The 144179-nt window shown below is 43.7% G+C and overlaps 3 protein-coding genes across 5 annotated transcripts in view; all 3 read left to right on the forward strand.

The window, feature by feature from the left end:
* Nucleotides 1-21206: 21206 nt before the first annotated feature.
* LOC309568216 (uncharacterized protein C14orf93) lies at nucleotides 21207-75479 on the forward strand. Of its 2 annotated transcripts, none has more exons than XM_082273866.1 (7): nucleotides 21207-21337; nucleotides 33950-35023; nucleotides 45599-45937; nucleotides 61283-61344; nucleotides 61561-61664; nucleotides 71356-71468; nucleotides 74871-75479. In XM_082273866.1, the coding sequence occupies exons 2-7, from the start codon at nucleotides 34487-34489 to the stop codon at nucleotides 75270-75272; spliced, it is 1557 nt and encodes a 518-aa protein (XP_082129992.1). In that variant the 5' UTR covers nucleotides 21207-21337; nucleotides 33950-34486; the 3' UTR covers nucleotides 75273-75479. The 2 variants fall into 2 exon arrangements, with proteins under 2 accessions (XP_082129992.1, XP_082129993.1); XM_082273867.1 differs by having other exon boundaries at nucleotides 21286-21438.
* A 20877-nt stretch (nucleotides 75480-96356) lies between these two features.
* Nucleotides 96357-114576, forward strand: HAUS4 (HAUS augmin like complex subunit 4). 2 transcript variants are annotated; one of them, XM_082262416.1, is made up of 9 exons: nucleotides 96357-96382; nucleotides 105247-105386; nucleotides 108468-108599; nucleotides 108680-108814; nucleotides 108891-108987; nucleotides 111474-111619; nucleotides 111721-111851; nucleotides 111948-112016; nucleotides 114238-114576. In XM_082262416.1, exons 1-9 carry the CDS (start codon nucleotides 96358-96360, stop codon nucleotides 114419-114421), a joined length of 1059 nt encoding a protein of 352 aa, XP_082118542.1. In that variant the 5' UTR covers nucleotide 96357; the 3' UTR covers nucleotides 114422-114576. The 2 variants fall into 2 exon arrangements, with proteins under 2 accessions (XP_082118542.1, XP_082118543.1); XM_082262417.1 differs by having other exon boundaries at nucleotides 111480-111619.
* Nucleotides 114577-126843: 12267 nt separating this feature from the next.
* The window catches only part of PRMT5 (protein arginine methyltransferase 5), a 40953-nt gene continuing 23617 nt past the window's right edge, over nucleotides 126844-144179 (forward strand). The window contains exons 1-9 of the mRNA XM_082261969.1: nucleotides 126844-126997; nucleotides 132495-132613; nucleotides 134426-134511; nucleotides 140892-141026; nucleotides 141128-141246; nucleotides 141320-141369; nucleotides 142470-142633; nucleotides 143030-143191; nucleotides 143759-143836. Of these exons, the coding sequence (XP_082118095.1) occupies nucleotides 126897-126997; nucleotides 132495-132613; nucleotides 134426-134511; nucleotides 140892-141026; nucleotides 141128-141246; nucleotides 141320-141369; nucleotides 142470-142633; nucleotides 143030-143191; nucleotides 143759-143836 (1014 nt within the window). The 5' untranslated portion in view covers nucleotides 126844-126896. The remainder of the gene's footprint in view (nucleotides 126998-132494; nucleotides 132614-134425; nucleotides 134512-140891; nucleotides 141027-141127; nucleotides 141247-141319; nucleotides 141370-142469; nucleotides 142634-143029; nucleotides 143192-143758; nucleotides 143837-144179) is intronic.

The raw sequence follows: 144179 nt of genomic DNA on the forward strand, positions 1-144179 counted from the left end.
CGATTAGTGATAAAGTTCTTCAGCTGAGGCAGTAAAATGGCAAATATGTCTGGTGTATGTAGCTACCTTAGTTGGAGGGTGACATATAAGGTATCTGGTATAGAATGTCATGGGAAGTCAAGAAAAGACAGAATCTATGTAATACGAGGAATAATATATATGCATATTTGTTTAAAAACTGTTAGTTGGAATTAGTGTAATTTCAGTCATACTTAACCGCTTGCCGACCGCCGCAAGTAAATTTACTGCGGCGGTCAGCCCCTGCCAGGCAGAGTGACGTTAATTAACGTCACTAGCCTGGGAGGGTCTGGGGAGCGAGCGCGCGCCCGCGGAGGCGCGCTCCCGCTCCCGCGCGGTCATGGACCCCCCCTCGCGTGTGACCGGCGGACCCGATGTCCGCCGGCCACTCTGCGATCGGCGGGGGAGAGGGAGAAAGTCAGGCAGCTTGTGTCATTCTCTTCGGTGTAAAGACACTGATCACACGGATCTACTATGTAGATCCGTTGATCAGTGTCCTTAAAGCTCAAGCCACAGCCAATTACAGTAGAAATCACGCCCCTAGGGACACACACAGCCCCTCCCTCCCAAATAAAGTTAACCCCTTCACTACCAGTGTATTTTTACAGTAACAGTGCATATGTATAGCACTGATTACTGTAGAAATGTCACTGGTAACCCCAAAAGTGTCAAAAATGTCAGTCAAGGGTCCGATCTGTCCGCCCCAATGTCGCAGTACCGCAAAAAAAATCGCAGATCGCCGCCATTACGCGTTAAAAAAAAAAACAACAAAAATGACAAAAATCTTTCCCTTTGTTAGTAAACGCGATAACTTTTGCGCAAACCAATCAAAATACGCTTTTTGCGATTTTTTTTACCAAACATATGTAGCATAAAACAAATTGGCCGAAAATGTTAAAAAATTTTGATTTTTACATTTTTTTTGGGGGGAATTTCATATAAAAAAATGTGAAAAATATTGCTATTTTTGCAAAATTGACGCTCTTTTTTTGTTTATAGCGCATGATCAAAAAATCGCACAGGTGATCAAATACCACCAAAAGAAAGCTCTGTTTGTGGGAAAAAAAGGACGTCAAATTCGTTAAGGTACAGCGTCGCACGACCGCGCAATTGTCCGTTAAAGTCACACAGTGCCGAATCGCAAAATACCCCCTGGTCTTTTAGCAGGAAAATCCTCCGGGGCTTAAGTGGTTAATAGTATTTGTATGTATTTACCTAATGTTGCATAACATGGTAATATGTTTTACTTAAAGCGGAGTTCCACCCTATCATTTTATACTTTCCTCCATCTTCTCGCTCCGGGTCACCTGAAAAACAAATGGCTAATCGCATTTTTTTTTTTTTTACTTACCTCGTAGCGAAGAAAATATACTTACCTTACTTCCTTCTTCCTCCTTCCTCGGCCGCGGCCCGTCGTCACTTCCTGGCTCTGCAATGATTCCTGGGAGCTGAACGTCATCGCTCCCAGGAATCATTGTGCCTGCACCGGCCCCGACGTCAGTTCCTGGGCGCGCGCATCATCCCCTTCTAAACAGCTTCTGGGCATGCCCAGAAGCTGTGGAGAGATGACGCGCGCGACCCAGAAGTGACGTCGGGCCCGGCGCAGGGCATCGTGGGACCGAAGAAGGCGGAAGAGGACGCAGAAGAGGATGCGCTGGCTTCAAGCTGCCCACATCTGAGATGGCAGCGCTGAACAAGACTTTTGCAAGGTAAGTATTTGTCCTAACAGGTAAGTGCAACCCGGGACAGATCAGAGGCTAGCCATTGTGGAATGCACTAGCCCTGACTGTCCCGGGGGTATTTTAAAAAAAAAAAAAATTCCAGGGTGGAACTCCGCTTTAACATTACATGTTACTTACTTATGCTACCTTACTTGCTTAGTAATATAATCTTTGGTTATATGACATAACATGACATTAGCCACAAGAACAAGAATAGTATGTTACAAGTGGGCTTGTCAATCAAAGTCCATATATGACTTTATGAATTTAGTACCTCCTCTTGTATAGAAATAGCTGAAGTTAGCAGAAATTATGTATGCCATACAAGGTTTTGAGTGTTGTGAAGTTATGATGTCTACATATAAGATATATAGCCAAGAGATCCATAATAAGGAGGGCCCACAGACACACACTAGGAGAGATCACACACTCCTTCACACATACACTGAAGGAAATACAGACACATATACACACACAAAAACTTTACATATATTCTTTGACAACCTTAAACAGGTGCTTGCTCTCAGAAACCTAAAGACATCATTTCCTGCTTCTTTATTGAACATGCTACTTAGAGTAGAAGGACATGGAAGGACACACATGCCTGTACAGCCATGATTTCAGGTTTGATACATTTTTCATAAGTATTGCTTTTATTTCTTATATTTTTACCTACACTGAACTGAACTCTTATACTTTTTACATTGTATTTATGATGCCAACTGTATGGCAATAAATTCACACTTTCTTTTTAAGTCAGTCTGGTTATCAGTACTAATCATCCGGAAATGCCTAAAGATACTAAAATATTAGTTATTTTCAGTATTTTTCATTTTGGCGAAGCCAGCCACAGTGGTAATTTTTTCACCTCAATCCTTGACAACGGGGCGGAGACAAACACATTTTTGTGATTGATTAAGTCTTGGGAAAAAACAATCAAAGAACCTAGAAAGAGGTGTTTGTGTTTTGTCAGATGTAGACAAGAGGTCCAGTGACTGAGCCAGCTGAAGACGAGAAGTTTTTCTAATTACAGTGAGTAAAAAAAAAAAAAGGAAGTCATTAAGGCTTAGGTAGAGAAAGCAAACTAGAGTTTAACCACTTTACCGCTGAGTACCGTAGTACTACTACGGAAAAGTGGCTCGTTATCGTCTGACGACGTAGACCTACGTCATCAGACACTCCCCTTGTGGGCGGCGCTCGCGCGCCGTCGGAGGCTCGCTCCCGCTGTTTTCAGTCACAGCGGGAGTCGGGCCAGGGGAGGAGCAGCGGCGATCGCCTCTGCTCTTCCCCGATCGTCGGGGATCTAGTGTGGAGATCCGCCTGCTTGTGTAAACACAAGCGGGCGAATCTCCCAAGTGACAGGCAGGGTCAGATTGCAGGGTTCAGCATAGCTGAACCCTGGATCTGTCCTTGTGTCACTCAGTCACCTCCCCCCCCCACACGTCAGTAAGCACCAGGCATACATTAACCCCTCCCTCTCCAATAAAATTAACCCCTTCCCTGCCAGTGTCATTTTTACAGTAACAGTGCATATTTATAGCACTGATTACTGCAGTAATGTCACTGGTACCCCCAAAAGTGTCAAAAATGTCAGTCAAGGGTCCGATCTGTCCGCCGCAATGTCGCAGTCCCGCAAAAAAAATCGCAGATCGCCGCCATTACGCGTTAAAAAAAAAACACCAAAAATGACAGAAATCTTTCCCTTTGTTAGTAAACGCGATAACTTTTGCGCAAACCAATCAAAATACGCTTATTGTGAATTTTTTTTACCGGACATAGGTAGCAGAAAACAAATTGGCCAAAAATTTAAAAAAAATTTTGATTTTTACATTTTTTTGGGGGGAATTTCATATAAAAAAAATTTGAAAAATATTGTTGTTTTTTCAAAATAAACGCTCTTTTCTTGTTTATAGCGCAAAAAGTAAAAATCGCACAGGTGATCAAATGCCACCAAAAGAAAGCTCTGTTTGTGGGAAAAAAAGGACGTAAATTTCGTTTGGGTATGGCGTCGCACGACCGCGCAATTGTCAGTTAAAGTCGCACAGCGCCGAATCGCAAAAAGTGGCCCAGACAGCAAAATCCTCTAGTGGTAAAGTGGTTAAAGATGTGTCTTTTTATCCAAACGACAGTCACTTATGGAAATATATGTACAATGACTGTTTACAGGCCAATACACAGATTGACAAATCCAGGTTTACTGTGCAGAAATTATGAAAAAAGATAAAAAATGTGTTAAAGGGTAACTCTACTTTCGTGGGGAAAAAAATAGCAAATAAAGAAAAAACAATATAGCGTAAACAATTGTGACACAAATCATATTGTAACTGAATGTTATTAAAATTACCTTTCATTTTCAATCTGCAGCTTTTGTAATTTTCTGAAAATGCAATGCAATATGGCTTCTTGGATCTGTTCTGTACACAGAATGTGTACTGACCACACCCCAGAAACATAATTTCCTGCTTGTGTGATTGGCTCACAATTTTCCAAGAAGTCTGAAAGTCAGATTTCTGGCATCCCCTGCAACAAAAATGTCATTTTTTGGTGGGATACTCCCAATAGGAACACATCTAAAGGTATACAGACCCAGCAGCTTTCCTCATTAGAGCCCTGAGGCTGCCACAGCTGATAGATAATTATGAACCCAATCCCATTTGACCCACTGAGCACAGAGGCACAAAGACACAGAGGCACAGAGAAACAAACAGTGATTTCTTCACAATACCAAAAGGTAGGAATCTGCAACAAAAGTTGTTAAAGACTTTGTAATGGACATAGATCCCCCAGAGGGGAATGTTTTTTTCTCAACAAAAGTGGAGTTATGCTTTAAAGTTAGTAAGAATATTTATTAAGATGATTATTAATATTATTAAACCTGCCAAAAATGTTTGTACAATAAATCAGACGGAGATTAACAATGTACAGAAAACAGGAATACAGGAAAATGTGTCTCAAGATTCTCTTAACTGTCCAAACTGTGACATTTTTTGTAATTACATAGAGGATCTTGAAAAACAAGTAGAATCTAAAACAAATCTTTTATTAGAGTTATAAAATGACAGTAGACAGATTGCTGTAATAACAACAGATGACAAAAAGACTGAATTCAAGTCAAAGCCTCAACCTTCTTATATTCCTGAAAGTTTGGAAATGGAGTACGCTTTTGCTGATGACGAAACAGAGATTAAACATAAAGACTTATTACGAAGAACTGCCAAAGTAAAGTTGCAAATACATGACCAACTAATGAAAGTTTTAAAAGACTTGCCTGTTTATGACTTAAGGGAAGATGCATTTTCGAATGCATATTTATTTGAGATGTATGCGGACCATTTCAATCTGTCAAACGATCAACGCAATTACATATTTCAGCTCTGGGTTCTTATTAATTTTGCTTAACAAATTTAGTCACCTGTTATTGATGACGAGGGTCAGGAGAGACATAGTAATGCAACAAACAGACTGTGACAATTGCTGCTATGTACGACTGGTGAGGAAATACCGTCCATAGAAATGTTAGAATTTTTACAGACTACTGCAGAAGAAGACCCTATTGAGTTTAAAATTACATTTTGCAAAGCATATAAAATGATATGTGGAGTAGAGACAATGAAAGCGACCCAGGTATGATAATATCTTTTGTAAAAAAATGTAATTACCTTGACCCAACTTCATTAGCCATAGCACAGGAACGACAAAATTTGAATGATATAGTAAACTTCATAGATAAAATAAGGAAACAATTGAAACAGAGCAATCTCATGTATGAGGTAGCTATGATTCAATGTGACAAAAATAGTCAGACAACAGACATGTCAGAAACTACAGATCTCTGCAAAAATGACAACAATAGGTGCAGGCAAGTGAGACAAGGAGAGTCTATCACATGTTTTTACTGTCATAAATTTGGCCATATGAAAAAAACATTGTTGTAAATTTAAGAGTGACTCACAAATAAAAGCTAAAGATATGGAGAATGAAAAGGCAGGTTTTGTACAACCTGCTTTATTATGTCAAGATAAAAGTTTGACTGAATTACCTTTATATCACCGAAGTCAAACAGATCAGTGATTTGACTGTTAACAGCAGTTCAGACAACATGGCAAAAGAGGCTGTTACTGACTGACTGTAATTCCACTGTGAGAAAGGTGTCTAATGTAACATTTGAAGTACCTGGATTAGTAAAAATAACATTGACATTTGGTTTTGTCATGGTGCAGAGAATATACTTGGCAGTGATGTAATCAATAAACAAAAGTGGGCAATTGATTTGGCTAATAAAAGTATTTTGAAAGATCCATCTAGGCCCAAATCAGTGCTAATTGATCCCTCTGTATACAGTAATGTTGGTTCCATTACTGATATGTCCACAGAACAAAAATGGCCTAATACTGATGGTAATTGTGCTTTAAAGGAAGTGTTACAACGTTTTCCATGTTTGTGGTCAACATGCAAAAATGAACTTTGAAAAATACTGAACTGAATATTGAGGGAAAAGATCCAGAACCTCTTAATCAGTATGAGTGAGTTACCACTAGAATCAATTGGTCCCCATTCTGCCATTATTCAAGAGTTTGTACAACTAGGAATTTTAAAGAAAGCACAACCAGTGGTAAATAATTGTATTTGGCCTATCAAAAAAGCTGATAATTCATATTCTTTAACAGTAACTTAAGGACACTGAATAAACATATCACAAATGACACAGTCATTCCTGATAAATCTTACATAAAGTTAAATTTGGATACCAAAGCCAAAAAGCTCTCTGTATTAGAAATCTCTAATGTCATTTTTCCATCCCTTTAGCTAAAAGTTGTCAATACAAACTCGCGTTCACATTACAAAAAGAGACTTATACGTTCACTCGATTAATACCTGGCCTAGGTATTGGTGATGGTGTAGTTCATGAATCTAGAGCAAAAATACTGTAAAAATTTTCAAGGCCAGACTGTATTTGTCAGCATGTGGATATGATTCTGCTGAGTACTCAGAATATCAATGAACATATTGCTCTTGTCTGAGTTGTTTTACGTTGTTACAAGTTGCAGGCCCTAAATTACATACGACAAAAGTTCAGCCGATGAAAAGTCAGGTGAAATATCTACACATGCAAATTAGTCAAGGAAAGAGACAATTGTTGCAAGAAAAAATTAAAGATATTACTTCTATCCCAGCTCCAACAATCAGAAGGCATTGCATCAATTTTTGAATAAAATAAATAATTTTAGAGAATTCGTAAACCTTTTTGCAGAGAAAGTTAATCCACTACATAATGTTTTGAGGAATAAAGGTAATATAGTTGATCAATGGGGTCCAAATGAGAAAAATGCCTTTGAAGTGTTGAAAAAAGATTTGCAGAATGCTCCAGTGTTAAGTACAATAGAAGTCTGTTCTGAAGCACCTTTTGTTTTGAAAACTCAAGTATCTGAGAATGCAATCTCAGTAACGTTGTCTCAGTAACTTTGAAAGGAAAAATAATTGCCTATTTCTCCAGAGTTTTATCATTTTTTGAAAAAACGTTTGAGTTAGGTGTAAAGCAACTGCTAAGTATTTACTATGCTATTAAAGCAAAAGAGACCATAGTGAAAATCAAACAAGATCATATTAGAGACACCTAACTGTTCACTAAAAGGTATTTTTGAGAAAGATGGTTTTGGAGAAAGTCGGAAAAATATCCTCAATGGTTTAGAACATTGTCATCTAAACACACTCAGATAAATGTAACAAGACATTTTCAGGAAAGCACACCAGCACATTTTTACTAAATACCTGAGAAGTATTTACCTCATGTTTTTAGCATAAGAACTGAGAAAGGTATTAAACCAGTACTTGTTATTGCAGAACAGTCTAACACTAGAATAAGTGCTTCAAAACAGAAAACAGTTACGCATATTTCTAATTTTATAGAGATGAGGACAAAGACATAGTCCATTGTCTACTCTGGGGTAAACAAAATCTTTCTTTGTTTGTGAAAACAAGATTTTGTGTCATGACCAAAAGGAGATGTTGCGTTCTGTCATACCTAAACTTCACAGTACATTTGTATTATTGTTTAGGACATCTTAGACAGGATAAGGACAGTACATTGTCATACGGAAGTTTTCTTTGAAGAAAAACATACAGTAGTAATATTTCACATATATTTTACAAATTCAAGAAACTATTGTTTTAACATTTATTGAAAAAAAAAGTACAAGAATAATGTTAATTGTTTATGGCAAAATAATGATACTGCATTTCTTTTACAGAATTGGCATCTAAAACCAAATAAATATGGAGGATAACAAGCTCCGAAGAAGAGCAAAGATAATATCAAGAAATTCAAAGTTGAAGAAGAGATCCTCTCTGGAAGAATATTGGACAAACGATTTATACTTCATTAATATGACTGTTTTATTTTATTCAACAAGATTTTTCTAACTTATCAGAACTTAAAGAAGAACATATTTCATAAACATTGCATGAACAAAGGATTCATCAGAAGAAACTCTAAGGCTTCTTTCACACGGTCCGCCTCCGCAGGCGGATCCGTGTTGCTCAGCGGGGATCGATCCGCGATCCCCGCTGAGCCGGGCGGATGACAGCTCCGTCTCCGCTTGCAGAGCGGAGAGGGAGGTGTCTCAGCCCCCGCTGCCCTCTATGGGGGATCGGAGGAGAGCGGACCGCTTGTCCGCTATCATCAGATCCGCTCCGCTCCGATTACTGAACGGATGGAAAAATAGGGTTTCCATCCGTCCAGATTTCAGCACAGGATCGGATGCGGATGGCAGCGGGTGTCAGCGGAGGTGACCTCCGCTGACACCCGCTGTCCCATAGAGCTGCATGGAGGATCCGATCAGATCCGCCTAAAAAACTGACAGGCGGATCTGATCGGACCGCCCGTGTGAAAGAGCCCTTATTCTACTATACTCTACTGTATACTCTACTACCGGCTCAGCTTCTGAAACTCTGATAATACAAGGACATTAAATGCAAGTATTCTTATTTCTAATTCTTTATCTTATTTTTCTAAATTGCTGGATTGTGTCTCTATTTCTTTGAAACCCATTTTTCTGTAAATATTTTTATTTGCACCAATTTTAACCTTTTTATTATTAAACCTTATTTTGAAAAGTGTTAATCTTGTCTCTAAGCTCTTAATGCAAACTAACCAAAGAACCACTTGAAGAGCGCTACTGTCTAGAATAAATCCTTTGGACATCCCTGTCTGCGGTGACAGTGCGTGATACAGACGATTATTCTAAAGTCATAATTGGTATTTCTAAAATTACGAGCGTCTGCTGGGCTCATAAAATAACGTAGCGGTGGTGGCAGAGAAAGGGTTAATTGCTTAATTAGCCCGGTGACAATCGCTCTCAGCCTGCTGGCATCTAGATTGTGGTCCCGCAAGCTGGAAAATCTATGTGCCGGGTGCAGCTGAGAGGGGCATTGTTATGCAAGTGACGGCAGGGTGTGAGATTGCTTGGTCCTTGGTCAAGAGTTGGTGAGAAGGGCAGAGATCTGATACCTGCCACCATCACAATGGCGTCTACATATAAGATATATAACCAAGAGATACAAATTCAGGAGGGCCCACAGACACACACTTGGAGAGATCACACACTTCTTCACACATACACTGAAGGAAATAGAGACACATATACACACACAAAGACTTTACATATATTCTTTGACAACCTTAAACAGGTGCTTGATCTCAGAAACCTAAAGACGTCATTTCCTGCTTCTTTCTTGAACATGCTGCTTAGAGTAGAAGGACATGGAAGGATACACATGCCTGTACAGCCATGATTTTTAGGTTTGACACATTTTTCATAAGCAATGCTTTTATTTCTAATATTTTTACCTACACTAAAATTGTTATACTTTTTACATTGTATTTATAATGCCAACTGTGTGACATAAAATTCACACTTTGTTTTGAATTCAGTCTGGCTATCCATACTATGCATCTGGAAACGCCTAAATATACTAAAATATTAGATATCCTGAATATTTTTTAGTCTTCATTCCATGAGTGTGCGCATGTTAGGTATCTATTTACTTGCCGTGACATCATCTTTCTACAAAAAAATTGGGCTAACTTTACTGTTTTGGTTTTTTTTTTAAATTCAGTGAAGTGTATTTTTTCAAAAAAAATGCATTTGAAAGACTGCTGCGCAAATACCGTGTGACATAAAATATAACAACCACCACCATTTTATGCTCCAGAGTCTTTGCTAAAAACATATATATAATGTTTGGGGGTTCTAGGTAATTTTCTAGCAAAAAATACTGACTTTAACTTGTAAACAACATGGGTCAGAAATAGGCTTAGTCCTTAAGTGGTTAATAAGAATTAAACTACAGGGGAGTCAAATTATTCATTAAACGGGTGTCCAGCAGACAGTTGCTTATAAAAGGGTGTTACTTAACCACTTGAGCTCCGGAAGTTTTTACCTCCCTAATGACCAGACCATTTTTTGCGATACGGCACTGTGTTGTTTCAACTGACAATTGCGCCATCGTGTGACATTGTACCCAAATAAAAATTATGTCCTTTTTTCCCACAACTAGAACTTTCTTTTGGTGGTATTTGATCACCTCTGTGGTTTTTATTTTTTGCGCCATAAACAAAAAAAGACTGACAATTTTGAAAAAAAAAAAACCAATATTTTTTTTTACTTTCTGCTATAAAACACATCCAATAAAAACATTTAAAAAATCAAATTTCTTTATCAGTTTAGGCCAATATGTATTCTGCTACATATTTGTAGTAAAAAAAAATCCCTAAAAGCATATGTTGATTGTTTTGCGCAAACATTTTAGTGTTTAAAAACTATGGGATAGATTTATGGACTTTTTATTTTTTTTTATTGTTTTGTAATGGCGGTGATCAGCAATTGTTAGCGGGACTGCAGCATTGCGGCGGATAAATCTGACACTAAGTGACACTTTTTGGGGACCAGTGACACCAATACGGTTATCAGTGCTAAAAATATGCACTGTTACCGTATAAATGACACTGGCAGAGAAAGGGTTAACATCAGGGGTGAACAAGGGGTTAAGTGTGCTCCTAGGGAGTGTTTTCTAACTGTAGGGGGAATGGACTGACTGCAGGAAGAGGGAGATCCCTGTTCCTTGTTATTATGAACACAAGATCTCTCTCTTCCTGTCTGACAGAACGGTGGTCTGCCTTGTTTACATAGGCAGACTGCCATTCTGTCATTCTTCTGAATGATCACGGGTGGCTGGCTAAATGGCTTCCGCTGTGTCCAATCACAGCGGGAGTGCAGCTGCGGCGGTGCGCGCATGCCCCCTAGAGCCCTTTTACAAAATCACGTACAGGTACATGATTTTGCGCTTAAGGGCCGCCCTGCCGCAGTAAATGTACGTGGGGCAGTCCTTAAGTGGTTACAGTGATTGTAAAGTCTTGTTTTTTGTTTTTTTAAATAACAAACATGTTATACTTACCTGCTCTGTGTAGTTGGTTTTGCACAGGACAGCCTGGATTCTCTTCTTCTCGGGTCCCTTTTTGCTGCTTCTAGCCCCTCCCTCCTGTTGAGTCCTCCCACAGCAAGCAGCTTGCTATAGGAGCACCCGAGCCAAGCTGCAGCTCCATGTGTCCAGTCAGACACAGAGCTATATTTCAGCTCGTCCCCTCTCTCCTGATTGGGTAACTGACTTTGATTGCTGGAAGTTAACGCCTTGACAGGAGCGTCTTTTGATGAGAAGGACTGAAGAAAATCGCCAAGCAAGTTCACTGCAGTTAGATAAAGAATTAGAAAGACAAACTGGGGTGATTGTTTCTGGGTTTAATGACACAATACTGCATACACTGAAGATGAATGACATTAATGGGTGTTGTCCACCAAGGAAACCTCTCCTAAAGTCCATGCACAAAAAAAGTCACCTGAAATTTGCCAGGGCCCATGCTGAAAAAGAAGAAGACTACTGGGACTCTGGAGTGATGAGACCAAGATAAATGTTTTTGGAACTGATGGCTTCAAAACTGTATGGTGTCGCAAAGGTGAGTACAAAGAAAAATGCATGGTACCTACAGTGAAACATGGTGGTGGCGGTGTCCTTCTGTGTGGCTGCATGAGTGCTGCTGGTGTTGGGGAGTTGCATTTTATTGATGGTATCAGGAATTCACAGATGTACTGCTCTATATTGAAAGAGAATATGCTATCACCACTCCATGCCCTTGGCCGTCAGGCACTTTTCCAACATAACAATGATCCAAAACACACATCTAAGGCCACTGTTGCATTTCTGAAGAACAGAGTGAAAGTGATTCGGTAGCCAAGAATCTGAACCCAATCGAACACCTATGGGGAATTCCGAAGTGACAAGTTAAGCATCGCTCTCCATCCAGCATCCAGGCACTAAAAGAGGTCGTTTTTGAAGAATGGAAAAAGATAGATGTTGCAAAATAAAAATAGGGGGGGGGGGGGAATTTCCGCGCTAGGATCTAAGTGACAGGTTACAGCCTTCCTCACGTATTCCAATATGGGGTATGAAAAATTAGAGATCAAAAGGGAGGAATGGGTGGTGCTGCCTTAGAAAGAACTCTGGGTGTATCTAGGCAAAATCCTAGTGCATTAAAGCCTTAAGTATGTGATAAGTATGAGATAGACAAATGTAAAGTGCTGGTATACCAAAATATCAAAAATTCCTGTATGTGTCTATATAGTATAAATCAATAAATACAGGTGTTCCAATTGCAAGTGATCGATATACAATAATACTGTAATATAAAGTGCTCTGTGTGCAAAAAATGTGCAAAAAATAGGACGCATACAATGAACCAGATAGCCATATAAAGTGACTAGTGCAAAAAGTTGGTGCAAATATAAGCTATGGCATTAAAACCGTGGACAATTGTATGGACTTGTCCCAGTTATTAGAGAAGCCTGAGAAGGAGCCAAATTGTGCAATAAGAACCATAAGCGTATTAAGGGAACCCTCTGTGTCTCCCAGATACAGAAGGGTATCGTCCGCATATAGGGACACCTTTTCCTCCAGTTCACCCCTCCGAAAACCCACCACAGCCGGGGAATTTCTAATGAGGGCTGCCAGCGGCTCTATCGCCAGGGCAAACAGCAGGGGGGACAAAGTGCACCAAAAGGGTGAATGATGGAGGTAATGACCTTCGAAAGTCGGTTGGCAAGAATACGGGCAAAAAGCTTTATGTCAGTGGTCAACAGGGAGATCGGTCTGTATGAGTCAGGATATCTAGGGTCCTTCCCTGGCTTGGGCAAAACAATAATAATGGCTTCACTCATGGAATCCGGCAGGACCCCTGTCCGCATAATATCCTGCATAGTAGAGAGGAGAGCTGGCAGAAGCACCCGCCCGTACCTAGAATAGACCTCAACCGGAAGGCCATCCGCTCCCGGTGCCTTGTTGTTAGGCGCCTGTCCCAAGGCATCCGTAAGCTCAGCCATAGTAACAGGAGCACTAAGGGATAACCTATCTTGCGGCCAAAGCTGAGGTAGGGAACACCCGTCCAGAAATGAGGACAGGGCTGCTCCCGCCCCCCCGCACCGGGACTGATACAAATCAGCATAAAACTGCCTAAAGCCGTCAAGCACCTGTGGTGTTGAGGAGACCACCCCCCCCGAGGGAGAGACGATCTCCGCCACCGAGCCAGGGTCCTGTTGAGACCTAGCTACCATAGCCAGCATATGCCCTGTATTTTCGCCATCCTCAAAGTATGTTTGTTGCAAGAAATACCGCTTCTTCTCTGCTGCTGAGAGTACCACCGAGTTATACAGGGCCTGAGCCTCCAACCAGGCTTTTTGCGTGGAGGGAGAAGGTGAGGCTATCACAGCTTCCTCCCTATGTTTCATTTCACCACGTACCGTGTCCTCCCACTGTGCAGAGTTACGTTTAACCATAGTAATCCCTTTAATAATTTGACCACGCAAAAGGCCTTCAGGGTGTCCCATACCACCGCAGGGGATGCGGAACCCTGATTAACAGCAAGGAAGTCTTCCAAAGTCGGGACAATCGGGTCCGGTTCAGATAACAGCGTCAGCCAGAATGGATTCACCCGCCACAGCCGACGAGCCCCCGATCCCGGAACCGAAAATTTAACCCAGAGCGGGGAATGGTCAGACACTAGGAGGGGTTCGTACACCGAATCAGACACCCGGGGCCTTATAGAGTCATTCCCCAGGGCCAGATCGATACCTGACAGCCCGCCATGAGTGGCCGAATAACAGGAATAACACCTAGTGGTGGCATGTCTGTCCCTCCAAACATCTCTGAGGCCCAACTCCAATAAAAACTTAGCAAACGCCGTTGGGCGCGATATAGGGGTGGGGCCTTGATGAGAGGGGTGAAACTTGTCAAGTGCCAGGTCAAGACAATTGTTATAGTCACCCAATGCCAGCACAGGAGTATCAGGGTGGGGCGCCATAAATTGCGCCAGCAGGCGGAGAACCTCGTGGGAGAAGGGTGGAGAGACATAAACAGCAGCTAAAATGCAGAGAAAACCATTAAGTTTGCACAATAAAAAGACATATCTCCCCAAATCATCCACCTTGCTGCGAAAGCACGCAAAAGTCACCTCCTTGGACAACAACAGGCTCACTCCCCGAGAATAAGAGGAGTGGACAGAGTGGTATTGAACAGGATATGCTTGAGAACGTAACAGGTGCGTGGTAGCGCGTACAAGGTGGGTCTCCTGCAGACAAACAATGGTAGGTTTAGGCTTCCTAAGATATGCAAAAACCGCTTTACGTTTACCCCATCAGCCAAGCCCCGGACATTCCATGACATAATTAAAGCATTAAGCCGTGAGAGCTCCATGAGGTAGCAAGATCATAATATAAGCTCAACATCAAAAACCTCCCAAACCACCGGACATACCACTCCCCACAGCCAGTCAGAGTCCACAAGAACAGAGTCCCCAGGAGTACGTGCACGGAACACGTATGTAGATGGGAAGGGTAATGCAGTCCATACCAGTCATCTGCAGCCACAAGAGTAATAGGCAGGAAAGGTCTCACCTGAAAAAGAACATGAAATAGAGGGGGGGAAAGCATCAAAGTGAAGAACAAAGGCAAGGGGGCCAACAGGGCCCAGTAGCAAAACACTCTCCAGTCCACAGAGCACACGCGTCCAGGCAGGACAACAGGATAAGGGCACAGTATGCAAAGGAATCGCATACAAGTAACCGTGGGGGGAAACACGACAGTCTCGCTCAGCCGAGCGGTGAACCCAAATGCAGCACCCCTATGGGGGGTAAAACACAGACTGTAGAACAGAGACTTGGAAACGGACTGTCTGCGCTCCTCACAGTAGACTGAAACTCAAAGCCAATAAAGGAGAACAGCGCCCCCAAACTCAATGGGGCACCTGCCGGGCTAGATTACGTTCCTCCCTATCCAGCCAGTTCACAGCGGCCTGGGGGTTGTCAAAGAATTGGGTAGATCCATTCGCCACCACCTTCAATTTAGCAGGATAAAGCATAAAATAGGGCACATTCAACTTGCGCAGCCTCTTCTTGATATCCAAAAATGTAGCCCTCCTGCGTTGCACTTAAGCAGAAAAGTCAGGGTACAGAGAGATTCTGGCGTTGTCCACAGAAAGATCAGTAGTGGTTCTAGCTTTATTCAGGATGACATTGCAGTCTTTATAGTTAAGCAGCTTGAAGAGAAAGGGTCTGGGGGGGCACCCGGTGGAGGAGGTCTGGCAGGAACCCTGTGGGCCCGCTCCACGGCCAACATAGGGGAAAAGGAATCCTTTCCAAAGGTGTTAAGAAGCCATGCTTCAATAAAATCCACAGGGTGCTTCCCCTCTGCTTTTTCAGGGACCCCCACCGCCCTCACATTATTCCTGCGCAGGCGATTTTCCATGTCCTACAGTCTAGCCGATCCCGGCCCTCCAATGCAGCCGTGCGATCCCGCAGCTTCTGCATGTCCTGGCGTACCAGGAACAGTTCTAACTTCATGCCTTGTACTTCCCCGTCCAATCTAGCAATGTTGGCGTTGCCAGTAGTGACCGCCGAAAGGATATCCCGCAAGGTGGGCTCAGAGTCGAGGGCCAGGGTAGGGGAAGTAGGCCGCAGCTGCCGCACTGCGCCCGCCTCATGGTAGGCCGAAGGCCCAGTGTCCAGCAACAAGGGAGGACCACCATCCACAGAGTCTCCCGATGCCATATCTACATCCCCCACATCAGCCAGACAGAAAGGAGGAGCAGAGTCTTTACCTGGTGGCTTCGCGAACAGGCGCTGTGCGGCTTCCCTCTGCTTCTCCTTCGCCGAGCCGGTCGCCGCACCGCCATCTTGGCCGCCAGGATCCACCACCGACCGGGACTTCGTGCCGCGCGAGGACATCCGTCCGAATGGAAATGGCTGCACAGGAGGTAGGCAAAAGTTGTGGAGAAGGTAGCCCTAAAGTTACAGGCAGATCAAGCACAGGATGGCTGAGATAGACAGGAGAATGTTCAGGATTCCAGCGGAGCTACTGCAGGACATGTCCGCTCACATCACTCGCTGGCCACGCCCCCCCCCCCCTGGACAATTGTAGATCCATAATATGTTTATCTACAAATCAATACAATAATTCATAAGTCCATAAAAAGTGACAAAGTGCAGAAACCAGTGCAAGTAAATTGCAATCAATGGTGATTAACCATGCAGGTGGGTTCAATCATGCTCTCCCTCACTCTAAGATCCGCACTCACCAGAATATGGAACAGCAGTGTATATCTTCTTTCAACTCTATATACCAAGTCACGGAGGGGGCAGCAGATAGAAACCTTTCACAGGGACTACAGACACCACCTACACAACAATAAAAAAATGGATTGAAATTGCTGGTGTAACAAGTAATCCGCTACGAGGGCTGGTTTTAGAAAGCATAGCGTTCCACGGACTGGAAGTGCAAAGGCAGAAGTGACGCAATGACGCACTACGCGTTTCATCACAATGACGTCATCAGGAGCCTCATTCTAACAAAAGACTTAGAGCTTCATTGTGTCACTCTGCCTTTGCACATCCAGTCCGTGGAACGCACGGGTACCCCTGATGACGTCACATATGACGAAACTAGTTGGATCTAGCTACACACACTCGCTACTACGCATGCGCGGTCTATGTCGGCCATCTTAATTACTGGATAGATGGATGTATCTATTACATGCTTCTCCCAAGACTTTTATATGTGAGTGTTACTCTTTTTTTGCACTATACTACATTTTAAACGAGATTACGCTATGTGGGTCGTTTTATTTGCATGAAATACTGGTCATCTGAATGCTCCTTGGCGTATCCTTTCATGAGCAAGGGAAGCGGATGCTGCCATATTGTGTCTGGTGCCGTTCATCTTATTGAGGGAACTTCACCCCAGAGATTTGGATTCTGCTTCCAATTGTTAAACAATTGTTAAACAAAGTGAATGCAACCTACCTTATTAGGGGGTCACTACATTAGGGTAAGCGTGGTATGAAATAACAGGCTGAAGGCATCTTTGCAAATCTTTCATCACTATTAACGGATTGAGGGATCTCAATCTGTGAATGGGACTGTTTACATGGACTTATTCATTAATTTATTTATTACTAATAGTGCTGCACTTTTTTAATTTGTATTTATTGAATCCGGTGTCTGGATAATTTGCACAGCTGCTGACAATTTTATATGTTTTCATCATTTACGCAGATTTATTTTTTATATATGTATAGATACCTTTACCCTGGTTGTGAGTTAGCACCAGGAGATAGACACAAGACCGTTTAGTGGTAAATTACCTCAATGTATTGGTAAGGGTTGGAATAAACAGTGGTTTGAGCATTAATGAACACACAGAAGGTAGGCTCAGACACATTCCGCAAGGTAGTTTAATCACTACGCCAAGGTAACTTAGAGTATAATTCTGTACCACTAGACTGGGATTAACTCAGCAAATCGGCAATAAACAGTGCATATACTGTAGGCATTAACTGAAATGTTAATAAAAATACTATAACTAGTCTAGAGTGCACTCTAGAAACCTATTGGTTTGATAAAGGGGTGGAGCCCTGAAACGCATAACCACAACCCCTCTACGTACCCACATCATCCTCGTGGAGTCCCGAATCTAGCCGGCCATCCCTGAGCAGCTGACAGGTCAGGAAGGCCGATACACTGCAGGGTAGTCTGCGGCCCTGCCTGATCTGGCATGTTGCACCATCTGGCTACATGACACGTTCCCAGCTACAGCGCCAGAATACAGTACCAATCTATCCCAGCCTCCATCCTCCGAGCAGCCTGGCATTCACCACCATAGCCACGGTTACCCTCTGCTCTGCCTGACACATAGCCGCTGTCAAGAAAAATTAAATTCCATTACATATACCATAGTTTGTAGATGCTATAACTTTTGTGCAAACCAATCATTATACGCTTATTAGGATATTTTTACCAAAAATATGTAGCAGAATACATATTGGCTTAAATTTATGAAGAAATTTGTTTTTTTAAATGTTTTTATTGGATTTGGATATGTTTTATAGCAGAAAGTAAAATATATATATATTTTTTTCAAAATGTAAAAAAAGCTTTTTTTTGTTTATAGCTCAAAAAATAAATAAACGCAGTGGTGATCAAGTACCATCAAAAGAAAAGGAAATAAATTATATACATACACAGTAATTGTTCAACCTCTTCCCGCTGGCCACACGCATATACTGTATGCGGCCTCTCGGGGTGTAGGCTTTAACGCCGAAAGGCCCTATGTAAACACAAAATTGTGATTGAGAGCACGCACGCCCTACTTGCTATATGCGGATATAGGCGTCAAACCTGCTATTTTTGACCCTCCTGTCCTGGCCAACCTGGTCTCTGCATCTGGGACTGTTTCCGTCGTTGCCACACACTAGTGGAGTATTAGTATAGGGTACAGCATGGCACAGTCTAGGGCACACTTTCACATAGGGTCTCGGAAGATGTTAGATGGCTGTCACATTTTGAGAGACCCTAGCCTGGAACAAGTTTTTTTACAGTTACAAAAAAAGTGTAAAAAAAATTTAACAAAAAATTGAATAAAAAAATAAAAAAGCTAAAGATAGTTTTATTGAGTTAATTTTCTGTTCTTACTGTACTTTAAATTTATACTGCTATACTAAAATGTTTTATTGTTACTGTTTTCATTGTTAACCATAGTTTGCTTTGCAGATGCCGCCATTCCATCTTTTATTGTACTGTATAGTATTATAATTTAATGCTTTATTGTTACTGTGTTTTTCATTGTTAACCATAGTTTGCTTTGCAGATACCGCCATTCTACTGTTTTACTGTACTGTATACTATTATATTGCAATGTTTTATTGTTACTGCATTTTATTGTTTACCATTGTTTGCTTTGCAGGTGCACCCATCAGTTCCAGCACTGATTTGTTTATCCTGACAGCAACGGCATTTGCTCTCAACATATAGGTAAATCAATTATTGCAGCGCTGTAGGAGGTGATTTCACAACCGCAGTTAAAAAAAAGCATATATGGCGAAGCATAGGGGATGGTGTAGACACAGAGGGCGGATCTCCCCTATGCTTCGCCATATATTTTTTAACACTTTTCTTGGCTGAGATTTCTTTATCCACATCGTTTGATGTGAATGGAGGAATCTGTTAGGTTCTCTTTTTTCATTCAGCCCACAGGCTTCATGAAAAAAAAAAGAACCTTACAATTCATGCCCAACAAGGACCAGCAACATACTGGTACGTCACTGGACTTTGAGTGGTTATACCAGGATGATACCTGCAGGTTTAGGCATCATCTTGGTAACGTTTTTTACAGACGGCGGTCGGCTTTCATGTAAAAACAATCCTAGCAGCTAATTAGATGCTAGATCGCTTTTAAAAGCAGTGGGAGGGGACTCGCCCCCCTCCCCCCCTCTTCGCCCCCCCCCTCCCATCGCCTTCCACGGTTTTCTCAGGCTCTCCTGTCCCACCAGGTAACCCGAGAGTGCAGCCGGTGAGTTTTTTTTATCAAAGATGTGTAGCTAAATACACTTTGACCTAAATGTATGACAAATATTGAGTTTATTTGATATTTTTATAAGAAAAAGTAAAACATTTAATTTTTTCTCAAAATTTTTATTTTTTTTTTTATATCGCAAAAAATAAAAATCCCAGTGATGATCAAATACCACCAAAAGAAAGCTCTATTTCTGGGGGAAAAAGGACATCAATTTTGTTTGTGTACAGCATTGTATTACTGAGCAATTACCAGGTAAAATCATGCAGTGCCAAGTTGCAAAATATGGTCTGGTCATTAGGGGGGGTAAAATCTTCCTGTTCTTAAGTGGTTAAAAAAACAAAAACATGCTGGAACTTTGTTTTAACCACTTGGCGACCAGCCGCCGCACATATACTGCGGCAGGTTGGCTCTATTACATGAAACAATGTACCTTTATATAGTTTCCTGTAATAGTCAGTGGGGGCGTGAGCACTGATTTGCCAGAGGAGGAGCCAATCAGCGGGTCACCCGCGATCGCTCCCCATAGAGACAGAACGGCGGTCTGCCTATGTAAACAAGGCAGACCTCCAATCTGTCACAGATGAACACAGGAATCCTGTGTTCCTGCTAATCAGGAACACAGATCTCTATGTTCATCCAGCAAGTCCATCCCCCCACGCAGTTAGAAAGCACACCCTAGGGAAACACTTAACCCTTTGATTGCGCCTGGTGTTTACCCCTTCCCTGCCAGTGTCAGTATCAGTGCATATTTATAGCACTGATCACTGTAGTAATGTCACTGGTCCCCTCAAAAATCTGTTAGGTGTCCGATCTGTCCGCTGCCATGTCGCAGTCCTGCTAGAAATCGCTGATTGCCGCCATTACTAGTAAAAGTAAATAAAATACATTTAAAAATGCCATAAATCTATTCCCTTTTTTGTGGACGCAATACATTTTGCGCAAACCAATCAGTATACTCTTATTGGGATGTTTTTTTTACCAAAAATATGTAGCAGAATACAAATTGGCTTAAAATGATGAAAACATCATTTGATTTTAAATTTTTTTTTATTGGTTGTGTTTTATAGAAGTAAAAATGTTTTTTTTTTTTTTTTTTCAGAATTGTCTCTCTTTTTTTGTTTATAATGCAAAGAATAAAAACCGCAGAGGTGATCAAATACCACCAAAAGAAAGCTCTGTATGTGGGGGGGGGGGGGTAGACTTTGATTTTATTTGGGTACAGTGTTGCATGACTGTGTAATTGTCAGTTAAAGTAACGCAGTGCCAAATCGCAAAAAATGTCCTGGTCATTAAGGGGGAAATCCTTCCGGTCCAGAACTGGTTAAAGGCAGCAAAAACGCGGCTCAACTGTGCATTTTTGCTGTCTCTCCAACCGCACATCTAAAAAAAGCCTTCATGGGGTTTTTATGTACATGTATTTAATACCATTTTTACCCTTGCCTAAAAGAAAAGAAAAAGTAAAAATCAGTGTAAGTATATGCAGTGTTTGCTGGGTGTGCAGAGTGTGTGGCCATGTCCCCTGAAGGGCCCCCCTGTACACAGTGCAGTGTGCCCCCACCTCCTCAGCCAGAAGAGGCGTGTACAAGCTGTGCACTCGTCTGTGCACACTCAGCTCCAAGAATACAAAGGGGACACGCTGACCTTCATGTATCCTTTCCTAGAAGCCAGCTATTGCAGCTGATTGGGGCGGGGGACGTGGGAAGCTGCTGGGATTTCTTCTAATGTCACCTCTCCCCGTGTGTTCTGAGGTATTTTCCACATTTCTTGTGTGCTATCTTCCTGTACCAGGGCGGCACAGCCTCCCCCTGCTGGTACAGTGTGTGCGTGTGTGGATGGGAGTGGGCTGGTTCAGGTGCTGCTGTTGCCTCACGCTCGCAGGGCTCATAGGGGGAAGCTGTGAGCAGCACGGTGTACTGTACAGGTGCCGCCGTTTAACTTTCTAAAGGCTGAGGGGGGAGTAGGGTTAATGCGGCGGGTACACGAGCCGTGTTTTCCTCCCCTCACAATCATTAAGGCGTAAGGCAGCCTGAGGCGCTTCCCGCCACTGTTCATCTTCATGCGCTTAGCTGCTGCTCGTCCCATGAGCTCGTTTCAGCAGGTTTTCCAGCATTACTGGCAACTGAGGGGTTAACACGTAGCTGGGACCAGAAGTAACATCGCGTTCGACGTAACTACAACGGGGGAGTCTGATTGGACGTAGCTGTTATTGACGGCAGGGTGTAGCGAATCACAGGGCGCTTACGTGCGGCCAATTGGAAGCGCCGGTGTATTCAGCTCTGTGTGAGCGCTATGTACACGGCTTTCAGTAAGTCGCGTACACCCTGGAGGTCACGTGTTGTGGTGCTTAGCGTGTACCGGCCACACCTCCTGCTATTATGTTTAGATGCGCGAGAGAGTTGGGTAGCTAAGCTTGTCTGTAGCGTGAGGGATTGTGGGAGGGAATAGTGCGCTGTGTAACACGCTAATAGAATACCAAAGAGAAACGTGTGTCATAGAGAGGACTGTGTGTCATATATAATACTATTTATACGGGTCTATGGCTGCCTGCACTGAAGTACCTCAGATATTATTAACCACTTAAGGACCAGGCCTGTTTCTGACATTTGTTTACAAGTTAAAATCAGTATTTTTTGCTAGAAAATGACTTGCCAACCCTTAAACATTTTGTGTGTATATATATATATATATATACACACTTTTTTTTTTTTTTTAGTAAATACTCTGGAGAATACAATGGTGGCTGTTGCAATATTTTTTTGTCACGCGGTATTTGCGTAGCGATCTTTAAAACACAATTTTTTGGGAAAAAGTACATTTCACTGCATTTTAAAAAAACTAAACAGTAAAGTTAGCCCAATTTTCTTCTATAATGTGAAAGATAATGTTACACTGAGTAAATAGATACCCAACATGTGATGCTTCAAAATTGCGCACTCTCGTGGAATGGCGACAAACATTGGTACTTAAAAATCTTCATGGGCGACGCTTTAAACATTTCTACAGGTTACCAGTTTAGAGTTACAGAGTAGATCTATGATGAGAATTATTGCTCTCGCTCTAACAATTGTGGTGATACCTTACATGTGTGGTTTGAACATCGTTGACATATGTGGGCGCGACTTGTGTATGCGTTCACTTCTGCGCATGAGCTCGGAGAGACGTGTACTTTTTTTTTTTGCTTATTTTACTCTCTCTTTAAAAAAATATATATACTTCCTCTCTCTCTAGTTTTTTTCTCTCTAGACAGGAGTAAAGGACCTAGTTTTGGCAATTTTTTCTTTTTCAATAGAAATTTTTAGCTCCTGGATTTTTCCTATGAGATGAACAATCAACTGCCAGACTAGGCGATGGGCTGTATAATCTAGATCCAGTGGTCACCCCAGTCTGGCCATGGAGCGTGCAGACCTCAGCTCTGTGCTAGGTCAGCCGCGACATAGCCCCACTGGATAGGGGCTAGCCTGCGAGTTAAACGCCTCACGAGGTCGCATACAACCGAGTCTCGGCTCGAGTTGCAGCATTCCTCCTGGCCTATAGCCCCCCTATTTAGATGGAGCGGTGCCTGCCTGGTTCCTGGTATGGTGAGTAGGGGTTTTGGGGTGGACGTGGGCCCCTCCTTGGGACAGTCGGACCCCTGGGTTCCCCTCTTTCCTGTCAGGACCCCTCCTTGTCATCTGTCCCCCATCCTATCCCCTTCCCCCTCCACATATGTTGGGGCTGTTTGGGTAGTCTGATCCACCTCCTGGGGTGGGGGCAGGGCGCTAAGCTGGCGATTGGGGCCAGAGGGTGCGCCGCCAGTGACCGGATGATCGACTGTGCAGGGGGCGTTGTACCTGGTGGGGGCTCCTGCCAGGGTGCCCAGTCCTGCCTGGGTCTGTCCTTGAGGCCTGGGTTCCCTCCTGGGTCCCTGTAAGTCTTGTGGGGCTGCCATTTTGTTGTAGTCTGTGTGTTTCTATACACGGCAGCCATGTTTGTGTAGTCCGGCAGCCATTTTGCGGTGGTTTGCCATTGAAAATAGCTGGGGCCATGACAGTGGAATCCTGTGAATGGCGATTTCGGCGGTGCTAACTCCCGGATCCTTTCACTTCCTGATCGCCGTGGAGTGCAAATTTTTTCTGGTGGCTGCAGGTACCTGTTTCTGCTGGGTGGTGAGTCTGGTGGGGCCCTCTCCCTCTCTGCTGAGGATCGATTGGTGCTTGCATCTGGCGACTGGGTGGTGCTGCCAGCGCGGTGGGTGTTGTCCCTTACAGTGTTTTACACTTTTTATGGGATCGCCCTGGTGACTCATGGAGTCTTTGGAGCACATCTCCCTACCTGATCCCCTCTCTGAGGATGCAGGGCCCTCCGGGTCCCATCTATCGATGCACTGACAGCGGTCCTGGAGTCCTTTGTGTCCTGGGTGGAGGTGGTCTTCGGGCAACGGGCTAGCAAAAAGCGACCCCTGCCTCATTAGATCCTGAATCTGATTTGACCGCCACAAATGTAGGTCACCCTGCTGGGTCTGCAACCATGCACCTCTGATATCCTGATATCAGAATCCTCTGATAGTGAGGATGATTCGTCCACGTCTGCCACCGGATACGAAAAGGCGCTGGTGGAAGCACTGAATGTATCCATGTGTGAGACCTTGAAGATGGAGGATGCAGCTGCGGTGGAGGCGCATGTTCCATTTGGCACTCACAAGCCATCCTTTCCCTGCCTATTTTGACAGAATTGTCGCTAAAAAGTGTGGACGACCAAAGCATCCCCATAGGGTCCCTAAGCGCTTTACTAGGCGTTACCCCTATGGGGAGTCACTTCTTTTTCAAATTCCATATTTATTAAGGATAAAAAAGGCATACACAAGCAAAAAGAACAGTGAATCGAAATACATCCGAACATCAAGGAAACATCTGAGCAGAAAACAGGAATTATGCGGATATAACAGTATGCAATACAGGACGATACACAGTTATTATAAGTATCTGCAGGATAACAGGCCCCAAGGGAAGAACCCCACCCCCACCGGCATCTGTCATATGGCCGGTATACAGGAGTGAGGAGGGCATCCCACGGGATCAGCCACCCCAGCAGACCCCAAAAAGAGGCAATGACACGTATGCCGTAAGGGAATGGGAAAGATTTTCGGAGAAGACGTATAGGAGTCACTTCTTAAGAAGTGGACTGTGCCACCGGTGGTGGACGCTCCGGTTTTCAGATTGAACAAGGCAACCATGATTCTGATCAAAGAGTCCCTGGCCTTTAAAGATCCGGCTGACAGGGAGGCGGAGGCCGTTGTCTGCAATATGTACACTCTGGCTGGTTCGGCACGAGGCCGGTATTCACCATTGCCATGGTGTTCCAAACTCTGAAAACTTTTACGCCGTGATCTGGAGGAAGAACCGCTCCCCCTGCCTTTGCTGAACTGCTGCTGGTCCAGGGGCTGCAATTTATCTGGGATGCCTCATTGGATGCGGCACCCCTAGTGGCTCGGCTCTCTGTTTTGGCAGTGGTCCTTCGGGGTGTCTTTTGGCTCCATAGATGTCTGCGGACCAGACTTCTAAAAAGTCCTTGACTGATCTTCCCTTTCAAGGAGATCACCTGTTTGGAGCTACCCTGGAGGACATCATAAAAGGTCTCAGGGGGGGAGAACCTTTCTTCTGCAGGCTACTAAGAACATCCTCTGGAGGATCCAAACGAACCTGGTCTGGCAAGCTGGGAGCAGGCTTCTCCAGACCGGCGAACAAGGCTCCTTCAGCATGAAGGTGCGCCCTCGCCCGTATTGGGGGTGGGGGGACATCTTCGCTGGTTTCCAGACCCGTGGACTTCCCTGGTGCAAGACAAGTGGGTCTACTAAGTCATTCGGTCAGGCTACAAAATTGAGTTTCGCTCTTGTCCCCCGGCAAGGTTCTTCCCTTCTAACTTGTGCCTGTCCCTGGACTGCTTACAGGGTCTGTTTGGGGCGGTACAAGACCTTTTATATCAGGGGGTTGACAAATTTGCTTTGAATCTAGGAGCCAGCTTATTTGTCGAGCCCTGTCATAGGGGGCTATCCCCACGCTTACCACACTCGCCTCTGCTACACTCTACGTATACATGGGACAAGTCACTGTACCGGCAGATTCTGGCTTCGCTCTTCCTCCGCCGTCTTCCCGGTACCCCCCTTTCTGTCTCCGCTTGCCGGCTGGAAATCAGGCAAATAATAACCACACTTACCTTTTAATCAAAGGGCTCCAGATGAAGCCTGCAAAAACTTCCGTCTCTCCTCCTCTTGGGAAGGAGAAGGGCGGGCATTGAGAACAGGCAGTGGAAATTCCTTGCAGCAGTGTTAGTGACTGCTTGTCATACTCCCGGCCACCACAAGAGGGCGCCAGTTCCCAGTTGGAAGCATCTCAGTGAAGAAGGCCGAAAAGCCGGGGCCTCAATTTTCTGATGGTGCGGTAGTTCGAGCGCTCGGGGAGGCGCAAAGTGACAGGACATCTCCTGCAGTGCACCCCAGGCGCCATGTTGCTAATTCTAGTCGTTTGTCGAACCCTGTGTTACATCAAGGGGTGATTGTCCCGGTTCTGACTTCGGAATGCTTTCAGGGTTTTTACCCAAACCTTTTTACAGTTCCCTTGAAGGAAGGCAACGTGTGTCCAATCCTGGACCTCAAGGTGCTAAACTGCTTTGTACGGGTGCCGAAGTTCAGAAGGGAGTCTATTCGCACAGTGTTGGCATCCCTGCGTCAGGGGGAATTCCTCGCTGCTTACCTTCACATTCCAATATGTGCAAGTCACCAGTGCTTCCTCCGCTTTGCCGTGGGAGAGGAACATTATCAGTTTGTGGCATTACCCTTTTGTCTCGCCTCTGCTCCTCGGGTCTTCACAAAAGTGTAAGCCCCGGTGCTAGCTATGTTACGCCAACGGGGGATTCCGGTACTGGACTACTTGGACGATCTCCTTCTGCGAGTGGAGTCTCCTTCTGCTCTGGTGGAAATTCTGGAGATCACAATACAAACTCTGTGGGAGTTCGGCTGGATTCTGAATTTTCAGAAGTCTGCACTGGTTCCTTCCACAAAGCTGGGCCTGACTCTGAACTCTTAGCCAGAATGCTCCTTCCTCTGGACAAACTCCAGAAATTGCAGGCTGCAATTCATCTCCTGCTCTCAAACAGATGGTCATCCTTCCGGACTTGCATGCGGGTGTTGGGCCTGATGGCGTCTACCTTTTTGAGGCGGTTCTGTTTGCACAGTTCTATATGAGGTCCCTGCAAAGGGAGATTCTAAACAAATGGGACAAGACTCCACAGTCTCTGGACAATCAGATCCAGCTGAGTCGGGGAACCGACTGATATGGTGGCTTGGTTCTCCGGCGCCTCGGCTGGGCAAATCCTTCCTCCCCTTGTATTGGACAGTGGTCACCACGGATGTCAGCCTGTCCGGCTTGGGAGGCATCCTCGGCAAGCATTCTGCTCAGGGGATCTGGACGCTGGAAGAGAACAGACTACCGATCAATGTCTTGGAACTCCGATTGATCAGACTGTATCTGGACCATTGGACGGATCGTCTTCATGGTTGTCCAGTGCGCATTCAATTAGACAATGCCACCTTGAGAGAATAGGCCTGAATCACCATCTGTCTGATCCACCTGGAAATGGTAGCAGAAGAAGCAGACAGCCCTTTCCTTGGACGTCTGTGATCACAAAAAGAGAGTCTGACCTCCGAAAAGATTCCGTGGTTGCCAGATACACCTGAACGGTCCGAACCACATCCAGGGCATGCAATGCAAATTCCCTAGGATGAGCAGACCTGGGACACAAGGAAAGCAACACAATGTCTTCATTCAAATAGAAGTCAGAGACAACCTTAGGTAAGAGCCATGGGCATGGACGAAGAATCACCTTATCTTTATGGACTACCAAGTAGGGAGTACGACAAGATAACACCGCCAGTTCCGACACCCTACGAGCAGAAGTGATAGCCACCTTCTGTTACAGCGTCAGCAGGGGTATCCCCCGAATATTCTCAAAAGGAGGTTTCTGGAGAATGGAGAGCACCAAGTTCAAATCCCACAGCGGTAAAGGAGACCGCACTGGCGGAGTCCGGTGTCGAACCTCTTGAATGAAAGTACGCACACAGGAAAGTGTGGCCAAGGGTCGCTGAAAGAAGACCACCAAGGCAGACACCTGGCCCTTGATGGTACTCGAGACCAACTTCTGCTCCACACTTCGTTGAAGGAAAGCCAAAATCTAAGCCACCGAAGAGGGTGAACATCGATCGACTCACACCACGAAATTTACGTATGATGGCGAACTCTACTTGGGCGCTTTTAGTTCTCCTTTGGCCTTCTGTCATCAGGCATCAGTGTTGCAGGTTTGCGAGGCGGCCACCTAGTCGTCAGTGAGCACTTTCACAAAATTGTACAAAGTGGATGCTTCTTTTGGCTGCAAGGTTTTGCAGGCTGCCGTTTAGAGAGCCTGTTCCCTCTTTGGTGGTGTATTGTACAGGTTGGGCACCTGTTGTTTTTTTGTTACCTGGTTGGCTTCTTTTGTTTAGCCTGGAGTCTTTTACCCCACCCCTCATGTTTTTGGCACTGCTTGAGGACGTCCCTATGGTTCTGAATATGGAGCGCTGTGTCTGTTAGAGAATGAAAGAGAAAATAGGATTTTTTGTTACTTACAGATTCATTGACTCATTACAGTTCATTGACTGACACCGCACCCATCCCTCTGTGGAGTTTTAATACTTCTGATACTGCTTGTTACTAAACTGAAGGTCTATAGCAGAGAGGGGGATGTATACCAGCTAGGACTGCCCATGGGCGTAGCCAAGTGTTTTTTTTCTGCCTAGTGACCTACTCCTTTTTGGAGGTGATATAACCCTATGGTTCTGAATACGGAGCGCTGTGTCCGTCAATGAACTCAGAAAAATGGATTTTACAGGAAGTAACAAAAATCATATTCTTTACCATTCTATGCATTAAGATAAAAAAATAATCTGTGTGCAGCATCCCCCGCTAATACTTACCTAAGCCCGTCTTTATCCAGCGATATTGCAGGAGTGTCTAAGCTGCCTGGGACTCCCCTCCTCATTGGCTGAGATAGCACCGTGGTGCGATTGGCTCCTGCTGCTGTCAATCAAAATCATTCAGCTAATCAGGAGAGAGCGGGGGCAGGGCCGGGTCACGGCTCCGTATCTGAATGGACACAGGGAGCTGTGACTCGGCTTGAGTGCCCCTATAGCAAGCTGCTTGCTGTGGGGGCACTCAACAGGAGGGAGGGGCCAAGAGAGCTGAAGGAACACAAGAAGAAGAGAGAATCAGGGCTGCTCTGTGCAAAACTAACTGCATAGAGCAGGTAAGTATAACATGTTTATTTTTTTTCATTTATTTGTTTTTTTAAACGAGACTGTACAATCACATTAAATGGACTGTGGTGCGTTTATGTAAAACTGAAAACGCACTGAAAAATGCATAAGTGTGAACCTAGCTTTATTGTAAACACTGTTTTTTTCCTTGCACATGATTAAGTATTCTTTGTAAAGTAAAGCAGTGAACGACCTAATTTACTAAGTTCTGGAGCAACTGCACTTGCAGAGTGCGCAGTCTGTTTACCTTTAGTAAGTGCCGGTTCACACATATGCAATGTCAGAAATTGCATGTGATTTGCAGCACACTGCTCTGCAAATCACATGCAATGTCTGTGCGTTGCGAACTCAGCCATACAGATTGTATGGCTGAATTTGCATCGCATTTGGACCAAAGTCTCACAGGACCCTTTTTTTGGTCCGCACCATAATCAGATCGCATGGGTGTTCAAACCGATGCGATCTGATTCATGTCCGAACTGACAGTTCACACTGCGATATGCGAACTGATCTGGGAGTGTCATTAAATTTTTGTATTGGCTCCCTCAGCAATTCACATATGGCAGTGTGAACTGCCTGCGAGTCGAGTGCGATGCGGGAACCCGCAGTGGATTTGCAGGGTTCCCGCATTGCATATGTGTGAACTGGCACTTATTCAATCCCAATGTCTCCATAAATAGTACCTGTCACCTTCCCATGTTATCACATAGGAGGGTTTGTTAGCTCCCTTGTGATAACAATAAAGTAAAAAAAAAATGTAAAAGAAATAAGACCCAATAAATATTAAAAAAAAACATGCCCATCATCCCTGCACACACCCCATTTAAAAATTACAGCATGGGGCGAGCATGGGTATGTAAGTTTTAAATGTGCCAAACATGTAAGGTATTGTCGTGAACACTGGGGAGAGAGCAATAATTTTATGGCCATTGTTCACGGTTAACATTAAACTCAGGACCTGTGAAGGTCGCCTATGGAGAATTTGTAAAGTCAGAAGGTTTTTTATCTTAATGCATTTTTTGCATTAAGATAAAAAAAACTTCTCTGTGTAGCAGCCTCCTCAGCACCCCCTAATACTTACCTGAGATCCATCTCTGTCCAGCGATGTCCACAAGTCCCGCGTCCATCCAGGACTCTCTCTCCTGATTGTCTGGGACACGGCTGTGGCACCATTGGCGCCCACAGCCGTCAATCAAAGTCAGTTAGCCAGTTAGGAGAAAGAAGGCGGTGCCATACAGCAGCTCCGTGTCTGAATGGACACGGAGCTGCAGCTCGCCTCCCTAGCCCCCATAGCAACCTGCTTGCTGTGGGGGCACTTGATATGAGGGAAGGGCAAGGAGCAGCAACAAGGGACCCAAGAAGAGGAGGATCCAGGCTGCACAGAGGAGGTAGGTATAACCTGTTATTTAAAAAAAAAAAAAAAATCGCTTTATAGTGTCACCTATGGAGAGTTTCGGGAACTGTCGTTTTTTGCAACTCCATGGACGTGAGCAATTTTAAGACTTGACATGTTTGGTATTGGTTTACATGATTTTGATGATTAAATGCACAAATACTGAGTGATACAAAAAAATTGCAACTACCACCACTTTTTCTTTCTGGGTCTCTGTTTTCAGAAATTATATACTATTTGGGGGGTCTATAGTAATTTCTAGCAAACAATGCAGATTTAAATGTGTGCAAAAATGAAAAAAACTGCTCCGGTTGGCAAGTGGTTAAAGTGAAGGTGCAGTCACAATAAAGGCCCGTACACACGTGCAGATTGTCGGCCGAAAAGCTTCGGCTGACGACCGATCGTAGGCTTGTTAGTATGATGCTTCCGACAGCGCACTTTCGGCCGAAAAGAATCTGTCGTGCAAGCATTAAAATTTTTGTATGCCGACACCAGAGCGGCCGATTGTTCGCCAGTCAATACAGAATTCGGCCGACAGATAGCAGATTTGCAAGACTGGGCATGCTCAGAAAAGAAAAAAACACAGGGAAAGTTAACCATTACATGACATCACTTCTGCAGTCGGCTGTAGTCGGCGGACAAAATTCTTGTGCAGTCTTTTGCACTTTTCAACAGACACGACAGCCCGGGGACAAAAGACGGCCGATCGTTCGGCCAACGATCTGCACGTGTGTACGGGGCATTATATACCCCCCACCCACCTTTCAGTCGTTCACACTGGGAAACTGCTCCGTACACCTGTACAAAGGGCCGTGTTTACCCACATGAGAGACACGGGTGTTGCGTGAAGCCACGTGCAGGCAGCCTGTTAAAAGCAGCGATTAGTGGACAGTTGTACAGATCTCAAAGCATATCCCTAAATGTACATCTATGCAGGATCGATGCACGCCTCAGAATGCAGTCTGATTGCATTCTGATCCATGCATCAGCCCTACACAGAACACCTGTGCCTTTCATGCAGATAAACACGGCTTGTTGCACGTATGTACAGAACCCTATGCCTGTGTGAATGAGGCCCTATACTCACTTGTCTCCAGTCCACCAAAATATTAGGCTCCATTCACATTTGGTGTTTTGGAATCTCAGGCAGAATCGCCACGATTCTGCCCGCGATCTCAAATTGCACTGCAATTGCAAAATGCAGTTTCCAGGTGCCATTAATTTTCAATGGCATTTAAAACATGGTGCAGTTTTGCTACCATTATTGCAAAGCTTGTTGCCCAAAAGGAGCAGGAGCGTCTTTTGGGCTACAAGCTTCACATGTTGCGGTTAGCCGCAGTTTATCATGGTAAAACCTCACCATGTTTTAGGTGCCATTGAAAATGAATGGCACCCAAATCTGCGTTTTGTGATTGCAGTGCGATTTGGGATTGGGGCTACAATTCTGCCTGAGATGCAAAAAAATGTGCATTTATTTTTTTCCTTATCCTTTAAACTTATTCTTTAACTCTATTACTATTTGCCTGCCTTATAAATTTTTTTAGGGCATGAATTTTTTAAAATTATTTATTTTACTATACTTGGATCTGACAATTACCATAATAAAAAGAGGCACACTGCTATCTGCAGTCTACAGTGGCACCTGCATGCTTAAAGCGATATAAAACCCAAAACGAAAAATGTAATATATTGCAATTTACCAATCTTCAGATGTGGTGACTGCATTAGTATTATTTTTTCCTCTTTTTTCACCTGGTGATCTGGCCAGTAACACACCTCCTGTATTATGAGTGCCTTCCTTCTGGATGAAGGAGCACCGCAGACAGCAGCATTGTCAGTCTCGGGGGAGGGGAGTGTTAACCACTTAAGCCCCGGAGGATTTTTGCGATACGGCACTGTGTGACTTTAACAGACAATTAGTATTTGATCACCTGTGCGATTTTTACTTTTTGCGCTATAAACAAAAAAAGAGCGAAAATTTTGAAAAAATAACAATATTTTTCAAATTTTTTTATATGAAATCCCCCCCCCCAAAAAAAAATTGTAGAAATCAAAATGTTTTCTGCTACATATTTTTGGTAAAAAAAATCGCAATAAGCGTATTTTGATTGGTTTGCGCAAAAGTTATTGCATTTACTAACTAAGGGAAAGATTTATATAATTTTCATTGTTTGTTTTTTTTTTTTTTTTAGCGAGTAATGGCGGCGATCTGCGATTTTTTTTTTTTTTTTTTTGCGGGACTGCGACATTGCGGCGGACAGATCGGACCCTTGACTGACATTTTTGACACTTTTGGGGGTACCAGTGACATTACTACAGTAATCAGTGTTATACATATGCACTGTTACTGTAAAAATGACACTGGCAGGGAAGGGGTTAACTTTATTAGAGAGCGAGGACTGAAAGCATTATATCCTCACTGAGCTCACTGAGAGGAGGCGGGGCGGAGGCGGGGCAGAGAACGGCCTGAATACAATGCATACAGTACAACTCACTGAGAGGAGGCGGGGCGGAGGCGGGGCAGGTCACGGCCTGAATACACACAGTACAGCTCAGCTCCTGGGTAATACTGCGAGATTTCTGGAATGGAATATATCCCAGCACACACTGCGAATCGCCGAATGACGTCATCGCTGTTTGGACCCGGAAGTGAGGAGAGGAGGAATAAAGCAGAATTTAAGGTAGTTACTAGCAAAAAAAAAAAAAAAAGTTTCCATTGGTAAAAGTCATTTTAAAGGGGAATTACATAGATCTAAAGTTACGAAAATGGGTGGAACTCCACTTTAATATGTACTCCAATAAAGCAGCCCAGCCCATTTATTTATCTAAAAACCAGACCTGCACCATTTTTTCCATTATAACACATGGTAGTGCAGTACTGGGCATTATGGTGCACTGTGACATCGATGCATTCATGCAGTGTGGAACACGGGGACGTGGCACACATTCCTGTGCGATCTGATGTGAACCAGTCCTTGGGCCCTGTTCACATCTTAGTGACTCAGAATCTTGGGCAGAATCGCACAATTCTTCCTGTAATTCTGGATCATCCTAAAATTGCAGCAAAACACACAGCATTCTTAATGGCACCCCAAATGTGCTAAAAAAAAAAAACAGGTAAAAAATGTGCCAAATCGAGCAGTCCAAAAACATCAATTGAATGGTGTCTCTCCAAAAACCGCCCAAAAATAGGCACCATTCTTGCATCACTGGATGTGAATGGGGCCTTATACTTTAAATATGCAAGACTGAAAGCCTTGTATTCATAGGACCATTGACCTCTTTGATGAAATCTAAATCTTCTTATCATTTATAGCAGGAGTACATATATAAATGAAGATTTTCAAACCTGTTGCCTGCATTTTTCTCTTGACAAAAGCAACGTTTATTGTTTTTGGAATGATATGCTGATCTACACTGAGTTGCTTTTTTAGATTGTGGTATTCAAATAATATTCAAAGAGGAAAAACAACTTCATTTCGTGCGCCTAAACTGTTGTTTTCCTAAGTTGATTTACTGATGTTTTCTTAACCTGCCATCACAGATTTCTCCCAGAAACTTCAGCCATCTGAACATTTCAATAATTCATCATGGCACCAATTCTTCCACAAGAAGGCAACAAGTGTAAATGAAAACAGCAGCATAATTCCTTCAAGACTTCCAATACTTCTAAATAAAGGAGCTGGGATTTAGAAAAGAAATTTCTGTTTGGGGAAAACATAAATCTTGTGGGATGTTTTTCTAGCTTGAGAGTATGAGTAGCAAATATTCCCAGAAGAAACTGTGACAATCATAAAAAACATATTAAGAACATATTAAATAATACATCACAGAGACAGATGATAAACCATAGAAGCGCCTTACTTGGACTTGAATTATTTAGTTGTAATATTCCATTTCATATGCAGTCACCGAAAACCTAATAATGGAGGGTTTCTAGGTTGTGTGTTACTCAAATATTTGTTTTGCTCCAGGTTTCCATGCTATAGCCAAAGTAACCAATACTAAGTTTGGTTAGTTTGGGTTATAACTTAAGCAGAGCAGTTTTACAGTGAAGTGAACGTTTAGGCTGTTTGAGAATATGTCCTTTAGTGCCACCATCCTTTTCACTCCTCCGTCAGGGCAAAATGATGACAAATGTGGATGCAAAACTGAAAGCACTCAAGGTGGCTCTGTGATTGTTGATGGACCAACTCCAGTTACGGTTACTGGACAAGGAGTTTCGGTACAAGGATGTGATCAGCTTCTGCATCTTATCTATCAGCGTGTGGAGAAAGCAGTGGGACTTGCCGAAGCTGCTCTTAATGTGGCCAAAGCGAACAGTAGTTTACTGACCCAACTACAGGATGAAGTGAGCAGTTTAAGGAATATGCATGAAAGGTCAGAGAGACCAAAGTCACCTGATAACATTGCAAGATGTAAGTTGTCAGAAGAGGAAGAAGTTGAAGAGATCAGAGGAGTGCAGGTTGTCATAGAGGAGCTCAGACAGCTGGGTGCAGCATCTGCATCATTAGTTCCTGGACTCCATCCACCAACGCTGGAAAGGACAAAAGAAAGTTGCTTGCCTACGTGTCCTCCAAATGAGACGCAATCCCTTCTAAGTCCCATTCATATGCCGGTAAGTGAAGATATTCATCCATTAAGAGATACATTGCAATACATATGTTTAGGTCCACCTGACTTGGATTTGTGCCATTAGTCTTCAAACCAGTCCATAGAAAATGTACTGACCGGACTTGAATAAAACAGTTTGAATCCAGTTAATCTCGATTCATCACAAGGGGAAGAGTAGATCAACCAAATTAGTAAGAGAACAGATTTAAGGGGCATACAGGGGTTGGAGATTTTTTTTTTTATATAACTATGGTATCAAAGGAGATACAAGGAAACAAAACTTAGTGTACATAATCCTGAATCCTTCATTACGGCAGCGTGAGTTTTTATATAGTACGGTATACTGTGTGGTGATATAGTACAATCTGAACATTGACATTGAGCATATATAACTGTTTATTAATTTGGGGTGTCCTATATGTGGAACTCAAATAAATATAGCCAAAAGATGGCTACAGCACAATACTATAGTTCTGGGAGGGCTTCCATAATCATCTTCCCAGAACCCACACTTTTGCACGCCTCCAGTGGCGCACATCGGGCACTCTATGTGACACAGCTGATCAGGGTAAAGGGCCAATCACAGCGGCTCTTTACCATGTGATCAGCTGTGTCCAATCACAGCTGATTACATGTAAACAGACTTGCTGGTTATCGGTAGTCCTTTCCTCAAGTGCTGTGTCTGTGCGAGGAAAAGAGTGCCAATAACTGGCAAGCCTGTCAGTATTGTTGATACAATTTATTTTCCTGGGAGGGAGGGCGGGGGGGTTTAGCCTTGGTCACAATAATTAAGCAGCATGCCTGCCATGTTGTGACAAGTTGTGGATGTGTCAAAATTGGAAGGGGCTTAAAACTTCAAGCTACTCCCTGCGTATCCAAAAATATGACACTCCACCATTACATATGCCTTTCTGCACACAGCCTACCTAGAAAAAGAATTTCACTGACAGTCCTCACTGAGAAAACAGCATCTATTGAACAATATGGTATAAATAGTGCAGGGGTCAGGTGTATGTCCTATACAGTCTAGCATCTGCAGTCCCCATTAGGCAGAATTCTACTGGCAGAAAATCCCTGTGACAGCAAACAAGTATAAAAAGGCCAAAGGCCTCTCGCCACGATGATACTGAAGATGACCTCCTGATGGCGATCAATCTCACATACCCTAACTAGGTGAGAGGTAGCCAGCAATGCTCTGGGCCTCCCTCTCAAACCTGGTATCCACGTGGTCCTCTGGCTCAACAGCCCATTCTTTGAAGGCCAATCCTGTAGGCTGGATGGAGGTGGAAGGGCAGGGCAGGCCACACTATCCCTATAGCACAATGGAGGGGTTAGAGCTTCCTCTATGTTCCTTTGCCAATAGATGTGTTCACTGTCAGCGCTAAATAAACTGTATGTAGCATGAGCTACATACAGTATACAGCACTGTGCTCCAGCAGCGGGACAGGAATTTCCCACCTGCTGCTATAACAAAATCGAGTTGGGCTGCCCGTTGTGCAGCCATTCACAGGAAGTCTTGTATTTTATCAGCAATTACAAGGCTTTCTCTGACTGGTTGAGGTGGGGATTGTGACCTCAACGGTGTGGTGTTTCCATTCAAAAAGCCCCTTCAGCTCTCAAAAAGCTGTGGCCAGTGGACATCACGTCCCCACTAACTGCTACACGAAACGACGTACACTCACGTCGTTTCGCGTAACAGAGCCGTCCTGCAACAGTATAACTACGGCGGCAGGTCGGCAAGTGGTTAAAAAAAATTTAGTTTTTCTTGTTTATTTAAATATCCCTTGTGACAGTAATAGACAGTGACAGGTACTCTTTATGGAGGTATCTGGGGTCCAAAATCTGCGTTTTTTAATACGTTAAAATCTTCAGTTTTGGCTCCCAAATAAACTGTTAGTGACGTTGTTACGCCACTTCGAGGTTACTACATCGGAGACCCGATCAAAGCCGATTCCAGCTTTGTTCCGGGTCTCTCGGTGGGACGGGAGACCTAGGTGGAGCAGCGGGAGGAAGGGGGGGGGCCTCCCCTCTCGCTGCTGTGCTCACGGCAGAACAGCTGCTTAGCCACATCGGTTGCTAGTACAACCACTTCCTCAAAATTATGTACAGGTATGTAATTTTGCGGGAAGTGGTTTAGAGCCCATTCACACTAGCGCGGCACGTCTCTGTACTACTTCGGGGGCGACTTGTGAAGTCCCGTGCACCGCGACTTCGGCGCGACTTGCATGGACTTCATATTAAGAATGTCTATGCAAGTCGCTCCAAGGTCGCTCCGAAGTAGTACAGGACCCTTTTTCTAAGTCGGAGCGACTTGTGTCGCTCCTATTAGAACGGGTCCTGTAGCAGTCAATGGACCGCGACTTGTCAGGCTGTCAAGTCGCCTGACAAGTCACGGTAGTGTGAATGGGGGCTAAAGGTTTTTTTTTTTTTTTTTTTAAAAACATGTTATACTTACCTGCTGTGTGCAATAGTTTTACACAGCGGAGCCCCGATCCTCCTCTTCTTGCACCCACAGCAAGCCTCTTTGGGGCAAAGCATTCTCTTATCAGACGAGGTTAGGAGGCATGATATCAATGCATCAGGGCAGCCACTCAGCACAGGACCTGGAAGAAAGTAGAGATCACTGGAGTAGTGGTTTCTGTTTCAGTTACTTCCAACGGCTTTGGTCGGGTATAATATATACTTACAGTCAGGTCCATAAATATTGGGACATCGACACAATTCTAATCTTTTTGGCTCTATACACCAATGCAATGGATTTGAAATGAAACAAACAAGACGTGCTTTAACTGCAGACTTTCAGTTTTAATTTGAGTGTATTTACATCCAAATCAGGTGAACGGTGTAGGAATTATAACAGTTTGTATATGTGCCTCCCACTTTTTAAGGGACCAAAAGTAATGGGACAGATTAACAATCATAAATCAAACTTCAACTTTCTAATACTTGGTTGCAAATCCTTTGCAGTCAATTACAGCCTGAAGTCTGGAACACATAGACATCACCAGGCCCTGGGTTTCATGCCTGGAGATGCTCTGCCAGGCCTCTACTGCAACTGTCTTCAGTTCCTGCTTGTTCTTGGGACATTTTCCCCTCAGTTTTGTCTTCAGAAAGTGAAATGCATGCTCAATTGGATTCAGGTCAGATGATTGACTTGGCCATTGCATAACATTCCACTTCTTTCCCTTAAAAATCTCTCTGGTTGCTTTTGCAGTATGCTTCAGGTCATTGTCCATCTGCACTGTGAAGCACCGTCCAATGAGTTCTGAAGCATTTGGCTGAATATGAGCAGATAATATTGCCTGAAACACTTCAGAATTCATCCTGCTGCTTTTGTCAGCAGTCACATCATCAATAAATACAAGAGAACCAGTTCTATTGGCAACCATACATGCCCACGCCATGACACTACCACCACCATGCTTCACTGATGAGGTGGTATGCTTTGGATCATGAGCAGTTCCTTTCCTTCTCCATACTCTTCTCTTCCCATCACTCTGGTACAAGTTGATCTTGGTCTCATCTGTCCATAGGATGTTGTTCCAGAACTGTGAAGGCTTTTTTAGATGTTGTTTGGCAAACTCTAATCTGGCCTTCCTGTTTTTGAGGCTCACCAATGGTTTACATCTTGTGGTGAACCCTCTGTATTGACTCTGGTGAAGTTTTCTCTTGATTGTTGACTTTGACACACATACACCTACCTCCTGGAGAGTGTTCTTGATCTGGCAAACTGTTGTGAAGGGTGTTTTCTTCACCAGTGAAAGAATTCTTCGGTCATCCACCACAGTTGTTTTCCATGGTCTTCCGGGTCTTTTGGTGTTGCTGAGCTCACCGGTGCCTTCTTTCTTTTTAAGGATGTTCCAAACAGTTGATTTGACCACACGTAATGTTTTTGCTATCTCTCTGATGGGTTTGTTTTGTTTTTTCAGTCTAATGATGGCTTGCTTCACTGATAGTGACAGCTCTTTGAATCTCGTATTGAGATTTGACAGCAACAGATTCCAAATGCAAATAGCACTCTTGAAATTAACTCTGGACCTTTTATCTGCTCTTTATAAATGGGATAATGAGGGAATAACACACACCTGGCCATGGAACAGGTGAGCAACCAATTGTCCCATTACTTTTGGTCACTTTAAAAAGTGAGAGACACATATACAAACTGTTGTAATTCCTACACCGTTCACCTGATTTGGATGTAAATACCCTCAAATTAAAGCTGACAGTCTGCAGTTAAAGCACATCTTGTTTGTTTCATTTCAAATCCATTGTGGTGGTGTATAGAGCCAAAAAGATTAGAATTGTGTCGATGTCCCAATATTTATGGACCTGACTGTAGTTACAACATGCATTGGTCCAAGCTGGAACAATATAACTTTGTATAAAATACCTGGAATTTAAATTGCCCCCCGAATTACAGCACTGGTGTCACTGAATCCAATAATAACCCACAGCATTGGTATCAGTTAATGCAATAATAACCAGCAGCATTGGTGTCAGTGGATGCAAAATAATCCTCAGTACTAGTGTCAGTGGACGCATTAATAACCCCCAGTATTGGTGTCAGCGGATGCAATAATAACTCCCAGCATTGGTGTCAGTGGATGCAGTAATAACACCCAGCATTGGTGTCAGTGGATGCAATAATAACTCCCAACATTGGTGTCATTGAATGCAATAATAACCTCCAGTGCTAGTGTCAGTGGAAACCTTAATAACCCCCCAGCATTGGTGTCTGTGGATGCAATAATAACCCCCAGCATTGGTATCAGTAGACACATTAATAATCCCCAGTATTGGTGTCGGTGGACAAATTAATAAACCCCCTCCATTGGAGTTGGTGGACACATTAATAACCCCCAGCATTAGTGTCAGTGAATGCAATATTAACTCCCAGCTTTGGTGTCAGTGAACGCGTTAATAACCCCCAGCGCTAGTGTCAGTGGACGCATTAATAAAACCTGTGCTAGTTTCAGTGGACGCATTATTAACGGCCAGCATTGGTGACCGTGAATGCAATAATAACCCCCATCGCTAGTGTCAGTGGATGCAACAATAACCCCTAGCATTGCTGTCAGTGGACGCAATAATAACCCCCAGCATTGGAGTCTGTGGATACAATAACAAACCACAGTACGAGGCAGTGGGTGCAATAATAACCCCCAGCATTGGTGTCAATGGGCGCAATACTAAACCCCAACACTGGTACCACTGGATGGAATAATAATCTCTTGCATTGGTGTCAGTGGACGCAATAAAAAACCCCAGAATTGGTGTCAGTGGATGCAAAAATAACCCCTAACATCGGTGTCAATACTTCTAGCCCCCAAACTACCACGTTGGTGGTCAGTGGAATTGAAATGCAATGCAGGGGAGGTTGGTTAACTTTTGCTGGATGACCACAAATGCAGAAGGGGGGGTGGTGGGTTTAAATTTCACTGATATGACCACCAATGCTTAGTGGGTGGGTGATGGGGGGGATTAACATTCACACCCATTGACCACCAATGGTGGGGGGGGGGGCAGTGACAGTGAAAGTAAACCCCCATCCTGCATTAGTGGTCATGGAAACGACATTTGAACCCACTTCCCCCTTTTGCATTTGTGGTCATACAGCGAGTTAACCCACCTCCCTGCACTGGTGGTCATGAGGGGGTTACATTTGAATGCCGCTCATTCCCAGCCTCCTCCACTGCCCAATTGATTATCTCTTTCCTGATCAGAGCCTCCTACGCTGCTCTCTCTCTCTCTCTCTCTCCAGACTGGGACTTTGCCTGTACTGTAGGCGGAGATAACTCCACCCACAGTACAGTGTTCCTTTCATTGCTGGGTGCTGGAGAGCGCTCCAGTACCCGACATCTTACTGCATATTCTGGGAGTCTGTAAGTTCTGGGTACAGCACAAGGGACATTACTGCTGTCCCATGGTTCGGATGGGACATAAGTTGGGATGCAGCCACCGTGGGATAGCTGCCAAGTATGCGGTCTCTCTGCACTGTATATCAGTGCGTTGAGGAGACAGGGTGCTGTGCGGCTCCCGCGGCTGAAAGGCTACACTAGCCTAGCTGCGGCACTGTAGATGGTCGCTCTGGGGGGGGGAGGGTGAACCCCCCCTGACCCCTCCTCCTTATCTACGCCCATCAGTGCAGCTCATTAGTGCCCATCAGTGCAGCCTCACCAGTGCGGCCTCATCAATGCCCATCAGTGCAGCCTCAACAATGACTTCAGTGCAGCCTCATCAGCACACATCAGTGAAGAAAAAAAATATTTATTCACAAAATGTTATAATAGAAACTAAAAAAAACTTTATTCATTTTCTTCAAAATTTGGGGTCTTTTTCATTTATTTAGCAAAAATAAAAACCTCAGTACTAAATAAATACCACCAAAAGAAAGTTCATTGTCTCAAAACAATGACAACAATTTCATTTGTGTACAGTGTCCCACTGCAATTGTCATTCAAAGTGTGACAGCGCTGAAAATTGGCCTGGGCAGGAAGGGGGTGAAAGTGCCCGGTATTGAACTGGTAAATTCACCAGCTACAGTATTTGTAGCTGCTAACTTTTCATTTTTAAAATAATGGGTGAAGTTCCTGGTGCCAGTGAAGTCCATGCTTTCAAAACATTTGATGTACTAAGTCTGTTCACTTGCAATCAAATGTTCCCTTACTTTAGTGAAGGAGGTGAAGCTCTGCTGATTTCCATCATCCAGTTATGCAAGCAGAAATACTGTGTTATTTACCTTGCTCCTAATTTTCTTTTTCTTCGGGACAATTCCTTTGCAAAGTAAACAGACTATTTGCCTTTAGAAAATCGACCCCAAACTATCAAAGAACTAGAAACGACTTTATTAACAGGCAGTTTTTAAGACACTGCAGCATGTGTGCGTTGTAAAGCAAAGCTTCACTCGGATTGCTTTGGGGAAAAGTATAGTCATTTTGTCATGAACAGTTAACTTATCAGATTATTGCAATTTGCCGTCTTAATTCTTTAATGCTGCCTTTACCCAACACATTTAGTTCCTTATAGGTTATAGACTTTACTGGAGGTTTCTGACAACGCTTGTCAAAAGCTTGTGCCAACATACTTGATTACACAAGTAGCTTCTAGTCTTATGACCTAAACTAGGAATGGCTGGAAGCAAATGTCTGAAATTCTTGTATGCACAAAATGAATTGCCATCAAGATTTGGAATCAGGATTTTTTAGTTAAAGCATGTCAAGGGCATTAGCAAAATGGCAAATCTTCATTTGACAGAAGGCATAATGTGAATTTGAAGGGGGATGCATGAATATTGTTATTACTAAATACTGACTTCTTTTTATTGGGGTGATGACTATAATTAACAGGTGAAACATAAGCGATCTACCGTTATTTTCTGCATATCTGTCATTTGATAGGAAATAATTAGTCCATTGATGTATACTGATTTCAAGATGCACATATACACTTGACCTTTTATATCTTACAAGGAATAATGAGCAATGGACTTAAAGTGACTGTAAAGTCTCGTTTTTCTTCCTATAAAAATAACAAACATGTTATACCTACATCCTCTGTGCAGTTGATTTTGCACAGGGAAGCCGGAATCTTCCTCTTCTGGGGTCCCTCTTCTGTGCTCCTGTCCCCTCCCTCCTGTTCAGTGCCCCCACAGCAAGCAGCTTGCTATGGGGGCCCCCTAGCTGAGTCACAGCTCCCTGTGTCCATTCAGACACGAAGCCCCGACCCGCCCCGCCCCCTCTGCTGGGGAAAGAAGAACATGTATTTTTTAACATTTTTAGACTTCAGTTGTGCTTAAAAAGCCAAACTCTTAGCCTAGGTTCTAGGGATCGACCGATTATTGGCAAAGCCGATATATCGAGGGCCGATCTGCACTTTCCCTGCTATATCGTAATCGGCCCCTGAGGTTACCAATATTGTCGATATTTCGGGAAAGTGCTGCACTGGAGCGATGAGTGCAGCTAGATGCATCACCCCGGTACCGGCGTCCATAGCCGACAGTCGGCTGTCTTGTAATGACAACCACTCGGCTGTCATTACAAGGAGCGGGAGGGGAGGGGAATGACCGCATTCAAAACAGCCAAACTTGGGATTTTGAATGCTTTTAAGTGCAGAGGAGTGGTTTGGGGGTCTTTTAGACCCCCAGATCCCTCCACAAAAGTACCTGTAAAAAAATAAAAAATACATTTTTTTTAAATGTCCGAAAATATCGGCAGATATGGGCCGATACCTATATGCATTGGCCAAAATATCGGTATCGGCAATGAAACAAACGATATCGGTTGATCACTACTAGGTTCACACCTTAGCGGGTTTTCATGGGCACGGCCGCCCATTCATTTGAATGAGCCTCTCTGCCTGCATTTTCCACCGAAAAAAGGTGCATGCACCTTTTTCACAACACGGCCGCTGAAAAATGCACCATGCAATTTCCCTGCAGTTCCCATACCCACAAACCCGCTGTGGGTTGAGTTGCGTGAGGGTGCCATTAAGAATGAATCTCGACAGAACAGCGTGATTTGGCTGCAGGTGGTTGTGAATGCTGAAACAGCTGTGATTACTTGCAACCACCGCTCATGTGCAGTCAGATGTGAACCTAGCCTTAGAGCTGAAAACACCATTGCAACAGGGTGCATTAACATGAGTGTTATTGTGTTACTTATGTGCTCGTGTGCTGCAGTGTTTTTTACTTTGAATGGCATCCCAATGCTTAAAGGAGAAGTTTTCAGGGTTTTTTTTTTAGAAATCATACTTTTTCTAGGTGGATACAGCATTGGTCCAACGCTGCATCTGTTCTCTGCATGCTCTAAGACTGAGAACGAAGCGATATAACACTGCTGATCGCTCAGTTCTTGGTGCTCCGTGAGCAGAGAGCTATGGCTGTCAGTCACTGGCTCTCTGATCTGTCCCCCGCCTCCCCCGTGCTCACAGGAGGGCTAGGCTGTGGAGGGAGCATGAGCGGCTAGCTCGGGCTCTCAGTGTCTCGCTGGGAGGGTGAGCTGAGTGTTGGTCCCTGTATCTGCGTGGATACCAACCATATGGTTGGGATCTTTTTAGAGCCTGGATCAGCTCTGTGATGTCAGCTGACTGCTAAAAAATGGGTCACAGGAGTGCAGAACATACTGCTTTCCCGTGATTCACAGGAGAAGTACAGCCAAAAGAGCTTTGGCTGTACTTCTCCTTTTAGGTAACCCAGTTCCAACAGACATGCGTTGCAGCACAACATACAGTAACACACTTTTGTGCTTCATGGTGTACTGCATCAGAAAAATGTCCCATATCCATTTTTGATCCATTTTTGTGCTTTGGCAGCCTATTAAAAATAAATGGGCTTTAATGCAATGCGTGTTAAAGTGCAACACAACACACAGGAACAGAGATGTGTGAATTCAGCCCTATAATGTATCTAAATCAGAGAACAAAAATTGATAATATTGCAGCTTTCAGCTCCTTAGATGTGGTGGTCGCATTCATTTTCTTTTTTCACCCTTTTTTCCTTTATTAAAATCTCAAAATCCTGCTATTCACTCACTTTCTGCCCTAAGGTGACAACTGTACTGGACAGCGGACTGTTCAGATCCGTCTGTCCTGTTCAGGCAGATCTGAACGGATGCCCCATGCATCTCTATGGGGCATCGGATGTCAGCAGAGACATGTCCGCTGACCTCCGATCCGTCAAATCCAGGCGGATGGAAACCCTATTTTCCATTCGTCTGGCGGATCGGATGAGAATGAACGGACAATCTGTTCTCATCTGATTCCCCCATATAGAAGAATGGGGATCTGACAGCTCTGTCTCCGCACACAGCGCGGAGACACAGCTGCCATCCGCCTGCTCATCGGGGGGATCGGCGGAGCGATCCCCCGCTGAGAAAAACGGAGTCTGCCGACGGACTACCGTGTGTGAAAGGGGCCTAACAGTTCATGATGGAGCAAATATGATACATTTATTGTTCGAGTTTACATATAATTTTAATAAGGTAACCAAATTCTGAACAAACGTATGTTATAGAAGAATGTATGATCAAATGTATTTTCCGAAATGTGTGCTTATTTACCAGATTGAAATGTTACCTAAATATTATCCTGACACCATTTGATGGCTTGGCATGACAATTTGTATGTGAGTGTAAACAGGGCTGGCTGTGTTCCTTTTACACTTGCAGCAGTTAACCAAAACCCAATATAGTGACGCATAGGTTTTAGCTCCTTGCTCAGTGGCCTCGTATTCCTTTGGCTTAATGCCCCCTCTGCAGCCTGCCATGTGTATGTGTACATAATATATCAACTCACAGCCTGTGTATGCTTAGTCTCCATTCAACTTCACTCCAGTGGGAGACGCAGTCTGTCACTTTTAATAGGGACAGCTTCTGTTTGCAGTAATTCTGGCAGGTGTATTATCTTCATACCATCTGTTGTGTGCATGCTCAGTGCCTATGTTTTCCCACCACCAGTCATCTATCTGTATATTAACACAGTAGCTGCCATTAGGAGTTCTATTTTTATTTTTTAATTTTTTTTTATTCTACTCAATTGGGATATTGTGTATAACTGCATTACGACATTGGTTTTATTCTTTCAGGCTATTGATGATTTTTTAACTCCAGAATCAACAGCCCAAAGGATTTTGCCACCCAACTTTGTGAAGCCAGTGACTGATTCACGTCCTCTTAGGGAAACCGTGGAAGTTCTAAATGAAGCAACTCCTCCAATTATAAAGGCAGCACATTCCCATCTTTTAATACAGAAGGATGGCTCCCTTAGTCCTGGTGGCTTGATTATGGCAGAGACTTCTCCAGATGCTACAGAGATGAGGCCTCCCATGTCGCCACCATTTGTGGCGTATTATACTGGCACAAGCTCTCGCCAACGAAGCCATGGCCAGAAATGTTCTAGAAGAAAACGAGACCTAGTTTTGTCTGTAAGTATGTATAATGTATTTGTGAGAAATCATCATATTTGTCTTACTGAGTAAAAAAAATACATTAACTGCAAACAGTCATTTTATTATATTTAGGATCTTTAAAGTGGACCTTTCAGCAATTTTTAAAATCTACATGAGTACATTCCTGGCATGTCACAATATACAGCAACAGTATAATGTTGTGTTTTTTTTTTATTTTTTTTTTATCATAAGTCCTCTTGCATCTCAAATGCAGCTTAAAAATGCTCCGTACAGCTTTTTTTTCTGAGCTAAAATACAGCCCATTCATTGTAATGTGCCTATGCACACAGGTGCGTAAACAAGTGCCTGTATTCTTCAGTAAGAACAAAATAGAAAAATCTGCATTTTTGGACAGTAATTTACGCCTAATACGCTCAATTGCACATAAATGAACGCACAGGAACATACTGTTGATCTGAAAATGCTAATTTGCATATTTTAAAAAAGCCTGAAAATACATTTGCGCGAAAAGACGCAAATTTGCATAAACGCATATGCGACAAATTTACGGCTGAAAAAGGAGATGCTCAAACAGGAGTATTGTATGTAAATGGCCTAAGAAAGCAGCCTTTGAGTTCCAGGCAAGCCACTGTGCCTAGGCTGAGGTGATGTCAGATTGCTGCAGGACGGAAAATGTGTTTCCTCTGTCTTCTCCCCACCATTGATCAGACTTTATAAAATTGTGCTAAGTCAGGAGGTGAGAGGCTGCAGAAGGATTCTGTCTGTCATATATTTGAGAACACAACTTTAATTGGCTTTTTTTTCCTTAAGCCAGTATTTCAGTGCACGAATAAAATACCCTTGGCAATACTTAAACAAAAACGTGCCATCCCTGTAGAGAGAGAAGCAGAAAAAGGCATTGTTGGGGGGAGCACTGTGGTCTCTGTGAAAGATAGTAAATACCTGTAAGTGTTACACTTGGCATGCATGGGCTTGGCATGAAAAAAATAATTCTGATGCTAGGTACTGTATACTTTAATAAATTCAGTAATTTCAGGGCAAATATATAAATAAACATGGTCTGTCAAGGTATTCCCTCTCCAATTAATATAACCATTTTAGTTGTATTTATTCAAAATCTCATCATACTGCTATGCCACATAATAGTTAAAATTTGGAATTAGGCTTAGTGTGGGAGTGAATTGTATTTTAATAACCCATGCAAGGATTCCCGTGAATAAATAATGTGTATAAAAATTTGGGTAGCTGCTGCTGTTAATAGCCTGCATTCTTACACACCATACCCATACACAAGTTTAATAAATGGAAAGGTTCGCTTACCCTTTGTGTTCAAATCAAAAGCTATAAGCTCATAAATACAAATTCATATATCCCATACTTATACACTGTGACAAAAGGAATCCGTGCTACAAAGTCCATATACAGTATTCAACACAATATGGCACATATATACGTGTATAAAAAAGTCTGTGCTACAAAGTGCAATCAAATTACATATGTGCATCCTGATGACGTCCTGGATGTGACGAAACGTGTAGAGACAGAAACTTCTGGTAATGCATCACTTCCTCTTTGTTGGAATGCACGCTGGCTCCAGTGAGGATCAGAGCAGCGGCATTCTTGAACACAGTTTTTACACAGGATCTTATAATAAACAATGTTGAGATATAATGGTTTTTGTCTTCCTTTTAAATGTATGCTATTGATATGGAGAGCATTGGTCCCTGGATAGTGGCATGACTTTAAAGCTGATTAAAGGCACATATTTACCTTCTTTAGTATAGGCCTCTTTCACACAGGGAGTCCGTTCAAATCCGCCTGTCAGTTTTTTTGGCGGATCTGAATGGACGCCCCTAGCATCTCTATGGGGCATCGGATGTCAGCAGAGACATGTCCGCTGACATCCGATCCGTCAAAACCGGACGGATGGAAACCCTATTTTCCATCCGTCTGGTGGACCGGATCGGATGAGAATGGACAGACGATCCGTTCCCATCCGATTCCCCCATAGAGATGCATGGGGACCTGACAGCTGTGTCTCCGCACACAGCGCGGAGACACAGCTGTCATCCGCCTGCTCAGCTGGGATCGGCGGATCAATCCCCCGCTGAGAAAAACGGAGTCCACCTGACAGACTCCGTGTGTGAAAGGGGCCTTAGGTAGGCAACTGCCATCAGTGAGATTGGTCCCTGTTGGGGACTCTGATGGTGGCAGGAGCTTGAGGAATCTTTTGGAGTTACAGGCACAGAGCACCTTATTGTTAAGTTTTATAGCAACTTTCTTGTACAACTGCACTTTATAACTAGTGGAATGCACTTTTCATGAACTTGTACATATGTATGTTTGATTGCACTTTGAAGCGCAGACTTTTTAATATACATATATTGTATGTCCCATATTGTGAAGAATATATGGACTTTGTCACACATATTTCTTTTGCACAGAGTAAAAGTATGGGATATATAATTTTGTATTTGAGTTTAAAGGTTTTTGATTTGAACACATAGGGGAAGCGCAGATTTCCATGTATAACACTATGGTAGTGTTTGCAAGCAAAGCGTATTAAATTGGAGAGAAGTGGCGGGGCTTATTGATGTTTTACATTTGCTAACTTTGGGTACATGTGTATGGGCCTTGTTTTCCTACATGTGTTGTGTGTTTGAAAATCATAAAATGCAAGTCTGAAGAATCAAATTCACTTCAATGGTGCAGTGTGGATGACTGTCCAAAAGATGTATTTGACCTGCATGGAGTTGTGTTTCCTTAAACGCAGCAGATCCTATTAGGATGCATTTGCAGTGCAGAAGATACAGCTTTTGCTGAACCTTTGTATTCAATTGCATGCATTTGAGGTGTGATATGTTAAATGCAAAAGAAGCATTTTTGGCAAAAACACCTATCTACCTTACCCTAATACAGATGAGAGTTGGACTAGTGGCACCAAGTCTGCAGAACTGCAGGCTTTAAAGCATGTCATAGACCTCATAATGCCTTTGTAATGCTGGAAGAGTTGTGATGATTGGGGCGGAATTGTACCTGCATTACATTGCCAATCATTCAGCAGTTAAATGGTTCATATACTGTAGGTGTAATTCTGTTGTGTATGTGGCTGTTTTTTGCTAAATGTATGTAAAAGGTTGATTGCTTAAAAAATTCCTAAAAAAAAAATAGCTCTGTAATTGCATGGGATGTTATAACGTAGACTGATTCGTAAAGGAATCATGGTAGGACATGAAGGAACATTTTGATTTCACAACAGCAGGATAGCCACAGCTTGTCTTCCTCTGCTCCAATAAAGAAGACACAGGTTATCCGGGAAAAAGAAAAAAAAAATGTTTTTTCTTTCTTTTTTTTTTTTTTTTTTTTTTTTTTTTTAGAATTTTATATCTATATCCTCCGTGTGTTAACTACATAGAACTCGCTGTAGTATTTAACCACTTTACGACCGGCGCACGACGATCTACGTCGGCACTCAGCCCCGGCCAGGCAAACTGACGTAGGCCTACGTCAGCACAATTTGCCGGCCCTGTGCGCGCTCCCGCGCGTCCCCGCCGCCGATGATGACTCGATTGGGTTCAGAACCGATCAGTCATCAGGTCCAGGCCAATCATTTTTGGTCTGGACCTGTTGATCGGTCCTGCCCAATCAGATCATCCTCTAAGCCTGTGAAATGTAAACACAGGCTTAGAGGAGATGTGCCCTCCCCCCACAACGGTCTTTTCGGATCCAGCGTGAGAGGAGAGCACATCTTACTGTGAGTACTGCACCAAGCACACCCACACACAGTTAGATAGGCACATTTCACCCCCGATCGCCCCCCCAATTAACCCCTACAGCACCTGACACAACACACACTATATACAGCATATAGCATATACCTATATACCTGTATAAGTGTGATTTGTGAACAGGTGTAGCCCTTGCGACCCCCCCTTTTCCACTCAAATTACCCCCCACCCCCCCCTAATAAAGATTTAACCCACTGATCCCCCCTGAACCCCCCCTGATCACCGCCGTTAACCCCTACACCCTCTGTCACATCAGCACTAATACAAACGCAATATACGGTGTTATTGTATTTTTGTATTAGTGTCATTGTGATCAGAATTAGCGCAGGCGACTAAGTTTCTGTCCCAAGAAGGTTTAGGGTCCCCGCCACCCGCCCAATAAAGATTTAAGCCCCTGACCCCCCCCTGATCACCCCTACACCCCCTGCCATAACACACACCGTATACAGTATATAGCATTTTGCTATATACCCGTATAAGTGTGATTTGTGGTCAGGTCTAGCGCTTGCGACCCCCCTTTTTCCACTTGAATTACCCGCCACCCCCCCCTAATAAAGATTTAAGCCCCTGATCCCACCTGATCCCCCCCTGATCACCGCTAGTTAACCCCTACACCCTCTGTCACATCAGCACTAATACAAACGTAATATACTGTGTTTTTGTATTTTTGTATTAGTGTCATTGTGATCAGAATTAGCGCAGGCGACTAAGTTTGTGTCCCAAGCAGGTTTAGGGTCCCCCCCACCCGCCCAATAAAGATTTAATCCCCTGATCCCCTCCTGATCACCCCTACACCCCCTGCCACAACGCACACTGTATACAGTATATAGCATTTTCTATATACCCGTATAAGTGTGACTTGTGACCAGGTTTAGCGCTTGCCACCGTTCCTTTTATCCTTAGGATACCCGCCAGTCCCTTCCAATAAAGATTTAAACCCCTGATCCCCCCCTGATCACATCCCGTTAACCCCTACACCCTCTGTCACATTAGCACTAATACACACATAATATACTGTTTTTACTGTATTTTGTATTGGTGTCATTGTGACTTGAGGTTGCGCTAGCTAGCTAGTTTCTTTCCCAAAGGAGGTTTAGGGTCCCCGCCACCCCCCCCAGATCCCCAGCGCATAGTTTAGAAGTAACCCCTTGATTGCCACACACGCACGCACGCACGCACGCACGCACGCACCTACACTTCCATTTCTAGTATAGTGTTTGAACAGATCAATATCTGATCTGATCAGAACTATACTAGCGCCCCCATAGTTTAGGGTTCCCAAAACGCGGTGTTTGCACGATCAGTACTGATTCCGGCCAGCACCTGCGTTTAACCCTTTCACCCAGGCAAGTGTAGTAATCAATAGATTACTGTCACTTGCAAAAAAACACAAGACACAAAACCGCTGTGTTAGCAGAGTCAGGCCTGATCCCTGCTAGCATTAGCAGTTTTTTTTGTAGCGCTTGAAATAGTCTTCGACAACCAGGTGCTTTTATTACCTGTGAGTCGCATCACTGTACGAGTAAATTTAGTTGCCAAAATGACCAAACGTTCGTACAGGGATGAAGAGCTTCTCAGTTATATGCTGACCGAGTCATCTGATAGCGAAGGGGAAGCTACAATGACCGAATTAGTGTCAGTATATGAACCTGATGACGGCAGCGGCTCCCTGACAGATAGCTCCGACGACAGATGGGTCCCTGTTAGACCCAGGCGTACCCGACCCCATTCTGAAGTTGTTGTGATGCAGGAATCGCAGGGTGCTCGTATGGAGCAGAGTGTGGGTACTAGTGCCGCTCATCCTTCTGGCGACCTGGCAAGCGCCAGCGGCCTAGTACAACCTGGACCTAGTACAACCAGCACTGCAGTAAGACCTGGTGACGTGGCGAGTCCCCTAAGTGCAGTTGAAGCTGGTGCGGTGGCTAGCACAAGTAGTGGCCCGCAGCCACCGCGTATTCGAAGACAGGCCCGTAGAGCCCATAGTGCCCTCCCTGATGCGCTGGCATTTCCTAATTGGCAACCCACCGATACTACAGCGCCAGTACTTCCCCCATTCACCGCCCAACCTGGAATCCACGTGGAGACAGCTGGTTTTACGCCCCTGAACTTTTTTGAGCTGTTCTTCACGGAAGATCTTTACAGATCTATTGTGGATCAATCAAATTTGTATGCACAACAGTTCATCGCCGCCAACCCAAATTCACACCTTGCCAGACAATTCGGCTGGAAACCTATAACGGTTTCCGAATTTAAGATCTTTCTGGGCCTTTCCCTCCACATGGGCATAACTAAACAGAGTGAATTGCGGCTATATTGGTCCACTAGCCCAATTCACCATATGCGCATGTACTCTGCCTCTATGTCCAGGACGAGATACGAGCAAATTCTGCGATTTATGCATTTCAGCGACAATGAACTCTGTCGTCCTCGGGGAGACCCTGCATACGATCGGCTCCACAAAATTCGGCCCCTCATAGACCACTTCAATCAGCGGTTTGCAGCCTTGTTTACCCCCGAACAAGTTGTCTGCGTTGACGAGTCCCTGATTAAATTTACTGGCCGCCTTGCTATGAAACAGTACCTCCCCAGCAAGCGTGCCAAGTACGGGGTCAAACTGTATAAATTGTGTGACAGGGCCACAGGCTATACAGTTAGTTTCCGGGTCTATGAGGGAAAAGATAGCTGTGTGGAGCCCCCCAACTGCCCAGACTACATAGGGAGCAGCGGTAAGATCGTTTGGGACTTGGTGTCACCCTTATCCGGAAAGGGGTACCATTTGTACGTGGACAACTTTTATACAAGCGTGCCACTATTTAGTCACCTTCTTGATTTACAAATTGGCGCATGTGGCACCGTGCGACCTAATCGCCGGGGCTTCCCCCAACGGCTTGTAGATTCCCGTCTTAGTCGGGGGGCGAGAGCCTGCTTGAAAACGGACAAATTACTTGCGGTGAAGTGGAAGGATACACGGGATGTTTATGTTCTGTCCTCCCTTCACCCAGACACGACGATCCAAATTCCTACGGCAACTGGCGTTGTGGAGAAACCCCTCTGTGTCCACGAATATAACCTTAACATGGGAGGGGTGGACCTTAACGACCAGCTTTTGGCGCCGTATTTAGTTGCCCGTAAAGCCAGACGCTGGTACAAAAAAGTGTCTGTTTACCTATACCAATTGGCTATGCTGAACGCCTTTGTCCTATACAGGGCGTCAGGACGAACTGGATCTTTCCGGGAATTCCAGGAAGAGATCATCCTTGCCTACCTGTACCCAGGAGGCATGCCTGCCCAACTTCCCCTTCCAGATGCAGTGAGTCGGCTGCATGAGAGGCATTTTTCACATGTCCTCCCGAGTACCCCTACCCAAAGATGGCCCCAAAGAAGATGTCGTGTCTGTAGCAAGCGCGGATTTAGGCGTGACACCCGTTATTATTGTCCCAAATGTCCTGACCAACCTGGTCTCTGCATCGGGGAATGTTTCGAGCGCTACCATACACTAGTGGATTATTAGCGTAGGGTACAGCACGACACAGTGTAGGGCACATAAACACAGGGTCTCGAAGGATGTTGGATGTCCATCGACATTTTGAGAGACCCAAGCTGGAAGAGAAGATCGCAGATGATCGCAGTCCCTCCCAAATCAAGAAGTAAAGGAACAGTTAGAAAGAAAAATAAAAGGATCCAAAAACTGTTGTGGTGTCAGTAATTTTATATGTCCTTCTACTCCTTCCTACTATACTTTTTTTCAATGTCCTTTGTTTGTTTTTTCATTCTTTTGTGACCTGTTTCTCTTGCAGGTCCCTCGTCGGCTACCACGCATTGATTTTATATATTCTGACACAAACAGCGTTTGCGCTCAGCATATATGGATACCTTTGCTGATAGCAGCTGTGGTGATTTTCTGATTTCAGCACTGCAGTTAAAATCCTATTTTGGTATACGTGGATAGCGCCGTGTATACCCATCATTAAATTCAGTGGGTGGTTGTTTGGGCGGTTAATGATGAAAATCCAAAAACTGTTGTTGTCAGTCATTTTATATGTCCTTCTACTCCTTCCTACTATACTTTTTTTCAATGTCCTTTGTTTGTTTTTTCATTCTTTTGTGACCTGTTTCTCTTGCAGGTCCCTCGTCGGCTACCACGCATTGATTTTATATATTCTGACACAAACAGCGTTTGCGCTCAGCATATATGGATACCTTTGCTGATAGCAGCTGTGGTGATTTTCTGATTTCAGCACTGCAGTTAAAATCCTATTTTGGTATACGTGGATAGTGTCGTGTATACCCATCATTAAATTCAGTGGGTGGTTGTTTGGGCGGTTAATGATGAGTAATACTACGCATTATTCCTGTGCTGATTTCTGATAGGTTCTCTTTTTTTCCGTTCAGCCCACGGGCTGCATGAAAAAAAAAAAAACCTATATGCCAAACAAGGACCAGCAATGTACTGGTACGTTGCTGGACTTTGAGTGGTTATACCAGGATGATGCCTGCAGATTTAGGCATCATCTTGGTATCGTTTTTTACAGCCAGCGGTCGGCTTACATGTAAAAGCAATTCTAGCAGGTAATTGGCCGCTAGACTGCTTTTACATGCAGTGGGAGGGGCCTCCCCCCCCCCCCACCGCCGCCTTCCGCAGCCTTCCATGGTTTTTCTCTGGCTCTCCTGTCCCACCGGTTAACCCGAGAGTGCAGCCGGTGGTTCAATTATCTAACCATAGAGCTAATTGGAGATGAGAATGGCTCCAATCATCTCTATGGCCTAAGATGCCGGAGGCTACGAGCATTTTATGACTTCTGTTTCGCCAGAAATAAACAGGGCCATTGGGAAATTGGGAAAGTATTTTATCACACCAATTTTGGTGTGGTCAGATGCGTTAAGGTCAGAGGAGAGATCTAGAGTCTAAAAGACCCCAATTTTTTTTAAAAAGAGTACCTGTCACTACAGATTGCTATCATAGGGGATATTTAAATTCACTATGATAACAATAAAAATGATTTAAAAAAAAAAAAATTAAAGGAAAGGTGTCAAAATAACATAAAAAAGCAAAAGAAAAAAAAAAAAAAAAAAATTGAGCCCCCCCCCTTACCCCCGGTGCTTGCGCGCAATGGCGCATGCAAGCGGTGGTCTAGTGTCATATGTAAACCACAATTGCAGCATGCATGTGAGGTATCGCCGCGATCGCCAGATCGAGTGCAGTAATTCTTGCAGTAGACCTCCTCTGTAAGTCTAAAGTGGTAACCTGTAGAGACTTTTAAAGGTTTTCAAAAATGTACATACGTTTTTGTCGCTGCGCAGGCATGCGCAATTTTTAAAGCATGTCATGTTAGGTGTCTATGAACTCGGCATAAGATCATCTTTTAAATTTTACCAAAAAAATTGGAATTATATAGTGTATTTGTGCAATAAATTAAAAAAAAATGTATTTTTTTCGCAAAAATTGCGTTTGGAAAATCTGTGCGCAAATACCGTGTGACAAAAAAATTTGCAACATCCACCATTTTATTCTATAGGGCCTCTGCTTTAAAAAAATATATAATGTTTGGGGGTTCAAAGTAATTTTCTAGTAAAAAAAAAATATTTTTTCATGTAAACAAAAAGGCACAGAAAAGGCTTGGTTTTCAAGTGGTTAGAAGAGTGGGTGATGTGTGGATAAGATTGAGTATAAAATGCCGGAACTGTTCAAACACCCCCCTAATGACCCCTTTTTGAAAAGTAGACACCCAAAGCTTTTTTCTGAGAGGCATGGTGAGTCCATGGAGTATTTTATATTTTGCCACAAGTTTCGGGAAAATTATTATTTTTTTTTTTTTTGTTGTTTTTTTACAGAAAGTTGTCACTAAATGATATATTGCTCATGCATGCCATGGGAATATGTGAAATGACACCCCAAAATACATTCTTTTGCTTCTCCTGAGTACAGGGATACCACATGTGTGAGACTTTTTGGGAGCCTAGCTGTGTACGCGCCCCCGAAAACCAATCCACATCTTCAGGTTTTCTAATGGCGTAAATTGCTGATTTTACCCCTGACTACCTGTCACAGTTTCAGAGGCCCTGAAATTTCAAGATGGCACAAAACCCCCCCAAATGACCCCATTTTGCAAAGTAGACACTCCAAGCTACTGGCTGAGAAGTATGGTGAGTCCATGGAATAGTTTATATTTTGCCACAAGTTTCGAGGAAAAAAATTTTTTTTATTTTTTTTTACACAAAGTTGTCAGTAAATGATATATTGCTCACACAGGCCATGGGTATATGTGAAATGACACCCCAAAATACATTCTGCTGCTTCTCCTGAGTACAATGATACCCCATGTGTGAGACTTTTTGCCAGTCTAGCCGCGTACAGGACCCGGAAAACCAATGCGCACCTTTAGGCTTTCTAAGGGCGTAAATTGTTGATCTCACTCCTTACTACCTATCACAGTTTTGAAGTCCATAAAAAGCCAAGATTGCACAAACCCCCCCCAAATGACCCCATTTTGCAAAGTAGACACTCCAATCTATTTGCTGAGAGGCATGGTGAGTATTTTGCAGCTCTAATTTTTTTTGGAAAATGAAGAAAAAACAGGAAAATGCATTTTTTTTCCTCTTTTTTCAATTTCCAAAACTTTGTGACAAAAAGTGAGATCTGCAAAACACTCAACATGCCTCTCTGCAAATAGCTCAGGGTGTCTACTTTCCGAAAAGGGGTCATTTGGGGGGGGGTTGTGCTGTCTTGGCATTTCATGGCCTCCAAAACTGTGATAGGTAGTCAGGAGTGAAATCAACAATTTACGCCCTTGGAAAGCCTGAAGGCGATGATTGGTTTTCGGGGTCCTGTACTCGGCTAGACTGCAAAAAAGTCTCACACATGGGGTATCCCTATACTCAGGAGAAGCAACAGAATGTATTTTGGGGTGTCAGTTCACATATACCCATGGCATGTGTGAGCAATATATCATTTACTGACAACTTTGTGTAAAAAAAAAAAAAAAAATATATATATATATATATTTCCCGGAACTTGTGGCAAAATATAAAATATTCCATGGACTCACCATGCCTCTCAGCAAATAGCTTGGGGTGTCTACTTTCCAAAATGGGGTCATTTGGGGGGGTTTTGTGCTATCTTGGAATTTTAGGGCCTCCGAAACTGTGATAGGTAGTCAGGAGTGAAATCAACAATTTACGCCCTTGGAAAGCCTGAAAGTGGGGACTGGTTTTCGGGGACCTGTACTCGGCTAGACTGCAAAAAAGTCTCACACATGGGGTATCCCTGTACTCAGGAGAAGCAGCAGAATGTATTTTGGGGTGTCATTTCACATATACCCATGGCATGTGTGAGCAATATTTCATTTACTGACAACTTTGTGAAAAAAAAAAAAATATATATATATATATTTCCCGGAACTTGTGGCAAAATATAAAATATTCCATGGACTCACCATGCCTCTCAGCAAATAGCTTGGGGTGTCTACTTTCCAAAATGGGGTCATTTGGGGGGGTTTTGTGCTATCTTGGAATTTTAGGGCCTCCGAAACTGTGATAGGTAGTCAGGAGTGAAATCAACAATTTACGCCCTTGGAAAGCCTGAAAGCGGGGACTGGTTTTCGGGGACCTGTACTCGGCTAGACTGCAAAAAAGTCTCACACATGGGGTATCCCTGTACTCAGGAGAAGCAGCAGAATGTATTTTGGGGTGTCATTTCACATATACCCATGGCATGTGTGAGCAATATTTCATTTACTGACAACTTTGTGAAAAAAAAAAAAAAAAATATATATATATATGTATTTCCCGGAACTTGTGGCAGAATATAAAATATTCCATGGACTCACCATGCCTCTCAGCAAATAGCTTGGGGTGTCTACTTTCCAAAATGGGGTCATTTGGGGGGGGTTTGTGCTATCTTGGAATTTTAGGGCCTCCGAAACTGTGACAGGTAGTGCAGAGGTGACATGCACAATTTACGCCATTAGAAAACCTGGGAGTGTTGATTGGTTTTCGCGGTCCTGTACACAGCTAGGCTCCCAAAAAGTCTCACACATGGGGCATCCCCATACTCAGGAGAAGTGGCAGAATGTATTTTGGGGTGTAATTCCACATATACCCATGTCATGTGTGAGAATTTTATCTTTTAGTGACAACGTTGTGTAAAAAAAAAAAATAAAAAAAAAAAATAGTAATATTCCCAAAACTTGTGGTAAAATATAAAATATTCCATGGACTCACCATGCCTCTTAACAAACAGCTTGGGGTGTCTACTTTCCAAAATGGGGTCATTTGGGGGGGTTTTGTGGTATCTTGACATTTCAGGGCCTCCTAAACCGTTAGAGGTAGTGAGAAAATGCAATGAAAAATGTACGCCCTTTGAAATTCTGATGGTGGGGATTTGTTTTTGTGGTCCCGTACACAGCTAGGCTCCCAAAAAGTCCCACATATGTGGTATCCCTGTACTCAGGAGAAGCAGCAGAATATATTTTGGGGTGTAATTACACATATACCCATGGCATGTGTGAGCAATATATCATTTCAATGACAACTTTGTGTAAAAAAAAAAAAAAAAAATTTTTAGTCATTTTTCAAACACCTGTGACAAAAAAATGAAATATTCAATGAGCTCAACATGCCTCTCAGAACATTCCTTAGGATGTCTACTTTCCAAAAAGTGGTAGTTTGGGGGGGTTTTGTACTGCCCTGCCATTTTAGCACTTCATGAAATGAGATAGGCAGTCAAAAATTAAAGCTGCGTAAATTTCTGTATTTACACCATAGTTTGTAGACGCTATAACTTTTGCGCAAACCAATAAAAATACGCTCATTGAATTTTTTTTTGTCAAAGACATGTAGCTAAATATATTTTGGCCAAAAAAAAATACATAAATTGAGTATATTGGATATTTTTTAAAAGACAAAGTTGAAAATGTCATTTTTTTGCAAAATTTTCGCTCTTTTTTTATTAATATCGCAAAAAATAAAAAGCGCAGAGGTGATCAAATACCACCAAAAGAAAGCTCTGTTTGTGGGAAAAAAAGGACGTAAATTTCGTTTGGGTACCACATTGCATGACCGCACAATTGTCAGTTAAAGTCACGCAGTGCCGAGTCGTAAAATACCCCCTGGTCGGAATGGGGGTAAAATCTTCCGGGGCTTAAGTGGTTAATAAAAGTGAAAATGAAGCTATTAAGTAAACTACGCAGCTAAACAAATGCCACTATCAATAGCGTGGAGGAGCCAGACCGGTAAAAGACAATTTGGAATTCATTGTTGTACTGTGGGAGTCTGTAGTTTGCACTCTGTTCTTTGCTTTAGTAAGAAAAATATACAAGTTTAAATTTATCTGGAGCAGCATGACCCAATAGAACAAAGTCTTACTCACAGCAGTGTGGTTTTTATATACTAAGCCAATGCTTTCTGCCTGCACAGTAACTTTATCTAAAATAAAAAAATATATATAATATTATCTCACATTTCTAAGTAGCTATAATTGAATATAGAAGCATTTTAAATGGCCAGAACCTTGATTTATATGCAGTGCTAAAATTCTAAGCACTGCCAATAAATCAATATTACAAACATAAATCTTATAAACCTTTACTTACATAGTTGGTAAGGTAAATAAAGACACCAGTCCATCCAGTTTAACCTGTTTGAGTGTGTGACTATTGTTTTCCATATCCCTGTATGTTGTGTTTGCTAGGAAATACATCCAAATGTTTTTTGAACGTATCTACACTCTCCGCTGGCACCACCAACTGTGGAAGGGGGTTCCACATCCTTACCACCCTAACAGTAAAAAACCCTGTGCACAGTTTAAGTTTGAACCGCTTCTAATCCAGCTCCATTGTGTAGCCATGTACTTAAACTTTTATAAGTGCTAGTGTCCAGAAAAAAATCTAAAAACTAATAATAAACTGTAAAGCTGAACTCCAGACACAAAAAAAATATATAAATCCACTTTGTGTGCAACAAATGCATTTGAAACCATAGACACTACCTTGTAAAACTAGCAGTGACATCATCACCATGTTGTACACAGCCTGTACATAGAGCAGAGCTGTGGGAGGCGCCCAGTACGCCCAACTCACTACATGTGTCCTGCAGAAAACTACAGGAGGGGGCGGAGACATGACCAGTCACCCTGCACTAGGAGAGAGAGCAGCAGTGACTGGTCTTTACAGGAAGCTCCTGCACAGAAGTTAAGTTGCACACAGAATTGTGCACATATTAGGAAGAAATACACAAAGTACATTAAAATTCAGGGAAGAATACACATGATTCTTGTATTTAGACAATATTTTCTTATCCTGGAGCTCAACTTTAAGTAATCTGCGCAATAGTGTGCCGTGCAAAGCCTCCGTATAAAAATGAACAGATGAATCTCTGCTTAATTCTGTAACAATTGCTTCTCTCAAAAGCCAATAAACTCATCGTCCCTCTGTTTATATACTAATATATAGCCCTATGTAAGAAGATCTCCTATGTCAGTGTGTATCTATAACACTCTTCCTTTATTCTCAAGTGGTTTTATTATATCAGCCATTCAGGAGAAGAAGATGCATATAAAAAAACTTGTACAGTTTAGTAGTTTCTATTTAACAAATATCTCAGTATAAACCAGTCTCTCAATAAAAGGTGATTACTGCTTAGATGGCACTCATAATTACTGACACCACTAAGATGAGTAATGATGTCACATTCACTTCCCAACTCGTTTCATTTTTCCCAGACTTCATCAGGGTAAAGAGAATGTGACATTCCTATAGAAACATATATACACCACCCTCCAAATACTTCTAAAGGTGAGGTCATAGAAGCATATAAAGTGACCTTCCAGGTTACCCCAAAAATGGAAGCATGCAGATAACATAAGGTGAAATAGAAAATTATGGTGTTTTTTATATAGCATGACGGGGGTGCCTGGATCACAAGACTGGCTTTCAAGATTTACAAATGCTTTGGCAGATAAAGCAGTTTACATGTATATATTTAATCCTTGTATTTAACTGTTTTCCTTAAAGTGGATGTAAACCCCATTCATTAAATTTGACCTGGGCACATATATCTGTAGAGTTTACTTATCTCTCTCCAAAGCCCTAAGTTCCATGCCTTTCTGCTGCTCCGTTCCTCTGTTATCAGCATGATAACTTCTGACAAGCTCTCCGACACACAAAATAAAAGCAGCTAGAAATTTGTGTCGGGGTGGGTGCATAGAGATAGATTAGCAGAGAGCTGGTCTACTCACAGTACAGCTCTGCATGTTTCTTTCTTCCTCTGCCTATGTGGCTTTCCTCCAATCAGCTGTCACACAGTGTATTCTAAGACCTCACACCCAGCGCTGGAACAGGAAGAAAAAATTCTAACACAATGTTCACTTTCTAAACAGTGTACAAAGCTGAAGACAGATGAAACAAAAAAAACTTTTGTAAGTAGAGTTTTTTCATCTCTGTGTATCATCTGAGGCTGTTCACTTCACTGGGTATATGTGAGGGTTTACATCCACTATAAGCCCTGTTATAAGAGAATTGTTAAATGGTTGTTATTAAACTTCATATGGTAACTGTAATTTTTATTTCTTTTTTAGAAACTGGTGCATAACATTCACAATCACATCTCTAATAACAAGCGTTTCAATGGCTCAGAAAGGTGAGGATAATGTCATGTGTTAGAAGTCTAATATCATTTGCAGCAATAGATTTAGTAGTATGCATGCATACCTGTGGTGAGTGCCAACATTTAGAAAATGGCTTTTTTATTGTGTCTCTGGGAAAGTATGTGTGTGCAGGCCACAGGTATCTAAAACTGATCAATTGAAAATTTGGCTTGTACATGTTTTGATTGCTGTGTGTTATTCCATTGCAGCATCAAGTCATCATGGAATATTTCTGTTTTAAAATTCTTGGTGGAAAAACTGAAACAAGAGCTGATTTCCAGTGCCCATCGTTACACGGACAAGGAACTAAAAGGTAACACAGCTACCATTAAACACTGCATTGTAAGATGCACAGCCCAAACATTTAAAAACAGGCTTTTTAATTACAGTAAACTGCCCTAATGCTCTTAATGTCCCTGTTTGAATAAAAAAAAAAAGATTTATTTTCACTGCTTTTTAGAAAGATAGTTGACCCACCTGGAATTTAAATGTGCCTTTCTAGGTCTATGATGTAAATTTGAAGCACTGCGTACCTATCATAAAAAATTTTTTAAATGACATTTTGTAGGCAGACATCAATTATCCTGCGTATTAAAATTCACATATATAACGATTAACATTGGTTGTAGATACAGATACATAATGATACTAACATTCTTGAGAAAATAAATATGACTCAGCCGGTGCTTTTAGAAATTAGCCCAGTCTATTGGTCACTTTGACATTGAGGATGTTGGAAATAAGGTAGTTATTCACATGCAGGAGACTCCCTCTAGTGTTGAAAAAAATTGTAAAATACACAAGCATAGTCTGCATTTCCGCGAGGTTGTATAATCTCACCTTTTTAAATGCATGCAAGGACAAACATTTTTCTTTAAGTTTTGTAGGGGAGGATTCGACCCTTCAAGTTTTTATTGCTGTCTGTGTCCCCACTAGGAGGATTCACTCCTTTATTTGCCCTGGTGACCTTTGCCACCAACACATTATCACTTCAGCCCAGGAAGATTTTACCCCCTTCATGACCAGGGATTTTTTTTGCTATTTAGCAGTGCACTACTTTAACAGGTTATTGTGCGGTCATGCAACACTGTACCCAAATTAAATTTATATAATTTTTTTCACACAAATAGAGCTTTCTTTTGGTGGTATTTGATCACCACTGCATTTTTTATTTTTATGCACTATAAACGAAAAAAGCCAAAAAATTGGAAACATTATTTTGTACTTTGTTATAAAACATATCCAGTTAAAAAAAAAATCAAATTTCTTAATACATTTAGGCCAAAATGTATTCTGCTACATGTTTTTGGTAAAAAAAAAAAAAAAAAAAAAACCCCCAATAAGTATACACTAATTAGTTTGTGTGAAAATTGTAGCGTCTACAAACAATAGTGTATATATATATATATATATATATATATATATATATATATATATATATATATATATATATATAATGGAATTTTATATATATATATAAACACAGTGCATCCAGAAAGTATTCACAGCACTTCACTTTTTCCACATTTTATGTTACAGCCTTATTCCAAAACTGATTAAAATAATTATTTTCCTCAAAATTCTACAAACCATGCTCCGTAATGACAATGTGAAAGAAGTTTGTTCGAAATCGAATGACAGCACAGCTGGGGCATCAGGCGCACGCACGCCTCCTACCTAGAAACACAAAATCGCGCACATGTACGTGATTCAGTGCGGAGCCAATCCTGAAGTGGTTAAGTAAGGGGTAGTCCAAAACTTTTGACTTGTTCTCAGATCAGGAAGTGAGGCAAAAAATAACTTGATAGGGGTTTTAAAGCATATGTGAACCCTTACCTTGTAAAACAACCCATTTAGTGTAAAATACAGCATATATATATGAGCTGCACTATTCTCGATAAAATGAGAATCACAGTTTTTTTGTTTAGAATAAAGATCACGATTCTTGGTGTAACATCATCTCTCACATTATACAAAAAATGTGGCTAACTTTACTGTTTCGTTTTTTTAAAATCAATTAAAGTGTATTTTTTCCCAAAAAAATTGAGTTTGAAAGACCGCTGCGCAAATACCGCGTGACATAAAATATTGCAACGACCGCTATTTTATTCTCTAGGGTCTCAGCTAAAGAAGTATATATAATATTTGGGGGTTCTAAGTAATTTTCCAACAAAACAATACTGATTTTAACTTGTAAGCAACAAGTGTCAGAAAAAGGCTTAGTCTTCTCCAAGTGGTTAAACTGAACTCATTTACAGACCAAAGTTCATCCTTTTGATCTAAAAGAACCAAATGATACTTTGTTTACAGTTATCTCCCAGAGCTGAGCAATGTTTGCAGGAGGCTCTTTTTTTTTTTAACAGCTGTGAATGCGCAGAGAATGCCTCTGCACTGTATGAATTGTGGAAATGCTGGGTTGAAGCAGAGTTACACCCATTTTGGTGTTTATTAAAAGTAGGGATAGACCGATTATCGTCAAGGCCGATATGCACTTTCCCCGATATATCGGTATTGGCCCCAGAACTGGCCGATATTGCCGATATTTTTGTGACGTCATTCTACCTTCTTAGGCCGCTTCCCTCGCCTTGAACAGCCTCATTTGGAGTCAGGACTAGTCTCGCGAGAGTGTATCACAGCCATACACCCACCCACAGCAGCCCAGTGCTAGCCAGCCACACACATCCACAGGCCCTGTAACAGCCAGCCACAGGCACTGTACCAGCGAGCCAGCCAGCCAGCCACCCACCGGCTCTGTACCAGCCAGCCAGCCACAGGCCCTGTACCAGCCACCCACAGGCCCTGTACCAGCCAGCCACCCACAGGCCCTGTACCAGCCAGCCACTCACGGTGCCAGACAGCCAGCCACCTACCACAGGGTGCCAGACAGCCAGCCACCCACAGACAGGGTGCCAGACAGCCAGCCTCCCACCGGCCCTGTACCAGCCAGCCTCCCACCGGCCCTGTGCCAGCCAGCCTCCCACAGGCCCTGTGCCAGCCAGCCTCCCACAGGCCCTGTGCCAGCCAGCCACCCACCACAGGGTGACTTCCAGCCACCCACCACAGGGTGCCAGCCAGCCACCCACCCACAAGCCCTGTACCAGCCACCCATAGGCCCTGTACCAGCCAGACTCCCATAGGCCCTGTACCAGCCAGCCTCCCAGAGGCCCTGTGCCAGCAAGCCACCCACAAAAGGGTGTCAGCCATCCACCCACCACAGGGTGCCAGCAAGCCAGCCATTAATCATTAAACAAAAACGAACATGTTCAGTACCAGATTTGTGTCTTTATTTTTCAAAACTTTAAATGTACAAAATATCGGCCAATACCGATACGTTGTGACCAAAATATTGGTATCGGTCCTGAAAAATCCATATCGGTCTATCCCTAATTAAAAGTCCGTAGCTATAAAAAGTGTAGTTGCTGATTTTTAATAAACACATGCATCCCCTGTCCCACGATCCAGCGATGCGGCCGGCGGGAGCCTCGGTCCTCTTCCTCTTCTCCCTGCGGCGCCGACATCTCTAGTGTAAGCACCCGGCTGTGAAGCTTGCGGCTTCACAGCCGTGTTCGCAATGCGCATGTGCGAGTCCCGCTGCGCGTCCTGAGTGGACGGGCAATGTTCTGGGACCTGTGGTGTGTAGAGAACTTCCGCTCGAACCCCCTAGGCGGCTTGAGTGGGTACCTGTCAAATCTAGGTACCTGCTCCCCTCCCAAAAAATGACATGCGAAATGTGGCATGTCAGGTGGTCAGGAGGCCTTAAAGCAGAAGTTCCACTTCGTTTTGAATCGAGATTGCAATTTTTGAATGATTAATTGTGTAGCTCTAATATATATATATATATATATATATATATATATATATATATATATATATATATATATATATATATATATATATATATATATACATATGGGACTTAGAATGCTGGGGGTGGAGACATCACAGGGGCATGGCAGCAGGAGATAGTGAAACTGCAGCACACTGATCTTCCCAGTGATTATTTGTGCAGGGGGGTTTGTCAGCTCAAGTCTGATCATTGGAGGAGAGGCAGACTGTGCTACCATGCCTGGTGTGGAATGTTTGAAATAGAAAAACAAGGGAACTGGCAGGATTAGCAGGTATTTCACACGAAGGAAGCAATCAAAAGAGAATAGGATACTTCCTAACACAAGTACATGGTACAGCAAACACAGGACATGAGATGTTGGAGTAACATACACTTTAGGCCTTACTCTGAACCTACTCTATTTAAAACTTGAAAAAAAAATTTTGGTTATACATACACTTTATTACGAATATGCAAGTTTGTAGTTTGGGAAAGCTTGTAACGTTTCTTAGACTAAAAGAATTGGACAGTGTTTTTGTGATTAGCACGTCAGTAGAACAAAAGTGAGCCATGGATGTGCATGTCTAAAATGTATAGACACAGTGGGGTTGATTTACTAAAACTGGAGAGTGCAAAATCTGGTGTAGCTGTGCATGGTAGCCAATCCACTTCTAACTTCAGCTTGTTCAGTTAAGCTTTGACAAAAAAAATGGAAGCTGATTGGTTTCCATTCAGTTTTAGTAAATCAACCCCACTGTGGTTCATTTCCTGTCTATTTTCCCTATGCTTTACCCTAACCTTATACACAAAGCAATACATAAACCTAATACAAAAATTTCAACTACACTTAGAGTCATCTAAGTCATTAAGTTAAAGCCGAACTCAGAGATAAGCAAATAATTTCTAAATACAAGAGCTATGTGTATTTTTTTTTATTTTTTGAATCTTTGTGTGCTTTTTGTATTTCCTTCAGGTCTGTGTAATAATCAAGCACAAAACTTTGCCTCTGTGCAGGAGCTTCCTGAAATAAAGACCGGTCACTGCTGCCCTCTCTCCTTGTGCGGGGTGACTGGTCTTGTATCCACCCCTGCCTAAAAATTTCTGCAGGTAGCCTTTAGTGCATGGAACCTGTTGGGTCCCTCCCACAGCTTTACACAGGCTTAGTACAACACAGTGATGAGGTCACTACAACTTTTACAAGGTGATAACTGGGTTTGAAAAAGCATTCAAACACAAAGTTGATTTATAACCTTTGGGGCTGTTGAGGAATATATTTAAATTAAAACCTTTTATGCCTGTAGTTCAGCTTTAAGGATTTTAGCAGAAATATAATATAAAAACATTTGTGTTTGATTTTTCTCTTTTGTTCATTGATGGACACAGCTCCATATCTACTTTGACCCTTGGGTTATGCCACTCTCATTAGGACTCAGTAGAACACTAGGCGGAAAAGAGTTTGACTACACTCATAGGGCAGTCCCAGGAGGTATACTCCCACTCCCTGCTCTAGCTCTTCAGTTTTTTTCTGCCTAGTCAGGAGTAAGGACCTAGCTCCTTGCTGGGATCTCTGGTCCTGGCAGTTTTTCCTTTTTAAACTGAATTTTTTTAAGTTTGTTGTTTTCTTTCTACAATCAAGTCTGTTCCAGTGAGAACTACAATGAACTACCGGACTGGGTGACGCACTGGATATCCGAGATCTTTATAGTCCCCCCAGGCTGGCCAGCGAGCACGTGCAGACCGCAGCTCTGCGCTAGGTCGGTCGCAACATAGCTCCACTGGACGGGGGCTGGCCGGCAAGTGAAACACCTTGCGAGGACGCACACAACCTGTTCGCAGGCTGAGTCGCAGCGTACCTCTGGCCCGCAGCACCCCCCCATTCCAAGATGGGAAGGTAATCTGGCCGATTGGTGCTCGCTTGGTTCCAAGGTGTGGTGAGTAGTGTCCCCCCCTCTCCCTTTGTGGTTCCTTGGAGAGGATTAGTCCTCTTTGAGGGTGTAAGTTTTTGCCAGGTGAGCTCAAGTTGTTTCCTTGTTGAGCTCCTGTTTTACTTGGCTGGCTATGTTTAGCCTTTGGGAGGTATGTTTATTGCTGTGTTTTTCCAACCCCTCATATTGACACTGCTTTGGGACGTCCCAAGGGTCAAAGAAGATATGGAGCTGTGTCCGTCAATGAACGAAAGAGGAAACTGGATTTTTGTCTTACCGTAAAATCCTTTTCTCTTATGTTCATTGACGGACACAGCACCCACCCCTCTAATGAATTTGGGTTTATGGTCTTCTGATGCTGCTTGTTACAAAACTGAAGAGCTAGAGCAGGAAGTGGGAGTATATCCCCTGGGACTGACCTATGAGTGTAGTCAAACTCTTCTAACTCTTTTCTGCCTAGTGTCCTACTCCTAAATGAGAGCAGCATAACCCAAGAGTCAAAGAAGATATGAAGCTGTGTCCATCAATGACCATCAGAGAAAAGAATTTTACGATAAGACAAAAATCCAGTTTTTCTGTTTATGGGCTTGTTCACATTGAGATTTCTCTGGCGGTTTTAAGGAGTTGGGCAGGCATTTCTGACACCTGTCAAACACCGCGCAAACACTAAAAACTAAAAATGTGTACTAAGTGAAATAGTTCACACTTTGTGGTTGGGGATGCTTGGATAATGACTGTATGCAGCTGCTGGCAGAAGGCATCTCTTAAAGCACATTAGAAATGGGAACCAGAATGGTATTAGAATGACATTGGTAGGAACAGAGGACATGCTTAGAGGTGTCCATAACAGCTACTTGTTTGCTATATACAGACAGAATTTTAAAAGCCCTGGAATGTACATAATAATCATTCACAGACTGAAAATTAAGGAAGTTCTGCATCAGTGAAATATATTTAACTGAGTACAGATGTTTAATATGATGTGCTAATTCAAAGAAACATTAAATTTGCAGTAAACTGTGTAATCGATAAATGGCTGTAGGTCTTCATTTTTATTATGATGCTTTATTGAGTAGCCAGGTGGCAGTGCAGTTCTAAGAGCCTTTTAAAATAAATTATGTCAGTGTTACATAATGATAACAAAGACACACAGATCCATTAAATAAGATGTGTCACAAATACACTGGTCTGCCAGCCACATACAGTTATATTGGAAAACATTATTAATGCAAACTCCTGCTTTGTTTAGGCTACATTCACACCTGAGCGTAGCGTTTTTGCACGTTTTTTACCACAAGTTTTTAGATTGAATAGAAACCAATGGAAAACGCCTGTAATCTGCCCAAAAAGAAGCTCATGTACTTTTTTGAGCGTTGGGCGTTTTGCTTACAGCGTCAAAACACTCAGATGTGAACAGGGGCCATTGAAATGAATAGGATTTGTCTTGTTGGGGGTTTTGAGAGCTGATCCTAGAGCAGAAAAACTCCCCAAAAAACGCCCCAAAACGCCTACATGTGAACGGAGCCTTAAGGATATCAAATCACATTTATAAATATTAAAGAAGCTGTTTCATAATTTAATGGTATTAACCACTTCCCCCAAATGGACATACCCGTACATCCTTGGGTTTCAGTGGGTATACCGCGATGATGCCTGCACCTACAGGCGTCATCCCGGTATCATTCTTTGCAGCCGGAAATTCTGTACAAGGCATAAGTGATCTGAGCAGCTAATTAGCCACTCGATCGCTTCTGTTGGTGACACAATAGGGTCCCACCCCCCTCCCGCTGCCACTGCCGCCTCTCATGGGCTCTCCGGTTCCATCGCGGAGGACGGAAGCGATGCGGCTGGCGGCAATGGCTGCCCTGTACAGAGGGAGATAAACTGACGTCGTTCCCCTCTCTCTGTAACCCTGGAAACTGGGAGAGACGAGTAATCTGTCACTTCCGGTTCCGCCCCTTTGTCTACCTGGCCACCAGTGGCTAGAGAAGAAGCTGATTGGACTGATCTCGGTCTAATTGGCTGCATGGGGGCCATAGGAGAGATTTGGGGTCTAACAGACCCCAATTCTCTCCATAAAGAGGACTTGTCATGGACCATATTGTCACAAGGGATGTTGTTCATCCCTTGTGATAGCAATAAAGTTAATACAAAAAAAATTGCAGAAAAAAAAAATTAAAGCGCCCCTGTCCCTCTGTGCTTGCGCACAAATGCAAATGCATATGTTCCTCCCACATGCATATGTAAACGGTGATCGCACCACACCTGAGATGTTGTCGTGAGCGTCAGAGCAAGAGCAATAATTCTGGCACCAGATCTCCTGTGCAACTCAAAACTGGTAACCTGTAAAGGCGTTGACAGCGTCACCTGTGGAGAATTTTAAGCACCGTAGTTTGCTGCCATTCCACAGGCAGATGCAATTTTTAAGCGTGACATGTTAGGTATCTATTTACTCAGTGTAACATCATCTTTCACATTATACAAAAGAAATTTGGCTAACTTTACTGTTTTGGGGGTGACATAAAAGACTGCAGCACACACCATTTTATTCTACAGGGTTTCTGCTTAAAAAAAAAAAAGTATGTTTGGGGGTTTTAAGGAATTTTCGAGTAAAAAAAAAAAAGTAGATTTTTACATGTAGGAGCAAAGGGCATGCAACCACCAAAGCTAAGGTCTGGTAAGATTAGATAGATAGATAGATAGATAGATAGATAGATAGATAGATAGATAGATAGATAGATAGATAGATAGATAGATAGATAGATAGATAGATAGATAGATAGATAGATAGATAGATAGATAGATAGATAGATAGATAGATAGATAGATAGATAGATAGATAGATAGATAGATAGATAGATAGATAGATAGATAGATAGATAGATAGATAGATAGATAGATAGATAGATAGATAGATAGATATTTTTTTTTTTTTAGGTTTAGATAGGCTTTAAGTTGTAGGCAGTATTTCCCAAAATCCATGTCCCCCCTTCCTGTAGTCCCCCCGGTGATCTATGTACTTTACAGGGATTTTATTAAAATTAACTATTTTATTTCTAGCAATGGTTTATGTAAGAACCTCTCATATCTGACAAATACTGGCGTGGTGGGTTTCTTTTTTTTTTCTTTTACATAAAACATTTTATTGAACACAAATTCCAAAAAGTTACAAGTTTAAAGAAGCACAAATACTGGCCTGCTACAGCCATACACATTACTATGTCTGTGACCAATATGATCCCAAAAGACAAAGTTACAATACACTAAAACATAGGAAGGGATACTTGGGAATGTAAACTATGTTGCACCAGCTTATCACAATGGTGCAAGATCCTGTTTTTTTTTAGAAAAAATGCATGGCAAATAAGGCAAAACAGTGTTTCTTAGTAATACCTGGTCAGATAATGTAATTACAGTAGACACACAATGTTCAGGTTAGCATTGATTTTTGCTGGGACTGGCATAACCTAGCACAATATGTATAGATAGCATAAGCTGGGAAGGATTTTTGGAGCAGTCATCAAATGTATCATTGTACTGATAAACCGTGCAATTTTATTAGTAGATTGTGAACCAATTTGTGAGGTGTGAAGATTTTTAAAGCTAACGTTTAGTTTTTTTTTTGCATAGTTAAATTGTTCCAGCATGGTAAGTATGCATGTGCCATATGTGGCGGATCTCTTTGGAAACAGAGAATCACTGTTGTAGGCAACGCTACTACAGAGATCACTGCTAAATTTGGGGACCTGTGCTGAGCAGCTTCCCTGCTACATAGTGATCACAGGGGCTCCCTTGCTTTGCACAGCACCATTCAGAGAACATTTTACATTTATCCAATGAATGCAAAGTGTTCTCTGATTGAACAAGGTGGATAGGCGAGACAGTGAGGTCACAATCTCCACTTCATCCAATCAGAGAACCCCTGGTATTTATTTAGAAAACTGCAAGGCATTATGTGAATGACACCAGTGCTGAGTGAGTGACCCCCTGCCTTCACTATACAACAGTGCAGCCATTCAAAGCTGAACCCGAAAGCTAGTGGCAATGATTGTAGTAGCGGTGCCTACTACAGTGATTTCCAGCTTCTGCAGTGAGCGCCCAGGTATGACTCATACATACATACATACATACATCTTACATTGCTCCAAGCTAGAAAAAAAAATATCTAAACATCAGCTTTAACATTTGGTTATAGTCCTAAATCACGTGTCCATTTTTATTTCTCTGCTCATGGATCGGTACTGTTCCTGCAGGTGCCTGTGTTGCCTACTTTTTGACAAAAAGGAGAGAATATCGAAACTCCATGAATCCGTTTAAGAGTTTGCGAGAGAAAGAAGAAAAGAAGCTGAGGAGCCGGCGATACAGGGTCAGGGAGCTAAAGAAGTCTGCAATTTATTTTGTGTGTTACATAACTTTGTTTTGTGTGTTACATAACTGACCTTTATTTGGGCTCATTCGCACAGGCAATCGAGGGGTAAAAGCAGCTGTTTGAGTTTGAGTCATGGTTTTACCCCCCCCCCCCCCCCCCCCGCTTGCTCACTTAAACATAGCAAAGCTGCTGCACAGGGCTGTACCCAGAATCAAATGGCATGTTTCATTCGGCAGGCGGCACCTCCACCGAACATGACCTATTCAAGTAAATGGGGCCAAGGTTGTGTTGTGGTAGGTCAGCATTGTGAAGGTTAAGCAGGCAGTGAGGAGGTGACATATCACTGCCCCACCACCTGTCAAAAGCCTCTTAAAAGCCATCCACTGCAGATTGTTTTTCAGAGGGGCAGCAAGCAAAGCAGCACTTGTACAGGGGCCCTTTAAGAATGGAGTATCTCACTGCAACCAATGTTATTCCCCATTTTAGCAAATAAAAGAAAAACTCAGACGAATATGCTTTAAATGAAGCGGAATATGCCATAACAGTTGTTCTTCTAGCTAATGCACATTTGTCTAGAACATTGCCACATGCCGCAGTCCCTGTCTTTTGCATTATCCTTTTATTCTTTAGCATGCACTGGTAGTAGTGACCCATTGTCTCTCTTTTCTTTCCACTGTCATTACAGTCTCTTTATATATCACTCTTTGTCACCGTGCCTACTTCTATTACTGGAACTACAAGCTGAATTTGACCTTAAAGGACAATTAAAATGTGTTCTTTACCAAGAGGCTTAGAACTGCCTGGGCAGATTTTCAACCCACTTAAAGGACCATTAAACTTAAAATGAAGAAGTTACAGTATGTGAAAAAGCTTCTGAAAACATTTACAATGTGTGCAAAATTGTTCTGGTGTAAAGAGCCAGCTCAACCAAATAAATGTTGATTGCAACTCATCTCAGCAAGTCACAGTGTTAAACTGTACTGGTATCCTGGTCTGCTTCCCCCATATGTGATAAAAATATAGTGTGTAGGGGCGGGGTGTTAAAGTAATTACAACCCTTTGGAGATATCATCCTTTTCGTGGAGTATATAAAAGTTGCAAAAGAATAGGACTTTGTGTATATCTCCAAGGGTACAATACAGGCCAATTTATAATTTTTAACACTTTATTAAAAAAACTAACATTAAAAAGACCTAAAACCATGTATATACATTAGCCACCCAAAGTCGCTGTTCATGTGGCCTTGAGATCAGCTTGTAAAGGTCGATGCGTTTTCACAGGAAGCCCTACTTCATCAGGACCTGAGATCTCCACACAGAAGTCTTCTACAATATGTATAAATAAGTTATCATTGAAATAAATTTCATATCAGATGTCAAACCTGTATATCATATGAAGATAACAGAATAGGTAAAAAACAATGCATCTTTATCATACCCACTCTAGATAAAGAAGAGAATGGGTAAAGAAGAATAAGAAAATTGTATAATAAAGAAATGTATCACCTTTAAATGAGATCATAAAGGGTTGATAGTGCCGGTTCACATTATTGCGGATGCGGCGATTGCACTGCTCCTTCATTACATGCAATCTGATGTGCGGATGCAAATTCAGCCATACACTTTGTATGGCTGAATTCGCACTGTATCCGCACCAAACTCGCACATGACCCTTTTTTCAGCCGCATCAGGATCGGATCGCACAGTGATTCACACTTGTGCGATCCGATCCTGTGCGAACTGTCAGATCGCACTGCGATATGCGATCAAACTGGGGGTGTCGTTAACATTTAATTGACACCCCCTGCGTATCGCATATGGCAGTGTGAACTGCCAGATGTGCGATGCGGGAACAGGCTGCGAATTCACAGCCTTCCCGCATCGCACAAGTGTGAACCGACACTAAATGTTTCTTGGGCCCGTGGGGAGAAACCAATTCCAGAATTGTTATCTTCATATGATCATTTTTTACATCTAATATGAAAAAATGTTTCAATGATTATTTATACGTATTGTTATATGACTTCTGTGTGGAAATCTCCGTGCCTGCTGAAGAGGGGCTTCCTGCAAAATGAGTCGACCTTTACAAACTCATTTCAAGGCCATATGAACAACAGCTTCAGAAGGCTAATATACATGGTTTTAGATCGTTTTAATGTTTATATTTTTAATAAAGTGTTAAAAAGAGTTACATTTCTATTGTTGGTCTGTATTGTAACCTTGGAGATATACACAAAATCCCATTCTTTTGTATTTTTTATATCATATGTGATATGGTCAGCAGTGTTGTGCATCAACCTTCATCTACATCCCTATCCCTATCTCAATCCCCATCCCTTCCTAATTCCTCATTCCTCAGCCCTGGAAGCACACTGATGATTGCATAACCATCATTAATTCCGAAGTAAAAATGCAATATATTGCAGCATACTAGTCATTACATTTCATAGCTGCATTCGTTTTCTTTATTCGGTAGAACATTTTTAGCAAGCACAGGAATACCTGATTTTATCAGAAATACAGGGGTTGATTTACTTAAACCAGAGAGTGCAAAATCTGGTGCAACTCTGCATAGAAACCAATCGGCTTCCATTTTTTTGTTAAAGATTAATTGAACAAGCTGAAGTTAGAAACTGATTGGCTACCAGGTACAGCTGCTCCAGATTTTGCACTCTCCAGTCTTAGTAAATCAACCCCACAATGTCCTTGTCACCTTGTACAACCTGAGTTGGAAGCATTAAACTGTATTACCTTATTTATGTGAACTACTGATCTCATCACCACCCTTTAATGGAGATGAACAAAGGCAGACATGTCCAATATTGGGAGGGTGGATATGCCTCCCTCCATAGATACAGTGGAGGAATGAGCAGAGCCACCTAGTGACAAGAGGTGTAATATTTGTAGGATTGTCAGGTAAAAATACAGAAAAAAAAAAAAAAGACTTAAAGCCCCCCCCCCCCCACGGAAAAATAAAAGTCAGCAGCTACCCATACTGTACACTTAGAACACTTACCTGTCCTGTAATCCATCGATGTCGGCACCCCAGCCGATGTTTCAATCGGCTCCCTCCATAGCCTATAGCTCATGCTTGGCATTTGGCACCGGAGTGGGGGGGGGGGGGAGAGACAGATAAGCAGAGCCACTTTTGGGTTGAACTCTGCTTTAAAAAAGAAAATGTATGCAGCAACCTCATCTAAGTACTGGTTAGCTTCAATATATTACATTTGCGTTTTGGAATTTGGTTACACTTTATAGTCTGGCAAGATTTCAGAGGTCATAAGGTAAAGCGGAAAGCACAGTTTAATATCTTTTTTCAGTTCAGCTGGATCTTCTGCAAAATAAATATGTTTCTTAAAAGATAAGCTACTAACAATGGTCTTATATCTTATTTGTACAGCTTTTTGCAAACAGATCATGGGGTGTGCAACAGTTTTCTCCTGAAGACCAAGCCTTGTGGGAGGGTGTTTCGGAAGAGTTCATGTCTGATGAAGAGGACAGTCTGTCTGAGCCAGGGGTATGGGTAGCCAGACCACCTCGTTTCCGAGCACCAGAGCTCTCAAGACTCTGTTACAGCATTGACTCGCATTCTAAACATGGCAATAAAGCCAATCGTGTCTACGGTGCTCCCTCTGACCGACTGCCTTCTGCTGAGATTCAGCTATTACCCTCTCACCTATATAATCCTAACTGGGAAAGGGAGGTGAATGAAGAGGAACTGACGGGAGGTGCACGGGCAAGAAAACCCTTTTGTCCTGATCTCAATTCCTTTATACAGATAAAAGTGGAAAAAGATGAATAAGACATTATGAACCATAAATGCACAAACTTTTCTTTTCAGGAGAGGTTACACAATCCAACACTGTGAAAGAAGGCATTAACAGCGAAGGTGACCTATGTGAAAGGGCTAACGTCCATGGCAAATAATAATAAAAACTGCATTTGTGTTCATGACATGGGTCCAGCAGTGCTTTGATTTGATGAAAGCAAAATAAAATGTTATTTTTTATGCTGTGTTTCTTTATTTGGCAGAAGCTTATGTCTTTTCTGAATGTTTGCTGTAAATTATGTAACCAAGATTTGCATGCTGTATTTCTAGACATACAGTATAAATATAAGTAAATAGAAATTCCTGATGGTCATTGGTACTAAGCAATAGTCTTTTAGCAGATAAAATAATCCTATTCCCTTCTTATTTGCAGACAGTACATGGTTCAGTTGTAGAATCTGTTCTTCGATAAGATCATCATCACTCCTATATACTAGATAAAGATTGATCAGGGAAAATGAGGCATTGGCTTCTAAAAAAATCACTTTGATTTAAAGTAATTTCTTTGTCATTAAGGGCCACATGAATTCAGTTATTGTTGGGTTATACTGCTGCCTATAGGAGGATTTGACACTGACAAACAACACAATGTGTAGGCCAACCCCAAGGTAACCCATCCTCTACCCAATATGCCTCAGTTTTTTTTTTGCTAGTGTCCTAGGAGAATGGACTTCTTTAATTCAGCTCATTCTTCTCTCCTTATTGAAAAACAGTTTCTCTTACGTCCTCTGACAGTCGCCGCCCACTCATACAGTCTTCACTATTGGGTATTGGCCTTCTCCGCAGGAGCAAGCTAGGCAGTAATTTTGTTAATACAAACAAACTTTAACATATAGACACAGCTACAGGGGGCCGTCCCTCTGGCCAATATCCCCTAGCCAGTACCACTCTAATCCAGTTCTTTGCTGCCTAGCGTCAGGAGTAGGCTAGGTTTTCCCTGCTGGGACCTAGTGTCTCAGTTTTTTTCTTTCTGTTTCTTTCTGAAAAGTGATTTTTCTTTTAAAATAGCTTTTTATTTTTCTCACCTGTGCTAGTTAGTCAGAATTTGGAGGACTACAAGCGTCAGCAGAACTGGGCCTCGCACTGGTTACTATAGAACCTTATGGAGTCCCAGTCTGCCATCGAGCGTCGCAGGCTTTTGGTATGCCCAGGCCTCGCAACGACAGTGCCCCTGGAAGCGGGGACGAGCCTGCGAGGTTTCCTATCTTCGCTGGGATGTCTCAACTTCGGAACGCCCGGGTGTTGCTAGCATCCTTCCTGGCTGACGGCACCCCCACCCAGGGTAGGAGGTTTCCCGTGTCTGAGCGGTGCCTACGTTCGCTGGATGGTGAGTACTATTGCCCCTCTGTCCCTGGGAACAGGTTTTGAGGGGGTATTGAGTGGGCCCACTCTGGGGATGGCGGTACATGTACAGTTTGCTGTAATATCCCCCTCATGGCCATGGGATGGCCCCCTGTGTCTTACCTTCCCTACCCCTGCGGGGGCGCTCCTGCGGTGCAGACCGCCATGCGGGGGGGGGGGGGGTATGGGGGCTTCCTTCTCCCCGGGGATGCTCTGTGCAGATCTCGGTGGGGGCCAGTGCGGGCGTTTGCTGCAGCGTTTGGCGCTGTTTGCGCGGCTGCCATTTTGGGTGAGGGCTGGTTGTTTTGACCTCAGAGTGAGGGCAGCGGCCATTTTCTATCTTCATTGTTGGTGCCGATCGGGCGCCATCTTTAGTGTGGGCGAATGTCCTGTTCTGGGCAGCGGCCTTTTTCTACGTGCTTTTCCTCCATTGACTTCTATCAGGCACCATTTTTTTGTGGCTCAGGGCTGGCTTTTGCCCCTAGGGGTGTGAGGTCACTTCCTCCTTTTACATCAGCCTTCTCAGCAGCGTGGCAAGTATAGGGACACTGTGGGGGGATTTTACTGTTTTTCCCCTGGCTATATTCCTGCTAGCACTCTTTTTCCAGGATGACTTTAGTTAGGGGAAGGGTCTCCACCTGTAGTGCAGTTTCCGTTAGGGGTCCGCGGGAAGGGCCAGTGTCATTATTTTTGCACTTCCATAATATGGAGTCCCAGGATAGCAAATTCCCCACAGACCTAGTTGATGGTTCAGGTACCCCTGATTCCACTTCCTTAGCCTCTTTATCTGCTGCATTTGCGACTTTAGCGTCAAAAGTTGATCTGCTGATGTCTGACCGTGTTACAAAGAAACAAACTATGCCCTCTCAGTCTTCTGACTCAGAGCCTGAATTGGTTGCCACGGACGACGTCCCCCCTGAGGGGTCCCCATCCTCTCAGTCGGATGTGGAGAAGGAGGATTCATCTGGGATAGCACGTGACCGTGCTGCGGTAGACGCACTTATTAGCTCTGTTAAGGAGACTTTAAATCTTGAGGATGAGCCCTCCATGGCAGGTAAGCGTGTTTCCGTCGGGACCCGCAAGGCCCAGAAGTCGCGTCAGGTTTCTCCTTATCCCGAAGAGTTTCAGGAAACAGTAAATGACCAATGGCGTCGCATTAAGCATACGCTGGTGGTACCATTAGAGATTTCAGTACCGTTATCCCTTTGTGGATTCGGTTGATTCTCGCTGGACTGTGGTTCCTAAAGTGGACCACACTGTTTCCAGACTGAATAAATCCACGTTGATGCCCATAGAAGACTCCCCGGTGTTTAAGGACCCGGCGGATAGACGGGTGGGAACGCTTTCCCGCAACATGTATTTGGTGGCGGGTTCCCTGCTGAAACTTGTGTTCGCCTCAGTGATGGTCTCTCAGGCTATTGCTGAATGGGCCAAGGTGCATAGGCGCACTCTGGTAGCAGAGTCGGTTTCTGCTGCTGCGCTGGACATGTTGGATCAAATGGCCCAGGCTGTGATGTACCTGTGTGACGCGGCTTTGGACGAGGCTCCTTTGGTCGCACGTCTATCTGCGGTCGGGATTGCAATCTGCTGCATTATTTGGCTGAAAAGCTGGTCGGCCAACCATGCTTCTAAGAAGACAGTGTCTGACATCCCTTATGCGGGGGATCGTCTTTTTGGTGACACTCTAGATGAGCTGATCAAAGGGCTTAATGGGGGTAAAAGCACTCTCTTGCCTCAAGTCTCAAAGGGTAAATCTCCCCGCGCTAGGCGGGGTCCCTCCTTTAAGACTAACCGGGGGTCCTTTCGTGCCTTCGGGGCACAGGAAAAGGGTAAGTCCTTCAAGGCCTCCGGCGGTCACAAGAAATCTTGGGCGGGTAAGCCCAAAACTGGTCAAGCTGGGCAGGCAACCCAGTCCACCACTTCCTGAAGGGATGCCCTCACCCGTATCAGGGGTGGGGGGACGTCTGCGTTGTTTTCTTGAGCCCTGGTTGTCCAAGATTCAGGACAGGTGGGTTCGTGAGCTCATTCGTTCAGGGTACAAGATCGAGTTTGGATCTCACCACCGCAGACAGATTCTTTCCATCAAATCTCCATCTGACTCCCGATCGTTTCCGGGATCTAAAACGGGCAGTTCAGGATCTTCTCGCCCAAGGGGTCCTCGTGTCGGTCCCTCCGAGGGACAGGTTTCGGGGGTTACACTCCAATCTGTTCACGGAGCCCAGAGAAGAGGGCAAGGTGTGTCCTCTTTGGACTTAAAGTAGGTGAACCGCTTTGTTCGGGTACAGAAGTTCCAGATGGAATCCATCCGGTCGGTGGTGGCATCTCTGAGTCCAAGGGAATTCATGGCCTCCATCGACCTAAAAGATGCGTATCTGCACATCCCTTTTTTTGAGGGTCATCAGTGGTATCTCTGCTTTGCAATCGCAGAGGAGCATTACCAGTTCGTGGCGTTGCCCTTTGGTCTCGCTCCTGTGTTGGCTCTGCTGCAGGTGAAGGGGATTGCGATCCTCGGTTATCTGGATGATCTCCTGTTAAGGTCGAGCTCGAGTGCCACCCTGTTGAGCGATCTGTCGGTCACGGTTCAGACGCTCCAGGAGTTAGGGTGGACCATCAATTTTCAGAAGTCTGCTCTGTCCTCTTCGGTTTGTCTCCCCTACCTGGGGAAGATCCTGGACTCTGCTCAGGCGAAGGTCTTTCTTCTGGAGGACAAACTCCAGACTCTGCAGCACGAGATCAGGTCCCTCAGGGAAAACGATCTCTCCTCGCTTCAGACCTGCATGCGGTCCCTGGGTCTGATGGTGTCGGCTTTCGAGGCGGTCCCTTTTGCGCAGTTTCACACGAGAACTCTGCAAGCAGAGATTCTTGCCAGGTGGGACAGACATCCTCAGTCTTTGGACAGGATGATTTCGCTAAGCCACCATGTGAGATCGGATCTGCTGTGGTGGCTCCAGTCACCGACTCTGACACAAGGCAAGTCCTTCCGGCCGTTATTATGGACGGTGCTCACGGATGCCAGCCTGTCGGGCTGGGATGGAGTTCTGGGCACACTTTGTGCCCAGGGGACATGGTCAGAGGAGGAGTCCTCCCTACCGATCAATGTCCTGGAGCTCCGGGCGATCAAGCTCTGTTTGTTCCGTTAGTCGTCTCGGCTTTAGGGCTGCCCTGTGCGAGTGCAGATGGACAACGCTACGGCGGTGGCGTACATCAATCATCAGGGAGGCACCAGGAGTGCCCGGGCGGCCAAGGAAGTGGCCGAGATTCTGTCTTGGGCCGAATCGCATGTTTCGGCGATTTCGGCCGTCCACATTCCAGGTATGGACAACTGGCAGGCAGACTATCTGAGTCGCCAGACCATGGACCAGGGGGAATGGTCCTTACACCCAGAGGGAGTTTTGCCTTCTGTGTGTCCGGTGGGGGTCTCCGGACGTGGATCTGTTCGCGTCCCGTCTTAACAAAAAGGTGGAAAGGTTCGTGGCTCGATCGCGCGATCCTCTGGCGGATGCCTCGGATGCGTTGGTGGTGCCGTGGCATCGGTATCGGCTGATATATGCCTTCCCTCCAATTCAATTGTTGTCCAGGTTCCTCCGCAGGTTTGCCTCGGAACAGATGCTGGTGATTCTGGTAGCTCCAGACTGGTCGCGTCGGTTTTGGTATGCAGACATCATGCAGATGGTTGTCGAACCTCCCTGGCGGCTTCCACTGAGAGACGATCTTCTGTCTCAAGGACCGATCTTCCATCCTGCTTTACAGTCGCTGGCTTTGACTGCTTGGCTGTTGAAAGCCAAGTCTTGAAAGACAGGGGTATCCCATCGGCTGTCATTCCTACCTTGCTAAAAGCTAGGAAAGCTTCTTCTGGAAAGATTTATCATCGCACCTGGAGGGCATATTTTGCCTGGTGTGAGTCACAAGGTCTTCACCCCCGCTCCTTTTCAGTGGCGAGGGTTTTGGCTTCCCTGCAGACTGGGGTGGATCAGCGCCTGGCGCTGACCACGATTAAGGGCCGGTTATCGGCCTTGGCCATTCTTTTCCAGCGTCCTTTGGCATCTAATTCCTTGATTCACACCTGTATTCAGGGGGTGCGCCATCTGGCTCCCCCGAGGAAGGCTCCCTTACTTACCTGGGATCTGCTTCTGACTGTTTTACAACGACCTCCTTTTGAGAACATCAGAGAGATCCCTCTGTCTGTCTGTGTTGTCACAGAAGGTTGCCTTTCTAGTGGCGATCACATCTGCTCGCAGAGTGTCTGAGTTGGCGGCTCTGTCCTGCCACTCCCCCTATCTGGTTGTTCATAAGGATAAAATGGTCTTGCGACCAAATCAGTCTTTTCTTCCTAAGGTGGTTTCAGCCTTCCACCTCAATGAGGATATTGTGTTGCCTTTGCTTTGTGCGAAGCCCAAGCATCCAAAGGAGTTTGCTTTGCATTCCATGGACATGGTCCGGGCGATCAAGGTTTACCTTTCCGCCACGGACTCTTTCCGGAAGTCGGATTGTCTGTTTGTCCTTCCTGAGGGACCTCGGAAGGGTACAGCGGCGTCTGCGGCAACCATTTCCAAATGGATCAGACAGACAATTGTGCAGGCCTATTCGATTAAGGTTCGGGTTCCTCCCTTCCCTGTTAAGGCGCACTCTACTAGAGCTGTTAGTGCGTCGTGGGCTTTTCGCCACCAGGCGTCGATGGCTCAGGTGTGCAAAGCGGCAACCTGGTCGTCTGTACACACCTTTTCTAAGTTTTACAAACTTAATGTGTTGGCATCTTCGGATGCTTCTGTTGGCCGCAAGGTTTTGAGTGCGGCAGTGGTCTGAAGAGACATGCTATTTTTTTCTGTCTCTTAGGGTTTTTTTTTCATTTTTCCTGGGTTAGCTCCTGTTGAGCTTTACTTACCCCGTTGGTTCAGTTCAGTTTTTTCTCTGACCTGGGTGCTGCGTTGCCTATTTTAAGGTTGCGTCTTCCCACCCCTCACATCTGCACTGCTTTGGGACGTCCCAATAGTGAAGACTGTATGAGTGGGCGGCGACTGTCAGAGGACGTAAGAGAAAATAGAATTTTTGTAAAATCTTACCGTAAAATTATTTTCTCTGAGTCCTCTGACAGCCGCCGCACCTCTCTTTGGGGTTGACGGTTTTTCATGGACTGCTTGCTTCATAACTGGATTAGAGTGGTACTGGCCAGGGGATATTGGCCAGAGGGACGGCCCCCTGTAGGTTTGTCTATATGTTAAAGTTTGTTTGTATTAGCAAAATTACTGCCTAGCTTGCTCCTGCGGAATAGGCCAATACCCAATAGTGAAGACTGTACGAGTGGGCGGCGACTGTCAGAGGACTCAGAGAAAATAATTTTACGGTAAGAATAAAATTCTATTATTCCTGGGGCTATTTTCTGGCCTTCCCTTGCCCCACTGCAAGGGAGATTTTCAATTTTCTCAGAGTTGGCCTTTAAGTAGAATTAAAGACAAAACCTTGTTTTTGTTGTTGTTGATTTTTGGCACCTTTTGGGGGGAGGGTGGAGCCGATGCCTGTCAAAACCAAGTACCCACTTCTACTTCTGGGTAAGATCAATGCAATTGTTCTGCAGCAATCTACAAAATTTCTGGCCCCTCCTCCTTCCCCCTGTAGCCTTCTGGGAGACACACCGGTCCCAGAAGGCAGCGGGACCATTCAAAAAGCGCAGCGTGACCCACACATGTGCAGTAGGAAACAGGCTGTGAAGCTGCAAGTCTTCACTACCTGTTTCCCTTAGTGAAGATGCCAGCGCTTGCACACGGAACCGAAGGATCGATTGGCTTGGGGTGCCAACTTCGCAGGATCCTTGGACAGGTAAATGTCCTTATATTAAAAGTCAGCTTTCTCTATTGTCCATGGACAGATGCAGCATCATCTCCATGAGCTGAGTGGGTTATGCTGTCACCTGCAGGAGTAGTCTAGGCAGTACGTTAGTACAAAACTTTTAACATATACACGCCCACGGGGCTGTCCCTCCGGGCATAACCCCCACTGCCACAGCCCAGCACATCAGTTTGTTTCTGCCTAGAGAAGGAGTAGGATCTAGGTTTCCTGCTGGGACTCCGGGCTCAGTTTTTTTTATTCTTTTCAGAATATTTTTTTTTGTTTCTCTTTACTTGCTAGCTAGTGTTTAGGGAAGATTTTTCCTTGTGATCTACAAGCAACAATGGGGCTTCGCCAGTGCCGTATCTTGGCCTAGGCCAACAAGCCCCAGGCCTAGGGCAGCACTTTGCAGGGGGGCAGCAAAAAAGCTGGCTCCCGCACGAAAAGGGTCCCCGCCGGCCTGCGCTACACTTTTAGTATAGTGCCAGTCCTATGGGGCGAATTGGGCCGGAGGGCAGGGTCCAGGAGGCAAGTCAGTCTGGCACTCCATAAAGCAGTCACACTGCTACCTGCCGGTATGATAATACCAGCCGGTGAGGACATTCAGACAGACCGCCGACCACACTTAATACAACTGGCCCGCTAATAAATGTGGCACTGCAGCCTAATGCTCCGCCTACCCTCCTCCACCCCCAGGTTTGGCAGGCATCATGTCAATAATATAATTTAATTTCTTTAAACATCCTTGTCCTTGAGCGAGCATATTGAATTACATCATATACAATTAGGACTTTTAATTGTATATGATGGCAATAATATTTTTGACCTGCTCACCTCATATGTGCTATCGTAATATGTCACTGGGTTAGTAGAATTACTCCAATCTTATAAGATATTTGGACTTATGTTTGCTGCCACTGATTAATTCACTTATTTGTATGACTATGGACTTCCTATTCATTATACAAATAAGTGAAATAATCCTATGATTACAATCAGTGGCAGCAAACACAAGTCCAAATATCTTAAAAGAAAGGAGTAATCTTACTAATCCAGTGACATAAGTCTGTACTAAGGGGCACTGATAAGGCTGCACTGATAAGGCAGCACTGATGGGCACTGATATGCTCTGATATGCTGCACTGATGGGCTCTAATATACTGCTCTGATGGCCACTAATGAGGTGGCAATGGTGGGTACTGTTAAACTGCACTGATGGGCATTATTGAGGCTGATAGACTTTGGTTGTGTTCTGTGGTTTACAAATGACAGGGCGGGTCATAAACAGGAAGGGGTGTGGTGTTTACAGGAAGCTGAGGGTCATATTTAAATTAGGGGGTGCACAAGTTTAGTCAGGCCTAGGGCAGCACAAAGCCTAAATACACCACTGGGTACAGGTGAGGGGGGGGGGTGACTTTAACACCAACGGTGGGCAGTGATGAGATAAGAATGCAATTTTTCCAGGAGTACTACACCCTTACCTTACTGCTGTAAGGTTACCGCATAAAAGAGGGGAGGCCTCCTGACTCCAGCAATCAGGCCTTCATGTGTCGGTTCTTTCCCACATGGCTCGCGTGGGCGCCGTCATCTTAAGTCTGGCCAATGTGAATTTTTCCCCATAGACTTCTATAGGGCAGCCATTTTCCCTGAGGCTTCCTATTGATATGTATGGGCATCCATCTTTGTGTAGCCCCTGTGCTATGCTGAGCAGCGTGACCTTCCCCAGGCGACATCACTTCCTGTGCTTTTGTTTCTTGCTGCTAGCCGAGGTCACTTCCTGCCTTCTCTCCATGTTGCTGGAAGAATCAGGAGGACGGTATGTCTGAGGTGGTACAGTACTTGGGGGTCCCTGCGGGCATATTTCTGCATAATTTGCTGTCAGTTTAGTTTAAAGGGGTTCCCTGCAGACCACTGTGATTGGTAGTGGGTGCCACGATCGGCACTCTTAAAGCATCAGTACTCCGGTTTTTGCTACTTGCAATATGGAGTCCCAAACTGTGCAATATCACCCTCAGACCCACTCTGTGCGACTCCCGGACAGTCCGGATCGCAGTCGCTGGAAGCGATTTCAGCAGCACTGGAAAGCCTGGAGACTAAAGTTGATTTAGTCGTGAAAAGGGTTGATAGCCGAAAACGGCCGCAGCCTTCTCCATCTATGGAGGTGTCCTCTGAATCAGAGACTGATGTGGTCGCCCCGGACGCTCCCCTACTTGAGGGGCTACTGTCCTCACAGTCAGATGCTGAAGAGGACCTGTCCTCTTCTGCTGCAGCGCGGGAACGTGCTTTAGTGGAAGCCTTGATTATTTCAGTACGGGATACTTTAAAATTGGCTGATGAGCCCATGCCGGCAGGGACGCAGGTGGCTTTTGGCTCCCAGAGGTCTCCAAAGACTGACAGGGTTTTCCCTTGTCCCGACACTTTTCACGATATTATGAATGACCAATGGCGGCGCGCTAAGCACGTGTTAGTGGTGCCAAAACGCTTTAAACGATGGTACCCTTTTGCTTAAAAGGTTTCCAACCGTTGGACGGTGCCACCTAAAGTGGACCATCCAGTTTCCAGAATAAACAAATCTACCCTTGTTCCTGTGGAGGATTCACTGGTCTTTACGTATTCAGTGGACAGGCAGGTGGAATCCCTTTCCCTCCATCTTCACGTGCTGGCGGGTTCCATTTTGAAACCGTTTTTTGTGTCTGTGTTAGTCTCACAGACAGCGACGGAATGGATTAGGGGTTTGCGGGAACTGTTGGACCAGGTGATCCAGGCTCTGGTGTTTCTGTTTGATGCGTCTATGGATGTGGCTCCCCTGGTAGCCAGGGTTACGGCCGTGGGCATTGTTTTAAGGCGCATGGTTTGGCTGAAGAGCTGGTTGGCTGGCCAAGCTTCTAAGAAAGCCATAGCTGATCTCCCCTTTCTGGGTGAGCGTTTGTTTGGCGACTCATTGGATGAGTTAATCAAGGGCCTGACTGGCGGGAAGAGTACTCTTCTTCCTCAATCCTCCAAGGGTAAGACCCCCCGTACTTAGCGGGGTCCCTCTTTTTCTGCTCATAAACGTTTTTTTTTTCATGTCTCCGGGGCGCAAGAAAAAGGTAAGCCGGTCAGAGCTTCTGGAGGTGCTAAAAAGCACTGGGGCAAGCCCAAGGCTGGTCAGTCCAGTGCTGCTGACAAGTCTTCTTCAGCATGAAGGGGCACCCTCACCTGTCTTGGGGGTGGGTGGACGTCTGCGCTTCTTTCAGGAACCCTGGACTTCCTTCATTCAGGACAAGTGGGTTCACAAACTGATTTGCTCCGGGTACAAGATCGAATTCTGGTCCCGGTTCAGTCAAACCTTCACCTGTCTCCAAAGCGTTTGAAGAATCTACAGGAGACTGTGCGAGATCCTGGCTCAAGGGTTGATTGTGTCGGTTCCTTCGCAGGAATGCTCTCAAGGTTTCTATTCAAACCGGTTCACAGGGCCCAGAAAGGAGGGCAAGGTGTGTCCAATCCTGGACCTCAAGGCTCTGAACCGCTTTGTGTGGGTGCAAAAGTTTAGAATGGAGTCCATTCGGTCAGTGGTGGCATCATTGAATCAGGGACATTTTCTGGCCTCTATCGATCTCAAAAATACATATCTCCACGTCCCCATATTCGAGGGACATCAGCGTTTCTTCCACTTTGCGGTGGCAGAGGAGCACTTTCAATTTGTGGTGTTACCCTTTGGTCTCGCCTCGGCTCCCAGGGTTTTTACCAAGGTCCTAGCTCCTGTGCTGGCCTTGTTCCGTAGACGACGTATCTCCATTGTGAGATATCTGGATGATCCCCTGTTGCGAGCAGTCTCCCATTCGGATCTGCTGGACAATGTCTCTATCACCATTCAGACCCTTCAAGACTTCGGGTGGACGATCAATTTAAAAAAATCTGCCCTGACGCTGCCCGTACGAGTCACTTATCTGGGGCTGATCCTCGACTTCCCTTGGACAAGCTTCAGAAGTTGCAAAGAGCGGTCCGGTTGCTGATGGAGACCGATCAGTCCTCCTTGCGGGCCTGCATGAGGGCCCTGGGTCTAATGGTCTCGAACTTCGAAGCGGTACCGTTTGCTCAGGCTCACACGAGACAGTTGCAGAAAGAGATTCTGACACAATGGAACAGGGATCCTCGGTCATTGGACCAAAAACGAAAATAGCGATGCTTGGCACCTTGCTCCTGCGCTCAGAACCTGCTTCTATCCCGGGACTCTCACTTGACATCCACTAATGGCTAAGCCTTGCTGCCCTCTACGACCGGGGTGGTCGACAAAACACTGTGGACAAAAACAAGAAGAAGGGCGCACCAGCCTAGCGCATCCTCTGTCATTTGACCTGAAGATTTGGTTGAGCCATCTCACGAAGTTGGCTTTCTCTTGGTGGCTCCGGTCACCTGTCCTGTGCCAGGGCAAGTCCTTCCTGCCGGTGTTTTGGACAGTGGTCACCACGGATGCCAGCCTGTCAGGCTGGGGTGGAGTGCTGGGGAAGCTCTGTGCCCAGGGGACTTGGTCGAAGGAAGAGTCTTCCTTGACGATCAATATTTTAGAGCTAAGAGCGATCAAGCCCTGCATGCTTTACTGGATGAGTCGGCTACGCTGCTCTCTGGTTTTGTCTGTTCTTCAGAAGCTTCCGTTTGAGAATATTAGGGAGATTTCTCTGCTTTCTTTGTCTCAGAAGGTTGCCTTCCTAGTGGCTATCACTTCTGCTTGCAGAGTCTGTGAGTTGGCGGTGCTGTCCTGTTGTTTGCCTTATTTGGTGGTCCACAGATATAAGGTGGTCCTTCCTTATATCCTTAGCCTAAACATCCCAAAGAAGTTGCTTTGCACTCTCTGGATGTGGTTCAAGCGATAAGGGTTTATCTGACAGTTACTGAGTCCTTCAGGAAGTCGGGCTCTCTCTTTGTCCTTCCGGACAGTCCTCGCCAAGGTTTGGCTGAGTCCGCTGCTTCCGTTTCGAGATGGACCAGGCAGACGGTCATTCAGGCTTATTCGATCAAGGGTCAGGTTCCTCCTTTCCCTGTGAAAGTGCATTCTACTAGAGCGCTGAGTGCCTCTTGGACTTTTCCCCATCAGGCCTCTGTGGTGCAAGTTTGTAAGGCAGCGACTTGGTCGTCTGTGCACACCTTTACAAAATTTTACAGGGTGGATTTTTGGCATCTTCTAATCAGAGCATTGATTACCAGTGCAGACCCTTGGGGGGGGGTGCCACTAGAACCACCAGGGATGCCCACCATGGCCACCAGGGATGGCAATCAGGGCTCAGGGAGCCCGCCAGTGCCCTCCCCATAAGTGCTGCCCGCCAGTGCCCTCCCCATCAGTGCTGCCCACCAGTGCCCATCATTGCCATCTATCAGTGCCGCCCACCAGTGCCCATTATTGCCCACCAGTGCCGCCTATCAGTGCCCATTAGTGCCCACCTATCAGTGCCCATCAATGCCGCCTATCAGTGCCCACCAATGCTGCATATCAGTACTACCTATCAGCGCCACATATCAGTGCCCGTCAGCGCTGCCTATCAGTGCCCCATATTAGTGCCACCCCATCAGTGCCTCCTCATCAGTGCCTGTCAGTGCGGCCTCATCAGAGCAGGAAAAAACGTATCTATTTACAAAATTGTATAACATAAACAAAAAACATTTTTTTTTCAAACTTTTCGGTCTTTTTTATTTGTTTAGAAAAAAAGAAAAAACCTTGCGGTGATCAAATACCACCAAAAGAAAGCTCTATTTGTGGGAAAAATGACATAAATTTGGTTTAGGTACAGTGTAACAAAAGAAAAGCCGCACTAAATTGACACAATGATACTGAAATCAAACTGAAAAAATTATAATAACAGTGAACTGTGCTTCAAATTATACCATAATGTCCAATTGAATAAATCATGGCAGTGAATCAGTCTAATCATAAATAATGTCCATATAGGTAAAGCAAAATGAAAAGTCCCAAAATGGGTGCCAGGTGCAAGAAAAGAATCCTTCACCATATATTGTGACTTCCTCCACAATCAGTGCTGCATGCTAAGGGCACGCTAAACACTTACCAGAGGGAAGATGAAGACAAGCATCCAGTATGTAATAGGAGCTCAAACGGGATCCAGTAGATGGCGTGATGCCTCTCTCTAACACCAGCAGGGAGCCACAATCATAGACCAGCCACCGCACTAAAACAGTCCGGGTCCGATAAGGTTGGAGGACTCTTGTTTTATTCTGTTTTCAACTCTTTTTAACTTGCCACATTGTAAAACTTCCACTTTGTCAAGGTTCCAGACAGAAAAATATGAGCAACCTCAATATGAGCTCTACAAAAAGTTATATGGTATCTGTAGTACCTTACACAGGTGTACAGCAGAGCAGAGATCAGCTGGTATCACTGTGATATCACTGGAGAATCAGACGAGACCACGCCCCGAATGTTTGTATTACGTTGGGACACTGGCCTTGTTCTGTGCGCCCGCACCGGAAGTGACGCGACTTCCAGGTCCGCCACTTCCGGTGGAGCCTTGTACTTTAGGGAGATGGCGGTCGGCGTTTACACGCGGCTGTCTCTCCCCCTCGAATGTGCACCGGCTCCCTGTCACCCTGGACCATAAGAAAAGGGCTTTTCTTCCTTTCCTTTTACCCCTTTGAAGTAAGCTACTTGATGGAACTCCTTACTAATAACGCCCATTGTGAATCTCATGTGATATATGCTGTTATATCAATGGTCTTTTATATATATATATATATATGGGGATAGGATCTACCACTGGGGGCCCCCTTGAATGTTAGTATGAGTATATGTGGGATTTTGTATCCATATTTATTTACCTCTTCCCATCCTCTCTAGCCTAGTTTGGCATTCATATATATATCAATACCCCACTCCTTGAGACATTGTTCCCTGTGTGGGGGACAATTAATGCTTCATTTGGCTGTATGATGTTGATATATAATTGGGCTTTTTGATTTCTATTAGAAGTACAGTCAGGTCCATAAATATTGGGACATCAGCACAATTCTAATCTTTTTGGCTCTATGCACCACCACAATGGATTTGAAATGAAACAAACAAGATGTGCTTTAACTGCAGACTTTCAGCTTTAATTTGAGGGTATTTACATCCAAATTAGGTGAAAGGTGAAGGTATTACAACAGTTTGTATATGTGCCTCCCACTTTTTAAGGGACCAAAAGTAATGGGACAATTGGCTGTTCAGCTGTTCCATGACCAGGTATATGTTATTCCCTCATTATCCCATTTACAAAGAGCAGATAAAAGGTCCAGAGTTAATTTCAAGTGTGCTATTTGCCTTTGGAATCTGTTCCTGTCAACTCTCAATATGAGATCCAAAGAGCTGTCACTGTCAGTGAAGCAAGCCATCATTAGGCTGAAAAAACAAAACAAACCCATCAGAGAGATAGCAAAAACATTAGGTGTGGCCAAATCAACTGTTTGGAACATCCTTAAAAAGAAAGAACGCACCGGTGAGCTCATCAACATCAAAAGACTCGGAAGACCACAGAAAACAACTGTGGTGGATGACCAAAGAATTCTATCCCTGGTGAAGAAAACACCCTTCACAACAGTTGGCCAGATCAAGAACACTCTCCAGGAGGTAGGTGTATGTGTGTCAAAGTCAACAATCAAGAGAAGACTTCACCAGAGTGAATACAGAGGATTCACCACAAGATGTAAACCATTGGTGAGCCTCAAAAACAGGAAGGCCAGGTTAGAGTTTGCCAAGCAACATCTTAAAAAAGCCTTCACAGTTCTGGAACAACATCCAATGGACAGATGAGACCAAGATCAACTTGTACCAGAGTGATGGGAAGAGAAGAGTATGGAGAAGGAAAGGAACTGCTCATGATCCAAAGCATACCACCTCATCAGTGAAGCATGGTGGTGTTAGTGTCATGGTGTGGGCATGTATGGCTGCCAATGGAACTGGTTCTCTTGTATTTATTGATGATGTGACTGCTGACAAAAGCATCAGGATGAATTCTGAAGTTTTTCCGGTAATATTATCTGCTCATATTCAGCCAAATGCTTCAGAACTCATTGGATGGCGCTTCACATTGCAGATGGACAATGACCCAAAGCATACTGCGAAAGCAACCAAAGAGTTTTTTAAGGGAAAGAAGTGGAATGTTATGCAATGGCCAAGTCAATCACCTGACCTGAATCCGATTGAGCATGCATTTCACTTGCTGAAGACAAAACTGAAGGGAAAATGCCCCAAGAACAAGCAGGAACTGAAGACAGTTGCAGTAGAGGCCTGGCAGAGCATCACCAGGGATGAAACCCAGCGTGTGGTGATGTCTATGCGTTCCAGACTTCAGGCTGTATTTGACTGCAAAGGATTTGCAACCGACTATTAAAAAGTGAAAGTTTGATTTATGATTGTTAATCTGTCCCATTACTTTTGGTCCCTTAAAAAGTGTGAGGCACATATACAAATTGTTGTAATTCCAACACCATTCACCTGATTTGGATGTAAATACCCTCAAATTAAAGCTGAAAGTCTGCAAGTTATTAAAGCACATCTTGTTTGTTTCATTTCAAATCCATTGTGGTGGTGTATAGAGCGAAAAAGATTAGAATTGTGTCTATGTCCCAATATTTATGGACCTGACAGTATATTATTGCCTCTTCCTAGATGGGGTCTACATCACAGTCCGGGTGATTGATCTGGGACTTCCGGTTGCCTCGAAGTAGGGTTCCCTTTGCCTATTTCCGTCTGAGGGGAAGGGACTCGGCATTCATCCTTTGTGGGGCCTGGGTATTTACCCGGGTGCCTTTACGTGGTAAAACCGTTTGACCGTCTGGAGCGCTTGGTGGATGGCTCGTGCCCTGGACTCATAATCTCACTCTGGTAGCACTTGCACTTTGGTGAGCATCTAATGTATTTATAAAATGATGTTTTTGGATAATAGAAATGATTTTGTATGTAATAACTTAACTCATTGTTTTGTATTTCTCTCTTGTAATAGTCAACCTGGGATCTCAAAGGGGTCTTTGAGAAAGCTATCACAGCGAAACGTGTCAGACCCGTCCCTTTCGGTTGTTACTATATCATGTGCCTGTGCAATCATTATGAGATGTGTGATGTCAGGTTCATGAGTTGAATTTCATCTATTTAAATGAATTTTTTATGTATTTATCAATAAAATGAGTGTATACCTTTCTACTTACCATATGTGGTGATTATCTCTGATGCTCAGACACACTGGTTTTGATACCCTCTCCACCATCCCTCCTATTTTATGGTGTGGATAGGGTCCTTTCCTCTTTGGATCGTACCATACCTGTGTCTTTTATTTATCATGTTCTATTCGGGATTGTAGGGATATCTAACCATGTGATCCTGGTCTATCCAACAACCATTCATATAATTACAACTTCCGATTTTCCTTTAATTAGTACAGTTTTCGTCCGAAAAAATCGTAAGAGCAAGACTAGGCATGCTCAGAAACGAAAGAATATATACAAAACAATTCAACACATGACATCACTTCTGAAGTTGAATTCTGTCGTACGGGAATTTTGGTATAAAAATAACTTCTTCACTTTCCATATGAGACTAGCATGCAGCAAAAATCGGACACAAGATCGATAATCTGATCGTGTGTACGAGGCTTTACTCTCTCATACTGGTCACTGGAAGTTCAACATGGCACCTCATGGCAAAGAACTCTCTGAGGATCGGAAAAAAAGTATTGTTGCTCTACATAAAGATGGCCTAAGCTATAAGAAGATTGCCAAGACCCTGAAACTGAACTGCAGCACGGTGGCCAAGACCATACAGCGAAAGTATCAAAAAATAAATAAATATGTACTGCGCTCCCAGACAATATTAAATCAGCCTATTTAGGGCACATACATTGGTATGAACTTGTATCTCAAATAAAACCACGGATAATGGGTACATACACATTCATATACTTCAATAAAATCTTATCCGCTTCAATTTTAAATATTGATTGTGCTGTGATTAATTAAAGTGCTTAAGTGCAGACACATAAGCGTATAAATAATTCTTACAATAGATAAATATTGCCATATAAATATTCGTATAATCAATGAATCACACTCGCTCAAGATATTCAATCTTAATGGCTGTGACTATTTAAAGTGCCTGAGTGTAAACCGTCTCACAGTTTGTGCCACATAAACAAAATATAAAGTGCTTAAATGTGACAAATATTATATTTCTATTGTGCAAATTAGGCAAATATGTGCAAATACAAAGTGTTGATAAAGTGCTAATTTATGTGCAAATTGTGTTCAAAAATTATACTTAAAGATATAGTTTTCCAGTGTGACTATAAATTCTATATATGTGTGAAAGTCTTTTAATGGTGAATCTCCGTGGTGAGAAGAAATTCAGGTGCGATTCTTAGTAATGTGTGGAAGAATCCTCCACCTTCAGTAAATGTGATTCCCCACGATACGTGCTCTTCAGTGACTTCACCTATATGTGTACTAGCCTCTCACCTCTAGCCACATACGATTGAGCATATGGGTATATTTGGGTTAAAGTTGCCTTTAATCCTCCTTCCTGTCTGTGTTCTCCAATTTGTGTGCTATGGAAACCGCAAGTGGGCTGGTTCCTCTTTATTTGCAGGTGGGGTGGAATCTCCTATATACTCCTTTCAGTGGTGGTTTTATGTCGATCCCTTGAGCTCAGGATCATACACAAGAAAGGGCCATCATGGTGCAGTATTGTAACATACATTTATTTAAACAAATAGTAGCAACTCACAGTTAAAATAGCAATAAACTGTTTCCTCGGTTTAAACCATGTTTGGGGACACTCCATCCGTGTCCCGTCGCGTCACTCCCAGTTTCCGTATGGTCCACCCTACACGTTGCGTCATGGGTCCTGTGACTTCTTCATGTGACTACCTTGGGAATTATGGGGTTTTCCCCAAAAAACATATATGTTTTGTTTAAGTTAGAAATGCCTGTTTGAGGCCCTCCCTCCTTTGTCTATACTGTGTACAGGTGCATCTCATAATATTAGAATATCATCAAAAAGGTAATTTATTTCAGTAATTCAATTTAAAAAGTGAAACTTTATATTTTATATAGATGTGTTACACACAGAGTGATATATTTCAAGCATTTCTTTCTTTTATTTTTGATGATTATGGCTTACAACTAGTAAAAACCCCAAATTTAGTATCTCAGAAAATTAGAAAATAACATAAGACCAATAAAACAAAGGATGTTTAATACAGAAATGCTGGCTAACTGAAAAGTATGTCCATACTATAGTATAGTATAGTATAGTATGCACTCAATACTTGGCTGGGGCTCATGTTGGAAAATGTTGCATTTCAACTGGAAATCGAGGTTCCAGAGTCTGGAGGAAGAGTGGAGAGGCACAGAATCCAAGTTGCATGAGGTCCAGTGTGAAGTTTCCACAGTCAGTGATGATTTGGGGAGCCATGTCATCTGCTGGTATTGATCCACAAGTCCAAAGTCAGCGCAGCTCTACCAGGGAATTCTAGAGTACTTCATGCTTCCCTTTGCTGACATGGAGATGCTGATTTTATTTTCCAGCAGGACTTGGAACCTGCCCACACTGCCAAAAGTACCAATACCTGGTTTAATGATCATGGTATCACTGTGCTTGATTGGCCAGCAAACTCACCTGACCTAAACCCCATAGAGAATCTGTGGGGTATTGTCAAGAGGAAGATGAGAGACACCAGACCCAACAATGCAGATGAGCTGAAGGCCACTATCAAAGCAACCTGGGCTTCCATAACACCTTAGCAGTGCCACAGGTTGATCGCCTCCATGCCACGCCGCATTGATGCAGTAATTCATGCAAAAGGTGCACCAACCAAGTATTGAGTGCATACTATACTGTACATGGACATACTTTTCAGTAAGCCAACATTTCTGTATTAAAAATTGTTTTTTGATTGGTCTTATGTAATATTCCAATTTTCTGAGATACTGAATTTTGGGTTTTCACTAGCTGTAAGCCATAACCATCAAAATTAAAAGAAAGAAATGCTCAAAATATATCACTCTGTGTGTAACTCATCTATATAAGTCTATTTGAGTTTCACTTTTTGAGTTGAATTGCTGAAATAAATTAACTTTTTGATGATATTCTAATTTTATGATATGCGCCTGTATGTAAACCTGTTTTCTATGTCTCCAGTCGTTGCCCCTGTGCGGTCGGACTAGGAGCGTTTGTATTACTGTATATTTTTGATGTACCTACAATAAAAATACCGTAATTTAAGTTAAAAAAGTGTTAGTTACTGTCCAAATTGTCTGCTGCAATATCGCAGTCCCGCTATAAGCCGCTGATTGCCGCTATTACTAGTAAAAAAAAAAAAAACAAATAAATGAATAAAAATAAAATAAATAAAACTACCCCATAGTTTGTAGATGCTATAACTTTCCAAATCGCTGATCGGCATTACTAGTAAAAAAAAAAAAGAATAAATAAAAAAATGCCATAAATCTTTCCCCTAGTTTGAAGATGCAATAACTTTTGCGCAAACCAATCAATATACACTTATTGGGATTTTTTTTACCAAAAATATGTAGAATACATATTGGCCTAAAATGATGAAAAAAATAGATCATTTTTCTTAGAATTTTTAGTAGCACAGGGATAGGGCTCCGCTCCTTTTACACCTGGGCATTTTTGTTGTAGGCGTTTATTGGGCATTTTTTGGGCATTTTATTTATTAGCCAGGCATTCCCCACATTCCCTACTGGACTCCAGAACCAGAAAAAAAAGATTGTTTGTCCAGAACTAGAAAAAAAAGATAATTTTTCTTAGAATTTTTAGTAGCACAGGGATAGGGCTCCGCTCCTTTTACATCTGGGTGTTTTTGTTGTAGGCGTTTATTGGGCATTTTTTGGGGGTCTTTGAAGGCAGGCATGACATCTGAACTTCTGTATAGGGGTATATATACACACACACATATATATATATATATACACATACACACATATAGGTGTAAAAGGAGTGGAGCCCCATCCCTGTGCTACTAAAAATTCTAAGAAAAATTATCTTTTTTTCTGGTTCTGGAGTCCAGTGGGGAATGCCTGGCTAATAATTTTCCTTCTTCTTCATGGAAAGTCGGATAACAGGTCGCTTCAAATAAGATAAGGAGGCAACTCCCATTGAAGCCTATGGGACAGTCGGATACAAGTCCCCTCAAAGTAGTACAGGATCCTTTTCTGAAGTCGGAGCGACTTCAGTAGTGCCAATTAAGACGGCACTCATTGATTAACATTGTTTTTGTTATGTCAAGCGACTTGGCACACAAGTCGCCTCACAAGTCGCGGCAGCGTGAATGGACTCTTATAGTGCAAAAAATAAAAACTGCAGAGGTGATCAAATACCACCAAAATAAAGCTCTGTTTGTTCGGAAAAAAAAGGATTTTATTAGGGTACATTGCCGCACGACCGCGCAATTGTCAGCGAAAGTAACGCAGTGCCGTATCGCAATAAATGGCCTGGTCACGAAGGGGAGGGGGTAAACTTTTCTGGAGGGCAAGTGGTTTAACACTGGCAGTGTGTGTGTACATTATATATGTGCTGAGAAAAGTAGATAAAATTGATTCATGGTCGTCTTTTATTGGTGTGTGTCATTTATACAGAGAACTGCACTTCCAACGCAGAGGCCATGTTCCCTGTAGAAGATAAAGGCGAGAGCTCCCTCTAGTGTGCGATCGGATTGCAGCACCTCCTGACAGCCAGCACGCCTACCAATGACATCACTAGAAGGGCGACACCGCCGTACAAATCTCCCGCGGAATAGCGATCGGAGCGGTGCTGGGTGTACCGAATGTTATCGGAGCGGGCGGCTATGGAGTCTCTATAGCTTGTACAGGTGCTCTGATTATTGGCGGCGTACTTCAGATCTTCTCTGTGAACATGTCATCCCGGACTGTGCAATATGGTGAGCACTTTACTGACATCCAATCAGACATAAACAACCTGCACACCAACTTCTCAACTTTCTTTTCCTTCCACTGGGGTGTGAGCACTCTAATAATAATGGAATAGATCAGATCCTTTTTATATGACTACCAGAACTTCTGGGCTCATCCACACTCATTATGTTCCATGCACAGCAATTCAAACACCAGACCATCCTCCTATAGAAGCTGCATTACACTGGGTGCTGAGGACTTCCATCATCCAATCACGTGCAACCAAAATACCCCCCCCCCCCCCCCCCACTCCCCATGCATCTGATTAGGTCTTTTTACAAAGTGAGGCTTTACTGCATGACATTTAGTCCCAGTTCACAATGCAGGAAACCCTGCGATTCAGTGCCGGTTCCCGCATCGCACACTGGCTTACACTGCGAGTGTCAATAAAAGTCAATGATTACCCCCACCAGATCGGTTCTGAGATCTCAGTGCAAACTGTCCTATGGTGCAGGAATCGGATCCCATAGGTGGGAACACAGATGCAATCTGATTCCAGTGCGGACTGAAAAAAGAGTCCTGTACCATTTTGGTGCGAATGCCATGCGTTTTTGGGTATATCGTGGTATATTTCATGGTATATTGCATGTGATGTGCACAGCAATGCGAATCATGAATGTACTAATGACACTGGCTGGGAAGGGGTTAAACATCAGGGGAGATCAAAGGGTTAACTGTGCACCTAGCCAGTGTTTTTTTTTTTTTTTTGCAGTGTGAAAGATGCTTTTACTAGTGGAAGACATGGATCCTTGTCTCTGCTTTAGAGACACAGGATCTATGCTTTCCCTCCTGTCAGAATAGCGATCTGCCTTGGTTACCTAGGCAGACCGCCATTCTGTCTCTGTGCAGCGGGTGCCTGCAGACATGGAGTCCGTCGTCCCCGAGATAGGCTCCCGCTGTGTGTGATCACAGCAATAGGGAGCTGGTGGCGCGGTGGAAATGTCGAAACACTTTTACATTAGAGATGCACGAATGGTGGCATTTTGGTGCTGCAACTGAAACCCAAAAATTCGGGATGCACTTGGCCGAAACTAAAATGGCATTTTTATATATATATATATATATATATATATATATATATAATTATGTTCTACACTTTTTTTTTTTTTTTTTTTTGTTTTTAGTTTATCATCCATTTTTAAATGAATATGAATTTGTCGGCCATTATCAGCACCTTTAGCGCAAGAAAAATGCATCCCTTTAAATTCTATGTATGTCTTCACACTGGTCCGTTGTGGTGCTTGCTGCATTTTTGGTCAATTAAAAAAAAAAAAAAACGACCAAAAACACACCTTCCCATTTGAAATGCAATAAAAACGCAGCAATAATGCACCCGTGTTATGTTTTTGATGGGGTTTTTGAGTCACATGACCTATGGAAAAAAAAAAAACTGACATAAGCACAGCAAAATTGCATCCGTTTTCTGCACCATCATTGGCACCTTTTTTGGCAAAATGCACCGCCATTTTTGGCTGATGTTTCGGTGCATCGCTAATATATATATGTATGTGTGATCCAGCGCAGGGTGCCGCCCTGTACCAGTAAAACTGTAGACCTTAAGTCAAAAAACATCCCGTGTGCTGAACTTCTGGATGCACGTCCTGTTTGAGTCTTTTTGGACACCAAAACATTTGAAAATGTATGGCAATGCACAGCATGAGCGAGCTGTCACTTTTAGCAAGCCAGGAAATTGGAGTGTCTGGATTCCAGTCCTTGTCCTTGCGGTGTATTCGTGATCTGTCTGATTTATTTATATATGTACAGTGTTTGTGTGTGTGTGTGTGTGTGTATGTATATATGTGTGTGTATATAGACACACTCACTGGCCACTTTATTAGGTAACCTGTTCAATTGCTTGGTAACACAAATTGCTAACCCGCCAATCACAGGGCAGCAATTCAATGCATCTAGACGTGGTGAAGATGACTTGCTGAAGTTCAAACCGAGCATCAGAATGGGGAAGAAAGGGGATTTAAGTGGCTGTTAGGGCTGCCACGACTCGTCGACTACAAAAAATCGTCGACGTGCGGAAAATGCGTCAACGCATGACGTCACACGACCCCGGCCGGCCGCCGCGCCGCTTGAAGCATTGCCGGCCGGGTGAAATTCCCCCGCCGGGCTCCGTCGGAGACGAGAGGTGAGCGCTGACCGTCTCCAGCACCCCTGTACTGCCACAGCTTCTGCCGCAACACACATTCGCCATCCTCCCCCGATCACCCAGCTACTTAGACATGTCACATTTGCGGCGCTACATCGGCTTGTAATGGTCTGTACTAGGTGGGAGGGCTTACTGGGGGGTCTGCACTGGAAGGGGGGCTTACTAAGTGGTCTGTACAGTACAGACCACTTAGTAAGCCCCCCTTCCAGTGCAGACCCCTCAGTAAGCCCTCCCACCTAGTACAGACCACTTAGTAAGCCCCCCCCTCCCAGTGCAGACCCCTCAGTAAGCCCTTCCACCCAGTACAGACCCCTTAGTAAGCCCCCCTCCCAGTGCAGACCCCTCAGTAAGCCCTGTACTAGGTGGGAGGGCTTACTGAGGGGTCTGCACTGGGAGGGGGGCTTACTGGGGTGTCTGTACTGGGAGGGGGGCTTACTAAGGGGTCTGTACTGGGAGGGGGGGCTTACTGAGGGGTCTGTACTAGTGTACTGGGAGGGGGGCTTACTAAGTGGTCTGTACAGTACAGACCACTTAGTAAGCCCCCCTCCCAGTACAGACCCCTCAGTAAGCCCTCCCACCTAGTACAGACCCCTTAGTAAGCCCCCCCTCCCAGTGCAGACCCCTCAGTAAGCCCTCCCACCCAGTACATACTGTACTAGGTGGGAGGGCTTACTGAGGGGTCTGCACTGGGAGGGGGGGCTTACTAAGGGGTCTGTACTAGGTTGGAGGGCTTACTGGGGGGTCTGTACTAGTGTACTGGGAGGGGGGGCTTACTAAGGGGTCTGTACTAGGTTGGAGGGCTTACTGGGGGGTCTGTACTAGTGTACTGGGAGGGGGGCTTACTAAGTGGTCTGTACAGTACAGACCACTTAGTAAGCCCCCCTTCCAGTGCAGACCCCTCAGTAAGCCCTCCCACCTAGTACAGACCCCTCAGTAATCCCTTCCACCCAGTACAGACCCCTTAGTAAGCCCCCCTCCCAGTGCAGACCCCTCAGTAAGCCCTGTACTAGGTGGGAGGGCTTACTGAGGGGTCTGCACTGGGAGGGGGGCTTACTAAGGGGTCTGTACTGGGTGGGAGGGCTTACTGGGGTGTCTGTACTGGGAGGGGGGGCTTACTAAGGGGTCTGTACTGGGAGGGGGGGCTTACTGAGGGGTCTGTACTAGTGTACTGGGAGGGGGGCTTACTAAGTGGTCTGTACAGTACAGACCACTTAGTAAGCCCCCCTCCCAGTACACTAGTACAGACCCCTCAGTAAGCCCCCCCTCCCAGTACAGACCCCTTAGTAAGCCCCCCCCCCTCCCAGTGCAGACCCCTCAGTAAGCCCTCCCACCCAGTACATACTGTACTAGGTGGGAGGGCTTACTGAGGGGTCTGCACTGGGAGGGGGGCTTACTAAGTGGTCTGTACTGGGTGGGAGGGCTTACTGGGAGGGGGGTTTAGTAAGTGGTCTGTACTAGGTGGGAGGGCTTACTGAGGGGTCTGTACTGGGGGGGGGCTTAGTAAGTGGTATGTACTAGGTGGGAGGGCTTACTGAGGGGTCTGTACTGGGAGGGGGGCTTACTAAGGGGTCTGTACTGGGAGGGGGGGCTTACTGAGGGGTCTGTACAGTACAGACCACTTAGCCCCCCTCCCAGTACAGACCCCTCAGTAAGCCCTCCCACCTAGTACAGACCCCTTAGTAAGCCCCCCCTCCCAGTGCAGACCCCTCAGTAAGCCCTCCCACCCAGTACATACTGTACTAGGTGGGAGGGCTTACTGAGGGGTCTGCACTGGGAGGGGGCTTACTAAGTGGTCTGTACTGGGTGGGAGGGCTTACTGAGGGGTCTGTACTGGGAGGGGGGTTTAGTAAGTGGTCTGTACTAGGTGGGAGGGCTTACTGAGGGGTCTGTACTGGGGGGGGGGGCTTAGTAAGTGGTATGTACTAGGTGGGAGGGCTTACTGAGGGGTCTGTACTGGGAGGGGGGCTTACTAAGTGGTCTGTACTGGGTGGGAGGGCTTACTGAGGGGTCTGTACTGGGAGGGGGGTTTAGTAAGTGGTCTGTACTAGGTGGGAGGGCTTACTGAGGGGTCTGTACTGGGGTGGCTTAGTAAGTGGTATGTACTAGGTGGGAGGGCTTACTGAGGGGTCTGTACTGGGAGGGGGGCTTACTAAGTGGTCTGTACTGGGTGGGAGGGCTTACTGTGGGGGTCTGTACTAGGAGGGGGGCTTACTGAGGGGTCTGTAGTGGGAGGGGGGCTTACTGAGGGGTCTGTATTAATTACAGGATTAATTAGCTAATCAAAAAAACACTAAATTAAGCAAAAAAACAAAAAATTTAAATAATCGTTCGATTAGTCGACTAATCGTAAAAATAATCGATAGATTAGTCGACAGACAAATTAATCGTTAGTTGCAGCCCTAGTGGCTTTGAATGTGGCATGGTTGTTGGTGCCAGGCGGACTGGTCTGACTATTTCAAAAACTGCTGATCTACTGGGATTTTCACACACAACCATCTCTTGGGTTTGCAGATTGGTACGAAAAAGAGAAAATATCCAGTGAGCAGCAGTTGTGTGGAGGAAAATGCCTTGATGTCAGAGGAGAATGGGCAGACTGGTTTGAGATGATAGAAAGGCAACAGTAACTCAAATAAGCACTTGTTACAATCAAGGTATGCAGAATACTATCTCTGAACACACAACACATCAGCAGCTTGATATACCTACAATAAATAGCTCAGGTGGGTTTAAACTATGATCTAAAGAGCTCTTCTATTTATGACATAAGAAAGGAAAATGATACTGTGGACCACATGTGCAGTGGCGGATCACCACAGAGCAACATTGAATATTCTGGGCATGTGGATATGTTTGTTGAGGATAACCCAGTGAGAGGATTAGAAAAAAAAGTCGACATGGAGGTGACTCATGAGTCAGACCAAGACAGTCAGCATTTTGGAAACAAGGCGGACCTTAGGTGAATCTGTGTTTTTCGTTCCACTAGCAGGTTAAAGAGGTTGTAAACCCCCCTTAATGACTTTTGCCTATAGGTTAGCCTATATTAAGTCTTACCTATAGGTACTGTAAATATCTCCTAAACATGTACCGTTTAGGAGATATTTACATTGCATGCAGCCAGTGACGTCATCAGCGCATGCACTCTGAAGGAACGGCCGCCCGTGCCGTTCCTTCAGGGCCCTGTGCCGTAAAAGGCGGCTCCTGCGCGCATTCGCGGGAGTGATGTTATTGCGCCTCCGGCCAATCGGATGGCCAGAGGATGCGAACCCGGAAGAATGGCTAAACATGTCTGCTGTGTTATCGGTGAGCGGGCGGCACTGCAGGGGCTTTGTTCTAAGGTAAGTATTTCATAAAGGGCTGGTATGTGATGCATACAAGCTCATTATGCCTTTTTGTCTTACAGGGTTTTTTTTTTTTTTAAGGATTACACTTTAAATGAAAAAAAAAAAACAGACTTTATTCCCCCATCCACACACGCGGATGTGGATGGGGGAATCCACCCCGCTGTACTATTGTGTTCTGGCAGCAGGGGATTTCCCTGCCATCAGAATACATTGATAAGCATTGCAGGCTACAGCCTGCAGCACTGATCGGTAGATCATCTTCTGTACAACCAAGTGCCCATACAAGGTTTAAAATTCAGCCAGTACCTGCTTAACTAGCAGGATTTTCTTCCCTGTATGGCCAGCTTAACCGTGATAATATTACTAGATCCTTTATTCCAGTCTTTATTTTCTCTGATAGCTACAGCCATCACTGGAATCTTCAGATGTGTCAGGTGCCTAGGCTCCCTACTGCACCCCCCCCCCCCCAGTTGCTACTTCTCAGCAACCTAACTGACTAATGCTGCCCATAAACGCATAGATTTCAACATATTCCTCCCTTCACCTTATATAACATGCATGAATGAATCTCCTAATGTGGCTACTATATTGTGGTACCCAGCCTTAGCAACTGTCATATACCCCAACAGTGGCTGCATATGATTGGATGTAGCTGCTGTGCAGATGACAAATTTGTGCGCAGCTTCTTGAATTTTTCAGGTGAAGGATGTTGGGTGGGGAGGCGGTGAACAGATCCACCTACTGAGCGAATTCAGCTGCTTCCGCAGGAGCAGGCCAAAATTCAAACAGTGTATAGCCAGCTTTAGTTTTGACTGTATCCTTTTCTGATACTGTCTCTGTTACTAGGGCTGGGTTATACAAAACCTTTTTTAATCTCTCATCCAGTGAGACTTCCTCCCTTGCTAGAAAGGGTACTCTCATTGGACCAGGGGGTGACCGTTATGGGCCATGAAATCGTAGACTGTTCTGCCCAAGAAAGGGACCCGGTCAAGCCTTGTGTGGCTTTTACTAATAACCGCAGGTATCTTGTCTGTATACTCTTAGTGTGAAAAGGGATTACCAAATGCCTACCGGGCACTTTCACCCCCTTCCTGCCCAGGCCAATTTTCATCTTTCAGCACTATCCCACTTTGAATGACAATTGCGCAACTGCAACGCTGTACCCAAATTAAATTGTTTTTTTTTTTCACACAAATAAAGCTTTCTTTTGGTGGTATTTCATCACTACTGTTTTTTTTTTTTTTTTATTTTATTTTTTACTAAAAAAAAAAAAAAGACCGAACATTTTGGAAAGTTTTTTTTTTTTCTTAGTTTTGTTAGTAAATTTTGAAAATAATTAACTTTTTTCTCCTTCACTGATGTGCGCTGATAAGGCAGCACTAATATGCTGCACTCATAGGCACAGATGAGCAGGCACTGATGGGTATTGACTAGCATCACTGCTTTGATTGGGGTCACTGATGGGCACTGATGATCAGTGCCCTGATTACCTGTCCTGGTCACCCCTTTCGAGGAGGAGCCGCTAAACTGCTCTCCTCGCCACACACTGACGGTGTGAGGCGAGGAGCGTGGATAAACGGCACTTCGGCATTTACGTGTGACCAGCTGTGATTGGACACAGCAGATCACATGGGTAAAGAGCTGTCTCATTGGCTCTTTACCAAGATCGGGGTCACGCGATAGGAGCAGGGCACGGCCGCAAGCGCGCGAGACCTGCCGTTCTGGGGTGCTGTCATGACGACGTCCCAGAGTGAGAGCCGCAATGCTCCACCATCATTGGACGGTGGGTGGGAAGTGGTTAAATACCTCTGCTCTGCCACTTCAGTGTTCCAGGATTAGGCTGGCAATATGATTAGGAAGTCACTAGATCCCTCTATGTACACTGAACAGTGTGGATGGAGGAATGTGCGGTGCTGAAATCCATGTATGGCAGGCTTTAAGCCCCGTACACTTGAGCCGAATGTCGGAGGGCGTCGGCCAGGTTCAGTAGAAACGACCGTTCGGTCAACGTCTGGCAAAGGGGCATAAACGAAAAAGGTCTGCCGACCAACTCCCGTTTTTTGGCAGAGAGCGTTGACTGGCGTGTTCTGGTGGAGGGGCAGCAAAATAAAACAGCAGGGTGATCACTGTAATAACATTGGATTGTTAGTACAGCGGCTCCAACCTGAGCTGTCTGTAGTGGTGTGTACCCATCTTTAGATTCTTGTCCTGGATGGGTGTGCCTTTTTTCTCGCTAAAGCCGGCCATACATGTGTTGAATTCCAAATGAATTTTCTTTTGAAAATCAGAAATTTTGTGTGTCTGCAATCCGATGGTGCCACCATTGATTTCAAAATTTGACCAACCAAGCCTTCAATTTCACCTCCTGATGCTACAGAAAATAATTTTCGTGGCCAGGAATCTTCTTCTTTTCTTTCCAGGTCACAGCTCATGCACATTTCTTTTTCGATTATATTTCTTGCACGATTCTCCCATCATGAATTCCAAATTTTTTTTGTTTTTCCAAAAAATTTCTAACATGCCCGATCACTCAAATTAGTTTGCATGAAAATCGGATGTTACTGCAGCCCACTAGTTTGAAATTCGAAAGAAAATTCTTAGTTACGATTTTTATTGGAAAATTATTTCGGAATTCAACCCATGTATGGCCTGCTTTAGTGTGCAACAGTGGGAGGGCGTATACAGAATAGAACGCAACGTAAAGGGATATGGGAAATAATTACCGACACTAACACACACATACACCTACACAGCTTGAACTGGATAGACTATTGTTTTTATTCAGCCTTGCCTACTCTATAACTATGGAGTTTTACTAAAACTGGATCACTCCTAATCTGGTGCAGCTGTGCGTGGCAGCCAATCGGCTTCTAGCTTCAGTTTGTTCAATTAAGCTTTGAAAATGAGCCCACATTCACATTGGTCCAATTTGACATGTCAAATCGGAGGCAATTGCCGGCAATGACACTGTCTGAATCGGTGTGACGCCAACTTTACGGCGCCACACCGACTCCTAAAACTTTTTTTCTGTACTACTTTTGGAGATTTTTTTTTTGGGGGGGGGGTCACGATTTCCATAGAAATCTGTGTAGGGACCTGCACAGATGTCTGTGAAATCGCCCCGATTTTTAAATCGTGCAAGGTCAGCTGAACTTGCACGATTTCAAAACGGCCTCAGTGTGAACCTGGGCTAAAATCTGGAGTCTGGTTTCTATGCAGAGCTGCACCAGTTTTGGTAAATAACCCCCAGTGTTTCCCATGTTTTCAAAGAAGAGAAAATGACATCAGGCGCTATCTGTTAATTGCCTTTTATACTACTTGTATTTTTCAGTAAATGGTCATCTTCCAATGCTCCAACTAGAGGAGGAGGATCTGGAGAAGAATCCACAGTTTAGTAAACTTTTGCTGGAACTATGTCAGATTTTGGAGCCAAGTGGTGGAAGCACCACCCTAAGTCATGAATTGGAAGAGGTAATCAAACTTGTGTTTATCGGAAGGCTCTACAAACCATTACCAATGGTAACATCCATATAAAGATTTCTAGAAACAGTGGGCTTCATGTAGCACTACATTTTTGTTTTTGCTGTCCACCTATGTTTTTCTTCCAAGGTGAAATAAGCAGTAGAAATTGTTTGCTACCAGTGTCAGAAAAGGCTGGCCCATCAGTCAGTGTGGTACCTAAGGCTACTGTTACAGTCTATAAATCTTATTCTGCTTGACCTGGTGTAGTGGCCTGTTTATCCAGATATGAGGAATCTTCAAAGATCCAGTGTAATGTATCACTTTTATATTTCACTTGTTTGGAAAGAATAAGGTGCAGGAAATTGATCCACCTGCCTTTACACGTGTGCACATGAACCCTTAATGACATCCCAGTCTTATCCCGTAAGGTTTAATATTGTGTTGGCCCACCCTTTGCAGCTATAACAGCTTCAACTCTTCTGGGAAGGCTGTCCACAAGGTTTAGGAGTGTCTATGGGAATGTTTGACCATTCTTCCAGAAGCGCATTTGTGGGGTTAAGCACTGATGTGGATGAGAAGGCCTGGCTCACAGTCTCTGCTCTAATTCATCCCAAAGGGTTGAGGTCCGGACTCTGTGAAGGCCAGTCAAGTTCCTCCAGCCCAAACTCTCTCCTCTATTTCTTTTTGAACCTTGCTTTGTGCACTGGTCCAAATCATTTGGTAGAGCAGGGATTATGGTGTGGGATTACTTTCAGGGGTTGGGCTTGATCCCTTAGTTCCAGTGAAGGCAACGCTTAAGGTGTCAGCATGCCAAGGCATTTTGGACAATTTCATGCTCCCACATTTGTGGGAACAGTTTGGGGATGGCCCCCTTTTTGTTCCAACATGATTGTGCACCAAGCAAGGTCCATAAAGACATGGATGAGTGAGTTTGGGGTGGAGGAACTTGACTGGCCTGCACAGAGTCCTGACCTCAACCCAATAGAACACCTTTGGGATGAATTAGAGCAGAAACTGCGAGCCAGGCCTTCTCATCGACATCAGTGCCTGACCTCACAAATGCACTTCTGGAAGAATGGTCAAACATTCCCATAGACACACTCCTAAACCTTGTGGACAGCCTTCCCAGAAGATTTGAAGCTGTTATAGCTGCAAAGGGTGGGCCAATATATCAGTGTTAATTTTGGCAGCAAATTTCAACTTAGTCTTAGGACTAAAATGGCATTTTAGTTTTAGTCCCATTTTAGTCTTCTGCAAGTGTTTTAGTTTTAGTCGTACTTAGTCGACTAAAACTCCAGTACATTTTAGTCGACTAAAACGTCCTACATTCTAGTCGACTAAAACTCATTTTAGTCATCTATAATGGAATGGGTGTAGTTCAATTGTAATTTGTAATGCATTATTTAAGCATTTCTCTACAATTTCCAAACTCATTATATACTACTGCTGGTCCTGGAGTGAAAAATCGAATATGTTATTATTTATGGTATTAAGCTTTGAGCATGCACCAGTGTTAATTTTGGCAGCAAATTTCGATTTAGTTCTAGTCTTTTGACTAAAATGCCATTTTAGTTTGTCGTATTTTAGTCATCTGAATTGTTTTAGTTTTAGTCGTATTTTGGTCGACTAAAATTGTGTTAATTTAGTCGACGAAAATGTTTCAGTCGACAAAATTAACACTGCAATATATTGAACCCTACGGACTAAGACTGGGATTCCATTTAAGTTCATGTAAAGCCAGATGTACCAATACTTTTGATAATATAGTGTGTATATTTAGGTGTGTCTCCTAAATTAGAATATCATCAAAAAGGTAATTTAATTCAGTAAATTAATTTAAAAAGTGAAACTCATATATTTTATATAGATGCATTACACACTTTCTTTTAATTGTTATGTTTATGGCTTACAGATAGTGAAAACCCAAAATTCAGTATCTCTAAAAACTAGAATATTACATAAGATCAATTTAAAAAAAAAAAAAAAAAAAAAGATTTTTAACAATGAAATGTTGGCTTACTGAAAAGTATGTACAGTTTAGTATGCACTCAATATTTGGTCGGGGCTCCTTTTGCATGAATTGCTGCATGGCATGGAAGTGATCAGCCTGTGGCACTGCTGAGGTGTTATGGGAGCCCAGGTTGCTCTGATAGCAGCTTTCAGCTCATCTGCATTGCTGGGTCTGGTGTTTCTAATCTTCCTCTTTACAATACCCCACAGATTCTCTATGGGGTTTAGGTCAGGTGAGTTTACTGGCCAATCAAGCACAGTGATACCATGATCATTAAACCAGGTATTGGTACTTTTGGCAGTGTGGGCAGGTGCCAACTCCTGCTGGAAAATGAAATCAGCATCTCCATAGAGCTAGTCAGCAGAGGGAAGCCTGAAGTGCTCTAGAATTTCCTGGTAGAGCTGCGCTGATTTTGGACTTAACAAAACACAGTGGACCAACACCAGCAGATTACATGGCTCTCCAAATCATCACTGACTGTGGAAACTTCACACTGGACCTCCTGCAACTTGGATTCTGTGCCTCCACTCTTCCTCCAGACCTTGATTTCCAAATGAAATTCAACATTTTCCACAGTCCATAGAGAAGTAGGTGTGGAGATTGCAGGGGGTCTTGTAAGCAGAGAGAGAGAACAGTAATCTTCCCAGTGAAGAACTGTGCAGGGGGCATATCAGCACAAGTCTTGGCCATTGGAGGACAAGCAGGATTTTCTCTAAGCACAGCCAGAAAGCTTACTATGCTAGGTAGATGTGCTCTCATGCCTAGCGTGGCCAGTTTGAAATCGCAAAGCAGGGGGGTCTAGTTAGGATCACAAGGCCTTTCACACAAAGGAAGCAATACAAACAGCACAGGATCATTTTTAAACACAAGTACATGGTACAGCAGACGCATATCAAGAATATGAAATATTGGGGTAACATACACTTTTAATCAGACAAATGAAGGGGCAATAATGAAATGGCTGAATGTAATTCATAAATGAATAGCAACTGTGCATCATACTTACTATATGTGAATGGGATTTGATCTTTATTAACCACCTCCTTGGTAGGAATTACATTTTTGCCATGTCTTTGTAGGTGCAAAGAGAGCTACGGCTGCAGAGGAAGGTGTGGTTGAGAACAGAAGTCATTCACAGACTGATACAGGAGATGTTACTGGATTTACAGGTCAGGAAGCAGGAAGGCAAGACAACTGATGAGGAGAACAAGGTAGCTTTCATTTCATTTGCTATGTTTCATCTGTCATTGTCTCCATATTTCTTTGTCTCATCCTTGCCTTCTTTGTACAGTTTCTGGATGGGCTACAGCAATGTTTATTGGTCACGCAGTGTTCAGGCCTCCTGCCTTCCAATAATGATGCAGGATCTATATCTCTTCTTGGGTTGGAGAAACAGGATTTGCTCAACCTTCTACCTTCAAACACGGTATAATATGATGAAAATCTTAAGACTAAATTTTAGGTTTTATATTTTGATGACTGACCACCCTCTGTATATTTAGGATATTCTCTGGATACGAGAGAGACTACATAAGCAGCTGGAGGAGGCTCTGCGGAAGAAATGTTTCACTTTCTTGTCATTCCATCAGCCTGAGACAGGTGTGCTTGCATTTTTTACCTATGTAATCCTTTTAATTTAAAACGGGTGGGTATAAAATTCCAGCACTTGCCATTTTGGTGTGACTGTGATTCCATCTAAAAACAAGTGACCATAAATGCAGGTCATGGAAAACCTTTGTCCTTGTTTTGTCCCTTTTTTTTGTATAAAAGCATCAGGTCTTACGAGCTACACTTTTAGGGTGCCAAAACTGTGCTATTGCAAAGCAGCATCCTAGCCCATTTGTTGTGGTTGGTCCTAGAAGACACTAATAAGGATCTGCAGAAGAAGTTTTGGGAAAATCTTTTTTCTACTTTTGTAAATGACTTGTTATTGGATTGAACAGGAAATTCTAGTAAGGGATGTCATGTCAATGAGTGATTTCAATTAATGTGAATTAAACCTGTCGGGAAGCTCAAAATAAAACCTTAAATGTATCTTAACCACTTCAATGCGGGCACTTTTACCTCCTTTCTGTCCAGGCCAATTTTCAGCTTTCAACGCTGTAGCACTTTAAATAACAATTGCGCGGTCATGCAACACTGTACCCATATACAATTTTTATATGATATAGATCTTTTGGTGGTATTAAATAAATACATAAAAAAAAAGGCTGAAAATGTTGGAGGGGGGAAAAAAACTTTTTTTTTTTTTTTTTTTATTTTATACAATTTCAAAAAGAAGTAATTTTTTCTTCTTCACTGATATGCTGCACTGATGATCAGTGCCCTGATTATCAGTGTAAATGTCCCCTGTAACTGGAAAGCCGGTTGTCAGCTTTCCTTTCCTCAGACACTGACAGCGCTAAGGAAAGGAAATGCCGATAACCGGCATTTGTTACATGTGATCTGCTGTGATTGGACACAGCTGATCACATGGTAAAGAGCCAACGTCTTTAGCTTTTTACCTTGATTAGTGATGCGCTTATGTCGAAGGGACACGGGTCAGCACCGATCGCTGCGCACCCCCAGGGGAGCGGCGCGATGCGAAGGACGTTATGTATCCATTCAAGATGGCAAAGCCACTGCCCAGCCATCATTCTGCTATAGACCAGGCGTGAAGGTGTTAAAGTACAAATGTCATGAGAGAAACACAAACTTTGTCTATTTTGACTTCCTTCAGAAAATAGAAGTTGTCAAACTAATTTACTGAAACTGGAGAGTGCAAAATCTGGTGGAGCTGTGCATGGTAGCCAATCAGCTTCTAGCTTCAGCTTGTTCAATTAAGCTTTTACAAAAAAATAAATAAAAGCTGATTGGTTTCTATGCAGAACTGCACCAGATTTTGCACTCTCCAGTTTTAGTAAATCAACCTCTCTGAATTGGCATAGCGTGCAGATTAACAAAAAAAAAAAAACAGAAGTCCTTCTCTTCTGACTTGTCCTGCGTCACAGACTTAAAAGCAATGAAGCAAGAGGATGACAGGGAGGCAGCTAGCATTTTCAGGCCCGGTTCACACTAGCTGCAGCTGTGTCTCGCAGTAGGGGGTCTGGTGCGTCCCTGTTCTCTGTTTCAGATGTGAATCGGGTTTGAATTTTTGCCTGAATTTGGACCTGAAACTGAGCCAAAGACGCACTTGGACCCTTTTCCAGTGCGGACCTGGGCTGCCCCAGAGCTGTGAGAACCGGCTCCATTGACAGCCAGTCAGTGTCCTGTCGTGCAAATTGGATTTTGGGAAAACCGCATCCTATTCGCATAAGTGTGAACCCAGCCTCAGAAGTACAGGTCACAAATGGCAACTCCATGATAGACTTTCATGCATACATTTAATTAGTATCAAATCTACTTTGGCAGAATTTCTCAACCTTTGCAACACAGAGGAACCCTTGAAATATCTTTCCAGGCTTGGAGAACCCCTGCCAATAATTTACTATATCTACAACTCATGATACATTAGTGTGATGGTCAGTGGGAAGAATGCTCCTTACACTTGTGGTCATTGAGAAGAGTTCCCCCCTTTTATAGATAGCTACAAAGATCAATGATGTCAGTGGGAACTTTCTGAGAGGCAGAAATTCCTCAAGGAACCCCTAGTTATCTCTGGAGGAACCCTCGAGTTTCATGGAACCCTGGTTGAGAAACCCTGCTCGAAGCGTGGACTGCCAAGTCATGAGAATGCAAAGAAAACCTGGACAGAGAGAGATGCAAATCCTGCCATATTTGCTAGTGGCCTGGCTGTCTCTAGCTTTATTACTTTGAGTCCCTGGACTGGAACAAGTAGAGGTGGTAAAGGAGTTTGAGACGGGTCAGGATTCTTTGCGAATTATCTCTGTAGTTAATAGGAAAGTATTGAAACCATTGCGTAACTATACCAACTAAGCAGGAGTGGACAGCAATAACAGCCCATGTATTTCTGAGTATAATTTTACTTTAGCAGTTTCCTTACTGATTAGATTCCATGGTATATGGCCAGATAGGACACAGAAATGCTTTTTGTTCCAAGCTTCTAAATTTCATTCTGTTTTATTTGTATTCCCTTTCTGCCTCAGATGAAGAGAGTGAAGTCCTTCGGGCTGCAAAAGCGTTGCGTTTGGCCAGTACATTGGAAGACGAAAAGAGAAGATTGCAGACTGAGGAGGAGAAGCACCAAGAAATAGGAGCATTGCTGGAAAGGCAGCAGGAAATGTACCCTCATGTGCGTGTTTTGGGTATTTCTTGAGTTCTATGGCTTTAAGAACCAATATATGTCAGTGGACACATGTAAATTTCCTTATCTTTTTTACTTTTTATATTAAGGTGCTCTTGCGCTGCCTTTCTGTCCTCAGACAAGCTGCCTCTGATCTTCGTCTTCAAGCACAATCAGAAATTGATTGCATGAATGCCGAATACTTAGAAGCCAAGAGTAATGCGCTATTCTTAAAGCTTCGGTAAGATATGCTGTGACCACTTTGTGCCGTTGCATGGTGATTGAGACATTTTACTTCTCTTTAACACAGTCATTTTATATTTTTTAAATTGCGTAGAATAGAAGAACTGCAAGTTCTCGCTGACACTTACACCCCGGAGAAAGTTGATGTTCATAAGTACATCAGGTAAGTCATAATATTAAAGTAATACTTTCTTTTAAAATCACAAACGTGCTATACTTACCTGCTCTGTGCAGTTGCACAGAGCAGCTCTGATCCTCATTTTTTCGGATCCCTGTCGGCACTCCTGGCTCCCCCCCCCCCCCCCCCCCCCCTCGAGCAGTGCCCCCAGAGAAAGCCGCTGTCTCATTGCCTGTGATTGACTGCAGTGGGAGTCAATAGGCTCCCGCTGCTGTTTCAGCCAATAAAGAGGGAGATTCCCGGAACAGCCGAGGCTATCGTGAACCTTGCTGGATCAGAGGGAGCTTAGCTAAGTAGGGGGCGGGGCTGCACACAAAAGGTAGAATGCATGACGGTAAAAAGCCTTGAGCCTTTAGTACCACTTTAAGATTCTATTAAGTGTGTGGTAAAGCGGAACTTTACCCATAAAAACTTGATGATGATCTTCTTTTAGCAAGGAACATACATTCCACATTAATAATTTTGCTACCAAAATTGGTGTGTGCTGTAAAATGCCTCCAGTATTGCTCCTGTTTCTTCTTGCTGGAGGCTGCCATTTTGCTGAAGCCCAGAGCCCCTGAACAGCAGTAAATCATAAAGCTGAACTAAAACCATCGATTTAATGGTTTAAAAAAAAAAAAAACGTTCCATTCCTGGAATGCCAGGATTGCTAACTGTCACATTTGCTTTTGCACTCAACCAAACTGTCAACCCTCAAATGGCTGGTGTCATAACTGATCACATGTGCAGCATCATGGCAGTGGTGGCATGCAGATCAAACCGAAGCAGCTTCCTTGGCTGTAAAGGATAGGAGGGTTTAATTCTGCTTTAAGGCTGTCAGCAGACCAGCCTCTACTAAATTGGCAGTGCCTAAAACTGGAGAGCAACTGGGCATGTGCAGAGCAGGGTGAGACAGCGTATTACTGGATTTTAACTGCTTCCCACCCACATCATTGTAAAATGATGGATGGGGAGAACCTTGTTGCTCAGCGAGGACGTCATGTGACCTCTTCCCGAGAATAGAGCCGAAGTGCGGCCCATCTTTCGCCTGCTGTGGGACTGATCACTAGACTGGCTGACTGATGGGGAGGCACTGGTGGGCGACACTGATCGGGAGGGCACAGGGGAGCTCCCTGAGCCCTGATTGCCATCCCTGGTGGCCATAGTGGGCATCCCTGGGGTCATGGGTGGGCATCCCCGGTGGTTCGAGTGGCAACCCCCCCCCCCCGAGGGTGTGCACTGGTAATCATCTGATTACCAGTGATGACCCCCCCCCCCCCCACCGCTCCTTTACTCGTGCCTGTAAACCGATCAACGGCTCTTCCTGTTTACTATGTGACCAGCCGTGATTGGACACGGCTGGTCACATGGTAAAGAGCCTACGTCAGTAGGCTCTTTACCAAGATCGGAGATGCAGGGAGTCAGACTGACACCTCGCATCACCGATCGCCCCGGGGGCACGCAGAGCTGTATTATCCTGCCGCCGTCATATGATGTCCGGTCAGGATAATACAACTACAATCCCGCCGTCAATTTGCTATAGGGCGGGCGGGATGTGGTTAAAGACCCTTCAAGGAAAAATGGCTGTTGAAATGGACTTGACTTCTAAAGTGGAACTAAACCCTTCTGTCCTTTACAGCCAAGGAAGCTGCCATCTTGGTTTATGTCGGATCTGCATTTGCCATGATGCTACACGTAATCATTTAAGACTACAGACATTTGATGGCTTGACAGTTCAGTTGAGGAAATAAGCAACTGTAACCGTTATCCTTCATGGCAGCATGCTTTGACTATTACTGTTTTGGTAAATGGTTAAATATGGGTTTGGTTCTGCTTTAAACTTTGAAAACTGACAACACAGGTTTTTTTTTTTTGTGTGTGGTGTTAGCCCTGCCTGGTTCCTTTTTGCTAAATTATACAACCACTGCCCTTCTCGGATCTCTAAAACATTCTGAGATTTAGGATAAAAACCAGTAAGACTAATCCAGACCCTTTTAAAGTAACACTGGAAGTATGCAAGGGATAAAGGACAGATTTGTATTTTTGGCAAGGATGTTCTCCTCCTCCCCCCCCCCCCTCCTTTTTTTTTATTACAAAAAAAAAAAAAACTTACCCAACTGTTTCAATTGTATATTTACCTTTTTAAAAGAAGTTCATTGTTAGGATTTACACTTTAAATGATGGCAATACTTGTACTATCTTCACAACTGTCTTTGCTTCTCTACAGGTCTAGTTTAGATTCTGCAGTGAAGACGGAGAAGAATGAACTAGCTGCATCGAAGCAGATTCTTTCTTCATATGAGTTCCTTGGCACAAAGTTTGAGGAGCTAGTTCAGGAATATACTCGCCTTCGGGATAAAATTAAAGATAATCGCTGGGCAATTCAAGAGCTGAGCAAGACGTTACCCTGAGCAAAATGAAGTTGAGTGGGCGGACTGTCATTAGAAGAAAAATCGACAAGGCTTTCCTTCTGTTAATAGAGGATATATCTGAGCTGCTGTGAAATTCTTGTTTCATATGATGTTATATGGAAGCTGTTTTAGTAGAAGCTGGCGTATATTCAGAAAAATTTTTTCTTCTTCTTTTTTTTTTTTTTTTTTTTTTTCAACCGAATGGCAACACAAAAGACTTTTGGATCAGTAAATGAGCACTATGAAAGAAATGTTTATTTTTTCGTTTTATATGCAGATTGTAACAGTAAAATATTTATTAGAGCTACTTGTATAGTGCTGTCAAATTATGCAGCACTTAACCTTTATATATTGTACATTGACATCAGTCCCTGTCTTCAAGAAGCTTACAATCTAAGGTCCCTAACTTCATACATATACTGGGGCCAATTTACCTTCTAGCATGTCTTTGGAGTGTGGGAGGAAATGGAAGCAGGCGCAGGGAAAACGTGCAAATTCCAGGCAGGTAGTGCTGTGGTTGGGGATTTGAACAAGTTATCCTAGCACTGCCAGGCAGAATTGCTAGCCACTGTGCTGTGCCAGCGTACTGTGTGAAAAAACAGGGCTGCTGCTTATAGCCTACTTCTGAAAATGCTAATTGCTAGGCTTCAGCACTTTGATTCACTGACCTAGAATAAGTAGGCAGATCAGTAAAGTCTTGAAAGTCCTTTTCTATACAGTTCAAAGTTCTTGCTTTGTAGGATTGCAATAGGAGGGCAAGATGACAGCCAGGGAACCTGCATTTTTGAAAGGGGAGGCCTGACATGTCAGGCTTCACGCTTTCTCTTGTAAGAGGTGCTATCTTATCTGTTAAACCATATTTCTTGGTACTACAATTAAAGGCACTACTATAGGTGCAATGTCTAAGAGCTACTGGTAACTTTTCTCAAGACCTTTTATAAGGCCTCATGCATATGGCAGCCTGCAGCTGTAAAATTTGGGCATATCTTCTTGCTTGGGAGCCACAGGTGCTGTGTACAGCCAACAATGGATGTACATGGGTATACACCAGTTATTGCATAAACCCAACCAGGCATACGGCACGATGCCCCAGTATGCAGACAGTATGCATTCAGGGTCATATATCTGTAAACGTATGCATGTCTGCGAATGTACCGGTATACAGCCATGTTCCTGTGGGTGGCTATAAACAGCACCTCCGACTCTCTAGCAAGAAAATGCACCCAAATTTTATGTTGTAAAGCCCCCTCTCTTCTCCCTCATCTCTGCAGCGCTTCCAGGATGGACCTAAGTGATGCTCTGGGACGGCACTGACCAATCAGAATAGCACTGGTCCTTCTGAGAGGTGCTGCACAGAGAAGATTGGGGATTTAAAAATCATTGGACTGGTTAGGGGACACTGACAACTTAGCATCCCCAGAAGTAAGCACAGCAGGGACTGATATGGGGAGACAAAAGCCCACTCAGCTATGATTGCTTTGCCAATCAAATCCGCCTTCTGATAAGGACAGACAAAAATTGCCAATAGAAAGGGGAAAGGAGAAACCTGTAAATTTCTATGGCAGTGAAAGGGTTAAATAGTGACCAAACTTTTATAATTTCTGTATTTATTTACCATATTGCTTTTCTCTTGGGACGGCACTGACCAATCAGAATCACACTGGTCCATCCCAGAAGTGTTGCACAGAGAAGATTGGGGATTTAAAATCCTTGGATTGGCTAGGGGACAACTTGGCATCCCCAGAAGTAAGCACAGCAGGGACTGATATGGGGAGACAAAAGCCCACTCAGCTATGATTGCTTTGCCAATCAAATCCGCCTTCTAATAAGGACAGACAAAAATTGCCAATAGGAAGGGGAAAGGAAACACATGTACATTTCTATGGCAGTGAAAGGGTTAAATAGTGACCATACTTTTATAATTTCTGTATTTATTTACCATGTTGCTTTTTTCTTGGCGGCCATTAGTATGGACTGCTGTTGGATGTTCTGTTTTGTGATAAGGATTATTGGTGCACTATAGAGAAAAACATTATATTCAGGTAACTGTATGTGGTTAATATCTGTGATGAAAGTATTACGCTGTCCAGCAGTGCTGACATGGGTGATTTAATCTCTTGCTACTGACAGATGTAACTACTTGCTGGCATCCACCTGAATTGGCTGGAGCTACACATTTAGTAGCTGTATCCTGCTGTTCTAACCACCAGTGATTCATTTGTGGGCATAACAAATGATTGCTAAACAAATGGATCACTATGGAGTGAGCTACACAAGTCGCATCTTGTAAAGATCAGGCGTACAGGAGTGTGATCTTTTGATTGCTACCTGTATAGCTTACATCATAAGGTGCCATTTATTCTTCCAAAGCTGGCCATACACTATACCAGGGGTCCTCAAACTTTTTAAACAAGGGGCCAGTTCACTGTCAGACACTGTTGGGTGTCGGACTATAATTTGAAAAAAATTTGAACGAATTCCTATGCCCTTATTTTATTTGTAGTGCATAAAAAGCAATAAAATATATTGCAACTACTGAATGACTACAAGTCCCAGCATGAACCTGTGCGATCTAAGGGGGTCACTATCTTAGATCTCAGGGGCTCATGCTGGAACTTCTAGCCCTTCACTTGGTGGGGGCTGTCATGTCCTCGGCTCTGAGAGGTTCATGCTGCGACTAGTACTGCTTCACTTTTTTTGGGGGGGGGGTCACACTTAGATTTGAGAGGCGCATTTTGGGACTTGTAGTCCTTCACTAGTTAGAAAGAGGTGTCATGTCCTCAGCTCTGAGGGGTTCATGCTGGAACTTGCAGTCCTTCACTTTTAGGAAGTTCATACCTCCCAAAAGTGATGGACTACAAGTCCCAGCATGAACCCCTGAGATCTAAGGATGTGACACCCCCCCAACAAAAAAAAATGTGGCGGACTACTAGTCCCATCATGAACCCCTTAGATCTAAAGTTGTGGCGACATCCCCCCCAAAGATGGACTACTAGTCCCAGCATGAACCCCTTAGATCTAAAGCTGTGACCCCCCTCCCAAGATGGACTACTAGTCCCAGCATGAACCCCTTAGATCTAAAGCTGTGACCCCCCTCCCAAGATGGACTACTAGTCCCAGCATGAACCCCTTAGATCTAAAGCTGTGACCCCCGCCCAAGATGGACTACTAGTCCCAGCATGAACCCCTTAGATCTCATGGGTTCATGCTGGGGCCTGTAGTCCTTAACTAGTTGGGAGGTATTGTATCCTCAGCTCTGAGGGTTTCATGCTGGCACCTGTAGTCCACTTATGGGAGGGTCACATCCCCCAAAAGTAAAGGACTACAAGTCCCAGCATGAACCCCTACTCTTTGTATGGGTCTCTCTGCAGCACCTGGCTCCCCATGACAGACATGTTCCATCCCCGGTGCTCAGTCAGCCTCACCTCAGACCAGACAATAGCTCTCGAGTCCTGGCAGTTCTTTCCCCTCTGACCATGCCGCCTGAGATGATGGAGGAGGTGTGTGGGGCTAAACCACTCGGGCGGAGTAAAATCCTCCTCCGCTCTAAATGCTGAGGCCTCGGGCTCGCTCTGCTTTATGTCCGATGACGTGATGGCACTTGTTACTAGAGGTCAGGCTGTCCTAGCAACCAGTGGCAGTGGCTGCACATCGTAAAACAGGCCTCGGTCTGGATGTGGGGCGGGGGCGCACTAATACATTATTACTCATCTGTGAGTAAAGTGGTGCTGGCTGCTGCGGCGGGCCTGTTCAGGACCCTGGCGGGCCGGATGCGGCACGCAGGCCATAGTTTGAAGACAACAGCACTATACAATGTAATTTAGATGTACTAAAACTGTATATTATGAGGACAAACCTGAAGAATTATTTCAATTTGAATCATATCAAGCAGACCATTCTCCTAAATAGTTAATGCTTGATCTAAAGCAGATTGTACAATCAGATTATATAGTGGTCAGCCTTATGATGGCCACAAACTTTGATATTATCTAATGTGCTATTCGATCAAAAAGATCATTTCCGCAAACAGGATAGCTATAACTTCCCTTCCAAGTGATTTAAGGCCACCCATACGTGGTTTGAATTTCGGCCAGTTCAGCAGGAACCGTTCGCTTTAAACTATTAATGGACAGGCTGAATGTACCAAGCTGATCGATCAACTTGGGCACAACCAACCTGCTGGATTCACTTCCGATTATCACTAGCGGATGCTGTAGCCGCTCGCACTAATCACTGTCTTCTCCCAGGCAGAGACTGCTTCTGTTTTGTGTTGATGGAGGAACCCGTGGTTGCAGGAAAGAAATTTGCTCCAGGTATGGCCGCCCTCACTCTGATTCAATCAAACTGGGTGGATCAGCTAGGAAAATTATCAGTCGTTTTTGCACTGATCAGCAGCCCTAAGATACTTTGTTCATAAATGCGATTAAAAACACAATATTGCTGTGCTAAAAGATATGAATAAATTGCACTCAATAATAAAATCATAAAAAAAAAGCAGCCACACTAATCCGGAATGTTACAAGTATAAAACAATAGCTGTAGCGCTAAATCCTAACAAAATGTCCCAAATCAGTGAGCAAAGGCATTCCTTATAGTGTAACTCCACACTGAAGAAAGGTGAAATAACCTCAGAGCCGGAGAACCGCCACCAAAAGCACTCCAATCTCGCCACTGCTTACCAAATAACGATGATCCCCATGAGAGAGATTGCATGAGCCCAAAACATAAGATGAAACAGGAGCTCCCACTCGCTGGTCTCGAATTGGCAAACTCAAAAAGTGGTGTGATATGGAACAGAAAAGCAGGGACACTTACATAGCGCAGACTGCTAAAAGTTTATTCCCACATAGGATAAAATAACACTTACAATGTTAAAAAGATGATCTCGCATCGCAAATCAATAAAAATGGACCTCCTCTCGGCGTTCCTCGTTGGACAACCAAAAAGATGGCCGCCACATCGCGCGTCACCAAGAGCGCCACCCGGCGCGTTTTGTCATCAAGACGTCCAGGGGTGTGGCCTCGAGGTGCGCTCACGCTATATAAAGCCGCGGAGGAGAGCGGAAATGTCGGAACTGCTTGACAACCGGAAATGGAAACTGCGTTCCACGTACCGGAACGAGCCCCATACCGGAAGAGGATTAGAATAAAAACATCCGGGGAACGAGAATTTAATCACAATTCCACCGGCAGCAAAAATAGATTCTTTCAAAAAAACCTTAGCGACAAACCATATATAGCACACAGAATATGACTTCTGGTATTATGGATCACAAAGGATAGATAAATCTTGAATCATATATTGGGCCGCAAGGTAGAGGAGATTGCGCCATCTACAGGTATCAACACGAAATACACCAGAGGAACAGAAAAGTCCACAACAATAAATTACATTTAAAATACAAACAAAAAAAAGGAACATTCGTATATATTATACAATAAAAATTGGATAACAGAGGACAAATTATATAGCAAGGGCATCAACCAAAGAGTGTGTTTCAACTAAAAATAATCATGACATAAGCTAAGAATTATTAATATGGGCATTCAAGTCCCATTCTATATTTAGCCCCAAGGGGGTATAGGACTTCAACCTATAGATCCAACTGGTCTCGAGCCTTGATACGCCCCTAGTTTGATTGCTGCCCCTCCAATGGCCTGAAAATCTGTCAATACCCAGGAATAAAGTACCCTGGGATCTCTTTGGTGGCATTTGTCATAATGACGCGAGACGCTATGCTTAGGAAAACCTTTGACTATGTTGGCCACATGCTCCTTGAGCCTCACATGAAGCTTTCGGATAGTGCGGCCAACATAGGCAAGGCCACATGGACATCTAATCAGGTATACCACAAATTTGGTGGTACAGGATATAAACGGTTTTATGGTAAAATCCTGACCTGTGGAACCCGATTTGAAAGTCTCCACACGCCTACTTTTCAAATTGCACATCTTCTACATTTATAAAAACCCCCCTTCTGCTGAAAAAAAGAAACCCTCTCAAATGTTGGGGGCCACTTGCAGCCTAAGGGGGAGAACTCCCCTATAGATAACCTGAGACTGCTGTGGTTGGAGAGGGCCCAAAACCCCGTCATTTTGAAAAATGTGCCAATGACGACGTAAGATCTTTTTAACGGAAAAATATTGCGTGGAATAAGAAGAGTAAAAGGCATAACCAAAAGATTGCTGAGGGTCCCTCTTCCTAGGTTGTAAAAGATCCTCTCTAGCTCGTGAGTCTGCGCGTGTTATAGCCTCATTGAGTAATGGTTCCCCATAGCCCTTTTCCAAGAACCTCATTTTAAGGGTAGAGGCTTCACGCAGGAAATCCTCCCTGCGCGAGCAATTTCGCTTCAAGCGCAGAAATTGACTGACAGGAACGGACTCTAACCACGCCTTGTGGTGACAACTCGTGGTATCTATGAATCCGTTCCTGTCAGTGGTCTTAAAGAAGGTTGATGTCACAATCTGACCTTCCACACTAATTTTTAGATCAAAAAAATAATTTCCGTATTACTGGATTCATATTGCAAGCTAATGCCTCTCTGGTTGCTGTTAAGGGTCACCATGAATTCCTGAAGAGAATCCATAGTGCCATCCCAGAGAAAGAGGATGTCGTCTATGTACCTACGCCAGAGCACAAATTGTATTTCTATTTATCAGATTATGAAATTACGTGGTGAAAACAGAGATGTGATCAATAATTTACTATCGTAAAGAACCCCTTGTGATTGTAAACCTCAGACGTGAAATATTAACAAAGCATATCCTTCCATAGTGTGTACTTATCTCAATTAAGAGCACTAAGTGTAATTTCTGTTTGCTACTTTGTTCCTCTGCTATCAGCATGAGTCACTTCTGACAAGTTTTCCTGATACCAACAGGAAAATGATGACAGGGAGGGAAGGGATACCCAGCTGATAGACAGCCTCTGCTCTGATCCTGCAGAAAGGTGTGTAACTGAGTGCGCATTCTTGCACGCACAAATTTGAACCTAGCATAAAGGATATAAAAAAAGAATTGCTGATCTGCTAGCCAAATCAACATCAAGAACTGTCATTTTTTATTTTGCCTATAGTTCCACTTTAAAGCCTTTGCAAATAGAAAAATGCAAAAAGAAAAATAATAAATGCACATATTTTGGTAGGGAAAAAAAAAAGTGCATTTATTTTCTTTTCTTCCTGGAGCCTTAAAACATTGCACTCACAGAGTGGATAGTGGGTGCAATGTCAGGCTCCTGCAGATTCATTCTCCAGCAGGCTTTCTACTTGAATGCTAGAGATAGTGTCAATAGACTGAGTCTGTGCATCAGCGCCCTCGCAGTCTATTGAGAACTACAAGCTGTTTACCACAGTGAAAGACGGGACTTGCGGTTTCTTCATACATTCCAAAGATGACAAAGCAGGCAGGTATGCTTCTTTTATTGCAGAAAGACATTGTACAGGGTTTGTACGGTCATGAAAAACCTGGAAAAGTCATGGAATTTTAAAATGGCAATTGCCAGACCTGGAAAAGTTTTGCAAAATAATTTAACCCACAAAGTTTTGGAAAAGTAATGGAAATTTGTTTCACAATCACTGTATATTCGAATATGCAGAAAAGAGAGAAAGGCGCAGATGTAAATAATTTTATTGACACATATTAAAAACTTACATGGAGGTAAGCATCTATCTTCGTAGCTCGGCATCCTTCTGGGTCTGCGGTGTTTCCGTCCCTGAGGCTGGCCAGCACCCAGGAGATGACACTAAGGGAGAACCAATCAGGGGACTCAGTCAGATCGAGGCAGCGGTAAAGCGCATACCTCACTGGAGGGCCACACGAACGTGTAGCTCCGCCATAACAAAAGATATAAAGTGCCAATAGTGCATTATCCTTTTAAAAAACGTTATTAAAAAAGAAACACACTTACATGGCAAATGGAAGGAACTGGGCATAAACAATGGTTCCAAGTGTACCGAACGTGACAGCCTGCAGTGTGGAACACGTGGTGTGGCGTGGCTACTCCCCCCGACGCTTTTCCTCCTTAGGCTGCAGCTGGGACCGGAGCACCATGATCCGGTCCCAGCTGAAGCCTGATAAGGAGAAACGCGTCGGAGGGAGTAACCCTTTGATTGACCCTGCTGTTAACCCCTTCCCTGCCAGCGTAATTATTACAGTGACAGTACATTCTTTTTAGCACTGATCACTGTATTGGTGTCACTGGAACACAAAAAGTGTCAGTGTCAGATTTGTCCACGGCAATGCCGGAGTCCCACTAAAAATCACTGATTATGTCATATGATGTTACTAGTAAAATAAATATAAATTCCATAAATCTTTCCCATAGTTTGTAGACATGATAACTTTTGCGCAAACCAATCAATATACGCTTATTAGGTTTTTTTTTTTTTACCAAAAACATGTAGCAGAATACATTATGGCCAAAACTGATGAAGAAATTAGATTTTTAAAAAATGTTTATTGGATATGTTTTATAGCAGAACGTAAAAATATTGTTTTTTTTTAAATTGCCAGTCCTTTTTTGTTTATAGCGCAAAAAATAAAAACCGCAGGGGTGATCAAATACCACAAAAAGAAAGCTCTAATTGTGGGGAAAAAGGACATCAATTTTATTTGTGTACAGCGTCGCACGACCGCGCAATTATCAGTTGAAGTAGCGCAGTGCCGTATAGCAAAAGATGACCGCAGTCGGCCAGGTCCTGGGCATTGATGAGCGTGACCATGGGGAAAGTTACCCCACATGCAGGTTGAGAGGCCCTACCCACATGTGGAATTTTGATTTGTGGCTGTGTCCATGCCGCCGCTGCTTGTGCATCCACTTCTATGGGCTGCCTCCATACGGCTCCGAGGAGGATTCACATGCAGCAGATGTGGCTCAGATCAGAGGATGAGTCTCACCGCTCATCTATTTGAGCTCTACAAAGTGATCTGTGGTAAATCACATTTCAGCTAGGATTGCCACCTTTTCTTCAAGCCAAACCCAGTATACACTACAGGATTATAAAAGACCTGGGACACCTTTGGGTGCCCCAAGGAAAGTAGTAATGCGGCATGTACAGCGTGCAGTGGCGAACAGTGGGTGTGGCCAAAATGCTCTTGCTGACATCATTGCCCCGCCCTCAGTGATGCTGTACCTGCTCCTGGACAGCCACCTGCAGCTCCCAGACTGCAATAGATTGGTGTGTGACTATGTTGGTTACATGGGGAGCCACAGCCCAGTCTGAATAACGTGCCCGGGTTTCTGGCGGACTGAAATCCGGACACATGATTCAAAACCTGTACTGTCCCGGTGAATCCTGGACAGGTGGCAATCCTAATTTCAGTGCATGTTTCAAAGGTGGTGAGTAGGTGATATGTTGCCCCTCACCACCTGTTTTAACCCTGAAAACTTCAACCTGCCATGTTTCACCTGCATGGGATTGCAGGGTGATACTGAAGCAGTACTGCCATGTTTCACCTGCATGGGATTGCAGGGTGATACTGAAGCAGTACTGCCATGTTTCACTTGCATGGGATTGCAGGGTGATACTGAAGCAGCCCCTTTCACGTGAAAGGGTTGAATTTGGAGGCAGTATTGTCCACTGAATGCGATGAGCGGTTTAAATTTTGCTGCAGATGTGAAACCTTACCTCCTAACTTTTTTAGATTGGATCAAGGGACACCTTTTAGCAAACCTATGTAGGCATAGGACACACCCCTTGTCACGCCCCCTTAAAGGAGAATTATACAAAAAAATAATTAGTTAACCACTTTAGCCCCGGAGGATTTGGCTGCTCAATGACCAGGCCCTATTTTGCGATTTGGCACTGCGTGATTTTAAAGGACAATTGCGCGGTCGTGCGACGCTGTACCCAAACAAAATTGACGGCCTTTTTCTCACAAACAGAGCTTTCTTTTGGTGGTATTTGATCACCTGTGCAATTTTTATTAAAAAATAACAATATTTTTCACATTTTGTATATGAAATTCTCAAAAAAATGTAAATTTTTTTTTAACATTTTAGGCCAATTTGTTTTCTGCTCCATATTTTTGGTAAAAAAAATAGCAATAAGCGTATTTTGATTGGTTTGCGCAAAAGTTATTGCGTTTATTAACTATGGCAAAGATTTATGTAATTTTTTTTTTTTTTTTTTACTAGTAATGGCGGCGATCTGCAATTTTTTTTTGTGGGACTGCGACATTGCGGCGGACAGATCGGACCCCTAACTGACATTTTAGACACTTTTGGGGGTACCAGTGAAATTATTACAGTAATCAGTGCTAAAAATATGCACTGTTAAAATGACACTGGCAGGGCAGGGGTTAACTGTACTGGTGATCAAGGGGTTAAATGTTCCCCTAGGGGCATGATAATAACTGTGGGGGGGGTTGGGCTTGTGAAATTATCACAGAGACATGCGTTCCTATATAGCAGGATCGCATGGTCTCTGTGATAATCTAAGAGCCTGTTCACACTACCGCGACCTCTAAGTCACCTCATAAGGGGCGACTTGTTAGCGCGACTTTCAGCGCGACTTAGCGCTACTTTAGCGCAACTTGTATGATAGACGACTTTGTTCGACTTTGTATTTGGCCAATCAGAATATGATGTGTTGTCATTTCCTCATTGCCCACCAAAAAAAAGTTCTTAAAAATTTTCATTTTTGATAGAGAGCCAATTATTGAAAAATTAAAAAAAAAAAAAAAAATGAGATTTCTTTGGATTTAGTGTCTGGGGGGTCTAAAAAGTGTACCTGTGAAGTTTCAGCTCTGTAGCATGTCCAGAACCAGAAAAAAAAAAAGATAATTTTTATTAGAGCAGGGATGGGGCTCCGCTCCTGTCACACTTGGGCATTTTTGTTTCAGGTGTTTATTGGGCATTTTTTGGACACACACACACGCACGCACACACACACACGGAACCCCATCCCTGCAAATTATTTAATTAGCGCATGGATAGGGTTCCGCTCCTTTTAAAACCTATATGTGTGTATATATATATATATATATATATATATATATATATATATATAGTTTTACTGCGGCAGATCGGCTCTGTTCCACGAAACTACGTAACTGTAGGTCGCTTCGCAGGAACGCTAGTGGGGGCACGCGTGTCCATTCGCCACACAGGAAGCCAATCAGCGAGTCTGGCGGCCACGTTTGCCCCTGGTCACCTGTGATCGCTCCTCGTCGAGACAGAACAGCAGTCTGCTGTTGTAAACACGGCAGACCGCTGTTCTGTCAGTTAGGAACACAGGTCTCTGTGCTCATGCAGAAAGCCCATCCCCCCCCCAGTTAGAAAGCACCCCCTAGGGACACATTTAATCCTTTTATTGCCCCTGGTGTTAACCCCTTCCCTGCCAGTGTCAATATTACAGTAACAGCGCATATTTTTAGCACTGATTACTGTAGTAATGTCACTAGTCCCCCCCAAAAGTGTCAAAAATGTCAGTTATGGGTCCGATCTGTCCACCGCAATGTTGCAGTCCCACTACAAGTCGCTGATTGCCGCCATTACTAGTACTATTTACTATAAATGCAGCCGATGGCATCAATGGTGCATGCACTCTCAAAAGGATCTGCCGCCTGGGCCGTTCCTTTAGAATCCTGTGCTGTAAATGGCGGCTTCCCCATGCATGCGAGGGAGTGATGTCATTGCGGCACCAGCCAGTCACACACCCAGGGTCCACAGACCCAGAAAGAAGACGGGGTGAAGATGGAAGCAGCATCGTTGGAATGCTTAGTTTTCAGGTAAGTTTTACATAATGTGCTAGTATGCGAATCTGCGACGCATACTAGCACACTATGGCTTTAACTTGCAGGTCCAAAAAAAAAAAAGCCATCCACCGGTTTACAACTACTTTAAAAAAATCAGCAGCTGAAAGTTGTTAAAACGTTTTGGGACATGTCTCTTTTGATCATATTGGTGATGCTGTATTCATTGACATCCCCCTGTTTCGATTGTTATAATATTCTTACAGCTTTGTAATCTTTACAGACGTTTTATTTACCTGTAACTTGTTTTGACACTTTAATAAAGCACCTTTTTGTGAACAAACGTTTTGGGACAACTCCAGAAAAATTACATATCTGAAAGCGCTAAAAAAATGTCATTACGAGCCAGCCAGGAGTCGAACCTAGAATCTTCTGATCCGTAGTCAGACGCGTTATCCATTGCGCCACTGGCCCATGGACGAAAGCTCTTCCCCTAGCATATCTACAAAAGAAGACCTCCTGCAATTCTCATTGGTGGGCTTGTATGTTGCTATGGTTGCTTTAAAGGCGTGGTCCTGTTCCTAAAGAAAACGTCAACGCCCTTTTTTACTTTTCCCTCATGTAATTGGTTGGCGCCGCTAGCCTCATGTTATCGTCGACCAGCGGTGATTGGATTTTTCTTTCTGACGCCCATTTTCGCTTTTCATTGGTTAGGCGGTGACAGTTGTCATGAGGAAGGGGTGTGGCCCGTGTAGCGCGCGTGGAGTGAGTCTGTGGTCAAGATGGCGGCGGCTGGCAGTGGGGGAGGCCGGGTGTCTAGTGGACGGGATCTGAGCTGTGTCCCGGAGGTGCCAGACGCATTGGGAGCTGTAGCCAAACAAGGGTGAGCTTGTGTAGTCCGCTGTGATAGGATGGGATAGAGGGACAACGTGGAGAGGAGACATGTGCAGTGGAGGAGCGTGCCGGTGGCCCTGACATCAGAAAGGGTCGGGGATGGAGAACACGTGTTCTGTATGAGATACGACCAAATCCTTGCATTGCATACCTGCTGGTCACATGACTGATAATGCCCATAAAATACGCTGCATGCATCAACACTAGGGGACCTGCATCCCAGCCTACATTTACATGAGCTTACATACCTTCCATTGGTCCAGATTGGCACCGTGTAAGCTACACGTAGCGATCCATCACTGTAGTAGTCGGTGCTGCTACAGTGATCACCATGATCTTCATGGTTCTGTGTCATGCAGCTTACCCTCTGTACTGCTTGTTTGGCACTGCCGCCGTTCATTGGACACTTTTTCATTGAACTTGTAACATCACAGCCCCTTCTCTCCATCGTGTCCAAAAAGAGAAAAGAAAAAATCCAACGCCCCCCCCCCCCCTTCTCAGTGTGCAGAGGGGAAGCTGCTCAGAGAGAACCTGGCCAAATCCGAGAATGCCTTCTAGTCATTAAAGAATATGCAGATTGTTCTTTAAGGGGTGTTAATACCAAGGTGATACACCCCCCCCCCCAAATCACTTAGACAATATGCAGAGGAGAAGCCGATTGGCTGAGGACCTGGAAGATCGCGGCTGTTGAAGCCGATTGGCTGATGATCTGGAAGATCGCGGCTGTTGAAGCTGATTTGGCTGATGATCTGGAAGATCGCGGCTGTTGAAGCTGATTTGGCTGATGATCTGGAAGATCGCGGCCATCAGAAGCCTGATTGGCTGATGACCTGGAAGATCGCGTCCGTCAGAAGCTGGGTTGGCTGAGGGCCTGGAAGAACGCGGCTATTGTAGTAGGGCCGACTACAACAGTGATTTGCAGCTTCCTCAACTATGAGATATGCAGAGCTTTGAGAAAGTATTCACACTCCTTAAAATTTTCCGCATTTGTCATGTTACAACCAAAAACGTCAAGATTGTAGAGTGTATGGCCAGCCTAAAGGTGACCATACTCATTAGTTTAAACATACAAGGACCCACCTAAACTATCCATTCAGGTAGGACCTTGCAGTACATACTTGCTGGTAGATCTAAAGGAGAGGTACCGTTGGATTGTAACTTGTGTGGTGAGCCTAAGGCTTTACGCACACCATTTCGGTCCACAAATTGAATATTCTGTAACGGATTTGAACACATACTTTGGACTTCTATGTAATTTTGTTCACTAGACCTTTGGATGCTCTTACCAATTCAAGAAAATTTTGCTGTCTTTATTGGTTTTATGGAATTGAAACGGACGTAAATGCAGCTAAACTTGGTATAAAGCAGAAATAATTAAACGCCCAAAAAATGACCTGAGAAGTATAAATAACATTTGGAAGTGCCAGTGTGAATGAGTCCTCGAGTGGCTGCTTCAATATGCAGACATGGTCCACTGTTGCCATCCAGAAAATGGAGCACCGCTATCATTGGTGTGCACATAGTCAGGAAGTGGCCTGCAAAGAGTCTGCTGGAGATCAGCAACACTAAGTTGCAGCAAAGGCAGGTAAAACAAGTCATTGAGCTAAAGTTCTTTAGAAAACATTGGGCTCCATTCACAGAACCAGATCGCATTCGGAATTTAGGTGTTTTTCCAAATATCGCATGCAATCCGAAAATGTCAATTCACTATTGCTTTATGCAGGATTTACTGCATAAAACCGGAGTGAAAGTCCATTCACAAAAGGCGGGGGGGGGGAATGGATGCGGTAAAGAAGTTGTGGTCCTGGCATGCGATAGTTAAGGATGCTGGCAGCTGCTGGTTTCTTAACTAACAATAAATAACATGGTTGTTAAGGATTGGACGGCTGTCGTGTCCTTAACCGATAAGGCCCCTTTCACACTTATGCGACGTGATTTTGAAAGCAATGGCAAGGCTATATGCCTCAAAACGCATTAAAAATGTGGCAAAGTAGTGCAGGAACTACTTTTGAAGTCGGTGCGACTTCAAAACGCACTGATATGAATGGGGCTCATTGAAAATAATGGAAAACTACTTGTCATGCGATTTTTGCGGTCCAAAATCGCGGGACAAGTCGCACTAGTGTGAAAGGGGCCTAAGTCCTCAGCTGTCAGCAGGATTCACCACTGAATGTAAAAAATAAAAATGTAAGATTTTGAAGGGCCACCTCCATGTCAAAATCTCAAAAAAAAAAAAAAGTTGATGGGAGGGCAAAATCTATATTTGAGCATGCAGGGCAGGAAAGGGGGGGATGAGCGAGCACACACCCCAGCCCACCCACTGAACCTTACCAGGCCTCTGGTTGATTGGAACAAGGGCCTCTTCCCCCACTACCTTGGCCAATGGTTGTAGGGGTCTGCGGGCAGGGGCTTATTGGAATCTGGAAGCCCTCTTTAAACAGAGGGCCCCCAGATCTATGGGGTAACCCTACTTATTCACAAAAGTTTGTATATATATATATATATATATATATATATATATATATATATATAAGCCAGGCAGTTTTTGACAAGACAAAAAGTCCCCTGGTGTAGATCCTTTGTCAATCACGATTTTCGCCACTACCAGCGCCTTGAAGTAAAAAAAAAAAAAATTAAAAAAACTTCTGGCGCTGGCTCCCACTGTCTTGACCGTTCCGCTACCTCTTGACTCTAAATGAGCTAAGGGGCGGTGCCACCCGGGGACATCACCAGGTCGTCCAGCTCTGTCTGACATCAACGACCCTTTGTTCATTTAGCAGTGAAAGGTGGCAAAGCTGTCAGATGGGGGAGCCAGTGTCGGGGAGGAGTTTTTATTTTTCCTCCTCCGGGTTGGCATTGTGATTGATGCCTCTAAACCGGGGGATTTTTAGAAAGAAAACTTTTGGTGAATGAGTATGTACCCCATACTCATTCACGTGGGGGGCGGATCTGGTAAGCCCCTGGGCTGCAGACCCCACAACCACCAAGGGACCAAGGGCTCTGCTAAAACACCCCCACCCCCCCCCCTTTCCTGCCCAGGCCAATCTTCACCTTTTAGCGCTGTCGCACTGTTAATGACAATTTCGCAGTCAAGCGACACTGTACCAATATTAAATTATCCTTCTTTTTTTTTTTTTTTTTTTTTTTTCTGCGCAAATAGAGCTTACTTTTAGAGCCAGTTCACATTAGTGCGACTTGTCAGCCTGACAAGTCGCTCTCCCTCGCGGTCCATTGACCGCTACAGGACCTGTTCTAATAGAGACACAAGTCGCTCCGACTTAGAAAAAGGGTCCTGTACTACTTTGGGGCGACCTCGGAGCGACTTGCATAGACTTCAATTATGTGAAGTCCCTGCAAGTCGCTCCGAAGTCGTGGTGCAATGTAATGCACGTGTCGCCCCCAAAGTAGTAAGGAGTCGTGTCGCGCTAATGTGAACCAGCTCGTAGTGGTATGTTTTTATTTTGTGTGCTACAAATAAAGACCGAAAATTTTAAAGAGGGGGGGGGGGGGGGTTTCTTTTTTCTGTTATAAAATTTTGTAAAGTGTTTTTTTTTCCCTCCGTTGATGAGGCTGCACTAATATGCAGCACTGGTGGGCATCGCTGATGGGTCTGCACTGATAATCAATGCGCTGACCCTCCCTCCCCATCAGGAGAACCACTGATCGGCTTTCCTCTGTCAGCGCGAACGGAGGAAAGCCCATAATTCGCACTTCCTGGTTATGATGTGATCAAGCTGTGATTGGACACAGCTGGTCACATGGTAAAGTGCCTGCGTTACAGGCTTTTTACAGAGATCTGAGATGCGGTGTGTCGGAGTGACACCGCACCACCTATCACTGCGTGCAGGAGTGACTTATCCTGCTGGAAGTCCTATGACTTCATAAAATAACTCCTGTGTTATTTTAGTAGTGCTTTTTAGTAAATGCCAAAAATTTTGTGAAAAACGCTGTGTGGTATCTTACTGCATACTTGGTATGTAAATGGAGCCCTGAATGTTCAGTTAGGGCATGTATCTACTTTAGCTTTAGAAATGAGCACCATCTAAATAGCCATATACACAGATCTCTTCCATTCGGCCCATGGTAAGATTCCTCCATCCATACTACACAGCACATATGGACACATTTCCCACTGTGGCTGTTGTATTCTGATTGGATGCAGGTGCTGTTTGGATAGCCCTTTTCCATCTGGTCGTTTAACATGACCACCCACCGAGCAAATTTCGTCCAGTTTGTCTGATTTGCTCCATGTCTGTCCGCCTTTATTGGCTTTTCCTGAAAGATGTAATTGTCACTGTACTCCAAAGACAATCCTGCTGTGAGCCAAGCTGAAGGCCCCTTGCACCCAGGGTTGTCCTGTGGTGGGTGCATCCTTCCCAGCATATTGGCATGCACAGGAGGAATCGTTTCAGCATCCAGCACCGCTGCAGGCAGCCTGTTAGGATCTGTGTTAGACTGTGGCTGAACATTGTACCGAGTGGTACTTTTTAAACAGTTATTTACCTAAATAAAAGCTGATCATTGTTAGCACCTGTCAGTGGTAAATAGTTTGTCTCAACGCCTTACTACGTTTGTTGGACAGCTTGGTCTTTTAAAGGAAGTTGAAAAGTTCCCGCCTTACTGGCCAGATTAGGTAAAAATAATGTAAAAAAAACCCTAGGGGGAAAAAAAAATGAATGCAGCCATTACATTTTGGCTGCATTCAATCCCAAGCAATTGGCTTCCATTGCTGTCAATCAAATCCAGTGACATGGGAGCAGTGCTCAGTCCCGCTGTCTGTGTCAATAGACCAAGCAGCGGGACTCCGTAGCGAGCATGCACAGATGCCCCCAGAGAAAGCAGCTTTTACTGGGGGCACCCGTTGAAGAGGGGTCTGCAGTGCCGGGGGGGGGGGGGGACCCCAGAGGATCAGGGCTGCTCTTTGCAAAACCATTGCACAGAGCAGGTAAGTATAGACATATTTTTGTTTTGTTTTTTATAAAAATCAGCTTTATAACCACTTAAGTGCTGGTTCACATTGGGGGAATCCTGTCAATCCACTGCAGGTTCCCGCATCACACCCAACTCGCAGGCAGTTCATACTGCCATGTGCGAAATCGCTGGGAGTGTCAATACAAAGTTAATGATACCCCCAGATTAGTTTGCATATCGCAGTGCGAACTGTCAGTTTGGACATGAATCGGATCGCATAGGTTTGAACACTCGTGTGATCCGATTCTGGTGTGGACCAAAAAAAGGGTCCTGTGCAAGTTGTGCCTGAATGTGATGTGAATTCAGCCATGCAATCTGGCTAAATTTGCAATGCACAGACATTGCATGTTGTCTCCAAAAGAAGCGGATGAGTAATTCATCTTGTCAGTATCCACTCTCAAATTCTTGTGACTGCTGAAATACCTTATTTCTTCTATTAGGTTTTATTGAAATTGTTGACTGCAAAAACTAAAGCAGACTCAGTTAACTTTTTTTTTTTCTGTACTTCTCTGCAGGTTTGATTTTCTGTGTATGCCAATCTTCCATCCACGATTTAAAAGAGAATTTTACCGAGAACCTGCCAAGTCTCGATGTGGGCCCCAGACTCGCTCTGACCTCCTACTTTCTGGACGAGGTATGGATGCTTTGGGGGGAAAGTTTCCAGTCTCTGTATTGCTAGGAGAGTGCCCTCTGGATAGTCTGTGGGAAAATCAAATCCCAGTACGTTAGCAATTGTTCAAGAAAATTAAATTAGCATGAAACTAATGTTATTTACAAGAAAATTGCTAGAAGGTAGGCTTATTCCAGAAGAGACAGTTTTTATCTTGTCTAGATCTTTTCTACTTGGCAGTTTTTAGATTTTACACAGAACTGCACATTCTCCACATGCCTTGTGTACGGGGATGAAGTGACTACTGTGCTCATGCATGGGAGTTGAAACCTCCTAGGCTGGCCAGTCAGGACAATGAAGGAAAGCGTGGATGTTGCATCACCAGAGGGCAGATATGAGGGGTGCACTGAATAGAAATTTTAGTGTAAAACAGAAAATGCAGTATACTTAGCAGAAAATGACAGTTTTTAAAAAATAATTAGGACTTATTGCCCAATTAGGCCAGAGGGTGTCTTTAAAAGTTGCATAGTGCAGCCATTTTCTAGTGTGACAGTCATCTCATGTCTATGTTCACAAGTAAGGCTGAAACAACTAATCGATTATGAAAATGGTTGTCAACTATTTTCATAATCGATTAGTTGGCCTGCATACATACAGAATGCATTATATGTTTGCATATCTGGAAATGCAGTGCAGCACACTTACAGCTCAGCACACCCTCCATACATGTCACTATACATAGTGCAGCACACCCTCCATACATGTCACTATACATAGTGCAGCACACCCTCCATACATGTCACTATACATAGTGCAGCACACCCTCCATACATGTCACTATACATAGTGCAGCACACCCTCCATACGTGTCACTATACATAGTGCAGCACACCCTCCATACGTGTCACTATACATAGTGCAGCACACTTACAGCTCAGCACACCCTCCATACATGTCACTATACATAGTGCAGCACACCCTCCATACGTGTCACTATACATAGTGCAGCACACCCTCCATACGTGTCACTATACATAGTGCAGCACACCCTCCATACGTGTCACTATACATAGTGCAGCACACCCTCCATACGTGTCACTATACATAGTGCAGCACACCCTCCATACGTGTCACTATACATAGTGCAGCACACCCTCCATACGTGTCACTATACATAGTGCAGCACACCCTCCATACGTGTCACTATACATAGTGCAGCACACCCTCCATACATGTCACTATACATAGTGCAGCACACCCTCCATACATGTCACTATACATAGTGCAGCACACCCTCCATACGTGTCACTATACATAGTGCAGCACACCCTCCATACATGTCACTATACATAGTGCAGCACACCCTCCATACATGTCACTATACATAGTGCAGCACACCCTCCATACGTGTCACTATACATAGTGCAGCACACTTACAGCTCAGTACACCCTCCATACATGTCACTATGCATAGTGCAGCACACTTACAGCTCAGTACACCCTCCATACGTGTCACTATACATAGTGCAGCACACTTACAGCTCAGTACACCCTCCATACATGTCACTATGCATAGTGCAGCACACTTACAGCTCAGTACACCCTCCATACATGTCACTATGCATAGTGCAGCACACTTACAGCTCAGTACACCCTCCATACATGTCACTATGCATAGTGCAGCACACTTACAGCTCAGTACACCCTCCATACATGTCACTATGCATAGTGCAGCACACTTACAGCTCAGTACACCCTCCATACATGTCAAGTTACGTTTTGTGTACTTTTTTATGTGCATATAATAAAAATCAATGCATAACCTTTTCTCCACAGATTGGAATACGCTTATTGTAGGGAAGCTGTCTGAATGGATAAAGGTGGACTCGGAGGTTCCAGAAACTCGCAAAACTTCAGAAGCTGTAAGAACAAGAAAACGTTGCTGGGGTTCTATTTGCTTATATAGCTTGAACATACAGTAATACCTTGGTTTGCGAGCATAATTTGTTCCAGAAACGTGCTTGTAATCCAAAGCACTCATTTATCAAAACACATTCACCCATTAGAAATAATGGAAACTCAGCTGATTCGTTCCACAACCATTTATTCATATACAAGACATACTATACAGGATCTCTGTGGTGATCAGCTTTCATGTAAACAAAAAAAAAATACTCCCAGCCCCGGTTCACACTTGTGCGGGGTTCGCATGTAATGTCGGAGCGCACTGCTCCGACATTACATGCGATCAGCTGTGCGGTGCGAGTTTAGCCATACACTTTGTATGGCTAAATTCGCACCGCAGCCGCACCAAACACGCACAGGGACCCTTTTTGGAAGCTGCATCAGGATCGGATCGCACAGCGGTTCACACTTGTGAGATCCGATCCTGTGCGAACTGCACGATCGCACTGCGATATGCGATCAAACTGGGGGTGTCGTTAAGATTACATTGACACCCCCAGCGTATCGCATATGGCAGTGTGAACTGCCGGGGGTGCGTGTGCGATGCGGGAACAGGCTGCGGATTCGCAGCCTTCCCGCACTCGCATAAGTGTGAACCGGGGCTCAAGGTTGAGTCTGGTGTTAATCCATGTAAAGCTGCTATTGTATACAGTACAGTAAAGCTGCTGGTGTATGTGTACAGTACTGAATGGGGTCTGGTGGGCGCTGGTGGCTCCCAGCTCTTTCTGGAGAAATCTGAGACACTCGGGAACTGTTGACACTTCGGGGTGCTCCGAACGCATGTTACACCCGGCCCACCCAGCAGGGAGTGTCTCCGAGTTCTCCAGTAAGCGATGGGAGCCACCAGCCCCCTTGGACCTCTGGCCACATATAGTACTGTTTACTGTACATATACATCCGCGGGTTTACATGGATAAGCACCAGACTCCTTAACATGTATGTAATTTATTTATTTTTTAACAAAACTACTGCTCGTATATAAAGACAGCGCTTGCATATCAAGTAATGGTAGTAAAATTTGCTCGTCATGCAAAACGCTTGTATACCACATTGCTCGCAAACCAAAGTATTACTGTAATACTGCTAGTAACAAACTTAAAGGATAAGTTAACCTTTTTAAAAAAAATAAAGGCACCTCTTTTTGCAGGTAAAAAGAAATGCACAGCCCCATTCTTTGCATATTGTGACAGCGAGGGGGGGAGACAATCCCCTGCCACATGTCACATCGGGAGCCTGGGGGAAGGGGACCGATGGATTTGTAATATTTTACACCCGGAATACGAATGTAACATGTTACAAAAGGTGAACTTATCCTTTAAAAGTATCAAGGGAGGGCCAGGCCCTATGATACATTACGGGGTCATTTGAAACGGGGACCTATAGTGGTCATTTAGGTTTGCACAAGCATCGGCTTCTTAACCCTATCGAACTGGCTGTTAGAACATATTTACGCCAAAGGGCCATTGCATTACAAGTGACTGTCTTTGAGAGCAATGCTCTGTCCTTTGTGATCTCTTTGACCAATCAAGGGTAAACACTGGCTGTGATGAGCAGCTACCTTTCCTTTCTTGTCTTTCACACATCGCTGCAGCCAGTGTCACTGTGCACAAATCAGTGTCCCTTGCCCAATTACAGCCAGTACTAGAGCTTCAGTGTTGCTAATGGCAGCCAGTGTTTACCTGTTTGCTTTCTAAAATGTGGTTATTTTTTGTGTTTCAATTGTCCTGGCCTCCCAAAAATTATAGGTAATCAGGAAATGGGCCCTTGAAAGTCTAAAGGTGCTCCTTGGATTTTTGGCCACTCAGTGTAACTAGACTGCAAAAAAGTATCCTCATACATGGGAGTAGCAGAATGTGTGTTGGGTTGTAATTGTAAATATGTCCATAGCTAATCAAAGTGAAAACTTTGTGAATGAGAGTTACATTTTCTGTAAAATTGTGGCAAAATTATTAATCTTCTAAATACTAATCTTGCCTCTTACCAAAACCTTGGGGTGTCTAATTTATAAAAATGTGTGTTTTTGGGGGTGTTTTGTATTCAGTGGTGATTAAACACTACCAAAAGGAAGCTCTGTCTCAAAGCTAAAAAATTTTGGGTTCGCTGCTGCAAGACTAACTTTTGTAAAGATTTTACTGCACTGAAAACTTAAACGGGTATCCAAAACTATAATAATTTTGCAGCTTACGTGTTAACCTTCAACCCTAAAGGGCAATCTTCCAGGCCTCCACTTCAGTATTCGTGTTCCCAGGAACCTGGTTAGGAGCGTTATGCCTCATTGACTGTGCCTGAGCTCTGGGGGGTGGTGTTCAAGGTATACATTGCTGCTTGACGATGTGACAATCTTGAGTGGGAGAACCCTGAGAGAGAACTGTTCTTTTTAAGTAGTTTGAAAAGTTTTCCCTTTTCTGATGATACTCCAATTTTTTATTTTTTTTTTTTTTTTAAACCCTATAAGCTCAAGGCATAATGTGCATCGCATACAAGCACATTATGAAATACTTACCTTAGAATGAAGCCCTCCTGCGTCATGCTGACAGGCTCTTCCATCCTCAACTGTGCAGGTTTAGGAGATATTCATGGTACATTAAACCTTATTATAGGCTGACCTGCAGCTACAAGACTTTACTTTCACTTTAAGGACACTATACTGTAAGAGGGGGGACATTATGCTACATAAGGCTTACGATTCTACTGCTATCCGATTAAAACTAGCCTCACCTTCCACCTGTGTTGACAGGAATTTGGAATTCTGACTATTCCCAGTTCGTTCTCACCTTATTTCTGGTATCTCGAGAGAAGAGATTCTGAAATCTTTCCGCTTCTCTCTAAAGTGGTTGGTTTTCTGGCTGACGCTTCGGCAGAATCCGCAAGGATGGCAGCACAGTCTAAGGCTCTTGTAAACTCCACCAGGAGATGCTTATGGCTTAAGATTTGGACTAGTGATCTGGCTTCCAAGCTTCACCTTTGCAGTTTGCCTCTGTCGGGTGACAATCTTTTTGACCCTGGTCTCCAGGAAGCCCTGGAACAGACAGTGGATAAAAGGGAGTTTACAGAAAATAAGAAAAAAGCAAATTTTAAGAAATGTTTTTATTTTATTTTTTGTGGCCAATAGCAGCAGGGCTAACAGGACAAAGCATGTGCTAAAACCCAGGGCATAAGTGGAGGGGCAGAGGAGGCATTTTGTTCAGCCTTCAGCATTCTGCCAAGCCCCAGTGGCATGAGAAGTCTACCACTTCAGAGGATAGCCCACAGCATTCTTTCGTGGGCCGAGATAAATTTGGCTTTGAGCTTGGCCATTTATCGAAAAGGCTCTCAAAACTCCCTAGCGGCCTTTCTTAGTCAGCATGTTTTGAGGCAGGTCAACTGGTCCCTCAATCCAGAAGTCTTTTCAGCCATCACCCTATATGGGGCATACACGAGGTGGATCATTTTTCCTCAAGCGACAACAAAGTGGAAACGCTTCTCTTCCTGAATCTTCGGGATAGATGTGCTAGCAAGTCCGTGGCTATTTAACCTCTGCTAGCAGTTTCCCCTGATGAGGCTCATTCCGGAGCTGCTCTGGAAATTTTAGTTTGAAAAGACGAGCATCGTTTGTGGCTCCCTTTTGACCCAAAAGGCCATGGTTCTCTCTTCCAAGGAGCCTAGCCTCTTGTCCTCCGATTCTTCTCCCAACCAAAGAATACTTGATTTTACAGGGGTCAGTACTTCTTCAGAAGCCACACAACCAGATTCAAGGTTGACCTCTGAGGATCAACTAAGATCGCAGAGGGTTATCAGACAAGGTCATCAAGACTTTGGTTAGCTGCTGTAAGGTTTGGAAAAGATTAAATTCCTGGTTGTCGGACCATGGACGCAGTTCCCCAGACATTCATCGAATTCTTTCAGGACAGATCAGGGTCTATCTGTTAGCACCCTAAAGGTTCAGACTTCAGCCCTGAGCGTTTTCTGTCAAGTTTCTCGCAGAGACCCTTTTGTAACATTTTTTTTTAAAGGCAGTGCCAAAATCTCAATCAGTGGCTGTTAAGTCTTGCTCTACCTGGGATTTATCCTTTAGTCCTTCAGGTGCTTGTTTCAAACTTCTTTGCGCTTCTGGACAGTTTAGCTTTGAAGTTTCTAACCTTGAAAACTTTTTTGGTGGCCATTACGTCTGCCCTTAGTGGAAGCGAGCTGCAAGCTCTCTCAGAACATCTTTTTTGTGTATTTTTGAGGATGGAGTAGTCCTCCAAAACAAAACTTTATTTTTGCTGAAGGTATCGTTCTCCTCCTTTTCATAGGTCCCAACATATTGTTTTGCCCAGTTTTTGTTCTTTACCCTCTGGTGATAAAGAAATTGTTTAGTCCTTTAGATGTCGGGAGATGTCTTTTGGCCTACTTGGAGGCTACGAAAAGCTTTAAAAAAGTGGGACTTTGTGCTTTTTTTCCAGCCCTCAGGTTCTGGTGCTTTCAGATCCAGGATAGCTAGGTGACTCAGATTAGCTATTTTGGAGGCTTATACATTTAGGGAAATTTGTGAAACCGTATCGCCTGGATCCTTTATCTAGTCAAGATCTGGCATTTTAGACGCAAGGTCCTCACGGGCGGTGGTCCCCCCCCCCCCCAAGGGTAAGTTATTGCTTATCGATTTAGCGGCTGTCCTGGAAGACTATTTTAGAAAACCAGAGTTAGGCTTACCGGTAACTCCATTTTTGGTATTCTTTCAGGACAGCTGGATCTCCCACCTTTTTTGTTGCTTGAGATGTCTGTTTGTTTTCTAGAACCTTCCTAGTTTTCTTGTGAATACTGAAGTGGCGGACTGCTTTTTATGGTTACAGGTTAACGTGTACAATGTGGGCTATGTGGGACTTTAATGAGACACCGGCAGGTATGCCCAGCGTCTCCATCCCTGTATCGGAAAAAAATAATTGAAAAGGATTAAAAGGATTGAGAAGTACATCCGACAATGCGTAAATATAGCATTGTCGGATGGAAAACTTGTTTGTTGCGGGAAGAAAAGGAAGGTATCCAGTGGTAGCGCGTCCTGGGCGTCCGTCACGTTCCCTCTGCTGGAGGGAAGTGGCGCCCTATTGTAAATCCCCGGCTATTTATACCCACCTGCGCATAGCGCTTCGGGACGTCACGGCGCGGGCCCGGCTTACAGGTTAACGTGTTTCCCGTCCCTGAGGGTGGTGCTTTAAGTCTCAGTGGCTGTCTGAAAGGAGTTACTGGTAAACCTCTTCTTCTTTCTTTCTTTCTTCTTTTTTTTTTTTTTTTTTCTCCTTTTCACCTGGTCATCTGGCTAGCGACTCACCTCCAGTATTGGTGTCACCACTCTGGATAAAGGAGCACAGGGGGCACCTTTTTAGACATCAGCATTGTCTGTTCGGGGGTAGAGGAGTGTACCTAACTTAGGCTTGCGTAAATCTGCTAGTACATCTAACAAATTGAAACTGAACTCCAGCCAATATTTTATAACCTGTTACAGCAAGAGTTTTTTTTTTTTTTTTTTTTCTCCTTTTTTGGATAAAAGTTTTGCATAAAGGCTGACCATTGTAAGCATTCCAGTCAGTATTAAATGGTTTGTCTCATTTCTGTAACTGATACATCTGAAAAAGAGAGCTTGATCTTTTGGAAAAACATTTTTGGGCTGGATCATGCATGAGAAGAAAGCCCAAAGGAGAAATGCAGCCATTGCATCTAAGAATTGGTCATCTGCAAAAAAAAATGTTTTATATTTACCATCTCTATTTGTCCTAGTGGTCTTTGTCGCTGAGACAGTGATGGGGTAAAAATTCTACTGGGAACATCTGTTTTGGTGACAACTCATGAGGGTTGTCTTTCCTAGTGTGTCTGGGGAACAGAAAGTGAAGGGAATTCCTTAATGGCAGACAGCAAGAAGACTCATACATTTTAACTCCTACTCTGAATCATACCTAGCTGCAAGCCCATCTCACCATGGCTCGGTACTTGGTGGATCTGGTCCTTTTTTTTTTTCTTTTTTTGCTTAGGTGGATAAAAGGTCTGTAGCATCAAATGGAAACCACGTGTGAAGTAATTTTCAATATAACACTTTTGAAGAGATCGTCATCGGTCTTAAATATGTTTTTCTATTTAATAATAAAAGAACTGGGATCATATAAGCCGCACTGTTGCATACAAAAGCACCAATAAAATATATCTGTATATAATGTGATCTTTCGTATTTAGTAAAAAAAAAAAAACATAAGTCAGTGGTCAAGAAGAAAACAAAATAAAAATAAGCTCTAAAATTGTTGCATGCAAATGGTGGGTGTGTCCATTCCCAGGAAACAAACTGCATTTATGAAACTAAAACTGATATCGCTTATTTGTTTTGTTATAGGCTTTGCTACAGGAGTTACATTTTTCAGCATACCTAGGACTTCCTGCATTTCTTATACCGGTTACAAGTGAGGATAGCAGCAACTTGGCTCGGCTCCTAACAAATCACATTCACACTGGCCATCATTCCACAATGGTAAGACTATACGGTCCCTTTATACAGTGTTGGCTCCTTCTTTTTTTTTTTTTTTTTTTTTTTTTATACTATTGCTTATACCCTCTTTGTCTGCTTACTAGTTCTGGATGCGAGTACCATTAATGGCACCAGATGATCTGCGAGAAGACCTCATAGACAATGAACCATTACCTCGGTCTGAAGGAGAGGATAACGATGGGGAAGAACGGACTTGGCTTTGGTAAGATGGCATAAATGGCAATGTATGGCACATTCCAGGTAATTGGTGCTTATAATCTTAACATATCTCCTAGGTGGCATCATTTCCGGACACTATGTGATTACAACAAAAGAATTGCTTTAGGTGAGATAGCCAAGCTACATTTTGTATCATTCTGTTAAAAACTCTTTTAGAGAAACATATGTATCGTAAAAAGATGCTGTAAGGTTAGAAATATGGGGAATGATCTTGATGACTTGCTGCTTATGCAGATATAAAAATAGAATAGGTAATTTTTTTTTTTTTTTAATAGAGCAAGGGAGGGTTATAACCCCATCAGATTTTATTTTTTTTGTTATGGCCATCTGTGTCCAATTGCGGAGATTTGCCTTCACTCCCTGTCCCATAGCCAGAAGAAGTGAGAGGAATTCCCTGCGGATTAAGGGAATTCCTTGGGGACCCCCAGGTCACCGGAACTGGTGTCCCCATTGGAAGATTTCCCTCCATTACTGTTCTGGGGACAACCCAAAATTTGGGGTTTTCTTTTACTTTTCCTTTCAATAGTAATGGTAAACAGGACAAGCGCGTAGAATCGCATTAACCAGGGCCCAGACAGCAATAAAAACTGCCAAGTGTTTCTAATCCCTTGTCTTTAGTTCTACTTTAAATGGAAACAATTGTGCAGGTCAGGAGTTTCTACTTCAACTACAATCCTGTTTTGGCATAGCAAATTGACAAGCATTGAATGAAAGTAGAATTATAGGCAAAACTTTTTTTTTTTTTTTTTTTTTTTTCATTTTGGATAGGGTAAAAGGTTATAATCCCCTGTCATTATTTATTTTGCCATCTTTGTCCCCCTTCACTTCTGTTCCATAGCCAAAACATAAAGTGCTAGGAAATCCCTGCAAGTTAAAGGAATCCCTTGGGTGTCCCCTAATGGAAGATTTCCGCCCTATTTTCTGGGGACAAACCAAAACTTGGGATTTTTTTTTTTTTTTTTTTTTTTTACAGTTCTTTCAATGACCGTGGTAAACAGAACAAATAGAGAGGGTGATGTTTAGCCTTTTTAGTTCTACTTTTAATGGTGAGGTTAACGTCTTTAAATTATCCATCTTCCCAAACTAGTCAGCAGTGACCATGTTAAATATTTTTATGCAAACAAGGTTCTTATAATTGTTTACCTGTACATCCATTTTAGTTTTAAATATTGTCTGACCAGATCTATTATTCCGTCATACCCTTAGCTATTGAAGTTGGGGCTGACCTACCTAGTAGCAGTATTATCGACCGGTGGTTGGGAGAACCCATCAAGGCAGCCATTCTCCCTACTTACATTTTTCTAACCAACAAGAAAGGATTTCCTGTTCTATCCAAAGTGCACCAGCGCCTTATCTTTAGATTATTTAAGGTAAGACAGTACAGTATTAGAACATGACTGTGAAGCTAGCCGTACACGTACAGATTTCTTTGGTTTGGGCCACAGGTGAAACCAGCACAATCTAAATTCTTGCATCCATGCTAAACAGCGTGAATCTCCACTGATGGCTATTGTATTTGGACAGCCGGCATCCACATTTGTTTGCATACCTGAACGATGATGCTTGGTTTCATCACTGTTTGGCCAACAGTTTTCCACCCAGCTCCTTCAGTTTTTGCAGTCAGTTTGTAAAGCTGGGTGGTGCTGACAGGGCTGCACAAGGCTTGAATTTTGGCTAATTGCCTGTATCGACCAAAATTCGAGCCATGTATGGCAGGCATAAGTGTTGTCTGCTGCTTTTACTGATCCTTTTTCTCTGCTTTACAGCTGGAGGTGCAGTTTGTGATAGCAGGCTCACATCATCACTCGGAGAAAGATTTTTGTTCATATTTACAGTATCTAGAGTATTTAAGTCAAAATCGACCTCCTCCAAATGCTTATGAGATGTTTGCCAAAGGATATGAGGATTATTTGCAGTCCCCACTACAGGTAACCATTTTATTCATTAAAAAATGCCAACCTCTCCTTCTAGAAATTCTAGTTAATGTTTTTGGCTTCAGTAGTTTGATTCCTAAACCTCAGAGCAAGGGTAGGGTCAGACTTTACTCTGACTTTGTGACATGTTTCATGTCCTCGAAACATCAACCCCTTCCTACCTGCTCTGGTGTCCCTTTTTTAAAAAGGTCTGAACAGTGGCAGGTAGGAAAGATCGGCCGATCACGTGATCACTATGATTGACTGTCAGTCATTAGCAGGTACAAGAGTTCTTTTTAACAGCTCGATCTCTGTGCTGTGAGCTTTCTTTCAGCACAGAAATACCAGCTGCCCAGCAACACACATGTGCAGTATGTGGATGTTGAAGCGCCCATCCTTTTTCCCCCTGCACATATGTATGTATTAGGCAGTTGTAAGGGGGTGAATGCCAGAGAGCTGGGGAGCTATTTTCTGAAGCAGACCAGTAATGGCAGTTCACATATGCCTCTCATGACAGTTGTACTTTAATGAAATGTCATTTGATTAATACACAAATTATTATTTTTTTTTTTTTTTTTTTAGCCTTTGATGGATAATTTGGAATCTCAGACATATGAAGTATTTGAGAAGGATCCAGTGAAATACTCTCAGTACCAACAGGTACATTTGCATGTTAACCCAGACAATTTGTATGGCTTGTAAATTGGGTATGCTGGTTTTACCATGTATTTCCTAGATAAAATGATACACTCCACTGATGCTACAAAATGAGTTTAGGGAACATGCCCTGATTGCCCAGGGCTTCTTTTTTCATTTAGGCATAACTGCAGTGTACTAGGTAAAGCAATAAACCTACATGCAAGCGCTATGTTTCCTTATATTGTGTTTTTACTCTTATTTAGATGTGTGATTGGATATTCCCATCCCCACATGTGTAGTTAATGGGAGGGGTTGGAAATCATGAAATCATGTTACATGGCTGTTATCACCTCATCGCCCCCCC

The sequence above is a fragment of the Pelophylax lessonae genome (assembly GCF_965119305.1).
Source record: "Pelophylax lessonae genome assembly, chromosome: 1".
NCBI classification, from domain to species: domain Eukaryota; kingdom Metazoa; phylum Chordata; class Amphibia; order Anura; family Ranidae; genus Pelophylax; species Pelophylax lessonae.

Excerpts from the sequence above, each read along its gene's own strand:
- LOC309568216 (XM_082273866.1), top strand. The coding sequence starts at position 34,487 with ATGTCCTTTAGTGCCACCATCCTTTTCACTCCTCCGTCAGGGCAAAAT. Across the intron at positions 45,938-61,282 it reads AACGAGACCTAGTTTTGTCT|AAACTGGTGCATAACATTCA; the intron begins GTAAGTATGTAT and ends TTTCTTTTTTAG. Across the intron at positions 71,469-74,870 it reads TGAGGAGCCGGCGATACAGG|CTTTTTGCAAACAGATCATG; the intron begins GTCAGGGAGCTA and ends TTATTTGTACAG.
- HAUS4 (XM_082262416.1), top strand. The coding sequence starts at position 96,358 with ATGTCATCCCGGACTGTGCAATATG. Across the intron at positions 108,600-108,679 it reads CAACTGATGAGGAGAACAAG|TTTCTGGATGGGCTACAGCA; the intron begins GTAGCTTTCATT and ends TTCTTTGTACAG. Across the intron at positions 111,852-111,947 it reads GCGCTATTCTTAAAGCTTCG|AATAGAAGAACTGCAAGTTC; the intron begins GTAAGATATGCT and ends TAAATTGCGTAG.